General features: G+C 46.3%; 1 protein-coding gene across 1 annotated transcript; it reads left to right on the forward strand.

Annotated features, from left to right (window-relative positions):
• Positions 1 to 20,420: 20,420 nt before the first annotated feature.
• RTN4R (reticulon 4 receptor) lies at positions 20,421 to 108,624 on the forward strand. The gene is made up of 2 exons (XM_026106910.2): positions 20,421 to 20,958; positions 106,601 to 108,624. The coding sequence occupies exons 1-2, from the start codon at positions 20,937 to 20,939 to the stop codon at positions 108,028 to 108,030; spliced, it is 1,452 nt and encodes a 483-aa protein (XP_025962695.1). The 5' UTR covers positions 20,421 to 20,936; the 3' UTR covers positions 108,031 to 108,624.
• The last annotated feature ends 35,555 nt before the right edge of the window (positions 108,625 to 144,179 follow it).

Here is a 144,179-nt window from a genome sequence, read left to right on the forward strand (position 1 = left end):
ATTAACTCCACTACTCCCTTAACTGGCTTCAGTTTTTATATCAAGATGGCATTTTGTAAATGTGTGCGCAATTAATAGCTGGGTCCTGACTGAACTTCACTTGGCAGTAGCTGGAATCTTCCATGGGACCAGAGGTGGTTCTTGGCATGCACAGCCAGATGATACAGTGTGGAATTCTACAGGGAAGATGGTACATCCATCACGATGCAGAGCAGACTATCTGAAACAGGCAAGCAGGCAGATCCAGCCAGCACCCTGGGCTGTAGGAATTGCCCAGTCCAGCTCTGTTACTTTGCAAACCACAAGACAGAGCTTGTTCCTTGAGGAGTTGAAGTTCCTTTTTTGGAGTATAACATGAAAATCATAATGCATCTTGGGGCTGAGGGAGAAGATGGCTTGGGTTAGAAAATAGATCTGAGCAGATTAAGTGACTAAGTGACTAAGAAAGAGAGAGGTGCTGCTGAGAGTGGGGCGGGATGGAATAATAAGGGGAGCCTGTCAGGTGCTTTGCTGCAAACATGTTGATGACATGTTTCCCTCTGCATGAGACCAGCTCAGTTATGGCTACTCAGAAGAAAGCTCTTCATGCTCAGCCAGTTACCAGCTGGACAATAGGATGTTTGCTGAAGACTAACAGCTCTGTCCCCTGGCTTGGCTCCACAGGGTGTGATTGGACAGCACAGCTCAATTGTACATGGAGCTGTCTTGCTCCATTCACAGTGTGTGACTATGGTCAGGCTGCTTCTGGTGCTGGAGGTGATTCTGATGCTGTGTGCCCACACACAGATCATCTCTATCTAGGAGAATCCAAGTAGCCTTTACCACAACAACTTTCTGTGTGGAGATACCTCGAGAAGCAACATCTGAATGAACATTTGGATGCTCCCTGAGAGGGGTGGCTGGGGCATTCTTCTCATCACTGGCAACAGAGACATCTCCACTGCCCACAGTCCTTCCACCACCTGGGTTTACAGGTGCCATCAGAGTCTGTGGCTGTTCCAGGCCTATCTGTAGCCTGAGAAATATTACTACAAATGCCTCCCTTTTCCTCACTGGCACTCCTGAACTGGAAGGATTCCTGGTGGGTAAATGACTGTCTAAAGGAGAGCCGGTCTAACGGTGTTAGATGGTTGATTGTCCATGGGGAAGAGATGAATGACCTGGATTGGCTCACCTGGGTCTAGCACCAGGGCCACAGCTGAGCAGGAGATACTTAGTGTCCAAGGTTAGGGGTGAAACTATTTCTGGCAAAAATGAAGATGGACAAGGAGAAAGACACCACTCTGTGAACCAGAAGGCCTGGCTAGACAAGCCCATCTTACAATGATGACACTGCAGAGGAGTCCTGCTCACTGCTTCACTCTTGTTCCATGACCACAGGGCCTAGCCCAGCATGACAGTGGCCCAGTCACTGTGACCAAGAGAGCACATGACATGTGGCACTGTAAAACGTGACCCAGTATGTGAATGGTATATGGCACTGTAACACATTTTGCATCATTGCATATAGCATGTGATTATGGTTAAGTGCAGAGAGTTTGTAGCTCCAGATCAGATTAAGATTATCTGTAAAGACTTTTTTTCTACATATGCTTTCCCTTGTGACGGACAGCAGTGGGTGAAAGCTTTGCTAAGACTGCTTATCCTCTGTGCAGCTGTTTTTGCCGATGTGCTGCTTCTGCCACTCTGTTCATCTGTACCAGTTTGTTTTCTCTACTCAAGCCTTTGTGCTCTGGGCAGGGATGTTGCTAATGACATTCCCTTTCTTTCATCTCAGCTCCAGCTGTAGCAGAGCATCCTACTGAGCCTTTACTATTCTCATGCCCTTAGTAAACTCCCATGGGATTGAATTCCAGTTGGAGAGAGAGTCTTGGGTGTATTCTCGAAGATGACTCTGAAAGGAATTGGTAGGAGACATCCTATGCTGAGTGTAAGTGCTCACGTCAGGTTGGATAACCTCTTGTCTTGTGCTTTGATGAATGCCAGTCTCTTCATTTAAGTTTGCCATGTCTTCTCAGTGATGCTCTGTTATTTCATAAATGGTTGTTTCAAATAACACAAAACAGAATGCTACAGAACAGAAATACTTGGGATTAGACTAGCAAGCTTTCAGGTCAGTGGGGAGAGGTTTTTGTTATGTTCTGGTTTAAAAATCACATAAAAGAACCCAAGAATAATTATGACAGAGAAGAGGTAAATAATGCTATTTTCTCTAGCAGAAATCCTATTTGTGTTTCTCTTTTCTGAAGCAGCTGAGAACTTTCCAGAGGAACTTCAAGCTCTTGTTAACTCAAATATGTGACCTTGGCTAGTCAAAGTCCACCTATGTAAAATGTTCTGAGCCTCGAGTCCCTCTTAGGCAGCATAGCCTTGCAGAAAAGGTGTTTTCTGCCCTGAGTATTCTGACCATGTGCTGTCTCTAGGGACCAAAAGAGCAGCAGAAACACAGGTGACTGTGCCATGCTGGGAACAGGCTGCTTCTGGGAGCCTTAGGGTACTACCACCTCTAGCACGCTGCCCACAGATAATTGTTGAGGATGAATTTGGGCAGGACAGCACAGAGTTGAGCAGCCTGCAGCAACACAGTCTCCTTGAATGCTCTCCCTGAGCATGCTTGTTTTGTGAATTCATGCACAGGAAATGTATCTTTTAATAGCTCTCATAGCTTTCCAGCTAAGAGGCTTTGTTAACTCTCTGCCCAAAACTTCAATGAAAGAGGCTCCATCTTTCCACTGTACCATCTTTGACAAATCAATCTGTCTGGGCACTGGAGATGCTGGGTAAATGAAGCTATAATTATTAATTTAACAGTTGGAATAAAAATCTCTCAGTCAGTTCATAAAAAGGGCACTCCCACTCACAGGTGAATACGGCAATAAGCAGAGAGGTTGATAGATAGAGCTAATATGCTATCAAAGGGCTATTTGTCAGCATCTTAACAGAGTTTTCTGAAAAGGCTGATGCCACCTTTCAGTTCTCTCTGTGCTTTGGGTACCATCTGCATTTGGTTTCTCAGATCCAGCAACTTCTTGTGAAGTAAAGATTTGCTGAAAGCAAGAAGGCTAATAGCAAAAGTTCAAGTGCTATAATCAAAATCTGTTTCCTTCCTTCTTGGAAAGTCCATGCAAAAATGCATATATCTGTACAAAAAAAGCTGAGAAATACATCACCTCGAGCCAGCAAATGTAGCATTAAAGCTGAAAGCTTGTGGTAGCTCTGCATCTTAATCCTGATGCCTTGGCTCAGGTTTCCTTTTTCAATAGTGCATTATTTAGCAGCTTAAAATACAATAGAGGATGTAAGATGCAATGTCTAATACAGCCTCAGAGGGGCCTGTTCTGGTAGCCGTTACAATGATGTTAATGCAGACCTGCCATGAGGAAGACTTACTCCAGATTTACTGAATCACCAAGGAATGTGGGCATACTTGACCATATAGCTAGATTTTGAACATGGGAATAGAGGGCCCAAATCTACAGAGATATTTTGGCTGTGTAAAGTTTTGGCTACATATGTTCTGAAACTCCTGGTGGAATCCCAGTGACATTGTGAAGGGCTCCATGTTTCTGTCTGTCTGTCCTTTCTGTCTCTGACATTCTGCCTGCAGAAGAGACTCCTCCTGCTGACACTTGAGAACCCTTCTGCCCACACTACACTTCCCTTGGGAGCTGAGGTACTTGATCTCCTGGAAAATTATCCCAGAGCAAAGCATTATCTGCCAAAACAGCTACAATGTCCATGAGATGAACATTGCCCGTTCATATGATTTCCAGAAGGCAAAAGAGGAGCTAACATACTGCAACAGAGCTGCTGAACTTTCTAAGCAATTTATTATAGTCACTGACTACAGAGTGGCCCAGGAAGTGGAATACACCCCATCCCTGCCAAAAGTCATATTTTCTTCTGTCCTTTATCTCCACCTACCAGCTTTCACGTCCCTTCTGGGTGCATGTGCCCGGAGCAAGCCAGCAAGCAGAGAAAAGAGCAGACAGGAGAAGAATAAATAACAGTGCACCAGCATGTCCTTCCCATGTTCACCTGGAAGCACCACAAACAGCCTCCATCCCCACATGTTTTGACTGGCACCATAACAGTGACTGTATAGCTGCAGTTGGGAGCAAGCTGCAGAGAAAGACTAGAGGCCCTACACCATGTTTCAGTGCCTGGCAGCTTCCCAGCAAGCCCAAGTGCAGTGCTGAGGAAGCATCAGTGTTACTGCAGTGTCTAGATGTGCTGGTAAACTGAGTCACCAGTGCCAAAGCAAGGATGTCTGCACACTGGCTCTGCTGACTCTCCAGAGATGAAGTGTTACTGGGATCTATGCCCACATAGGCAACAGGCACCAAGATGTCTGCCTTTGCAAATTTATCCTCTGAAATCTCTGTGCTCCCTGTCCTCTGGTCCCCCTCTGGTCCTCATGTTTGCCTTGGTATCCCAGCATTGCCAGGCAAATGAAACAGCAGTGGCTGCAGTTGTAGATATTGATGTGTGCCTATATTCATAGCTCCATAAAGGTATTTTATGGTGATATAATAACCCTAAATATGGGATGTATTGGCAACAGAGAGTTAGCAATTCTAAGTGGCCTATCCATAGTGAAATAAATGCCTCTCAGACATCAATAGAGGAATTTGATGGAGTCAGGTAAACAGCTACTTTTCAATATCTCTCTCTGCTGCAGATTCACAAGGTATCAATATATCTATTGGAGTCTTTTGTGAGTAAGACATAAATCTGTGCGTTTGTTTCCTAGGAACAAATGCTTTATTATTAGCAAATTGTAAAGCAGGGTCTAGGCACTTTGCTAACAAGTGCATGATCTGCAATTCTTATGGCTGTTCATCTCCTTTCTCGCATACACATGCATGCACACACATACACCCCTCTGGTAAACACCTCTGTGGGAGTGATTAGTATCTTCTGATGACTGATAGACAAACCCTCTCCTCCCGCATACTCTGCCAGTTCTGATGCTGAAAATAAGAGCTGCAATTGCTCCAGGCCTGGCAAAGGAGTACACAGAAGAGCTGGGCAATACACTTTGTTATTAAAAGTGAATGGGGAGTTCTGTCTGTCAGAAGCAAGGGGAGCTGCAAGCCAGACTGGCTGGTCATCACCTGTTTACTGCATAGAAGAGAAACAATGTCTGGCTGGGGTATGGCTGCAGATGTCCCTTGGGGGTCCCCAAATGCCCGGGTTATGAGAGTCCCATTACCCTCTCCTTACATAATTGCAATCTGGATACCCAGACTGGCCTGCCTGGCAAACCTCACTGAATGACACTTCACACCTGGGTGCTACCTACCATGAGTTATCAGCAGTTTCAGGGACTTCCTCAAACTGTACCCTACTATTACATGTGTTTTCAACTCTACCTGAGCTCAGTTTCAGAAGGAAACAATCAGAGGCAGCAGGGAAACCCACATGCATCCTTCTTACCCCTCTGTAAAGCGGCAATTGGCCCAAGAGTTTGATACAAGCTCAGAGAATCTTGCCAGCAGATGCTGAGGGAGGCACCCTTCTCCTGCTTTGCTGGAGGTGCAAGGAGTCACCAACATTGGTCTAGGGGACAACCCAACTGTGAGCTCTGCAGTAGCACAGCAGATACTCTACACAACTCAAAGAGGCAAAAATGTTCTTGTCACCATGAGCTGAAGGGTTGGTGGGATGCTATTCAATCTGACTTAAAAAAAAAAACTCCTTCCTGCTGGAGTTTGGTTACCCTCTCCAGTGAAGTGCAGGATGACGGGCTGTCATTTCAAGGATGCTTCAGAAGTGTGGTTTGCAAATCTGTGGTGTTCACAGCAGCTCCTTGGGAGCACTGGAGAAAGACACCTACCACCCACTCCTCTCAGAAAACAGCCAACACACCCAGACGTTTGAAAGCTATATTTGCAATGTTCTGAAATACTTCTTCAAGTAAATCTGGTAAATCTATTGGTGTACTTACTCTGACACTATTCAGTATATTTCAGAGCAGATTGCACATGTACAGTCAGATGCCCCTCAGAGGTGGTTTCTCTGTTGCTTTAGAATGACATTGTCATCTGTGTGAGCCACAGACCCCCTAAAGCCCAAGGAACAGGGAAGCCCCAAGGTCTCTCCAGACATCCTAAGCCCTTCCATACCCAAGCAGTGGTCCAAGAGCTTCCCAGCTAGCAGTCATCTATATTGAGGTCCATGACTGACAGCCCCTTACATGGCATCTGTTGGGCCAAATCAGAGATATTTGCCACGAAAACGGCTGTGGAAGACAGCTATTCCCATGCTGCTCTGGCAGTAACTTAGCCAGGGTTAGGATAGGCAAGGGAATTGACAGGCAGATAGACTGACTGCTGGGGAAACTGATTAATCCTATGGACCTGCCTTTTTCCACCTTCCAAATGAAAAATTCCAGAAGAGGAGCTAAAAGTGGATGGGATATATTCCTAGATGGGCTCCTTCATGGATGCAACTGCTGCCCTTCGCTGCTTGCAGTTACGGAACTGCAGCAGGGGTGAATTGTGGGACTGCAATGTGGGTAAAAATGGGTCTAAATGCAACAAAGGGAAGAGGCAGGACTAGGAAGGGCAGGAAGGGCACTCGTGTTCTAGGCTAATTCTTGTGGCCAAGGAAGCTGTATGTTATCCCAGTGAAGGAGCCAGGCTAGCCATGCAATGATGAGGGAACCTGTATGATACAAAGCAGTCTCCTTTTGGGTCTCTCCTTGGCACAGATCCTGCTGTATCCTTCAACGGTACTTCTGGCTGACTCCTCTTCTTTAGGAGATGGGACAATGGGACAGGTAGCAATTGGAGCAACATTCCAGGTATTAGTTAAATGGGCCAGATGGGATCCTGACTTTGGAAAACCTTGAGAAGGAACAAGGAGCCAGCACTGAGTCCTGCCCAGCTCCCAGGGCACTGGGCAATAGCATGGGGCAGTCCCCACCACCAAGGTCTCCTGTGAAACAAGCTGGATGTGAAGAGCATGAGCATAGCTAGCGCCTCTCCCAGCTGCTCAAGAGAGGGGCTTTCTTTTCAGCTGTAATGCTGAGGCTTTTCACTAAACCTGCCCCTTCCTCACAGCTCTTCCCCTAAAAGTCATCAACTGCAGTGGATGCCAGGAGCTGACAGGATCAGGTTAAGGTGCACTCCTTATCTGCCCTATTCCTACACTGATCCCTGAGCATCAGTCCTGCCAGAGACATCTCTGGCTTAGACAGTCTCAGTGTGACGGCTCCTCCATTCCACACCAATCCACAAGGAAAGCCCCTTCCCAGTCTGCTCCATTTCAGCTCTGCCCATCCTCCTTGAGGTGCTCAGGACAGCTGCCATGTTTCTAACACTGCCTTCTGTCTCCAGCCTGGTCTACCATTACTTCAGCTTATACATAACCCAAAGCTGCAGTGCTGAGTGAATATAGAAAAAAAAAATTTCTAACAGACTGAGAACAAAGGCCCCTGCACTGCAAGTATTGCTCATGGATCAAAGCAGCCAAAGCCACAGGTCCTGCAGCATGAAAATGCTCAGGGCTATCTTGCCTGGCACCTGCAGCTATCTCTAGCCTTGTGGCCCATGGCTACCTGCTTTACCTGGCATCTCTGTCATTGCATTGGTCAACATACACACGTACGGTCCATGATGGGCACCGAGCAGCACCAAACCAAGCCCTTCGCTGCACTTCGAAGTAACAGAGGCAAACAGTGGAGCAGAGACTTCCCCTACCCTGCCCTCTTTGCTGCTCTGGGAAGGCCTACTGCAATTCCTGTTCTTACCACTTAGATGGCGTTCAGCTTTGCTCTGTGGTTTGTTGTGTTTCAGTGTGCTTAGCAGCATATCCATGTGGGCATGGGTTTGTGTGGCCAGATATACACGTATATGCATATATATATATATGTTTATAGAGAGAGACATATATTCATGCAATATGTAAGAAAATATTATGTTTTGATACTGACCAGCTGTTGCTGACTTGAATGATTTCTCTTTGTTTCATGCTCAGCTCTGCTGTGTTTAAGATCCATTTCACCACTGTCATCCAGGATCTTTTTCATGTCTCTCTTTTATAGTCCCTAATAAAGGGACTATCATTTGTACCTCTGTACCCTGCTTGAGATAAATGTAATGATGTATCTTGCTTTTGTGCTACTCAAAACAATGTGTCTCTACTAATGCTCTCTTGCTTCCTCTGGGGCAGCATGGTCAAATCACCAACACCCTGCCAGACTCGATTTTCTCTGCCAACTCCCCTCAGGTCTGGCCTGCTGTTTCCTTGAAACTTGTCCTGTACTTTACTTTGAATGCAGCAGGGAGTCAGAATTACGCCCACTGTTCCCTGCTATTCTTGGCCCTCCACTTCCCTCACCTCCCAACCAAAATCTGTTCGCCTTCTGAAAATGGCTTTTATTTTCTGACTGTGAGAAAGCATCTCTCCCACAGGGGTTGTGGTGCCATTGGCTGTCACACTTCAGAGCAGAGCAGCCTGGAGCAGGGGTCTGTCCCCCTTCACCTCGGTGATCCCTCGCTCCAGCCATGTTCAAGTGCCAAGTGGCTGAGCTGCCTTGTGGCAGTAGGTCTTGTGGCCTCTCCAATCACTGTTTATTTCATTTATGGCTTGCTTTATACCAGAGTTGCTAGATTTATGGGAGCTGTCGCTGGAAATTATTGGTGCATCCGTATTTCTCTCCTTTAATGCCTGTGATTGCTGGGTGAGGCTGCACATGCTATTTGTCCCCCTTCCAAACAATGTCTCTGTCGAATCAACAGGAACAGATTATTCATCTGCTGCAGGATGCTAATTGCAAACAGTCATAAAGCAAAATATTATTTCAATGCAAAGTAATGGACAGTGCAGTCTCTGCACCATATGGCACCCTGGTTTGAACACAGTCTGATCTGGCCACCTGAACACAACCCTTGTGCTAGCTGTCTTCCACTTGCTTAAGGGCTGTTCATTTAATGGGACATTTTCCTCAGCAAGGCAAAAGTGGGCACAATTATTCAGAATCCAAACAGAGCACCCACAATGCCAGAGCTGAGTGACTTGGTTTCGAAGAGAAGTGACAAGCCACAGACTCACATGAAGGCACAGCCAGAAGAGCTGCATCCAGTTCCCCAGAGTTTCTGTACATCTGTCTGAAGCATGGAAATTGTCAGTTACTCTCTAGTGCTTTGAAATCTCTGAAGAAAAAACAAACAAACCACAAAACCCTCCAATCAGCATCTCTAAGTTTCCTATTCTAAAATGCTTAGACAAAGGGGTAATTTCCCTGGACTTTGGAGAAGGGCAAAAGTCATGGAAGCAACAATGGAAACCTTTTAATTCAGAAATGCTACTCCAGTGTTTCTCTGGAGATAAGGTTTCAGTGTCCCACTCTCCTGGCATCCTCCAGTGTTCATGGTCAGACTGTATCTGTCACAGTACTCTATGACATTCACCCTTGATGAGCAGCTCAGTACAGCATGAACATCCCTGCATGCCTTCTTCTGGTCCAAAATCGGTCAGTGTGGCCTCAAGGAGGCCTGACTTTAAGGTAGATGGGGACAGGAGACATGGGGCTCACAATTCTTATTATCACTGCTAGGTCTGTAAATCAAGTGGTTGGTTTTCAGATAGTCAGTTTTTCAACGAAAAAAAATTGATTTCCATGGGATGCTGATTCTTCCCACAGAGAAGCATTATGCAAACTTCCAGCCTTCTGTTATTCTGTTTTTTCATGAAAACCACTTTCTTTGGGAAACTACATGTACACTTCATTTTTCCTGGGGATACACTATGCAAGAACAGACTTTTAGTCATCTTTTCACCCTCTTAACTGTAATATGAAGGGACGGATGAGTGCTAGTGGCCACCAGATCAGTTGGGCTCCTGAGGTGGTCTAACTACGAAAGGCCTGCTAGGCCCAGGCCACTGCCAAGATCATCAGCTCACCCTCATTGAATATGGCTGTATTTTTTGCCCAGATGCTCACTTCCATAAATTCCTCTCACAACTTCCCATTTCACCCCTATGAATCAGGTGCGCATACATTTATGTGCCTTATGTCAACAGAATGAAGCCATTGCCTTGACAGCAATACTTGGAAAGTTTTGTTGAGAGCCAGTTGAACACATTTATCAGCATTTTCTCAGGGTTATTTCTTGAAGCTGAAATGTTCTTTGTGAAGTCTCAATATTTTCAGTGCACGTCTTCCTGGGGAGTCATTATGGTCCAGGGTAACAATAACACAACAGTAACGATGTAGCCTGGTGATTAGCTGTTTGTTAGCTGGACTGAGACATGCGGCTCCAAAAGACCAAACGATAGCACTTGGGGAGACCACAGTAGTTTGGGATGATGATTGTCAAAATGGATCAAGCACAAATCCACCATATTTGAGTGCACTGAGTATTACTGTAATCCCTTGAATACAGAGCCTGTTACAGGTCAAAAATTAAGATCTGAAAAAGCCCAACTTGCCACCAACTCTCTCCAAGTGATGGTTGGGCTCATGTTTGATTTCAAAACCTTCTTATATTGTGGGCAATACGTTGTTACTCAGGCCTTCTGGCAGGGTTGACATGATCAGAGATGGAAAATTCTGTTCTGAACTTTACCATTTGACATATCAACTCCATGTCCTCCGCACCATGCTTTCAGGAAAACATGCACAAGAATTTTGTTTGGTTCTAATACATATAAGACAATAAATGGTAGTGAAAATTTCACATCTTACCACACTCCAGTCCAATCCGCTGGTTTGCATGCAGAAGCGATGGGTTAGTAAGACCATGACTGCACTACAGTCTTTAGAAAACCAACAAGTGAAATTGTGGCATTTGAAGAGCCATGGGACATCAAGTCAAAATGATGAAGCTTCTCCAGTTTGGTCTGTCCCAGCTGAAGGTCCAGCCCAGGAGGATCCAGAGAGAGCTCAAGACACTTTGTAGTGAATAGTGTTTTCAGACAACTGAACAAGTAATCACTGTCAAATCCCAGCTTCCTATCTTGCACCTTCCTCCAGCTCCATATGTTGTTCTTTGCCACACACAGTTTTTTTGCTCTTTAGCTGGTTTCTCATGCACCAGGCTATGCCCAGCCCTAAACTCCTCATAAAAAATGTATTAATATGGGATGCTGAATCACAAATATGATTCAAACTCCGTCTGCTATTAGTCCCCATACCCTGACCATTCTGCCTGAGGCCAACGGCATTTATCTGGCCACATGTGCTCTTTGGAAGCCCCAAGCTACACCCAAAGAACTCATTCTTCCTGAGAGTCCATTTCTTTTCCTAAGACTATTTGTAAGAGTCTGAAAGGGTGACTGCCTAGGTGCAGTTCTTGGTTCATCACAGAGGTGGTCTCCTGCATCCAGCACATACTCCTTTATTCTGGAATGCCATGTCATTATTTGGCACAACTGTGCTGGAGTGGGTCCCATATGGTTTGGTCAAACTAGCACAACTTGCCTCCAGAGAGCCCTGTTCCTTTCTTACTTTGCTGTTTCTTCTTCTTCCCTCACCTTTTCACTTTCCATCTCTATTCCAATTCCTGTTACAGAGCGGATTCCTGTCTTTCACCTCTCTTAGATGATGGCAACAGGGAGAGAGAATGAGTCCAATCCTTCAGCCTGGAACAGCCTTGCCTTCACTGTCTCTGGGCAGCCCTTGGAGCTGGTTCTTGCTTAGTAGCAAATCCACATTAGTTGGGAGGGATAAGTACCAGGAGAGTGGTGATAACACAGTCTATCTGCCTCACCACCACTGTGCCTGCCTCCAACACAGCACTGCTTAAGATATAGGAGCATCCCTGGAAATCTCTGCAGGCCCTGGAGGATTTCAAGTTAAGACACGAGCTGGGAGAGTAATTTGAAATGAATAATTTATTTTGGTGAATTTTGCTTCTCTCTGTTTACAGATTGTCTAGGAGCAGATTGCAGCTTTCGCACCTCAGTTCATTATTGGAAACTATTTGCAGATAGTTCCTGGTCTGTAACTCATTTGCTAACTCTGTTGGGAGCACTGCAGATCTGAAATCAGAGCTGTTTTGATTGGCCATGTGGTACTGCCATGCTCTCATTCCCCCATGAAATATATGCAACATTTAGAATCAGGCTTTAGGGGCAGATGCTCCTAATCATAAATTTGCTGTTCATTTTTTGCCAGTGCTCTCCAGTAGCCCTTCTGCGTGCCCCTACAACTGTCCCTGCCAGGACATCCATCAACATCAAGAGACTAGGAGTCAGCCTTAAAAAATGAAAAAAACCTCTTCTTCATCTTAAACTGAAAAAAGAAGAAAAAAATACCCCCCAAAAAAACCAACAGGTGAAGGAGTAGAGACAATCCTCCAGTGGGATAAAGCATATATCAAGGCAGTGAAACAATACACAGCAACGCCCATACAGGATTGGCCCCATCACAGTGGAGACATGCTCAGCTGAGAGGGGAATCAAATTGCTGACCCCTTTACTGAATACAGGTACTACAGCCCAAGCCATCAGAATGCTGGTCTTGGGAAGAGCACAGCTCTAGAAATCCAAGCTTGTGAGCAGTTATAAGACCTGGAGGGTCACTCCCAATACTGGTGTGGCTGTGATGGAGTAGCCACTCTGCAATCACTGTTCTCAGGAATCTTCCCATTCCCCTGAGCACTGCGTCCATCACCACCTTCCCCCCCTACACACACAATGATCCAGGGACTGCCATGGTATATGTGCAGGATCTGGTCATCCTGATCTATCACTCTGTTGAAGGGACATCAGGAGGGGTTTCCACCCCAAACACCTACTCTATTTGGGTGTCTTCTCCTCCTGGAGGTTTAGCATTCACACAGCCGTGAGTGAGAGCTACCACAGAGCACAGTGCAGGAATGAGGAGCTGTTTCTGTGACCCCCCCAGAGGAGGGGCTATGAATCTGCTGGGATCCCATAGACCTGGAACCAGGGCACTGGATAGGCCTGTGGGAAAGCAGAGCCATGCTGGTTCAACACTGCAAAGACCCAGCCCTCATTCACTCTGCAGTCAAGACACTAGGAGTGGATAGGGCTCCCTTGGCTCAGCTCCATGGAGGAGCAAGTTTTACTTTGGTCCCTGTTTTGAGTTGTTCTACCCTGTCCCTGCCCTTCTTCTCCCTTCCCTTGGTGCACTTTGCACATGCTGATGAGAATCTCCCCTTCTCCTTTGGTCCCTGCTGTCATGAATCCTATCAAATCCAGCATTTGTGAAGAAACCCCCCCCCAAAAAAAAGAAATCCAGGGGAGCAATGTACCCCTTGAACAGCTCACTTGGGATGTGAGAGCTCTCTGAGCAGGACCTACAAGTACCAAGATCCACCATAGAGGCTGTTGCTCTGAATCAAGCATCTGGCCAGGCAGCCACTGGAAGATACCTTTTAGGGCCTTGTGTTCCCCCTCTTCAAAGTCCATTTAGTATCCTTCATTGATGCCTGTTACTTTACAGTCAGCGTAGAGCAAACTTAGGGCAGCTCCAAGCTGTGTGCAAACTCCCATCCAGCTAAATCCCCTTAAGACCTCAAACTGAGCAGCTTTGTGTGAGAAATGCCTGGATAAATCTGTGGCTCTTCCTGCACTGCCCTACAGATGCTCTGACGGATTCTTGGCGCGTTCCAGTCTCAGCAGTCCCGCCAGGATCAGGTGGGAACCTTTTACTGCAGGAGGAGAGGGGATTGATATGTCAGACTGAAGCGAGTGCTGAGATGATTTATAGGAATGACTCGTCCAAGCCAACCCCATTGCTCAGGCAGAAGATGCCTGAAATCTGAGAGAAATCATGAAGCAGAAGCTCTGAGGCTCATAATTCACCTTCCTAGAAGAGGCATCATCTGTGGGGAATCACTGGCTGTGCAGGGGGTAGATGCGCTGACAGAGCAAAAGCTTCCCTCACTTTGCCTTGTCCATCCAGACTTTGCAAGGCTCTCGTGCAGTTTGTCATGACAATGGGAACAAAACAGCAAAAAGGACCAATACAGAAATTCAGAGCCTTTTGCTGGACTAACATGATATGGTAATGCACTGAGGCAGTTGACAGAGACAGACTGCCCTGCCTGCTGTGGGGGGATGGATGGCTCAAGACACACAGAGATCACACCAGGGCCCAGGAAACAATCAGCATGTTTTCTGGCATAGCACCTCTCCATGCATAGGATCCCAGGAGTCATCAGCCATGCTTCACTTTTCTGGTTATTGGGATCTCTCTGCAGTGAGCTGTTTGCCAGCACAGCTGTCTGAGAGATTCTGGATGTCCAGGACACAATGCTCACTGGGGTCTCCTACTGCAGGAAAGAAATCTGTCCTGGAGTGTAACCTGGGACTGTCATAGACAGATACATGGTGTGCAGGCAGGATGATTCAACACTGCATTTGTGACAGTCTGGTATACTGAAAGAATCACTCTGCAGACATGTGACTTACCTGCCCACTAGTATGCTGGTTTTCATTAGTTCAAGTCTCAAAAATGGAACAGTAACTACTCTGAGTATCTGGATAAATCATGCCAGCACAATGCAATTCATGCTTATGAATGCAAACTTCATCAAGAAGCCTTGCTGATGTCTCCCCAGGCCTGCATGTTTGGCCAGTCTGCAGGGGATGTGCTTTCAGTTGCTGAAAAGGTCCAAGAAAGAGCCATGACCTGTGTGTCTTTCATATAGGACAACAGGTGGACAGCATAACACATAAACCATGTCAGTATCCTGAGTGTTGGTGGGTCTTCGGAGCCCTTCCAAATTTGTATCCCAGAGTCTGGCCCACTTTTCTCTACCTATGGCCATCCTCTGAGGAGGTGGAAAATTCATAAAGACAAAATCTCCTTGGGTATCCAGAAGGATGACTCTTGCCTGGGGCTCCAAAGAGATCCTCATTTTTCAGAGAAAGTGGTATTTCCTGATCTGCTGACTGTCCATGCTGCATTATACACCATGTGCTCACTTCTCTTCCTAACTCCTGCAAGTCCATGTAGTTCCAGCACTAAGCCTAGGTACAACAGCAAACAAATTCATCTTGTAGTGCTCTTTTCCTGCCTCCTTGTATTCCTCCAAGAGATACTTTCAGATGCCTACATCCACACCATCCACATATGTCCTGTGCCACAAGGCAGTGGGGAGGAAAGGTGAAAAGCTTTTGTTGGATCTCACAATTGGGAGTGTGCACCTGGAGCACAGTAATGTGTGCAAGCATTCATTCATTGATGTGTCCTTTCCCTTTCTGTAGAAAGGTGCTGGGGGTAGAGGAGTGTCTCCAGAAGCCAGATGCACAGGTTGGTAGGCTTGCCAATGTCTCTCTGCAGCATGAGGCACTGACATTGGGTAACCAGCAGGGTCCCTGGAAGAAGGCAGAGCAGCAGGAAAAGGGTGAAAGCTGCGCTTGATTTACTATGTGGATGCAGGAATTGGCTCCAGTAGGTATTACTCTAATAAATGGATGGGTTTAAGAGTGGCAAAGGGCAGTGGCTTCCCCATTTTATAGTGCCCTCCCTATTTCTGTGCATCTCAACTGTGCAGGTTGGCTGTGAGGTGGGGTAAGATTTGCATTTTTGTTGTGCATTGTTTTGTACAGCAGGAAGCTGAGGGGATCTTAAGTGATGCCTGGGTGTCTGTAGAAAGACAAGGAGCTCAGCAGCAGTAAATAGTCTGAGTTTCTCTCCATCCCAAAAGGATTGAGCAGGGGATGGAAAAGCAGCACTTGTCAAAGAATGTCAGGGCACAGCTTTTGCTGGGAAAGTCTGAGCACGCTTGTGCTGTCTGAGCAGTTTGGCCTGCTCCCAGACGATATGCTGAGATGAGTGATGTGGGAATCTGCACTCACTGCAAAGACAAAAATCAGCTGCTTCCATCTGTATTGTTTCCACCCAAAGAATACATGGCTAACTCCAGAGCTCCTTGCCCAAACAGCTCCTTGATCAGCATGAGGGCAGGGCCAGGTGCTAAGGAGCTTTTGAGGCAGAGATGATTTCACTGCACAGGCAGTAGCACACATGCACTGTGAGAGTCCCACACTCCCCAGGTGCACAAGGCCATGCATGTGGGAAACTGTGATTCTCCCATTCAGCCTCACTTCCGCCTTCTCCTCAGCACCCTTAGACAGACACCAAGAACGTGCTCCAAATACATGTTAGAGCCTCTCTGCTCACAAACAAGGGTTAAAGACAGCAAGTGAACAGTTGAAGCTTTGCAAACAAGACCCACAACCCAAAGGAAGAGAATTGATCTAAGTGTGATTAAGAATTAGGTAGAGACGAACATGTAATTATCCAGTCAAAGCAAGGTGTCTCTTGATCTCGGTGAATGTTGGCTCCATTCCAAGCTGCAAATGAGCTGCACAGAATTAGTCATGCTGTAATTGCAAGCCATCTCAGATCTCCCAGGAGATCTCCTACTTGGGAGACTCCTCTTTCAAGCAGTCACTGCTAGACAATGCTTAGTTAAGTTGGGAAATGGAAAGCATAAATGCCCAAAATACAAGCACAGTAGGAGAGTTCATCTCCTGTATTTGGTACAGCAGCTTGTACAGCAAACTTACACTAGGTTTTTGGATCAGTATAATCTGCCATACTCTGGTACATCAGTTTACAAGCCAAGGTCACAGCCACCATGTTACTTCATGGTGACCTGCATGTAGCAAATTGTTGGATCTTGAAACAGCCCAAAGTGGTGCAGGAATCTGCATGAAAAGTCAATCCCAGTCCTCTACTGATGTACTTTCTCCTTTTCAAAATTAACCTTTCAGAAATGTCAGCCAAACAGCCACACACAGCTTGCTGCCTTCCTGGGAGAACCCTTTAATTTTTGGCATTGTGACTCTAACTTTAGTTAACTCCTTCATTGCTTATGATAATCTTCCTGTCCTTTCCAAGACCATTCCAGCTTCAATGTTCTTTTGCTTACAGTAATCTTGATGCGCTGCATGTAGGTGACCTCTCTTTCCTGATGCACCACTTGGGATGCCAATGTCAGAAGGCACTATTGAAACATGACTACATGAAGGTGTGTTTAAAACGGAGGAGGAGCACATCACTAATGTGTGGTGGATGTACTGTTACTGCAGAAGGAGCAGGGCTGGAGAGAATCATCTTCCTTCCACTCCCTAGGAGATACCCACAAATCAATGAGGGGCACTACCAGCAGACTGCATGGTAACACTCCTTGTCTCTTCCCGGACCTCACTTTTCCTTCACCCTTAATGAACGCAGCCAAGCCTTCCATTTCTGTAGAGTAGCCTGTCACCTGCCACAGACTGGCCCAAGCACCCAAAGGTGATGTCTAGCTGCAGTGCAAGCCACGGTCCCATCTGAGCCAGGAGGGTCTCAGTTGTTGACCTTGTAGGAACACAGTGCTCCCTTGGAAGCATGTTCATTAAGTGCTGTTTTGGACAGTGCGTGCAGAGCTCATAGAGCAGAGAGGGTCTGTATGGTTCAAAGCTGTAGTGTGTACAAGCTGGCAGGGTGAGGTAGGGCTGCAGGATATACTGGATATGGTGCAGATGGATTGGGGTACAACTGAAGATTGCCCTGACGAAGAGCAAGTAGAGGGAATATGGCTCTAATATATGCAGGCATGCAAGGTGAAATGAGTAGAGGAGGCTTCAGTAAGTATATGACTAACCTGGAATGCAATTAGAGATTCAGATCAGGGAAGGAAAAGAACTAGGGAATCATCCCTGCACCCTTGCACTCTGAAGGGGCAGAAAAAACAGTGTGCAACAGGCTAGGTCTCCTGCTCTCCTGAGATGTCATCTTCCATCTTCAGGGGAATGAAGGAGAAGGACCCAAGGCACCTTAGACTATGCCTTTACATTTGGCCCATGTTAGAGGGTTGTTTGCAGTCCTCCTGGATCATTCTTAGGTGGAATTTCAAAGATGGACAACTGCAAGTGAAAACTGTACAAGGGGAGTGGGGAACTGAAATAGCTGAGAAGTCTGATGCAAGGGAAAGTGCACTGATCGGCCAAGGGGAAAAAGTTTATAAGATTTGTAAGGTAAGGTAACTCAGTCAGGTGTATAACTGGACAGGATTGTTTGCACCCCTCACTGTGATCTGAACCCATGGAACTTAACTGAGTAGGAGGCAATGCCTCACAGCTCTCATAACTCTTCCTTCATGCTTCTTCCCTAGTCCAGCTCCTGGTGCCAGCCTGCCTTGCCTCTGAGCTGAGTTCTGAGTGGCACAAGCCAGCCATTATAGATGATCAGGGTACCTGCTCCCAGACTCCCCACACAACCAGTCCCAGCTCCAGTGCTTATGCAAAGACGTGATAAAGGCATTTCATAAGGCCCATTCTGCCTCCAGCTGTTTCCAGGCAAGTCCCCAAAATATCGGCCTCCAAAGGTGAATGCTATTGCATGAGAACATAGCTGCATTTACAAGTGAGAGGCTATGTCCTATGCTGAGAAAAGCCAGATTCATCTCTGTTCTGCTGGTGGCACTGAAGGCCTTGAAAGATCCCCGGGAGAGGGAGGCCCTAGAAGAGAGCCAGGATGTAAACTGTTGAGTGCTCTAGATTCTACCTCAGTCTCTGAACCCCTGTTCTTGAGTTACAGAAGAATAATGTAGTTTCTTCAGAGCTTGCAGAGCTCTCCAGCTTTCTGCAGTTCTACAAGCTGGTGAATGTTAGTGATGGCACAGCGTGGAAAAGGCCCATATGCTGTGGGACAAACAAGCTACACTCACATCGCTCAGGACAACACTGCACTGAACTGCAGACCCTGATCCCATCTCAGGGCCTATTCCATAGCCCTACCAGCTACAGACCTCCTATTCTTCTGGTCCTGGGTATCTGGAAGCTCTGTGCCTCAGCCCTGCTTTGCAGCATGCTAGTTCTATTGATCTGTCCATATATCCTAGCAGCAACCTTTCCCTCTCTCTGCTCTCACACTTCAGTTGCGGAAGATAGACAAAATGTCAGCAAAAAAATATCTGGAAGACATCTGGAAGACTTATCTCCTAAGTATCTCTGGACAGCTGAGACTGCATAAATACAGTACACACTCCATAGAGTACCTCCAGCAGTCTCAGATGTCCAGCTAGCCATTCCTTTGGTTATATTTCTTTTCTCCATAGATGAGTGTGGTGTCAGCATGAAGCACCACATAGATGTTTTGAGTGAGATGAGATGGTGTATTGTACATAGGAGAACCAGTTTCCTGGCTCATCTTGGGACAATCCGTACACGGAACAATGCAAACTGGGTAGGCCTCCAAGGTGTGGTTACCACACAAATCCTGAATACAAGCAGCTCTGGAGATGGTCATGATTAGGGGGACAAGCCATAATAGGGGAATTAATGTTCAATAATGTACATATACATATGTATACATATACATTTATATGCATACACACACACACACATAAACACACACAAACTTATTTCCAGTAGCAGTCTGAAGCTTCTCACTAGTAGTGATAGAGATGCCATAGCTTAATGTTCAAGATTTTTCTGGCATCATCCTTTTGTCCTCCTTTCCCCAGCAAACAGATGAATTCAGTTAATGAGATCTGGATTCTGCTTCCCAGGACTGCAACTGGAGAATGGAACCAGCCTATGCAGTAAGCACCTGTCTGCTTCAGGGTGAAGACCTGAGGTCAGGGAAGGAGGAAAGCCCGTGGGATGACTGAGGAAGATGGGAAACCCAGCTTCACGTAGCCTCATTTACAACCAGTGTAAACTTCACCTTTCTGGGGGGTAAGCTGAGGTAGGTTGTTGTCCTTCCTGTAAAAAAGAGCAAGGGTGGGATGTGGTGAGAGGGTCCAGCCATGCAAGAAGGGAAAGGAAGAACTCTCTCTTTCAGCTAGGGACTATGCTCAAGGTGCCTGTTTTTTGCTGGACTTCTTCTGGGGAAATGCGGTCACTCTGTACCAGCACAGGCAGAACCCGGCAATAAGGCCTGAGGCACTTGCTGGCATAGCAGAAAGCAGCACTGCAGTTTCAAGTGTCTCTTGTCCCCTCCCCAGATAAGGATCCTGGCTCCTTGTGGTCCCAGCTGACAGTGGCAGAGGAAGAAGCCCTCGTCAAGGCCTCCAGACGCCGGGGCTTCTCTGCTTCCCGCTGGGGGACTGCCGGGGGGCCAGCGCTGCAGAGGCCACGGCTGCTCCGCTATGAGCCGTAGGAACCCTGGGGCGAGCCGCGCCCGCCGAGCCGCGCCGCGCCGAGGGGCTGCGGGCTGCGGGTTGCGGGCAGGCTCGGCGCCACTCCCCGGCTGCCGCGGGAGGCCCGGAGCGGCAGGCCGGCGGGAGCGCCGCAGCCGCCCGGGCGGCCCTTTCCGCAGCTTCCTTTAGGTGGCACCTCTCCTCCAGGAATGAGCTGCCTGCCCCGGCGCGGCGCGGTCCCTCGCCGCCCTGCCCGGCCGCGCACGGCGCACGGCGCACCGCGGGGGGCCCGCGGCGGTGCCGCCGCCGCCGTCGGAGCGGCCTCTGCGCGCTCCGTCTGCCCCCGGAGCAGCCCCTCCCTCCATCCCGTGCCCATCTCCCCCGTCCTCCCTCTCACTCCTCCAGCCAGTAAATCCGATCTAGGCTGATTCCTCTCACGTCAAACCACATGATCCCATAAAACATTCATCGCCTCTCCATCCCTGCGCCCTGCTCGCTCGTTCCCGGGATACAGTGCAGCAGCTTCCGCGCTTCCAGCCCGCCGGCGGCTCTGCCTCCGCGGGATCCACCGCAGCCCCGGCCCGGCCCGGCCCCGGCCCCGTGCGTGCGGCGGGCGGGAGGGAGGACGGAGGGAGGAGGCAGGCAGGCGGGCAGGCAGGCAGGGAGGGGGAGCCTCGCCTGGATGCTGACTCCAGCTCGGGGGCTGCTCATTCCCCCGATGAACGAGGACACCGCCACAGGGAGAGCCCCCTCCCCGTGCGCCGCCGCTCCACGCTCGGGCTGAAGTTTTGCACGAGGATCTGCCCCGCTTTTGCAAGGATTGTACCGCTATCGCTCGACTTTGCGCCTCCAGACGTGCCTTCCCCGACCCCTAAGATGAAGAGGACGATAGCTGAAGGTAGGTGCATCTCCCTCCCCGGGAATCCCCCTCTGCCCCGGGGGCGGCAGGGCAGGGCAAAGCCGTGCATCCCCAACTTTGCACGGTACCGGGAACTTCCCTCGCTGCAACTTTCTTCCGTGGAGTCGGCGGAGCGGCCAGGTCCCGCCTGTCTCGGCCGCGGGGGAGAGGAGCAGGACCCCCGGCGGGTGGGGCTGAGCCCGGCCGGCGGGGACACGACGCTCCTGGCGGCTCGCGTTTGGACCGGGCGAGGCGAAGGGGCCGGCGGCGGGGAGGGCCCCGCGGGGGAGACGGGAGCGCCGCGCTTGCAGAAGGAGCGGAGACACGAGGCTGGAAGGGGAACGGAAGGTGCGGAGCGGGCCGTGCCCCGGTTCGGGCACGGTTGGCTCCTGGCTCAGTCCCAGCCCCCGGAGTAGGTCTGAGAGCTGGAGAGAGGGCGGAGAGGTTGAGACCTCTCACGCCCCATCGTCTTGGGGGCCGGTCCGCCCCCCCCCCCCTGCCCCGGCTCGGTCTTGGGGGGACCGGGCTCCCCCCGAAGTTGGGGCAGGTAAAGTGTTAAAGAGGATGGGCCGCCGGTGGAAGCGGCGTTCTGTGGCTCTCAAGACTGCCTCCCAGAGGGGTACAAATCTTGCTGATAAAGGTAGCCACGTTGCTCTGAATGCAGCCGGAATTGCAGCGCCTGCGAGAAGAGAGAGGAGCTGGGAAGCCGGGGCGGGGGGAGGACGGGAGCAGCCTAGGTTCCCTTCCGCTCCGAGCCCGGCTGATGGGGGCAGGGAAAGGAGAGCTCCAGCCCGGCTTTCCTGTGCCCTTCGCGGGAGGCTGCGGCACCGGGAAAGGGCTGGGGCAGCGGCCGAGGTGGGCGGAGGAGCCGCGGCCCGGCCGTCCCCAGCCGGGGAAGCTGGCGGGGGCTCCGGGACGCGACGGGGAGCGCTGCCGCGGCGGGGGACTCCCTGGCCGCGGGGCCGCGGCGGAAGGACGGGGATGAGCGGGATGTAGCGAGAGTGCCAAGCAGCGCCTCGTTCCCTAGGCGTTCCCCTGCCCTACTTGGTGTCAGCTTGGTGCCGGCCAGCGAAAGGCTGGAAGCAGCTGGGGGGTGCAGCGGGAGCACACGGCACGCTGTGCAGGTCGGGACTGGGCTCGCTCCGCCGGGTGAGAAGCTCACAGCACGCAGCGGGGGCGGCCTTCCCTGGCACCCAGCGTGGCATCGCCGCCCCGGAGAGCAGAGCCATCTCCTCTCGCTGAAAATAGCCCTGTTCCATTTGCTCTGACACTCCTGAAAACAGCCTTTGCTTCCCAGCTCCTGGTGTGGGTCTGTGTTAGCAGCAGTAGCTGGAAGCTGCTGTTGCTGTTCAAGGTATGCAGCTGTACAGTCGTGGCTTGAGCATTTGCAGTCGCTCAGGGTGAAACCTGAAATAAAACCTACATTTTGAAGAAGATGTTCTCACACTGCAGGTTCTGACCACTTGGAGAATCATGTGCCACCCAGGTGTACTATTGGAAACCCAACCCACAGGTTGCAATTTTGAACTGGAGTGATTAAGCCATTGTAGAAGCTCCACTGCTGTCCAGGCTGCTGGTCAAGAGAGTGTTTAGCACGCACTACCTCTTGCTGTACAGAGTCTCTTTGCATGCCATCTCTGGCTTGCTTCCTCTTTCCATCAGTGACACAAATAAAATCTTTTTTTTGGTTTGCTTTTTGGAGGACGCCCTGGCTGATATAGTTATGATGCTCCAAGTGCTGATCCAAATGACACATACTGTACTTTGAAGGGTTTGAAATGTTTTTAATTTTGGAATGGCCAGTTTATTCATGTTTGTAAAGCATCTTGGGAGCATGTTGCAGTTGTGGCTTCTCCTGTGGTCCCTTAGGGGGTACTGATATTTCAGCATTCATTTGTTATTTGCTATACTGTGGTGGGTGCGTGGGTACCCGCTGATTTGAATCCTGTGGCTGTGTTCGCATGCACAAATTCGTGGTACCATGTTTGTGCTAACCTGTGTGCTGTTTGTCTACAGTGATGCTGTAGGAAGGCTGTTCACTGTGCCAGGCATGCAGGATGGTACCAAGGGGATGGGTGTGGTACAGGATCCAGGATAGCCTCTCTTTTGCCATTTGCAATCCTGCTGCAGCACAGCACTTTCTCTGCACTGTGACATTGCCCAAGTTCCTGGCTGTTACCAGCATAATACGAAAAAATACAGGAGATAATGAAATATAAAAATCTGTGTTACAATGACTTTATTTATAGAACAAGGCTTTGAGGGTTTGGAGTTTGAGGCTTTCTTTTCTTCTTTTTTTTTTTTTCCCCCTTGAAGTTTATGAGTTGCTCCTGTGAGATGCTGAGTAGCCTGGATTCCTGGTAAGTGTGACTGTAAAGTCCACATGAACCTTGAGAGATTATGTTTAAACGAATGGTCATCCTACAGCATCTGGCCTGCATTTCCAACTTTGGCTGACAGGATACTTCAAGTGCGTTGTAAGCCAAAAATACCCGCCTGGGCAGTTGGACAGGCAGAGCTTTTACCTGATGTTCTCAGCACTTATTATCTTATTAACACAATTTATTTATATTAAAGGAAGCCTTGCCATGTATTGGCTGCTTATTGTTTTATAGCATTTCTCAATAAAGTAAAAACCTGCAATTTGAAAACCTACACCAGGCTTGGAGACTACATGTTCATTGATGTGGGAGTATCTCTTTCTGTTCCTTAAAGGAGATACCATTCATCAGTGCATTATTTTGTGTTTCCATTTTTTATATTGTTCATTTTATAGGAAGGGGCCTCATCATTTCCTAGACTTTGGCCCCCAACCTTCACTAGACAGTATATATCTCAATCCTATATTCTCTGGGACTATAGAAGGCTGTGTCTGGAGAAATTATTTAGGGAGAAATATCAGGGCAAAAAAAAGCCCAGGTGCTGTTGCAGTTCTCTGTGCCTGGTGGTTTTATCAGTGCAGATGTCACGGCACCCCTACTGTCTTTGATGGTTTCCCCACTAAGAGCACTAGAGAAACCTGATCCAGAAAGTATGTTAATTAGAAACAGTGAAACAAAGCCACTACCACCTTCTCCACTGCTCTGACTTGGAGGTAGCATATACCAGTGCTGCCTTTCACCAGCAAGGGTAACATGGCAGTCCTGCCTTCACACAACTGCATCCTTATTAATTACCTCTATGCTGCACTCAGATGCTCTGGGTTTTGCTTGAATAACTACCCCCTCCACACACACCCCCACTCAGGCATCCTGTACAGAAGACTGTGTTCATAAAGTGCATATGAGACAATGGTGGGAAGGATCAGGAAGGTGGCAGTTTCCAACACAGTTGAGATCCGTCACTCCGTTTGTGTGTGATACCTGCCCTGCTGCCCGTCCTGCTCAGTGGGGCTCAGGAGGAGAGGGTAGGGTCACCCCTTCTTACACTCAGCCCAGTGGTTTACTATGGAGTTGGAAGCTGGGGGGGAGTCCCACCGCTCACACCCCCGTGAATATCTCCTATAACTCCGTGACACTAGCAATAGGGACCTTGTGCCTGTTCAATCCTCTTGACACCAAGGATGACTTTGGCCATTAAGCTTTCCAAAGGAATAAGCAAAATCTGCAAATCCAGCAGCATCTCCCTGAATTCTCCACCTTCTTTCATATGGAAGCAGCAAGGGAGAATGTAAAATGGGGCAGGGAAGGGGAAGGGTGCTTCGGAGCACAGGCTTTCAGGAGCACTACCACACACCCGTGTTCTCCTACATGTATTGTGATGGTGGTTGTGGGGAGCTGCTGCCTACCCTGAAAAGCACTTTGTCTTTCTTCTCTTTCTGTCCTCCTGTCTCTGTTTGTGGGAGGGGTTAGAGCACTCAATCCCTCACCAGCATGCACAGGAGAGCTCCTCGCATACAGCTAGTCCTAGGAAGGGGCACACTGTGAGCATGGCTGAGCTCCTTGCTGTTTCAGTCCCCACTGAGTCCCACCCACAGGGGAGGAAGAGAGGAGAAAGGAGCAGTGGAACCAGAACCTCAGCACAAAGCAGGATGAGAGAGGAGCGGCTGAGCTCTAATCTCTGCTCTGAGCCTGCACATGGCTGCTACATCAGTTGCTCAGGCACCTCAGCCCCTCTGTGCTGCAAGGTATATCCTGTTGGACAAACCATAGCTGCAGTCTGAGTGCAGGATTTGCACTGCACTGAAGGCAGAACCAAAGGGAGAAGAAAGGAGTCAGTCTAATTAGGTGTGCATTCTCTTCCCCTGGGATTTGCAATGCTTTCTGCTGCTGTCACCTTCATTAAGACATATCTCTGAGTGCCAAATGCATCTTTTGATGTTTCTAAAGGGGTTTATTTATCCAGGAGGCATGCACATAGTGGGGGAGGAGTAACCTGTACCACTCTGAAGAGGTGCTGTAAAAGGCAACGTCATACTACTGTGCCTGCAAGGGCTGGGAATTGTACTAGAAGTACTCCCTCCTGTCCACATGGAAAGTTTTGTGCTGTGTCCTGGACCTACCTGGATCTGTTTGGGATTTGTGAGTAACAGGGTTTTGAGGCTTCTCCAGCACAGACACACACAGGTGTGAAAGGGAGGAAAGAGGCTTGTAATGTGCAAAGCCCAGCCTCTCCTCCCCTTTCATGCTGATGGTTGCAACTCCTGGAGGTTTCCAGAGAACAGAGGAACAGGAGGAGACAATTCTACTGCAAAAACATAATCGGTGTAAAGAAACAAAGGGTGAATCCTTCCATGCTTTCACAGAGGTGATAAAGGAATTCATACAGACTTTGTCAAGGTATTCAAACTTACCTTAGCCTGTTGTCATGTTACAATTGCAGAGACATGCAGCAGCCTGGGGTTTGGGTGGTTAGTTCCTCATTATGCCATTTGAGTGGTGTTCAGTGATGATATATAGACTCATAGCAGAGTGGCATCAAGGTGACACAGATATTTCCCATGGTGTGTGTGCAGTGTGCATGGACGTAGACCCTAGCCAGAACACATCAGCATGTCACGTGCACAGACTCTGCCCATATTTACTTTGTTGTCAGAGAGCTCCTAGAAGTCAGAGCTTCTGGAATCTGTTCTAGGCCCAGCTTCTGATTTCTCTGTGTCCTTGACCACGTCAATGAACTCTGTGATTTAGTTTCACCTTTTCCAGCTCTAATAGTGGGAGAATGACACTGAGTTGTATCCCAAGGGTTCCAGAATATGCTTAAGGGTCAGTCCAGAGCAAAAGTGTGTAGGTCCATGCAATTGCAGATGACTTCTTTAGCACTGTTAGGCAACAAGACCAATGATAGTCTCTTTAGGGATGTTGCTGCATCAGCAGCTGGTTCATGTCTCTGCTCTGGCCTGTCTTCCTCAGGCTGTTTGCATTGCAGCTTGGAGCTGAACAGTAGCACCAGCAGATTTTACAGTATTTACTGTCTGTCTCAAGTCTCTGCTCCTGAAATCAAGGGATTAGAAGAGAACTTGAGTTTTATTTTGTAGTCTTTCTGGTTGTCAAGAAAAGCAGAAGGATTATTCAAGCATGTGTAAATAGGTGAGGGCAAGCAAGATGAAAGCAATAAAGTGTCCAAATACTGTGATTTCTAGTACAATTTTTTTGGTGGCTCAACTGTATAGGGCTGGCATCAGCACAACAATTGGTAAGTGACAAGCTGAAACTTTTCTCCCACAGGCAGCCAGCAGTGTTAGGCTCCTCTCTGCACAAGTGTGGCAAGGCAGAGGTTACAGGAGGTGTGCTTTCATAAAATAGTTTGGAAGGTACCTCTTGGAGGTTTCTAATCAACCCTCGGCTCAAAGCACAGCTCATTTCAAAGATAGATCAGGTTGCTCAGGGGCTTGTCCAGCTGACTCCTGAATATCTCCAAGGATGGAGCTATCCTGTCCTTCTCTTTCATAGCTCAGCCTTCTTCACCCGTCTGGCCAAGGCTGCTCAAACTCTGCCATCTGACCTGGGTCAGGACCAGTGAGCGACTCATGACCCTTTGGCACTAGGCACCACAACTGTGGAGCTGTAGAGCAGGAGTGATGGTGCATGTAGTACCTCAGTCCATGTTGACAGGAGTGAGTGGTTGTCACTGTCAGTTCAGGAGCAGGCATTGAGGGAGATACCTAAGAGGAGCTGAGAATAGATGTCAGTCTGGGTACCTGGAAGGGACACTGGGGAAGGCAACAGGGACTTTTTTGCCTCCTACTTCCTCACCTTTTTACACACTCAGAGAAGGACTGTTGCCAACATCAAACGAGGTCTGCTACGGCTTTGTCTAACTAAGCCTTGGAAACCTCCAATGACTAAAACCTTGCTAGCCTCTTCCTGTGCCGGAGATGATGAAGAAGTTTTCCTTATGTCCAAAGTGAACTTTCCAAACTGCAGTTCTTGGCCATGGCTCCTTGCTATGTCATCTGGCCTCACAAAGCAGCGTTCAGCTCCATCATCTTTATAATTGCCTTTTGGGTAGTTGTGGTCTGCTATTAGGTTGCCCCTTCACCTCCTCTTTGCCAGACTAAACCATGCTAGCTCCCTCTAACTGTCCTTGTAGGACATATGCTCTAGACCACTGACCATCTTGGCAACCCTCCACTAGACCTCTCTGTTTTCCCCACACTTATTTTGGAATGAGGGGCCCACAACTGGATACAGTGCTCCAGGTGCAGCCTCACCAGTTCTGAGTACAGGGGGACAACAACTTCCTTCACTCTGATGGCCACGCTCCTCTTAACATAGCCTAGGATGTAGTTGCCTTATCCAAACTAAGAGCAACTATTAGATCCTATTCAATCTGGTGTCCACCATAACTCCCAGGCTCTTTACAGTAGGACTGCTGCTGACCCAACTGGTTCTCAGTCTGATATTGAGGCACGGGGTTATTGTGCCCCAGGTGCAGAGCTTTGCACTTCTGCTTGTACTAAGTAAGTGCTTCTTAACCCTGTTTCCACTTCCACTCATTCAAGAAGCCTAGACATTTAGGTAAACAAATGCCTATGCACATTTTCAAGCCTTGTTTCCTTGCTGTACTGAAGTATTCTTTAGCAGTGGGTGGGAAATTGTTGAAAAAATTGAGGATTCCCATCATGCACTCAGCTTCTCCAAATCATGGTGCTCCACCCTTCTGAATGGCCAGCTCCCCATGCTGCTGCCAGCTTCCAGTCTAGCTAATAAAAACCAGCCCTTGACAGGGGATACCTTCTTGCTTTTACTAGCAACATACTTAGGTGATCAAAATCCCTTTGCCAAATTATACTTATTTTACTTTTTCCTTCCTGGAGTGTAGACTCAGAAAAAAAGCTTGCTTGTCCTGGGCATTTTTAGCATTTTGTCCAAGGAGGTCTCCACATGAAGGTCTGGAGAGCCTTTAAGGTCAGCTGTGTTGTGATCCCTGTCTACAGTTGCAGTTTCCCATGAAGTTGAGAAAAGGAGCAGAGAAAGCAAATACAGCCCACCAGTAGAATGGGGCTTACAGCATGGATGGGAGTTCCCAGCCCATCACAGCTTTGCTCTATCTCCCAGGAGTTCGGCTGTTTCCCTCAGATGGTTCTTTGAAACTCAGTTGCCTTTTTTAACAATTGTGCTTTCTTCTTTCTCTTTGTGTTGCACCTTCAATTGGAAACAAAGGGAAGTTTGCATTTAAATTTGATGTTTTGTTTCCTTCCCTGAGTGCACAGCATAATTACAATCCCTTGCATGGACTTATATGAATCGATCAGTTATTAGTGATCATTACGATTTACATAATGGTCAAGGAAGAGGGGACACTTGTACAATAGAAGTGATGTTCTAAGATAACAGTTCAGATTTTCTTGTTGATGTGTGAGATCATCTCCTGTGTGCTGCTCACTGGGGAAACTGGATAACTTTTATTTTTTTGTTAAGAACAAATCTTTTGTGAGAACCATCTGGCTGCTGAATTTTTCTCCTGAAGCTGTGCAGTTTGCTGGGAGTTCATTTGCGTCTTTAGCTACTAAAGAGAAAGTAAAAGTGACTGATTAGTCTAAGACTGGGACCATTCACATCAAAGTGACAGATTTTGTGAGCTAGATTTGGGAAAGTGTTTAAACTGGTGTGTTTTCATTAAATTTTGAAGACTGTGGGCAGAACTGTGCTCTCGGCACTCCAGCATGGCTCTCAACTCTGCACTCTGTGTTGTTATGTCAGAGTGAATTGTGTGGTTGTAAAATTTGTGTGCTTGTTTGATGACTTTAAATATTGATTTTAATTGTGCATCTTTCTTAAGTCTGTGAGTGATGATCAGAGCTGCATACAATACACCGTGTGCATAACACAGCAACGTGCGCAGGAAAGAGATGTGAACTCAGTCTGACTCTTAAGTAGAAGGGAGGAGGGAGGGGAGAGGGAAAATCTTTGGAGGCTCTAAATTCAGCTTTCCTGGCTTCCAGGCACCACAGGGGGCATTATTAGAGACATACCATTGGCTGTGGTGCAATTTGAGATTTCAGAAGTCTTTTGTGAAGGCTTGCGTCAGGCTATGAAGGCTACATACCATCCTCTGACAGAAGACAGCTTTTAAAATAATAATAGCAAGTTATCTAGTTTGTTAGCACTGTCTTTGTCTCTGCAGTGAAAAATGATCACCTGAAAGCCGCAGGGATCTTTAGGACTTGCACATCTCCACAATCTCAGCATGTTCTGAAGGGTGATGAGAAGTTGCAAAGCTAGTCTCTGGGGAGCAAAACCATTTCCCTGGAAGCATGTCCTTTCCCAAGCGAGAGTGTCAGGAGTGGAGCTTGCAGTGACTAAAGCTTTCCATGCCCATGCAAACACAGTTAACGTTGGCTTTACACTAGAGGGCTGTCTGTCCCTTTCCCTTCAGAGAAAAGGCATTAGTCTATACACTATGAACGCTCCAGTCGTTCACAGTATCCGAACAATTTGACAGCGGCCTGTTTTGTCAGGTGGGAAATGTGATGCAGACTTTTATTTACTGCTCACCGCCTCTCTTTGTGCTGCACAAGAACACCCATGCCCTGCTCTGGAGAGCATTTTGAAGCTGCTTGTCTTGCGTGATGTGTAACCTTTGCTGTGGTTTTATTGTAAGGCACTGTCTCCTTCTTCACCAACTGAGGGCAGCCACAGGTCAGCAGCCTTTACACAGGACCATTGGGTTTCAAACTGGGTGTAATTTTTTGCCCCTGGTTCTTTTAGGTCAGTTTGCTCTCTGGAGCAATAGCTTTGAGTGTTAGCTCAGGGTCTCACTCTGGATCTCTGGGAATGTAGCATCATCACACTTGTGAGAAGCTGCAGCCCTGATACTAAAGAAAGGGACACCTGAGTCCTGCTGAGAGACAGGGAGCTCCAGGGAAGTGTGTGGCACAGAAGCCTTGAGAGCAAGGTGAGACAGGACATGACTTAAAAAGATGGAAGAGAGCGAAAAGGCACATTGTGAGTGGAGATGTCTGTATTTAGTAACAGCCTTTGCCTTTCTCTTTCTAATCAAGCACAAGAGGAATGTCCTCTTTTCTTATCCCCTCTTTATCAAGCACAGGGGCTGCCCAGCTGCCCAGCTTCATGGTGCCCTGAAGAGTTGGGGACCCGCAGCCCATGAGCAGGCCCTACTCTCAATTGGAGCATGACTCTTGCTGCTCATGAGCTTCCTACTGCTGACACTGTCTTGGTGTCACAGCAGAGCTGGGCTTGGAAGCTGTCTTGTAGCTGGCTGGGAACAATGCAAGCCCAGACTGTGAGAGGAGAACTCTTCCGGGTAAACAGCCTCTCTGGAGAATTTTGACCCAAAAGACTGCTGTGGCTTAAGTTGGGTTGAACTGTGCAGTGGCCATAACCAGACTTAATCTAGCCTAGGAGCTTTGGGCAGGAAGAAAAGGAGAGAAAGCCTTTTTTGCCTTGTACCAGGAAATCACTGTGCTGGGTCTCTCCAGAGATGCAGCCCTCATCACCACCTCCAGCAGTCAACAACCAGCTGTGATTAAAAATTGAATGGTGCTTCTGGGAACAGGTCCCTCCACACTGCTCTTTATGTAAATTAACCCTGATTGGAATTTGGGTGCTTTAGGGTTGGGTACAGCCCCAGGGAAAACTGAGAGCCTGGGGGTCCTTCTTTTCTTCTCCAGGCCCCCTTCTTCCTCCCCTTGTCTCCCAGGCTGCAGCTTAAATGACCCCCTGCCAGCAGATCCTTTTGTGATGGTCACACGCCTGGAGAGCAGGAAGAACAACTTTGGGAGCTGCCTAGGAAACATATGAACAGTGCTGGAAAACCAGTCTCTGATCATTGTGGTGCTCCAGAAAGGTGCTGCATGCCATGAGGATCCTCTGGGAGCATGTAGCTTCATGCAGTCCAAGCCCACCGCTTTGTGGGGCAACAGTTTGGCATGCTGGAGCTAGTCGTGTGGGAGCCTCTGCTGGCATGTTGTGCCTGGGACTTCAAGCAGAGCTGGAGTATAGGCAGCTGGTCAGCTCAGTGCCACTGGAAGGAAGTCATTCTTGAATGCAGGAGGTTTATATGGGGAAGGCCTTCTCCAATTTTCCCTGGCATTATCCATGTCCCAGGAGCACAATGCAACAGAGCAGAGTGGTGAGAGACAGGGGCCCTGGGAGAGCAGTGAGCTGTTATGGGACTCATTGGCTGGAGACCATTGGGTTTTCACTTGGTTCAGTTGCAGAAGTTTTGCTGGCTCAAAACAGCCGCAATCCTGGATCCAATCCATCTCTCCAAGCTGTAGAGTACAGCCAGGTGGAGGGTGCTCCAGAAATGTCTATTTCCATAGCGGAGGCTATGAGATTGCCCCTTGCAGTGAGGGGATAGATCCCAGTGCAGAGCCCTGACGCAGCTGTGTCTTCTTCTGTTTCACTCTGATCGCACTGGTAGAGAGTGCCCTGTTGTGCTGTGGTACTGCCTGTGTGCTGCATGCTGAGCAGGCTGCTTGCAGCCCTGGGGCAGTCCTGCTCTGCAACAGCTGGTAGCAAAGCTTGTAGGTAACATGAGTCTGTGCCCTTGGTGTGGGTGATAGGTTTGCGTGGCTTTCTCTGCCGCTTTGCAGTTATATCACTATGCATTTGGCAGTGCCAATACGGAGGTCAGAGGACAGTTTTCAGTATTATAATCTGCAGATCTGAAAGAGATTTGCCTATTTTCTTTTCATAACATCAGGTGGCAGGGCTTCTTTCGATTCTTCTGCTAACAGCAGGTCTGGAACCTCTGTGAAAACTACTAGTTCTTGTCCACTGGGAAAGCCAAATTGCCTGGAGTCCATGCAGGCACTCATATCACAGTTTCGTTTAGTTCTATTCCCAGTCAGCTTGGCCTCATCTGGCTTTAACTCCATTTAAGATGAAACCAGAGCATCAGCTGAGGTTTGACACAGCTTAACAAACTTAGTTTGAATTCAGAACTTTCCTTAAAGTGGTATGACTGTCTGGTGAGACACAATCACAACCACAAACTCTTCAGTGACTTCCAAACGCAGATTTGTGCCAACTGCATGCAGGGCCTTTGTTTCTGTTCCTGGATGCCTATGCAGTCAACGTTTGCCTTGCTTCAGGCACAAGTGGTGTTAATTGAGAGCAGCCAAGTCTCCTGACTTTTGCTAACAAGGCGTCCACTTCAAAGAGGAGGGATGGAGGTGCTGAGGATTCAGTGAACTGGCAGGGAGCCAGAGGGGAGACGGAGCCACTGGGACTGTGGGGGAGGCTGAATGGTGCTGCTCTGTAGCTCATGGCTGTGGCCATTTCCTGCACACACTGAGGTGCAGACATCGGTTCCTTGTCAGCAGCTGATTTATCAAATACAGCGACTTTTTTCCCTCCCTTTTTTCTCAATTTGCAGCTAATATCTTCTGAAGGGAGAGGGGGGAATTAATAATGGTAAATTACAGTAGCTCACAGTGCTGAGTGCTAATGCTAACCACGTGCATAATGATGGATAGTGGGAGACTGCTCACAGGAACTGCTCTGGCATGAGGAAGCTGGAGATGGAGCTGGCCTGTTAAAGCCTGCTCTCCATCCATCACTGCACATAGGTGGGGCCCCTTCCCCTGGGAATGCAGCATCTGTAGCTGAAAGCAGCTGTTGTCAGATGTGAGGCAGGAGGGGGAGAAGGCCACTCTTGTGGTTTGCAAAAAGGAGGATGATTTAACAAGGTCCACCAGGCTGGGCTTGTGGGCTGGAAAGCTCCACCCCAGCCCATGTTCCCTTCACATTTGCACTCCTCTGTGGAGACCAACAGCTGATGTATCCCTCACTTGGCTGGTTCAATTTCAATCCACAAAATGAATGTTAGGCCCTCTGGGTGAGATGGTGTTAAAAGAGAACAAAGGGATTCTTCCAGGCAAGACTGTTTGGACATTACGGGGGTGTCATCTCTTGCAGGATTTGATGTTTTGTCTTTAAACCTCAATTTATGGCATCCTGTAATTAAATGAGACTTCAGCTGGAACTTTGAGAAAGAGCTTGTCCGTGGCCCCTCATGCTCTCACAGAAGGCTGGAAGAGCCTTTGTGTTCAGTGTTACCCACAAGACAAATGAGCCATCTCTTCTTGTCTATGTAATAGGAAGTGTTTCTAAAATGACATACTTTCTGCTACTGGGGGACTGGCTGTGGTCTGACTGAGATGCTGTGTTTGGAAATTGAGTAACAGTTATTTGAACAGCATCTCCAAATCAGAGAGCACTGTTCCAGTTTTTCTGAGGACACCAGGTCCCTAGTTACATCCGCTCTTGAGTGGAATGGAGGTTCTCCCTGAGATCTGGGAAGAGGCTCTGTTTGGGGCTGGGATTGCTGCCGGCTCAGAGGGAATGCATCTGCCTGGGCTCCACTTTCCCTGCTTGACAAGTAGAGTTGCATCTGAATAATGGGCCTTTTTTTCCCCTGGATTGGAAGGAAGCACCAAGGGAGCAGCACAGCCAAAGAGAGACACTTATGCAAGCAGCAGAATAAATGAATCTGAACTGCCTCCTGGGAACCAGCCCAGAAGAGACTGACTTTACTTGGCCATGTCTTTCCAGTGGGAAATGCTCTTCTTTCACTATATTTATTTTTGGCTTTCATAGTGTTTTGCTAGGCTTACAATTAATCCTAAGCTTCTGGGTGGCCAGCTGGGCTGCAGGGACAAAGTCATCTTCAAAGCAGTTTGCTAGGTTATTTCCTGTGGGCCTGTGAGAAGACCTTGATTTACTAGATGAGCTAAATGCCACAAGAACCTGGGAATGCTTTACTTGGGTACACCTGGGGAGTGCACATATACTGCTGCTGATGGAAGAGAGGTACCTGTGGCTTAGCTTATGTGGGGAAGTGGGTGAAGCTGCTTTTCACTCTCACATTAGATTGATGTAGAATTCACTCTCCCTTTAGAGAGGTGGTAGCTGGTGTGGTCGGCAGGAAGGGAGGATGTGTTGCTGGGAGCCAGCATGTGGGGAAGGGCTGTTGCTGTGTGTGTGTGAGTTGGTGGCAAGTTGGCACAATGCATGTTGCATGGGTGTTACAGCTGGACTTGCTGCTGACCTAGATGCACCTGGTATGATTTTATTGTCATACAGATTCCCCCCAAACAGGGTGCAGATGACTCTGCCTGCTCTAGCCTTGCCACTTGTGCAGCATTATCAGAAATGTTGTCTTAGGACTGTACTGTGACAGCAAGCCGGTGTGACTGGCAGGCATGAAGAGGAGATGTGTTGGGGCTCCCCAGGATTCCTTGGAAAGCATGGTCTCCACCTTCCATGCTGAAAGGGGATCCTAACCCTCTGACACATTCAGTGCCTGCCTTTTGCATGTGTTTTGCAGCAAAACACCCAGTGTGTGCCAGCCAAGGCAGCTCTTTCTGTGCTGTGGATTCATTTCCCTGTTTGCATCCTGTTCTGCCCTCTTTCTGCAGCTGAGGTGAACCCTTGGGAAGTGTTTGGGCTGGATTTCTGAGCCTTTTTAGCCTCTGCTTCCCTCCCTAAAATGAAAGCTTTCCCACACCTCATCTGAATCTGATTCTTTTGCTATGGACACTTGTGACCTGTTTCCTATGCATAAAGCCTTCCCAGCAAGGAATAAGCTCAAAGAGGGAAAAGCACTGATAACAAAATTCCTAAAAATATTCAGCCACAAGTGTGGGGTTTGTTCAACTCCTTGTGTGCCAGTGGGAGATGGGTGTAGTTGAGCTTTGAGGCATTTCCTGCTCTCTGCCGCAGTGCAAGCAATATATGGGCCAGTGAGTAGAGCATGGGGCTGCCTGGCCAGGGTGCTAGGTCTGGCTCTGGCTGGTGACCTGCTGTCAGACAAATCATTTAATGTTTGACATACAGAGACCATGGGGCAGCAGCTCCCACTGCCCCCTGTTTGTGGTTGGAGCACTCAGCTCCTCCTGAAAAATTCATATCAGCGTATTGCTGTCCTTCTGTCTGGAAAGGATGGTGACAGTAACCATGTCTGCCTTCCCCTGCCTGTGTCCAGTTCCCCTGTGTTCAGAAGAGACCAAGTGCAGGTTGAACATCCCCAGGGGAGGAGACAGGACAAACTGAGAGCTGAAATACTGTAGCCACCAGGTTCTGTTGCTCTGAGCCTGGGGAATGCACAGCTGGGCTGCTAAAAAAAAGAAAAAAAAACATGTGAGGTCTCCTTGTATGCAGGGCTAGAGCAGAGCAGGCATTTACTGCTCTCTGTAAAACTGAGAAATCCTGTGAATTAAAGGAATGAGCCTGACACTTGGCACCAGGAGATGTGGGAAGCGATAATTGGAGACAGGGCTATAATGGCACAGGAATCATCTCAATATGATGGGAGCTAAATGACACTGTAAGGAAAATTGCACCTCATTGTGAGTGTCAAAATTGACATAGCAGAAAAGGAGATGAACAGTGTTTGCAAGTGCACTCCAACAGCTCATATAAAAAAGCTGTGCCTAACCTTTGACTCAGGCTAGAATCACCCTACCAGAACAGTTCACCTGGTTCATGGCTCCACTCTCCTAATTCCCCCAAAGCTCTTGGACTTAGGAAGAAGCTCGTGACGGGCAAGATCAATTATTCTGGCCAAATGCACTCTAGTGCTGTCTTTCAGGGTCCTCCAGCCCTTGCTGGCTGGGCAGCTGGATGCATGGCGGTTGTAAGACCAAATTGCCCATTGCAGACTGTGCACTGGCCTTGACATACGATAATCTGTACATGCATGTTGACTTCTGTGAACAGAGGACATATGTGTGTTTGGACAGGCAAACAGGGCATGGTGAGTGCTGCACTAGTGGTTGCCTTCATTTCTGTCACGGGATAGGGGTGAAAATTATCATGGGATGAGCATGCAGCTTGTGAAGGGGAAGGGGCTGCAGCTTGCATGCCACCCAAAAAAGAAAGGAGAATCAGAGACACAGAATAGAAATAACTAAATAAATGGTTATGCTGAATGCAGACTGATGATAGGCTTTGCTGAGGAGCTGGGAAGAGTCAGCACTGCTGTCTGTTGCAGAGGAAGTGGAGTGGGCTAAGATGGCAAAGCCCTATGTTGACCTGCCAGAAGATGGTGTTGGAGCTGATGAGGGAAGAAGTTCAGCCCTCACAAAAGCACATGAGTGCTCCCTGTCCTCACATGAAGCCGGACTCCAGAGGAACTGTGAGCCCTGTGCATGCCTTGGTGCTGGGGCTCTTGCAGTCAGAATGGGAATGTGTATGAAGGGGGATAAAAAATGAATGAGGAGGAAATGGAAGGCCTGTAGGTAAATCAGTGATACATCCTCCCTTGGAGAATAATGGTTCCTTCCTGCCACCTTCTCTCAGAAAAAAGACCTAAATTACTGAGTACATGAAGAGAGTTCAGCATGAAGAGACATCAAAGGGGCTGGAACTATTTGATGCCAAAGGGAGTTAGAAAAGCAGGGCCAGTACACAGGAGAAAGCATGGTGACGAATGGCACGGAGAGGATAGCTTGACTGCTCTTTCTGATACAACAGCCAAATGGCAGCACACTGAAAGCCATAGGAGGAGACTGTTTTCCCTAACAGAAGAGTCCTCCAGAGCTCCTTCCCGCAAGGTCCTGCTGAAAGTCCATAAAGGGCTGGATATTTGTACTTTCAGGAAAATATCCAGCAGTGCCAGCCCCCAGGCTTCCTGCTTCTGCCAGGGATGGAGGAGCTACATGGCACTGCTGAGCCACTGAACCGGTGCTGCTGCATGGTCCTGCTCTGTGGGCCCCTCTGCCTTCACTTCAGGGGATGCCCTCTATTTGTCTGCCGATGTGCACCGTAGAAGTTCCTCCCTGTATTTCAGTAGCTTGTGGCTGTGCCTGATCCCTCTCCCATGGAGAGCCCTCCCTGACTGCTACTTTGCTTCCGCTTAGCTGAAGCTTCCCTGTTGGGTGATTCAGTCATGGTTTGTTCATTTAAATTTGTAACAGCCCTTCTGCACCCATTATAAAGAGTATTTAATGTGCAGCATTTTGCTGAGCATGTAGCCTTTGGAGCTTTTTGTGGATACTCTTTGTGGTCCCCTAGGCACATTATTGGAGAGATGCAGTCCCAGGCACATAACTGAAAGCAAGTGTCACACTAGTTACTACAGAATTGCCCCCACTCTTTCTTCCTTGAACACATCCAAGTCTTGGCTGTTCCTGGGATGGGATAATGGAGGTAATGCTGTCTTCCCCCTCAGTGGGCTAAGATGCTCTGCGGATACATGGCCAAAGCTTCCTCCTGTGTAGCTCTTCTTGTCCTTTTGCTCCATTTGTCCGCTCTCAGAACTAGAGGTCACTTGGGAGAAGTTTCACAGAGTCAACCAAAAGAGTCCCTGAGCCCTGATGGGCACTGGGTATTTTTGCATCTGCCTGTGTTTCTTGTGCAGAAGGTTGGTAGTAGCTTGTCTCAAACAACTCTTCAGAGCAGCACTAGGAAATATGCAAATTTAACCTTTAAGTTTACTGTGCTGTTTTTTTCCTGGGAAATGTCACTCAGGGCATCAAGCTGGGATTGCCTGGTCTCAGGAGAGGAGTGGGCATCAGTGGCATATGCTCCGTCTCTGGGGATGCATCCATCCAGCCTGCAGCTTGAAGAGCTGAGTCCTCCAGAGAGTCTTCAGGTGCTCCCTGCAAGCAGATTCTCCCATGATCTGGAGGGGTTGAAAGCCCACATGATCTGCCTTGCTATCAGTAGAAGCCAGAGTGAACCGATCTTTTGTGATGGATGGAACATGTTTCTGTGACTTGAGCTAGCTTGAGTGACGTAAGGAGGATTTGTTTCCCATTGTTTGGTGTTGGGTGGGGGAGCTGTCAGCACTGACACATCTCACAGCGGTGAGAGCTGCTTGTTAGAGTCAGTGTGAATGCAGGAGGGCTTCTTTGGTTCAATGGAGTGGAGCCCTTACAGGGTCTGATCCAGACCATGCTGGCACAGCAGAAGGATGCTTCCTGTGCAGCAGATGAAGACTTGAAGGGAATTCCAGATGTCAAAGCTAGCAGTGACTGATAGGACTGTCCTAAGCCAGGCCAAAGGCTAAGATGAAGGGTTGAGCTTACGGGCTGCTCCTGGGAGGTGTCTATCGAGCAAAATGAAGGTGTGGTTATAGTGCAGGCAGGCATGATTGTGCAGAGAAGATGGATTTCAGCATGAATGAGTTATCAAAACCCATACCAATATCCCTGGAGGGCTCAGGAGGGCTCAGCTCTAGCTGCTGCCCCATCCATGCTGAAGCCTCTTCTGCCATATCAGATCTCTTACTGTTACATGCTCTTGCCAATACAGATATATCTATGTCTGTAGTGTCCCCACTGTAGCTGAGTGAGCTGTGTCAGCTACAGAGCTCAACAGCTTCAAGTGTGGCTTTGGGGGAAGTGGAACACCCTTGAAGGGCACTGTGGATAGATCTGGTTGTGTGGCACTGGTTCAGAGTGTCACCTGCAGCTTTTTGCAGAGCTATTACAGTTCACAGTACAGATTTGTCTTCATCTAGGGCAAATGCTTCAGGGTCAGCAACACAGGAACCCTCAGAGAGCAAACCAAGGTGTGCAATTGGGCTCCCCTCCAGGACCCTCCAGTAACAGCCAGATTGGGCAGCCTAGACTAGTGAGACCCTGAAATAAGAGAGCAGAGTGCAGCCTGCCTTCATGAGCCTCCCTAAAAATAGCAAGACAGGATGTCCATGTGATGGGTTTCAGTAGGAAAATAGATTCATTTCCCAGCTCCCAGAGGGCTTTTTGGAAACAGCAGGGAGTAAATAATGGCTTTGAAAGTGATGACAAATACTTTGGAGGTGCCCTTCCAAGCAGCCTTAACTGTTTGAAATTACACTCACATCTCCAGTGGTTCTGAAAAGGGGAGCGTGAGGCCCTTACGATCTCCAGGTCTAGCACACTCTATTTGCTTGGGTGCTAATTAAGAGAATGTCAAAACTCTGCAATGTGTCCTGCAACTCCCTGTAAATGCAGATAAGAGCCATTACAAATCCATCACAAGATGTATTCAAATCTCCTTAATTAATAAACAATAAACACAGAAATCTCTGGGAGAACAGTTGAGAGCACTGGAGGGGAATGCAGAACAGGGATGGACACCAAGATGAAGAGCAATGGGACCAGACGGAGGGGCGCTGCCCACTCAGCCCATGTTCCCTGAGAATGAGGCAGCACAACAAAGTAAGTTCTGGCAGACTCTATGCAGGAAAGCTGCTGTTCTTACAGCTGGCAATTAGGGTGTAAAGCTACCGCTAGGCCCTTGGTTTTGCCAGATGTTTTTTACTGTGACTGCCTGGGGACCAAAAAGATGTAACAGTCTTTGCCTAACCAGTGCTGATGGCAGGATGGGGGCAGTGCAATGATGGATTTCCCTGTCCTATGCAACTTGAGAGAGTGTGGCCAATATGAGGGTGTCCTGGATATTCACCCAAGGGACACTGGTTCAAGCCCCTGTGCCAGAACAGGGCCCTGCAACAGCCTTAGCCAGAAGAGTCAGCCTATGCCAAGGCTATGCAGTTGTTCTTGATAATTCTGACTGAAAAATGCTGAATTATTTAAACAAAGTAGAATAGCTCCACCTGGAGAGGGAATTAGAGTGTTATCACCTCACAACAAAGATTTGCCTGGAGCATACGCCTGACCTAAGTGCCAAGCTGGGATCTGAAGAAGTCCAAAGCCTGAATGACTGTCTTGACCACTAGGGTAACTCTGGACTTTGTGTGCTCCTTTGCCAGAAGTACCCTCCTGGCCCAGAGACATCCCTTCCTGATCAATTTTTCTTGAAACTAGGATTAGTACTTGGAGCTCCTACCATATTCATGTTTTCTGATGGAAACCATCTCTCATAAAGGAAATCCTCAGTAGTCTGAGGAGAAGGGATGCTGAGGTTTGAGTTGCAGATATGGTTAATACACAGGTGCAAGAAGGAAGCGGATTCCTGTTTGGGAACTGAAGTCTGAGCTGAGAGGGATTTTGCTCCCTGGAAATCTATGGAGAGAATGGCTCTTATTGTAACAGGAAAAGTTTAAGAAAATCCCATGGGTTCATCTTAAAAAGTTTTCTGTCCTTCATCCTCAAATTCTTTTTCAATAGCTCACTGAGTAATATTTCCATTTCCTGAAGTATTTCTTCTGCCAGAGCTGAATGCTGGGCTGGTGTCACCCACTTTTGTGATATGCCCCATATGGGAATACAACATTTTAATTCATGTTACTATGAAGGTACTTTGGAGAGAGGTATGCATGGTCAAACCAAAGCAAACCTTCTCCTCTGCCCCTCTTTTCCCTGTTGTTCTTCTACCGGACAGGCTATGCTTCACATTCTGCTCTCTAGTGTACGTGAACAGTAGCTAAGAGGAATGCAACATGACTACTGGGTGGGAGTGAAGCCAGTGAAAGGAAATAGCTCATGTTTTGGTACTAATGGGGCAGTTTCCCCAGGGCCAAGAAGGCAGTTGTGTCTCTTGCTTTGTGAGTTCAGATGTCTGAGTGTCTGCGACAAGGTTTTTTACTTGGCTGATCCTGATATGTGACATTTGGGCCTGTCGTAAAGCAAGCCTTGTCCAAACTGACTTTCACTCTCCCAGTGGTACTCCCAATTTGTGTCAGTTGAGGGTTGATGAGGCGATGTGTGTGACATTTGTCTAGGTGCTGTGCTCACAAACTGGCATGGCTAAAGAACTCTCCCCACAAAGATGCAAAATCTACATATTTCTCAGATGGCATCATAAAGCCCTGACAGTCTCCAGACAGATGGTTTCTATAACAGACTCTATTCTTCACCTGCCCTGGGGCAGAAATACTGATCTGCCTTCTATAGGCTGTGCCAACAGACCAATCATAAACCTGTTATGTCCTTCAGTGTTCACTCATGGCACCTGCACCCTCTCCTGACCAGTCCCTCTCTTGGGTGAGCAATGTAAGTGACTCTGTTCCTGCTCTGGTAGTGCTGCCTTGTGTCCTAGCCCTGCAGTGCCTTGCAGGCAAGCTCCAGTCCGCTGTGAGTTTGTCACTTTGGGATACAGGGTTGGGCCTTGGAGTCTGGCCTGAGAATCAGTATGCTCTGTGCTGGCAACTTCTACCCATCTGACACATCACGACAGCCAGGAGTCAACCTTCCCCAGTATTCCTGGGAAACTGGTAAACATGGTGTTTGTTCTCCCTTTCTCACTTCTGTTTTCCTAAGTGGGAACATATACCTTTACAAATCTGGAAAGGACATCCATTGCAAAGCCAACACCTACTTTAGATGCTTCTGTTTCTGTTCACAAAGTGCTGTAAACCCTTCTCCCATATGGAGGTGCCACCACTGGAAATGTGTGGACAAAGTTGACCCGGGTGACTTGTATAAGGTTGTAGAGGGAGTCAGTGGCAAAGCTAGTCGGAGAAGCCAGGAATCCTGGAGATCCAGTTTTCATTCTTCTATGTTCTCTAGACTGCTTTTATATAGCAGAGTGTATGCAATTACTAGGTCTCTGTAAAAAAGTCTGGCTGGTTTCAGACCTCACTTTCTAGGCAGAGAACAGACTGGTTTGAAAGGAGTAGAGGGGGTTCTTGTTGTAATGGCAGTCATACGTACTGCTAGAGGTGTGCTGACTCAGCTGTTCCTGAAGCAGCTGTGCAACATGCTGAGTGGCACTGTCCTCTATGCCCAACAAGGGCACCTTTGAGGGAAATTCCATCACACTCCTTTGGGTACCTACACTAAAGTTTTCTGCTCGCCACTGTCTGTTGCAACTACCTTTCCAGATAGGCTGATATGTCCAGTTTCTGCAGCTTAGGACTAGGGCTCAGCCACATACCCCTAGCATTGTCAGCTGTGATGTGCTATTGGTTAATTCCAGTTAGACAGCTGAGCTTGCCTCACACCTAGCTACCTGTTGCTTGATTGCTGTCTTGAAATGTGTCTCTGAGGCCCCTGGCTTTCGTTATGATCTTGGACAGCAGTACAAACAGCTCACGTCTGCTTTTGGAGTTTCCCACATCTGAAGGACTCTGAAGCTGCCCATTAAAGTCTGTCTTAGCTGGCAGGGCAGCACACTGCACTGTGTTGCAGGATCCATGTTCTCCATGGGCATCTGAGACCCCAACACTCCCGGAGTCCTTCTCCCTATGTGCCCCAGTGCTCAGGGTGCACCTGCTCTGCTCAAGAGTGGTACTGTGGCCTCACATGCACCAAGGGCAGCACCAAAAGGCTGATGAAAGAAGGAGCACAGAGGTGCGCTTTGCTTAGAGGCCACTGGTACCAACAGGCCTTTCACTGGTTACTGACCAAGTCAAAGCACACCTGTATGGGTGCTGTGTAAAGCTTTCTTGTGGTCTACCCTGCTGTCTAAGAAACTATTTGAGCAGGCATGTGGGAACAGCTCTTACTCCAGCAGCAACCCAAGGGCTGTTTGAACAGCCCTGGAGTAGGAGAGCTGCGAGGTCGATCCTAAGAGAGAGGAAGATGAACAGGACGGAGCAGAGAGCACAGAGCCCCTGCCTGGAAGATTTTGCCTCCTAGACTTGCCTCAAGCTGGCAGAAGGAGGGGATGAATGTCCTCCAGAATGAGGCAAGGGGAGCCAGGCCTGTGCAGGGCCAGAGACTCTCCATCCCAGCACACTCAGCTTACCTTAGAGACTATTTGATTTGCTCTACAGGCCCGATGAAAGGTTTGCCCAGAAGGTGGACGGCCCTCAGTGTGCATTCAGCAATATGTTAACCCTGCCACCAGGACAGCCCTTACCAGCCAAGACTATTTCTCAGAAGTACATCCAGCATCGGAAGCAGGGGACTCCGGGGAAGAAGGAGTGTCTGTTGCCTTTTCTGTCTTCCTCATGCCACTTTGCTTGGCTCTGGAGTCTGCTTCTCCACACATGGTATCTGATCTGTATGTAATGTGTTCAGGTCCCCTGTTTTCTGAGGAGAGATGGGGCTGCTGAGTTAAAAACACAACCACTAACTAGTTAAACTTATGGCACTGCTCAGATCACATTCATCCGAATCCTCACTGACCTCTCTTTTGCATCTCCAGAGATCAGGGCTTTAGTGATGACTAAGCTACATGTGAGACAGTCCAGTACCAGGAGGAGACCAAGGTAACCCATTTGCTATTGAGGAGATGGTGGCTGGAGCTAGGTTTGAGCTGTCAATCTGGGGCATCTTTCCAAGGACCTTGTCCCTGGGGTTGGGTCATGCCTAGAGGAGAGCAGTGTGCTGCATCTGTGTCTGCTATTGTACTCATGAGGGGGTAGTGTTTGGCCAGCAATAAAGTCATAACGAAGGGAATCTGATGGACTAGTTTTTCAGTGATAGCATTCACTTGCGGAAGAGAAAATGAGTGAAAGGCCAGCTCTTGACCAACTCGTGCAAAAGGCACCTTTACAGATATTGTGGCTGTGAAGTTCTTGCACACACTGTGTCCTACTCTGCAGATACGGATGCATTTCTGACTTCCCTGCCGCTGCCCATTTGTGCAAGGCAGGACTGACAGGTTTCCCATATTTGATGCTATACTGTGCTTGAAAATATCCAGAGCTGGAAGACATTTTGGGTGATAGCTACAACTACAGCAGAACTGCTTGTTCTCTGGGATACAGGCATTTCTTCCAAAATTCATTCAGGAGGTAGCATATGAGCTACTTGTGCACATGTCTAACTGCAGCTGTAGCAGAAAGTGACAGAGATTTCAAATGGCACTGCCTGTTTTACCATTGCAGGAAGAAGTGTGTCTTATTATAATTGCCTTGCTTATTTGGAAGAAGAAGAAGAAGAAAAAAAAAAAAACACTGTAGTTACTAGAAATTCAATATAGGAATTACTAGTTACTACCCTCTGTAGACTAATTTTGAGGGTAGAAAAAAAAGAGAAGTTTAATGCACGCTATAATGAATGTCAATCTTGTCTCTTAATGAATAAGAATCACAGTTTGCTGCACATTGTAGGGAAATGAAAAGCATCCAAAGTTCTTTTTTTTCTTTTTTCCTTTTTTTTTTTTTTTTTTGAGAGAGAGATAATGCAGTGCAGAGCAGATGGGTACATTCAATTGTGAATGCTGAGGATTTTTATCTTGCACTGTACAAGTCAAGGTTTTCCTTCAACTGAGCTTTGTAAAATTTCCTATACAAGCCAAAGCATAATGCAGTTTACAGAGCTGGATCCTTTTGAGAGCAATGTGGGCTGTTTTTTTCCCCTCCCTGCTGGAACAAACCATTCAGACAACTAAAAGCAGAGATGACCCAGCCCTTACTTGTTGTGTGCTTGCTATTCTCAGTCATGTCTTTGCTAGCTGGATTTGTAGAGAAGCATGTGTGTCCGGGAGCTCTATCGTGCGGTTAGATCCCTCAGAGGGGACACAAACCCCATTGTATTGCTGCACATGAAAGTAGTATCTCTGCCTGCTTGCTTTGCTGCTTCCATTGCCATCAGGGATCCCCAAAGAAAGCCAAAGGACTGTTTTGCAATAAGAGCTTTAAATCTGAGAAGGCCAATGCAGTTACCTTATGAAAGCCTCTTAGCTGAGAAGGCTGGGCAGACATTCATTTTTTATAGCAAGAGAGGGCTGACTCCTCTGCATGGCCCAACTCCATGGTCCACCAGGCCCTGACCTCTGAGAGCCTCTTCTTGCATGATGCATAGTCTCTGGAGGAGCAGAGCATCTTGAAATCAAGAATGAGAGTGTCAGGAGCCCTTCCTCAGTGCTGCCTGTGCCCACTGGTTGTGTTCCTTGGCAGCTTTGTTACTGTGGGAGTGCCGCTTTCTGGTGTGGTTCAGAGGACTTAGTGGAAGTTCTTGAGCTCCTGTCCGTGGTCTCGCTTAAGCCAGATTGGACCAGAAGGTCCCAGGCTAGGATCATGTTCTCTGACTAGACCAGGCTGTGTGTAAACTAACAGCAAGCAAAGAGAGGAGAGGCCCTGTAAGTCATCTTCACCCAGCTTCCTTCCTGCTTATCAACTGACCTTGTCTAACTCCTTTGATGGCGTGTTGACTTATCTACTCCTTAAGCTAATCAAGCCATGCTCACCTGCCCTCCAGCGCCTCACATATGCTGATTGGATACCCCAGGAGGAGGCCAGGCCGCTCCAAAGCTTTAATCTACAGTATCATTTATCTTTCTCCCTGAGATGGATTTTCTTTATAGCTGCATTAGTGTTGTAGCTTGCTTGGTGACACTTTTAGGAGACCTTGTTGTAGGCAGTCTGTACCTAGAGGCCAGTAGTTGGGTGTTGTGGCTGGCACCAAAATGGCTTGGTAGACATCTCTGGAGTTGAGGCCAGGGTCCTAGAGTCCCAAGCTGATGCCTGTCATTCTTTCCAAGCAATGGTGAGTCATTGCTAATAGTCCCCTAGCTAGTTAAGAGTTAGTCTCTGAGCCTGGATGTCCTTTAGGATGACACCTTAATTGGTTTCTTTGGATTTCTCATTGTATCTCTCAGGGTTTTGAAATCACAGCACTGTCAGATTTTTCTGCATGGGAGAACCACGCTCACCCGAGAACCAAGCCAAGCCCCAGGCCTGGCCTGGAGGGTGAGTGGAGAGTCCCGCGTGGACAGATCCTGCAACAGCTAAGCTGATGCAGCGACTAAGAGCTGTGGAAAGGCCCTGCCCCTTGCTCTAAGATGGTCCATCTTGCTGCTAATTCCCAGAGTTTATCTGCTCCAATGCCAACAGGAAGGAGTTGTTAGGTGACTGCATTGCCATGTGGAACAGCACCCTGAGAAGACCTGCACAGCCATCTCCCAGTCTTGCAGGTGAGGCAGTGCATGCTGAATCTCTCTGAGGGATGTATTTTGGCTGGAGAGACCATGTTGCTCTCTTCACTGCCCGCCCTGCCATCCCAGGCCTTGCAGTGGAGTGTGCAGTGGGGAGGACTGGGCCAATGCAGCCCACCTGCTAAACTAGTGCTAATTCTGCACTCAGGAGACCTTTCTGAGGGAAAATACAGAGCTTATAGAGCAACATCTCTGGGGGAGTTTGCTGGATGCAGACATTCAGGAGAGCGACACACTGAAGAAGCCTGTGGGCCAGGCACAAGCACACAGGGCTTGGGTGTGAAGGAATGTAGGATGTAGAGGTGCAATTGGGGGGAAGGGGAATTTTGAGGGGGGCCAGGAGGACAGAGTTGGGGGCTTGGGCTAAAGCAGCTCAGGTCTCTGACATTATTTCCTCTGGGCTGTGCTAGGGTAGAATGTATCTCAGCAGCTTCGGAGCTCCTGCTGTCAGATCCAGCCCCTGGCCTGGCACAGCCAGGTTCACTTTGCACTGCTGCAAGTGAGTCCCCAGAAGCAGAGGCCAAGGAAGGTTCCAGCAGAGCCTGGTTTGCCCTCCATGCCATCCTGGCATCCAGATATGGACCTCAGAGAAGGAGCTTGCTAGTGGGGGGCTGCAAGCCGCTGTGGCTGCTGCTTCGGGAGATAGAGGACAGGGAAAGCGGTTCTCCCCTGGATAGAGGTGCTTTGGCATAGGGCTGGGGAGGTTCCTTGCCAAGGTGGACCTGGGGATCCAGAAGGTGTTTTTGCATCTGTTTGCAGATGCAACCTCCAGCTGAGCGGATCCTGGTTCTGTGCCAGAGGAGTTTAGAGTTCCACTGTTTTAAAAAATTTATTAATGTGAAGATGTAGTTAGCACTTAAGCTGAGGCAATACAGTAGAAGTCTTTTTGCTGGAATGGAAGTTAGTGATGCTGAAAAGCCATTAAGCTGTAAATATAAACTATATTAAGTGCTCAGTAACAACCTTAAATATCCCTTTGTTGGTTGCTTTGCTTCTGCAAGGCTGAGTGTCTGTTGAAGGGATTACTCACTGCTATCACTCCACTGCATGCCCCGCTCTGCCTGATAGCTTTAAGAGGGGTGTGAATGGCTTTGCCGGTGAGATTTCCTGAGCAGCACAGCTCAATGCCTGCCTTTCAGATGCTCATTATTCCATAGTCATTTGAGTGCTTCATGGAGGGGCATGTGAGTGGGATGAGATGGCAGAACAGCTCTGCCTTTGCCTGGAGAGGTTGTGCTGGGATCCAGTGGTTGCCTGTGAGGGTCTTGCTCACAAGCCACAGGTTAGTGCAGGATAGGGAAGCCTCATTTCTCTCTCCTTGGTCACTGTACCTGCCCTTAATCTCCCTCCTAGCCTGTAATTCGACTCTGACACCCTTATAGCACCCTCTTCCCATGATTTTGTGTCCCTCAACTTAGTCCCTGAATGCAAGGCCCTACTGTGCATGAGACAGGCAGCAGAGGCTACTGGAAGTGCTGAGTTGGAGAACAGCTAAGGCACAAGCCTGTTTGTGGGGTCAGAAAATGAGCTAAAAGGCAATGTACTGAAAGTCTGGCCCAGACTGTGATTCAGGCTGTGCCCGGCTGTCAGTTCTGCACAGGGTCCCCTGTGCAGCTGTCTCCTTAGCCCTTTGTGCACATATGGGCTGGTGTCTCTCACCCCCACTGTCTGCAGGGAGCTATGCTCTCAGGGAGGTGGGCAGGGAATTTCCTGGTATTTCACAGAGGCTTCTTGCTTGCCTCAGGTCTGACAGGTCTGGGACTGTGCTTTTGTCTTTTTGCGGAGGCACCAGCTACAGGGACAGGTGACTGAAGCAGAAGGGAGGCTCCGTGCAAGATGCTGAGCTGCCCAGATGAGTGCTGCCCATAGACACGCCTCTTGGTGTTCTTCATTCAACCTCTTTTGGAGAGCTTCTTCCCATTCGAATAGGCTCTTCACCTATTGTGGGATCAGGCTTGATCCTCTCATTTTTGCAAGTCAGTCAGAAGAGATAGGCTCTTCTCAGAGAATGATACCAGAGCTTAAAGGATGTGTCAGGATGTCTTTTCTGAACTGTCTGAGCCTTTTCCTCTCTCCATCCCTCTATGCAGGCTGCTGAAGAGGAGAGTAATAAAGAGAGGTGGGTGCTAGCCAATCTTGGAGGTCTGTGGGTCAGTTGCTGTGCTCCCTACTCAGTGCTCTCCCACAGGCAAAGCCTTTGTAGTGCTGCATTAGGGACCCTGTTTGCAAATCCCCCCTGCTTGCCTGGTGCCCTGCAGAAGTGCCAGCACTGTTCTGCTGCCCAGTGTTTAATGAACCTTGTAATTTCTGCCTGAAGAAGGGCTCAGCTCTTCCTTGGACCTGTGTGTCTTGACACACTGAACCCCAGTAGCTGTTTTTGGGTGGATCAGTCTTGTGGGAACTAATAGAAGTGTGCAGGCAGCATGCACTGCACCCTTCCCAGCACTTCCAAGCTTAGTGCCTTGCCTGAGTTGTGTTTGGCTGGGCAGTCCTAACGCAGCTCTGCTCACACAGATAAGTGGGTTGGCAGCATCAGAAGAGGGTGATTTAGCTGGTATGTTGTGAGTAGCACATAGTGCCACCACTCAGTGTGGCAACGCATGTTCTGGCCACAGGATACCATGCAAAGCAGAGAGAGAGGGAGACAGCCTGTGTAGACCCTGCTTGGATCAGCTGTTTGCCCATGTTCTTCCTTGCTCCCGGCCTGACAGCAGAGCTTGATTTAGTAAACTCTTTATCCAGGAGAGCTCATATTTCAGTCTTTAAAACCAATCTGAATAAAGATTGCCAAAGAAGAAGCCCCCACTCTGGCTGCTGAGATCATGCAGCTATATGGATTTCTTAGGCAATTAAATTTTACATAATAGAGTAACTAGACTGTACAAATTTAAAGAGCACCTGGAATATGAAGGCATATTCTCAAAAATCTAATCTCATATTTCAGCCCCAGCCCATTAATCTGTCATGTTTCTTGCCTCTATTTCTGTTCTATTCACATTGCCTCGAAGTTAGGTTTTCACTTGTAAATGCATCTCTTCTGTGTTAGCCTTTAGCCTCTGTTCTAACATGCTGTCCTCCCATGTGCTGTGGATTTGAGCTCCTCCTCTGCACCCCTTTTGCTCAGCATCAGGCTTTTCTGGAGAAGAATGGAGCATTGTCTCTCAGCGTGGCTCATCAATCTGCCTCTCAGTGTCTGTATCTTTTCTGGGAAACAGTTCTGCAATGGGGCTGGGCTAGATGTTTTGCAAAGTGGCAAGGGATGGAGGTCACCATCTGCAGAGACAGCACAGACCTGACTTCTCTTGGGAGAGGGGGGTGCAGGCTCCTGGCAGCACCACACATGGAGTTGGTGTGGTGGTAGGTGTATGTGGGGAGGCCATGGACTGGGTCGCTGGGCCAGTGAGACAAGGGGAGCCCCCATCACAGAAACCTGTTGGCTCACATCCTGCTGTCTCTGCTGACCAACTACTCAGCAGCTGAACATCATCGCTATGCGTGCAACATTCTCTTCCAGGTTGCACACCCCTCCTATGCTCTCTTGAATTCCCTAACAGCCTTTCAGTTTTGTAAGCACTGGTGGTGGTCTCCAGTTGTGATTACAAATGGCCAGCAGGGCCATGTTCCTGCACATGGGCTGCTCCTTCCTCTTTGTGGGGATCCTTGTGCAGAAGCTGCCCCTGACCAGCAAAATCCAAGCTGGGATGATGCTGCACAGCCCCATTACCCCCAGTTTCCTATCTAGCCAGCCCTTCCCTCACTACTTTACTTTTCTTGTCCTTAACTAGCTCTTTTCTGCCAGCACTAGCTTCTGGCTTGCCCCTAGGACATGCCAAAACATGTAATCCCCTTTCCACTGGGCAGCTAATTCTGGCATGCTGGCACCTTCTGTAGTATTCTTATCAGTGCGCTCACCCCTAAGCTGCTTTTCCAGGTCAGGTGTACTGCAGCGATATTCTGCTGTTCACTTTACAATGCTGCATGGGAGAGTGGGGAGTGCCTGCTCTTCCTGAGCAGGAAATTTCCCTACAGCAGTGCAGAGGTCTGTGAGTGTAAGCCGATTTCAGGAATCAGAGCTGTTAATTATTCTTGATTATTTAGAGTGTGAGATGCAGACAGTGGGATCTGGAGTAGCAAGGGTTTTCTCTGAGATGAGGAAAACTGGGCCCCTGTGCCTGGGAGAATCTGGGAGAACATCTGTATATTTTCTGCTTTCCACAGTGCAGCGGTAGTAGCTCTATGGTTGTGTATCTCACTTTCACAGGGGCTCTTTTCTTCCCTGAGTTAAAATGTCCTAGTTAGAAAGCAGCACAAGATGTTGTAAAAGGCCCAACTGTGTGAATCCTGCTTCCTTGAGGGCTCAAGAGGCTGCATGTCTAGTAAGGAGATTGCTGTGGCAGGCCTCTATGACAGCCCGGATTTATTTGTGCTCTTGTAGGTTTTCTCCCCACTGCTTGCCCTTTGGGTCACTGAGTAACATCTCCCAAGCAGTGTCAGAGTAGATTTCCCCCTTGTCTGTCACAAGAGTGTCTCTCATCTCACCAAACTGACCTTTGCAGTCTTGCTTGAGGTTTAAGAAGCCTGAATCTGTCTGAAACACTGGCTGGTCTATTTGTGAATATTGCTTGCAGGAGATCAGTTGGCTCTCTGTTCAGTAAATTACTTTTGACTTCACTTTATGCATAAGTGTCTAATGAAAGCAATGTATTGTATTCTAGCAAAGCAAAGGGTTGAAGTCTTGGTTGTAAGATTGGAGACTCTTCCCCAGAATATAAAATAGACATGATTTCTAGGTCAGATTTATCATTAAAGCTTCTCCTTTGCTTCTCTCATGCTTTTGGTAGCTGGAGTTGACAATCTCACCCTGTTGCCACCTGGCTGTGGCAACTGCCCTTGGAGGTCTTGCTATCATAGTTCTTCAGTACAACTCCTGCCAGCCACAGCAGTTGTCTCCATCCCCTCTTTCCTGGTTGCTCTTTTCAATAGGGATTTTGTCTGTAGCAGCACTGAACACAATGGGGCCCTGACTTTCATCTGGGACTCGACTGCTTTTAAAATGCTGATAATGTTTAAATGAGGAGCTGCTGTCAATGACTAAGGGAGTTCAGACCCTGCTCAGCTCCTTCTAAAATAGGACATGGGTTGAAGTGACCAATGCAATGGCCCTGCCTTGCGTTTTTGGGGCAAGTCTTTTGGGGTAGCTCTGAACTACGGGATCTTCACAATGCTTCCTCTCTTTTTTTTTCTTCTCTGCTGGGGGAGAAGAGTGGCAACATGGGGTTCAGCTGCAGCCCTGTCACCAAGGTTGGCTTCCTGGGCTCTGAGGAAATAAGGACATTTGGGGAGCTGCAGGTCTGAGAGGTCTAGCTGGGTTCCCCATGCCCACCACTTTCTACCATGCTCTCATCCACAAGACACTGTGAGCTCATGATGTTTCCAGTCCTTTGCAATGCAGCTTCTTTTGCCTCAGCTGAAGCTGCATCCACTTCTGGGAGCTTGTTTGAAATCCAGATAGAGGGAAAAAGGAAAAAAAAATTATATATAGACCTGTTCTTGTTTGCCTGTGTGCACAATCCAGGGTCCTTGGCTGCTTTAAGCTCTGGGCCTACATTAGTGAAAGATTATTTTCACGTGAAATTGCTTAGAAATAAAGAAAGGTCTAAGATGTTGTTAATTTACTCTTTGCTGTTGCTGAAAGAACCAAAGAGTTTTGGAGTGAGCATGGCAGGCAGGTTTGTGTTGTTTTGTTTGTAAAACAAAGTTGAAGGGATATCCTTCAGAGAACAAAATGAACAAGGATTGAAGAAAAGATGTGAATGCTATCTCTGGAGAGCTTTAAAAGTCTGAGTACTTCTGAAACACTTTAGAAATTCAGAGTTAACCCTGCTCACTTTGTTAATAAATAAATAAATAAAATACCGCCCTGCCCTCCCCATCTCTGGCATTCTTTGTGAGGACTTCTGAAAGACTCTAAAATGTGCTGGCTGCTGAATAAATTATAAACACACTTCCTTTGGTAGAGTACTTGTCCAGGCTGCACATCCAAAAGCAAATTAAATACTCTTTGGTGTAATTTCAAACAGAGCTGTTTCGTTCATTTTGAAGATTATGTATTCAAATTATTTATCTTTTTCTTAGAATACTCAGGAATGGGCTCTTTCTCACTCAAAGCTTGAATGAGGAGTGGGTTGGAGGGAGATGCAGGTATGAGATGGTGCATATCAGAGGGTTTTTGCTCTGCATGCTGGTTGCAGTGCTGAGTGCTGAGGAGGGAGTGTTCATTCCTGTCTCAGGCTGCCTTTGTTTGGTAGAGGACTTAGATGGCAAATGTTTAAATCATGTTCCTATTTTAAGCAAGGTGGGCCAAGGCCAGTTTGTTCTGTATGGGGGTTCTGGTAGTGCTCCCCAGCACTTACCTTGCAAAGTAGGCAATGAGACACAGAGCTGATTTTGAGTCTCAGAGGAGCAGGGATTTTGCTGTTGGGATTGGTGGAGACAGGATTTCTCCTCTGCATTTTACCAGACCTGTTAAACAAGTGCTTCTGTGAATTAGTGGCATTTCAGGAATAGAAAGCATGTGAGAAGACTGGAAGTGGAGGCTGCTATGCTTTGAGAGGAGTCTGAAAATGGCTTAGCAGAAAATTATGCAGGTCTTGGAAGAATGAGCCACTGCAGAAATGTGCCTTTCTCAGATAGACACTGTCTCAATGACACAAAAAGTCCCCTGGGATGGGACTCTTCAGAAATAGGGGGTTGTGCTGTGGACCTATGGGGTGATGCTGTCCCTGTGCCTGCACAAGGTCCCAGGCCAGGCCTCATGCCAGCTGTACGGAGAGATGATGTTCCAGCCCTGGGAGTCTGCTGAGCACAGAGCAACAGTGCTGCATGCCTGCAAAGCTGCAGCACCTCCACCTCTGAGCTGCTGTGTGAGTCCTTTGGGGAGCCCAGGAGTGTGAAAAGAATGGAGAAAAGTGGGTCCAGGACTGTTTTAACTGCTCTAATTCTCCACAGGCGGCAGGAGAGGCAATAGCTGAACATTTATACATTAAGTTATGTAGGGATATAATAGCACTTTATGTTGTAGAACAATCCAAATTGCACTCCATCACTCCTTATGCTGGCTTCCTGCCTGCAAATTGGATGCATGATATGTCAGGTCCAGTCAGCTTCAGTCCCAGGCATGAGTTATCAGCTCAATTTCAAAAGGGGTTTAAGTATGTTTGAAACATAAAGGGAAACAGAATCCCCCTGTATCTTCTCCATGAGCACTGATAGCAGAGTCCAGTCAAAAATATTACAGATTGATCAGTATTTATCTGGTAAGGATGATGGCTCCTTAACATCATTATGCGGTGACCTTTAAAACTCATATTCTCCTGCCAGCCAGATCTGGCAATGGATGGAGCAGAGATGGATGGCAGCAGTGGGGAACAAAATCAATTGTTCACTGAGATCTGTCCATGTGTGTTTTCAGTGGCATGGAGGTCCCTTGGCCACTGTTTGCCATCTCTTTCAGCACATTTCTTTTTTTACAGCAGAATAAATACTGGTTGGTGCCCAAGATGAATTTTCAGAATCATATGTCATATTTTACAAGGTGCTGACAGCACAAATTGGGGGAGAATAGTGGTGTCCAGCCCTAATTCACCTCAGTGGCTTTATTAGATTTCTCATCCAGGATCAGATGACCAGGCTGGTTTTTTTTTGGTGGTGGTGGTGGGTTTTTTTGTTTGTTTGTTTGTTTTTCTTTTCTGCTGGGAAGTATCAGCTTTACATTCTGGTGTGTGTTAATCCTCTACCTGCATTAGGCCATTAGGCACACTGGGCAGCAGCACCAGACCAGGGAGTGGGACTGTTCATCTGAGTGCACACAGTGATTTTACAACAGTCTGCTCCAGTTCTAAATTTGGACCCTGTCCTGTTGATCCCCTTCTGCCAACTGCTCATAACTTGAGAAAGAGACTGTCTCACAAGGTGTCATTCCCCAGTGGGTCTGGGCAGGCTTGCCTTGAACTGACTGAGCTTATGGCAGCTCATGGCAGTTTGGTGAAGGGAGTCTGCTCTGTCACACCCTGCTTGCAGTCATGTGTGATTTAAGATCATGCATGTACGTGCTGGCACTGTGTAAGAAGGCCTTTTCAAGGCAGAAACAACCCCTGCAAGCTGATTAGGAGCAAGGCTAACAAGTGCTGCCCCATGAGGCATAGGCTGATTACAATGTCTTCATGCTCTTGGCTATCATCTTCCAACTCCTGCTTCCTTCATGGATGCAGGGGCAGAGGTGAGGATAAGGAAAGCCTGAGTGAGCTTGGTCAGTCTTGGTGGAGTGAGGGTCATCTGAGAGACCAGACCCGAAGCTAGGACACATGGTGTAAGGTCATCATAACTCACATCTGTTGGAGGAGGGGAGGAGTAGGCTCTGTGCTGGCCTAGAGTTGTCTTAGCTTCTGCCTATACACAATGCAGAATCATTAAAGGAGAACGTACTTTCAAATACAAGCAGAAAAATGCTTCACCATTTATAGAACTCCCTTCTTCGACCTCTGAGAGATGATGGAGAGAACTCAATGTTCATTCCTATGCTCTCAGTGCAGCCTTGTAGGTGCAACAGTCCCCACAGCACAGTGCAGCAGCAGTTTGTCATTGGGCAGCTAGACAGTCACTCATCCAAATCAAAGATGTGGGGACAGTGGCAGAGAGCAGCTGTGTCTGCTTTGAAAAGGGAGTGTGGAGAAAGAGCAGAGAGGGGTGACCGGTCCTAGAGACAGCAGGAGTGGGATGGAGACCAGCCTTCATACTTCCCATCCACCCCCAATTCCCCTCTCAGGAGGGAATAATGGGTTTTCCCCAAGCCCTGAGTGAATATGGCAGTTGGCATGACTGTTCCTTGCCCCTGTACTTGGGGACATTTCCTTCTTGTTGTGGGGCCATGGTCCCACAGGGAAGTGAGTACTGAGGATCTGCCTGACTTTGAGATGCCTTTGCAGAGCTCAGACAGTCCTTAAAACAGAAGGTTATCCTAATTTATAGTCCTTAGATTTATGGGAGGTGTATATCAAGGGAGAGTGTAAGAGCTTTCATGTAACCCTTTAGCAGAGGGGGGGGGTCTGTCCTGAAGTTGTACAGCCCAGGGACAGCTGCAGGCTCTTCTCAGGGATGGAGCTGCCTTAACTCTTTCACTTCAGGAGCAGGGAAGAAGCAACCCTGCTACTACCTCATCCTGGGATTGCTACTTGCTCCATGCATTGCACATGACAGAAGGTGAGAAGTCTGTGCTGGGAAAGAACTGGAGATGGTATCCAAAGCCCCTCAGCTTCCGGCAGTGGATGGAAAGGCTGAAAGGGGGAGGTTTCCCCAAGTTTATCCAGACCAACATGCAGGAGCTAGAGGTCTTGCTGATTCCACCAGACTCCCTGCCCCGCTTGGCAGGGGGAAGGGCAGGGAAGAGGGTCCTTTCTACAGATGCTCTGTGCCATACAAACGCTTTCTCCATGCTCGTGTCCATCATGGGCAGGTTTTTGGCTTTTCCTGTTCTTTCCTGTATCCATGTCAAGACCTGCTTCACAAATCCCCAGAAAATAAACAGAGTGGACTGGACCTTTTTTCGCACTGTGCGAACTTGTGTAATCTGGAGGAAGGGCTTGGGTATTCTTCAGGGAGGAAGAGGTGAAGGGTAGGACAGATTGAGTCCCTTCCAATTTGGAAGATTCCAACAGCTGGAGCTACACTATTAGACTTGGCCCAAAGCTATTTGCTGTTAGTATAGCATAATGGTAGTTGCAAAGCTGTTATTCCTGGGGTCCAGAAGCTTGCATCCTTTCTCCTCCTCTTCAGTCCCCTCTTTGGAAATGGCCATTGCCCATTCCAAAAGCTGGCTTTGCTGCTAGAAGATATTCTGCTTCTTTAGTAGTTCAAGAGCTTCAGCAGTTACAAAAACTTCTCTTTAAAAATTCATGCTGTTCTGTATCATTTTAAATATTTATTCTTAAGGAACAATGTACTCCTCCTCCCCCATTCTGCTATGATACTTATTTTGCATATGAACTGATTAATAACTAAGTATCTACGTTTTATTTTGACTAACAGAAGATGTGTTCCAGCCAATTGGAGGCCTGTTGTGTTCTGCTGAGCTGTGAATTCACCTTCCCTCTCCAGCCCAAGGGATCCTCTCTGGTTGTGTCTTGCAGCTCTCCCACACTGGGAATCCAAGCAGGCCATGAGCAGTCCTGGACCAGCTTCCACATCCATAATGCTCAAGATCCCAGGCTTGCTTGCCATGGAGCTTGTAGGATCTCACCTTCCCTTTCTATCCAGCGTGAAGCCAGGATGATTCCTGCAGCCTCAACTCTGTTTCCTCCCTGCCTTGAAACTTTGTAGCCTTTAGGAGATGTCAGTGCACAGCTCTTTCTGAAGGAGATTTCTTCCCTAGGCTGGGGCAGGAGGAGGTTGGTGTTGATCCCACAGCATGACCAGGCAGCAGGGAAGGTTGAGCCAGGACAGTCCACATGGGAAATACAGTAAAAATGAATATCTGGGTGCCATCTTTAACCTGTGCTGAAAGAGGAAATGGGGAGGATTTGGAATGGCCTGGGCCAAAGGCCACACATGTCCCAGCTGGCTCCAAGCATCGGCCTGCTACCAAGCAGCTGACCTGCTCAATGACAACCATGGCTGGTTGCGTGAGCTCTCAGGGGACAGTTTCTCTGGCAGGGCCTTGAGCTCATTTGTCCCCCTCTGGAGAAGCTACTGCTGAAGCTGAGGACCCATCTCTCAAGTTGCACAGGACAGGGAAATGCATCCTTGTACTGCCTTCATCTTTCCATCAGCACTGGTGAGGCAAAGGCTATCATGTCTTTTTGGTCCCCAAGCAGCCACAGGGAAACATCTGGCAAAACCAAGGGTCTAGCAGTAGCTTGAGCCCTTAATTGCCAATGTGGAAAGGGGAGGTGCCAGGTGCATGGTGCCCTTCCCTCTATAAAATCAACCTCAGTGGGCAATGCAGTAACTGCAGAAAAAGACCTCTTGGCAGAATGTGATCCAGTCCTGTTCCTGAGGCAACTAATGGCAATGCTACTCTGACATTGCAAAGCTCATGAACTAGGGTTTAGAAAATAGCTGACACAAGGACAAACTGTACACTGGGATTATAAGGAATTAATCTTGCTAAGAAAACAGGATTACTGTCCAGGAGAGATGCTGAGAAAACAGCATTTGTATTCCAAGGGAAATTTCAACTTTAGCAGCTCCTCCCCCCCGCTTCAATTTCCCGAGGAAGAACAAAAAGAACCCCCTAAATTTTCCCATGAACTGGAAATGCAAACCCAGCTGATTTGGAAATGTGGGCGTGTTTTGTTTTCTATAATTCCCAAGCATTCAAAGTAATACATTTTTTTCATCAGTACAAATAAAAATGAAACTGCAGGATCCATTTTAGAATAAATCTTTCAGTGTTCAGGAAACAAGTAATTTAAAGCAAATTGTGTTGAGGTGTTTATATTGGGAGTTCTGTCAAAATAGATGTGATTCCTCAGTGGTCCCTTTCAAGAGTGCTGCATTCTCCAAACAGTCTGTCAAAAGCATCTCAGCTGGCTCTACCCTTTTGGCCAGAATTACAAAATGAAGACACTGTGCAAGACTAAGATTTACTAAGGCATTTGGTGCAGACTCACATGAAATCTTTGTCTCAGGCTGAATTTTAACAGACTGGGTTATAAGTGCTGTCAAAAAGAGCAAAGATTGCCTGGAGCATTGTAAACAGAGGGTAACAATGGGTAATGGCAGAACACGAGTGGGGTGCTGAGTCTGTGCATGGGGTGCAGGGGACACACATGGCTACTGGTGTTTCTTATTTAACAGCTTCATTAGTGAGCTGGAGGCAGGCTCAAACAGCATGGTAGTGAATTTCACAGATGGTGCTAAACTGGGAGGTATTGCGAACAACAGCTCAGAATGTGATGCAGAGTGACTGGGAGAGACTTGAAAATCATGCGCAGTAGGATGATGCTTAGCTGACAAGCAAATGGTCCAGGAAAAGGTGTCCAAGGGCAAAGCTGACAGAGGTGTAGAGGCTCAGACTCAGGCAAAAGCATGCTCAGGAAGTTAGATGGCACTGTTTCATTATGTCTAAATGGTGTAGGAACAGCAAAAGCCCAAACCACTGAGGCCCTCTCCTTCCATCCTAGAGCAGGGAGGAGACTGTATCTGTAGCACCTTGTCTCACTGGCTTCCCTGAGTTCAGGGCACTGTTACCAGCAAGATCCTGAAAACCTGGAAGAAGACAGGACAGCAAGAATGAGCTTGCTGGGGGAATGGGCTCCAAGGGGAGAGGTAAATCTGTGCTGTTTGCATTGCTGAGGTTTGCTGTGTGCCCATATGTGTACACACACAGTAAAACCTGCTTGAAGATGGTATGGTGGACGTAGGAGTCCTGCCTTGAAAGGGCCAGTTTCAATGGTGTTAGACACTGGCTGTAGGAAATATAGGGCTGTAGGAGCACCTCGAGAACCCAGATCTGGGACCTCTAGTCAAACAGTAGCAAGTGCTAAGTACATCCTGAGCCTGCCATGCTGCAGGGAATGGACTGGCTGTCACCTCCGTCACATCTTTCAAATTAGTGGTTTTTTGTTTTTGTTTTGTTTTGTTTTGTTTTTCTGTGGGGCTTTGCAGGAAGAGAGACAGTGCATGAGCAGTGGCATGGCCCCAGGCATGCCATGGAAGGATGGTAAATATTTGGAAAAGCAGGTGCAGGGCCTTGACTTCCTCTTCCTCTGTGACTAAGATATGTGGCTAAGGCTGTGTGCACTAGCAAGAGCTCTTTAAGAGAGCAAGGTCTGATGTTTCCTATTGGTAAGACTCAGTAACAGAGATGTGAGCAATGCACTGCAGGCTGGTACAGCTCTTTGATCCTGCTATTACTCCTGCAAGCTTGGGTGTAAGAATGCAGCTTCTGTTTCGGACAGTGTCTACCTTTGAAGACACCAGTAGATGGAGGAGCTGCAGTTTCTCTCCATCATTTGTAGTTGTGGTTAATCACTGTGATTCATCTCATTTCTGATTTGAATTCTCCAACTATAATCTTAAGCCACTGGATCTTGCATTGCCATCTTCTGCTAGTTTGGAGAGCCTTTGTGTACCCTGTAGTTTTCTTCCATGAAAGTGCTTAGGCACTGTTATCAGCTCACCTCTTTTAGCTTCTTTTTAGAAGAGAAGCAGATCACATGCCTTCATTCTCACAGCATTTTTCTCAGTTGCTGGGATCATTTGGGGCCCTTCTTTGCAACTGATCCCATTCTTCAATGTGTGTGTGTGTGGGGGGGGGACGGGGGGTTGGATCCCAAGGGTCATCCTGGACTGCAAACAGGCTTGTATCTCTCTCAACTCACTGCAGCTCCACTGGAGCTATACTGTTACCCTGCTTTCATTGTGTTGCAGTATGGGCTAGTTTCCTTCTGGACTGACAGAAGGGCAACAACATGCAGTCCCATTTATTGCTGTTGCTCAATTTTGGCATTGTGACTTGAGGTGTGACACTGTCTGGATGCTACATTTTCTGATGAGCCGTTATTGCTTGCAGACATGCACTGGCAGATTCACAGACCTGGGGAGCCAGGAGAGATGGATCCAGTGTGTTGGGACGTGGGCAATGAAGTTTTGCTTTATTTTATCTTCTCTGTGTGAAGTTGGCTGGCCTTGTGCCAGCAGAGCTCTCTTTCTCTCCTCTCCTCTGCTTGGAAAGCAGCAGCCTCTCTCCCTCGTTCTTCTACTATTGTCCATTGTTCAGTGCAGTGCTTGGAGCACAGCATGCAAGGAGCTCTCAGATTTGCTTCCTCACATCCTGGAGGAGGCAGTGCCTGCAGCTTCCACTCTGGAGATCTCAAGCACTTCTTAATGCCAGGGCCCAGGTTAAAATGTAGGTAGACTGCTTTACTCCTACAAGACCTGTCCCTCCAAGCACACTTCCAGAGCTGTCCCAAGGCTGCATGAGGGCATAGTTTTGGCACAAGGCAGAGAGACTTTGTGGTTCATTTGAAGACACCTAGCACAGGGTGGCAGATGTGGGACTAGGGATTAATTCCTGTTCCATGCCACAAGGGCTGACACCCAGCCCCTAAGAGATGCAAAGGCCATGAACTTGCAATGTTCCCCAAAGACAAGCCTGCACCCAGCCTGTTCTTGAGGGCTGGAGAGAGCTGGGTCTGGAGCTGGATCTTCTCAGGCAGAGGGGAGGGAAATTTCACCGTCCAGGAGGGGTCAGAGATCCAGGCACAGCTGGAGAGAGGTGAAATGCCAGAGTCTTATATCTTCCAAGAGAGCCGGAGACAACAGCCAAACCGGAGAACTGTCTGCTGAGTTTGAGATGGGCAGGGCAATGGCCCAGCATGTTGGCATGGTGCATCCCTGTTAGTCATGCTGGGCTGCATCTGCTCACACCAGCCCGGCATTCCAGCTCATTTCTTCTGTTGGCAGAGCAAGGCAACTGAAGCTAGGATAACCTTTCTGAGCTAGAGCCAAGGGAGAGTGACGCTAGCACACAGACCAAAATTGGTCTGGGATCCTTCTCAAACTTGCAGAGAATGAGGTATGGCACTGGTGCACACTCAGCCACTTGTTGTTCCCTCCCAAGAAAGTCATCACCCCTCTGTTTTGCTCTCAGAGTATGGTTGCCCTTTTCTTGGCCATGTGGACAGCAGCCAGGATCAGACCTGTGGGTAACCAGGTCTTCCTGTTTTATTCCAGTATTGGGTACTCTGCTGCATGATAGTTCAGAGGGAATTCCCAGTAGCCTGCTGGACATGGTTGTCCTGGAATGCTGAGCTAGAATCAGTGGAGTCTTTCAGTGGGCCTCCCCTCAGTGGAGTGCTAGTTAGAGTTTCCAGTTTTAAGTTTGAGGAAAAAATAGTTGGTGCCTAAATCACAGGGACATAGTAGGAGCTGCAAGTGTGTGGTCACAACAGGTCAATGTGGTGTGTAGCAGGGGTAGGTGCACATGTGCACAGAAGTTTCTCTCCTCCTCTTTCTTTGCCCTACAATTTTGTCTAGCAGAAAGTCTCCCAGTTCTGCTTTCTCCTCTTTTGTTCACAGAGACCGTTGAATTCTGAAAGTTTTGCAGAAATACTCCTTTTCACTGCTAAAACGCAGTCAAAGTGAAAAATCAGCATTTTCACAGCACTCAGAGGGGAACATGAGCAGGGCTGAGAGTGGAACAGAAGCCTTGCTAATAGAGGTCAACATCTCTCCTTTGGCTCAGGACCTTTTCTGTGAGAACCCAGGCACTGCCCATGACAGGCTGAGCATCCGGGCTGCTTCAGCGGATGGATGGCTTTCCCCGTGGGCTCCCAGGCAGGCTGTGTGGTGCATGCTCTAAGGACAGCCAGGAGCCTGGCCTGTGAGTGAGACTGACCCGGCCAGAGGCCCTGACTGACCCTTCCTCTGCTGTCATTCTCCTCACCAGCCCTTGGCAGAGAGGTTGGGTTGTGGTTGCCTGTCTGCAGAGGGCAAATAGAAGCACAAAGATGCAGAAATGACTGTTTTGCAGGTATCTGAGTAGAAACTGTCTAACTCAGGAACTCGCACAGCAATGCTTCATTTTAGACAGAATGAGCCCAGATCCTAAAAAGCCTCTGTCCCATGATGGACAGCACCTGCACATCTGCAGCCTGACCATGCAGGAGACTGGTGCTGCTGGTCTCCTATGCCAATCATCTCAGTGTCTGTCTCCTTCCTAAGGCATATCGTGATTCTCAGCTTCACTTGCTCCATTGTCTCTGTCCCTACAGGACTGGTCTCATGCTGTGCTCTCCCCAGGATCTACAGGAAGTGAAGCAGTGGGTAGAGGTGCCAGTAATCTAACGGCTAGTGTAGGAAGCAGGTATGAACCCAAGCTCAGCTGCAGGGAGCTCAAATCCATATCTGCCTTAGCCGGGAGCTTGTCCCAACACCAGCGGGTGGACAGAGGGCTAAACTTAGGTGTTTATGCCTCCAGGCAGGGACTGTACCCCTTTCCTGTTCTCCTCTTTTTCCATACTAGGCCATGCTTCTGCAGGAATTCCCTTTTCTGGCAGGGGGTTCTGCAACACTTGTTGCAGGCATTTCTGTGGGTTTCAGGTGAAGCCAGGCCAGGACTATGGTAGCAGCACAGTTTTCCTAGACAATGTGTAGGAAGACTAATAACTCCTTTCTTTCCTATTCTCTGTGCCAAGCTTGTCTCCTGGGAAAATCCCCTCTTTAAATAGAAGGCTGAGTGTTTTTAGGTTGCACAGTGGTTTTGGAAAGAATTGCATCAAGGACTTTTAGTGCTCGACCTTTCCCATCCTGCTGTAATTTCTGAGCATGAGGCTCAGGTTGTGAAGTGGCTGGAAAAGCTGCTGACCTCATGCAGTCTGTTCCCCTCAGCAGAGACCAGAGCTGCAGCTGCTTCCCAAGAGATGTACCCTAGCATACTGCAAACGGGTGCTTGTGATGGGGTCTGAGGAACCAGGGGCCAGCCTTTGTGCAGATGGTGTTGGTGCGTGCTGTTCCTCTGAGAAGGCTGTCAGGCTACAGCCTGGTTCCTGCCATGTGTGCTGTGCCTGCACTGCTCCTGCTCTGGGAACGCACTGAGTGATGCTGCTGCTGTTTTCAGCTATTGGGTCTGTCAGTCCTTTTGGCTGAAGTCATCTAAGCTAAGTGGCAACAGGAATGAAGATAGTGGAAGCTGTGGGAGGCAGAAGGCACCCTAGGTCTATACAAGAGCTGAGCTTTGTAGCTCCTCAGCTGGCTTTCCGACCTAAAGGTTTAGCTGAAGGAGAAGGTCACACCAGCACCACGCAGGAGAATAGCACCTGCATGAGGCAGCCTTACTTCTCAGGAGGTGAGAGGTGCAGTCAGGAGGGTCAGAGGGTCTTGTACAGAGCTCTGGGCCCCATGCCCACCTTGGCTACACTAATCCCAGCTCAGATACACATGCTTGGATTGGCTGCCTCTTGGAATGGTTTGCAGCTGCTGAGACCTACCCAGGAGGAGACATCAGAGTGAAAAGGGCTCTTCAAACTAGCAGTCAAATGTTAAATAAGGATCAGTTTCAGGAGCTGGAGCTAAAGCATATGTTCTTTATAACAGGTTCAGGAGTTAGCTGTTGTGCCAAGGGAGACAGCAGGTTTGGTGTCACTGGTAGTTTCAGCTGATAGATTTTGCAGTTCTCTCTAGATCAGCTCTCAGAAGCAGAAATCCAGGATGTCCTGTGCAATGCAAGAGGTCAGAGAACACAGTTGTCTCTTAGGGCTTTCCTGAGTCAAAGTGGAGGGCTTTCCTCCCAGTGAAGCAGGTTTATTCTTCCTTCCCTCTGAGTCAGTTCCCTGACTGTCTCCTAAAGGAGCCAGGCCCCTGTGCTTGTCCCATGGCGCACACAGCTGCTGGAGGTTGGTGGCCAGGCCTATAGGCTCTGTCCCTTGCCCTGCAGGAGAGTGTGGTGGACTGCATGGATTAAGAGGAATAATATCCTCAGTGAAGGCATTTACATTGCCCTGAACAGTGTTGCTGAACTGGCTGGGGAAGGCTCTGGTGGCCTGAAAGAGCACAGATTTGATTCTAACCCAGCTTGGCAGGAGGTCCGTCAATGTATGTATGAAACAGTGATGACTGAGCTGTGACCAGGGACGGTGATGTGCAGAGAAATGATGGTCAGCGCAAAGCAATTAAAAAAAAAAGATGTTTTAAAAATTTAAATTAGTTTTATTTCTTTTCATGTTGCAGGTCTTCATTTCAATACGTTTTACAGACTTGCACTGCTAAAGTGGCTGTTCTGTGCTTGTTTCTTTAATTAGTTTCTTAGCAGTTTCTCAGGCTTTCCATGGAGAATTTTTCTTCTAAAGAAGTTTACTTCATAATGTTAGTTCTTAAAACCATGCTGAAAAACAGTTCTGGAGCCCAGTGAAAAACTTTGCTATGAGAACGGTACAGATATATTTGCTAAGCAACAAACTCCATTTTCTGATGTATTGAGGAGTCTCCCAGCAAGAAAGCCAAGGGCCTTTGACTTGACCATATTCCATTATCAGAGTTTTTAGGTTGAATTTGCTGGGTCTTCAACTCCTCAAGCAGTTACATGCTTTAGAAAAGTCCTCTTAATTCCCTACAGATGGTAGTACGAGGCTAATTTTAGACTGCTTGGTTTGGAAATGTCAACTTTTGTGTACAAGAATTTTACAACAACTTTGTTCATGTATTGAAAACTGAAATCACTTTTAATGTTAACAAGGAATCAATTTGTTTTGAATGTGCAAAGATTTTATGCCGCTAAGATTGAAGTGTTTTTTTTTTTTTGCAATACGTCCATTTTATGTCCTTGTCTCGAATAATCCATATCTTTCTTGTTGCCCTGTGTCAGAAAAGATACTGTAGTAATAGAAAAGCTAGTAAGAAGGGCAGTCAGGATGAGCAGAGATATGAAATAGGTCTCAGATAGGGAAAGACCCGAGCAGACTAGAGGTTTTTCAGCTCGGGGAAGAGATGACTTCACAGTGTATGATAAAGGTCTCCAGAAAAATGAGTGAACAGTGAGTGGGGCAGGACAGATGAATACGGAGCAATTAGTTGCTATTTGTAAACACTGGTGGCACTCAATAAAATAAATAAGCGGAAGTTTGAAGCAAAGGGAATTACTTTTTCACACAGCATATCAGTCACATCTGGAACTCCTTGTCACAGAATGTTGTGACAGTCAAAAGAATAAATGAGTTTAACGGGAAGAAAGGTAAATTGGCTGCCAAGGATCCATTGGTGGCCACAAAGAAGCTGGTTCTTCTGCAATCCTGATTTTGGAAGTCTCCAAACCACTAACTGTCATCTAGGACAGTGTGATAGAAGAGAAGTTATATTCTTTCCCGGTTCCTCCTACTCTTACCTAAGTGAGTGCTGCTGACTGTTGGAGATAGGATGCAGTCTCTAATGATCTTTGGTCTGGTTCAATTTTCTATTTCTTTTATATATATATATACACATATATATATGTAAAATACACATACACACACATATATATGTGTGTGTATATATATATATACTATATGTGTATACACACACACACATACACAGACTTTTTTTTTTTAAGGTTCTCAGGAGAACCCAAGAACCAGATTCAGAGCTGCTTAAGTGCTGCGGAAACAAGGATTTAACTTTTAGAAGCTTGAGATTTCTTTCTATCATCTCCCTATCTCTCTTGTTAATGGTTTTCTAAAATTACAATAGAGCATCCCAAGGTGTTGGGTTGGAAGGTTGCTGGCACAAGTTTGAGATATAATTCTATTCCACTTCTTTTCCAATTGCATTTCTGATGAAGAATGGGCCTTTTCTTTTTTTTTCTCTTTTTTTTTTTTTTTTTTTGGTTGGTTCCATATGCGTGTGTGTGAAAATCCACAGTACATTGGTGTGAACAGCCCAGTACTCAAAGAAGGATGAACCATACAGTTGCTTGGTAAAACAGACATATAAGCTACACAGCAAACATATAAATAGCATGAAGCACCACAGATGTTTTGAAATAGTATAAATTATTTTTCAACAAAAGCTCCCAAATAATAATTATGTTGGGCTTCCTAGTTCATTGTTGTCTGCTCTAATCAGATTGAATCTTTGCAGCGAGTGGAGATGTTCTGGGAATGACAACTCAGCTTCCCCAAGCTGGCTCTGTGCTGGAGGGGGCTGGCTAGCTCCTCCTGAGCTTTTCGCATCTTCACCTCTTGCTTTTCTCTTCACAGTCCAGGCACCTGGTGTTACTGGTTCACAAATGCCCCTTGCAGGATGGTGACAAGTGTGTAGCTCAGCTTTTGAGACTCTCATTGTGTGTGCTGAGGTGGGAGTTGTCCTGCCTGTACTGTCAGGCACCCTCAGAAAGATGTTCTCACCATGGGCTGTCCTGAATGTGCCAGCTTGGCCTAGAGATCACACCTAGCTCTTGACAGGTTTAAAAGGTGAAAAGTGAGATTGGCCTATTTTACCAAGATCAAAACAATCACCCTAATGACAGAATTTATAAAAAAGTTACAAAAAGTTAAAAGAACATAACACGCAGATAAAGCCAGCCAGAAACCAGCTCTCAGTCTGGATCATGCCCTCTGGCCTCTGCTCAGCCACAACCATCTGTCCTAGTATGTTCTCCTGGACAAAATGGGAGTTGAGACAACTGGTGCCTGTTTGGGGCCTGGCTGACTGCTTGCATATGTTTTTGGTAGGAGGAGACAGAGTTCATATGCAAGATTCAGAGATGTCTTGAGGACATGAGTCATTTTGAAAATTTTAAACCTCATCTCAAGGATCTTTTTACTCTACTAATGTTGCAACTTTCTCATATTGGGGTCTTGCTGCTAGCCTTTGAGCATCTGCAAGCTGCTAACAAAACGCTCTTAAGCTGATTTGAGAAAAAAATCTCTTTGATGCACAAAAACGGACCCTCAGGTGCTGATTTTCTACCCGTTTACCTCTTCTTGTAAGAGGTAATTGAACTGCAGTCGTAAGAACATATTGTAACATTTTGCAAATTATACACTGTAGGAGGTCCTTGGTGCCCTCTTGCTATTTGAGCTGTTTTCCCTCTCCCTACCAGCATGCCTTGCCACAGGAATATTTTCACTGTTTCACAAAGAACTTGCAACAGGAGTATTTCCGAAATCATTGTTTATTCAGTATTTCTGACAGCCCCGCAATTCAAATTAAGTTGCAACAAACTAACACACAGATGGTTACTCTGCTATTACACAATTTCTAAATTACCTTCCTGGCACCTTGATTCTTAATTGTTTTGTGTTCTCCCTGTTACAGAGCTCTGATATTGTCTAACAGACCTGTACTTCAGTGCTCACTCTGAGTTTACTACCAGCTGGCTTTTTCTGAGAGGTGATACCTTAGTCCCTCCAGCAGGAATGCAAGGTCCTTGATTTTGACTTGCCAGAGCTTGAGCAGAAGGATGACATGCTGATCTCTTCTAGGTTTCTGACCCACTCCAGCAAATGGCTTGAGATATCTGAAACCTTGGATTTCCCCAAAGGTTAAGTGAGTGGTCTGCATCAACTGGCAAAATCTGTAATTTGGATCCAAAGTGTCATGGGCCTTAGAACGCGCATATAGATATCAGTACAAGTAACCTCAGTGAAGTTCTTGCTCTAGATAACATCTTCTTAACCCCCATACCCAGCAAAGTCTGGTGTGGATGTTGTGCCCTCCTCTCTCACATCTCTCTCTGCTTTCTCGTTGTCAGCTATCACCTCGCTGTGGGTCCTGGAGGCTTCTCTTCCTCCTATTTTTCTTGGCCACAAACACATCAGGTTAGACATGAATGTTACTTTCAGGGCTTCCTGAAGTGTCACTTACTGATGGACATCCTTTGATATCAGTGTTCCCATACCCAAAATCAGCTCTTATGGTGCTCATGACTCATATAGACTTGAGAGGTGTGTTAAGCTCACCTATTCTATCCCTGCACACACAATGACCTGTACGTGCCAGTCCCTTGAAGAGGTCTTGTCTGTCATTCTTGAAAGCAAAGGGTAAAACAACAGTTGTTTTTAACACGAAAGCAAAACAAGTAAAAGCTTTGCAAGTAAAAGCTCACAAAACTTTGCTGCCTTCTTCCAGGTTTCTCTTTTCTGGTAGCTGGGACAATGCACAAACCAAATCATCAAGGCTTAATTCAGCCCCTCACTTGGGAATGACTTCTGTAGCTTGCCCTGCAACAATTCCATTCCCCAAGAGGCCCCAGGAACCAATGGCACATTTACCCGGTGTGTGGCCTTCTCCCTCAAGGTGGCTACCACCTCTGTGTGCACCTCAGCATGGGCCAAATTCCAGACAGCTTCGTCCTTGTGGAGTTGCTGTCCAGGCATGAGCCACTTTTGTTTTTTTTTTTATTATTGGTTGAACAAGTGTTTTGTATATCAGATGCTGTGCAGAAGGAGTGGCTGTAATGTTCTCCTACCCCCAGACCCATTGCATAGCCTTGCTAACCATGGGTAAGAACCAGATCTTTCCCACACTTTTGTGGATGATGGGTTCCCGGTCTCTCCTGAGGTTGCAGTGAGGGTGGAAGTGTCCTGACCAATAGCTCCGAACATCTTCCTCTGCCCTTGCTTAGGCTGAGATGACATTTTTGCACTCCTCCTCTCCCCCGCCTTTGCACTTAAATCATTTACATCAGATTACTGACATTTTCATATTTGGTGTGTCACCTCCCAAACCCCACGTGCTTTCTGCATTACCAGAGCATAACGAATCATGCACATCAGTATGTGGGCTAGGGTTGTCCCCCAGGACTGCTTTCAGGGACTCGGTAGTGTCACAGGTTTATTTTTTGCCCTTGGCCTTGAACAAAACCCTTTTGGGGTGCTTGGAGGCTGCTCACCCACTGGGCAGCTTCATGTCCCAGGCCAGAGTCCCTTTTTTAGCTCTGAGCATGCTCCTGTGGATTCTGGAGATCGTGGGGAGCAGGAATGTCAGCCTCTGGCAGCAGGGGAAGGGTGCTGCCTGGATAACAGCAGAATCCAAGGAGATACATTTCCATCTCTGCTGGCATACCTCACTGTGGAGAAGGGACTTCCCCCCAGGTGCATGCTGTAAAAGCTCTCCTCTTGGCACTGAATCTTGTCCTTGGATGTGAATGGCTTTGTGCTATACGCAGGCATCATAGCACCCAGTTCACCATGTTGACACAGGCTCCTGGGAGAATAGCATCAATACTAGGAGAATATTAATGCTAACAGAGGGAAGCAGAACCATTGTTTACCCTGCTTTTGTTAATCAGTTTGTTTCCATTCGTGATCCCAAAATGAAATTAAAAGGCTCTGTTTACATTGCTGAATTATCATCTGCTCCAGCAGGTAAAGCTCTTTGGCAGAGAATTAATGGAGCCACGGACAGATTCGTGTTAAAAATATGTGCATATTTTTCCACCAAAGGATTTGTTTGAAATGAGCTGGAATCTCATGCCTTTGTGTTTAAATAAAACATCATCCACCAGCCACCCACACATGCTGCTGTAATGCTGTGGTCCTGAAAAAAGTTCACCTTTAAAATAGCTGAGTTGAAGGGTTTTCCTGTGCTATATTCAAAGGTTGTTTTCCAAGACCAAAGATGGCCTTGTAGGGTAACTTAAGGATTCAGAATATGCTTGATAGGAAAGTCCAATCCTAACGTTAAAGAAAGATTGGAGCCTGTGTGCACAGGGTTTCAGTTTGTTCTCAAGAGGCTGTGCTAAATTGCAGGGCCAGCGGGGGGAGGGGGAGGATTATTTCTGTCTCAACAGTAAGAACCAAATTATCTTCTCCGGTGCCGCAATGCAACCCAGCACAGAATGGGGCCCTTGCACCTGCCTCAGAAGGCTGAAAAATCCAATTCTGAACATTTTTGCTCCAGCAGCACTAAATTTATAACCTAGCACAAGGAAGACAAGATCTAAAAACTAATTTAGCAAAAAATAGCCTTTGCAACTAAAAATTAATGCTTCGAACAGCCTAAATGAAGCTTGAAAATAGCTTTTTTTCTGCTCCAACTGATGATTCACGTGCCTATTTGCAAACAATTCAAATGCAGTAAATTGAGAGGAAATATAAATCAGGTTCCTAAGTGAAGCTGCATAAATCCAATAAATGATTGATGAGAGAATCCTGTTTTAAGACACTGCTGTCTGTCTCCAGTGCTGAGGCAGAAAATAATGGGGCCTTCACCTCTTTGGGCTGTGCCGAATCAAGTGAGTTTGCAGCAACCTCTGATCATCACTCAAGGTCAGATACAGCTTTGTCTCTCCATCTGGCCAAGCTGCCCAAAAAGAGAACTACAAAATAAGGCTGTGCTCACCCAAAAACTTGGCACAGGTTATTATGCCCCCCCCCCCCACACACACACACACAGATCCTGAGAAAAGAGGAATAGACTCACCAGCTGTGCTGCAAAAAAGCCAAACCTTGCAGTACAGATCTGCAAAGGATTCAGCATTTCCAAACAAATGTGGCTGCCAGGATGGACTCTGTGCTGCATGCATCAAAAACATGGCTTAAGCCAGCCAGTAGTTGTGCAGCTCCTTTAAGGATGACATCCCTTTAGGAGGATGTTATAAACGCCAGCCTTGTCATTCTTTCTGCGGGAGTGAAGCTGGCTCTGAGGTGGGTCTCAGCAGGTGCTAGCTGGGCACAGGAGCACCCTGCAGAGCTGAGGCTTTCTGGGTCCCTGCTCGCTCTTGAATGGGTGATGCCACCTGGGGGGGGGGGGGGGGCAGCTTTCCCTGTAGGAGCAGTGTGGCAAGAGTCCCTGGCTAGCTGCAAGAGACCCCTGGCTTCCTGAGTCAGGGGTGTCTGCTAGTCCCAGTCCATCTGTTCCAGTGTCACAGGCTGAAGAAAAGCTTTATCTTTCTACCTGGTTTCAGTGCAAAGGAGCTGATGTGTCTAACATATGCTGGCTCTGCAGTTGGGCCACATTTTGCTCCTCTGCTCCCATGGCAGAACTGGGGCTGGACATGCTCTAGTGAGAATCCCTTGCCCCCTTGATGCTCCCTGCTCCTTTGCATGCGTGGGAATGTGAGTCAGGCTGACATATGGCAGGAGTCAGCTCTGGTCTCAGAGCTCAACTGCCATGACAAGGGGAGCTGGGGGGGCTTCTGGAGTTGATGTACTCCCACATCTGACAACTGCGGCAGCTGAATGGGCCTATTCAGACCCAGGTAAGGCCCCTGCATGCTGAAGGCTGTGCTGGAGCTGCTGGCACTTTGCAGTATTGAACCACTGAAGATTCCAGTCTGGACGTGCAATCTATAACCCTGCATGTGGAGCCTGTATGTGAGAGCTATTCATGCATACACTTGTACTTGGGAGCTATTAGCTAGAGAAGGGTTTCCAGCTAGAACCCCTGCATATAGTATGCACTACTTGGCCTTCATTCTCTGTTGCCCAAGTGACCATCAGGACCAGTGAATGTGCCTTGGGAGATCGGTGTTTTTGCACTGCACTGTTCCTGGCACAGAGCCACCCATACAATGTGCAGTGCAGACAGCCAACTCTAGTACCCTGTGTCTCCAGAGACACAAGCTTCTGACCTGGTGACTGCTGTGAGCTGGGAGCTGGAGCCTGCAGTGAATGATGGGTCTTTAACATGCTAGTGTATCAGTTAGCAAATCTTTGAGGAAAGAATGTGTGAAAAATGGAGGGGATCTGGCTGCCTCCTCAGGCTGCCAGTGTCCTGCCCTCAGCACAGAGCAGATGCCAGAATATCCTGAGTCCCTGAAGGGCTGGTTGCCCGTCCTACTCAGACTGAACAGCTCTGCAGGGTTTTGCAGACCAGAATGTGTCACATGCTGCTGATGCAGCCCTGAGGGCTGGTGGTTACAAGTAGCTTTTTCCATCAACACAGCAAAGGGTACACTGGGAAGGGAACATCACACACCCCATGCCAGTGGTTCTGGAGCCCTAGATTAGAGTGTGACAGTTCTGAGGTGCCCATTTCTAGCTGGGACCTGAAGCAAGTCTGTCTCTTCTGAGGATGGAGAGCCCTGAAGAACAGAGAGCTCCTGGGGACCGTATGGTGGGTTGGACTGTGCCACACTATTCCTGCTTCGAGCTGTATCTGTTTGGGTTGTAGCAGAATAGACCACTCCTGAACAGACCTTGCTTTTCACCTCCATTTATTCCCCTCTTCCTGACCCACTGACAAGCTGCCCTTTTGCGAGGGGAGAGGAAGGTTTTCTTAGCGAGGTGACAGGGCAGCGAACAATGTGATGCCTGGCTACTGATGTACTGGGTGTTGGAAAGAACCTAAGTAAAAACTCAAGCCTCATTCCTCCCCGGTTGATGCTAGATGGGGAGGTTCAATCTCTTTCTTCTGCACCTGACAGGTCAAGGCAAATGACATCAACTCCTGTTTCCAGGTAGCTTGGCATAAATCAGTGTCAATGGAATGAGGTGGCTTGTCTCTGCACCAGGTCGACCCTGTTTGGATTTGGCTCTGACAGTTTTCATGAAAAATTTATTTTGAGAGAAAATGGATTTTCAATCAAAACAGACATTTCTGCATAAAATATTGTTTGGGTTGACATTTTCCCATTTTTTTCCAATGATACAGTTCCCTTCCTTTCTTCCCCCACCCTCTTCCAAAGAGACAAGCACAAAAATAATTCAGTAGTAGTGTTAATATTTCAGTGAAATCGTGTTTGGGTAACAGAGGACTGAATAGTTTTAGAGAAAAATCAAGTATTTTTTATCAAAACTAAAGAAAAATCAGTTTCCAGAAATAAAAACATCAACTGTTAATGTAGTGGAGAAATGATAACTATTTGATGAATAATTCAAAGGAGAGAAATTGTTGTCTGTAAATGGTTCACCTGCAACACAGCCCAGTCTCCTATCCAGGCCTGGGTACTGGCTCCATAAGGGTGCTAGGGTGCTCAGTCACCAAAACCCAGGGCCAGTAGCAGAAAACAGCCTTCAGTGTTCACTTGAAGGCAGCCAGCAAGCAGCCCCAGACCTGTTCTCTGCTGAGCTTCCAGCTTGCCCTTCACTACCCCTCCATTCCTTTCTCTCCAGCCCCATCTCTCCCAGCTTTCTCAGATGTGTTCCTTCTCTTTCCTGTCTCCTGAGGTGTGTGCTAGCCCTGATGATGGGAGACAAGCTGGTGTCATGGACAGAGCTCAGAGATCTGCAAGGGAGAATAGTGTTCCAGCCCCTTGACTCTACAGCCCACTCTACCCATGAGTGGAGTGGGGACAACGGCATTGATGGCCATGGGTGCCTCCTCTTGCTTGTGTCAATGCACGGCCAAAAGCCCTAAATCTCCCTCACAGGATTCACTGTGATTGTCTGCAGTCTTTAAGCATGCTGCACCCCCTTCTGCTCTGGATCCTAACAAGGCTGGATAAGGCACCAAATTAATCTACTCCAGTGACAAACAGCATAGTGAACACAGGAACAAGGATGCAGTGTCTGGGGTCTCTGGGGACATCCAGCCTGTAATAGAGCTGATTTCCATGCACTTCACGTGAGCTAACTGCTGCTGGGGAAATTGCCAGCCCTCGGTGCCCTGGATTCGGCTTCATTCTGCCCTGATTTCTGCCTGGCCCTTTGACAGGCCAAGGAAGGCTTGGCTTATGAAATGCTCTATGTGAAGAGTCTCACAGAGACAATGGCTTTGGTTCATCAACCCGTATCTATCGGCTCTATCCTCCCAGGCACAAACGAGCGTGTTTCTGCAGGCTGTCCTTTGGGAGTCTGGCTCAGATGAGGCAGGGCTTGGGACCATCATCAGGGAGTCGAGCACCTGGGCTGTGGGCCATGAGACAGCAACATAGGACCAAGAAGCAACTTCTGAGACATGCAGAGAAAAGTGCCTCATGTTCCCATCCACATGTTCTATGGGGCAGACGTCTCTTCTCCCCATGCAACCCTTTGCCTTCAGCACAGCTGAGCTAGTTAGTGGGACATGTCTCTCAGCAGTCCCCTAGCTGTCCTTGTTGAAGTTATCTGATGTTCAGTTTTAATCTGTGATGCACAACAGCCACAGGAGATCTTCCCACTGCTAACATAGTATTGGCTTGGTTGTTCATTTTCACTGCCTGAGCTCAATAACCCTGGGATCAAATGGTGTTTGTAAAAGAGAGGGGTTAAGTCCAAGGCCGTGCCTGCTTAGACCAGTTAAAGCTGTCAAGGTATTGCACTCCATTGCAAGGAGGTTCCTGCCGGCTGATCTTTAAATGAGCAGAACAAGCTCTGGAAAGACCCCCAAAGAGATTCACCTTGCCAGCTGTGGCTGGCAGCTGGCTAGGCAGGCGGTCTTGGGAAATTCTTGCCATTTTGCAGCTCTTGCTCTTTTGCAGGACTATCAGAATTTCTCAGTGTAGATACATTTGTCAATTTGCATAATTAAAGCACTGCAAACTCATCCAGATTCACAATCCCTGTGCCGGCTCCCTTGAGACTCACCACTTCTCTCCCATGAATTATTTATTGGCAGCGCTGTTTCAAACAGGCCCCTTTTGTCTGTTGTGTTTGCTCCAGATTTCATTTCTCCAATGCAGAGAAGATGCTGTGGTCTTCTGAGGCAGAGTGTGGGGAAAGGAACAACCCCATTTGCCACAAATCTTTCTTTTACTCTGTCCATCATATGAGAACAAGGGAGCTCCCTTGAAACTACAAGGCTGCCTGTTAAGAGCAAATTCAAAGAAATGACTGTGCCGAGTGCAGAGATTCCTGTGGAACACCTTGTAGCAGGACAGCCGCAGTGCCCAGCTGGGGTTTTGTAAGGGCTGGGGTCTCTGCACCAGCTCATGCCTCTGGATGTCGTATCAGCAGGAGGTCAGGATATTTGGCACCCCCGGCCCTTGTGCTGTTGCCTGGCTCTTTCTGTGTGGGAAACTGCAGGGCCCTGCACAGGACAGGCCATAATCCCTCTGCTCCCGTGTCCTTGGAGAAGGCAGAAGGGGCAGTCTGTTAGCTCCTGCACTGCAGCTGGCACCTCAAACTCTCCCATGGACTTGGACTTGCTGCCTCTGCTTCTCACCGGCCAGTTTGTGCTTTCCCCTGCCACAAGCCCTTACATGGGGATGCAGGAGTTCCCTGTTCCTCTCAAAACAGAATAACATTGCATCTAGTGAGAGTACCCATTAGAAAGGCTCACTTGCCAGAAGCCGCATTTCCCTGGTTTGGGCACATAGAAGATAGTGGTTGGCACAGAACAGAAAGCCAGAGAGGCAGGGGAAGGCAGGAGCAAATGGTAGGAACATAGAGACCTAGCTCATATTTGCAGGCCCTCCCTACCAGAGTCAGGTGTGTGCCTGTAAATCCCGCATCGGATGAATACAAATATTTGTGCTGCAGAAATCCTTCTGAAGAAGTCCTTAAGCTCCCCTTCTCTTCAAATCATTTTAGCCTTTCAGAGGTCTGTTTCTTCCTCTGTCTGTGAGGCCTGCAGACAGCGCTGCTCTGACAGGCAGGAAAGGGGAGGCTGGCAAACCTCTGTAAAACTGAGCAGTGCATCTCCTGCATCTTCCATGGCAGTGACAGCTCCCCACAGGCTGCATCTGCAGTGTGAGGAGCTCTCCACTGCCCAGAAATGCCAGGATGCCTGGCCCTTTCCCACAGGTGTCTCAGAGGAGTCCACAGAGCAGAGTGGGGTTCCAGCAGCCAGCTTAGGAAGCAAGTATGAAATCGAAAAACAGTGGTCCCAGTGCTGAGTGAATCAGAGCAATTCATGGACTGGGTAGGTTTACACCACTGCAGGGTGTCAGCTACTGCATATGGCTCTGCTAAACAGTAATGCAAAGCGGTATGGGAATAGAGCACATGAGCATCTGATGATGGGGGAACAAGAAGTGGTCCAGTGAGACCAGAGCTACTCTTTCCAGTCCTATACGGAGGGCCAGCTTTTCCTCCTGGGTTCAGCCTTCACACTTTGTTGTTCTGTCTGTAACCTCCTGCACAAATGGCTCCAGCCACAAAACCTGTGTCTCCTGGTCTCTGGCTATCCGGGTGAAGGAGCCTGCAGTTGCAAATTCAGCCCTAAAATGTTTCAGTCCGACGAAATTAAATATGCCTGTGCCATACTCATTCTCTCCCTGTCCATGAATATGTATATGTAGCAATGTGGCTTTTAATAACATAAGCACTTACTATTCGGTCTCTTGGAGCTGTGCCAGCCCAAAGGTCTGCCACAGGAGGGAAAGGCCATGGCACAGCAGTTAAGAGCTGAACCTAGAGCATTGGGGTTAGCACCTGGTTGGAGACTCACTGTGTTTTTGCTATCATAGGCCCTTTTCTGAGCCTGCAGAGTGGGGGCTGTGCAGGCCTCTGGTGACTCTGGTAGTGGACTTTACTGAATAAACAGCTGAAGGTTTCATATGTGGAGCATTTATTCCTGAGAGCCCCAGCTCTTGCCACGCTCATCAAAAGGTGTGATCACGCCTGCAGTGGTAAGGCCCACATGTGTAATTTTCAGCTCCTAGCCCCTTTGTTAAATCATACCAGGCGAGAAGTGGTACAGTGCTGTTGGGGGCTATTGTGAAAACCCTCTGCAAAGGATTTTCACAGTGTGATGGAAGCTAGAATATTCATCTGGGTGTCTTATTTTTTTATTTTTTTATTTTTTTTTTCCTGGAGACTGCTGTTGCTGATGTATTATTTATACAGCAGGAAATTAGACTCTGAGGACTCAAGTATTCTTCAAATAAGCTTCCTAATTCTGTCAATTAAGAATGCACAGGCTGTTGGGTCTCTGGCTTGCAAAGAGTGGCAAAGGAATGAAAGCTGCCCCTGGTCATTGCTCTGATGTGCTGCATCAACAGCACAGTACAGACATTTCAGCTGGAGGAAAAAGATCTTCATCCAAAATCAGATGCATGAGATCTCTCCCTATGAGCTGTATATACAGAAGCTCTTGACAATTTCAATGGGACAAATAACTTCCCTGTGCTCTTGGGGGGGAATACTGCAGCCCTAAACATGTGGTCTTCTCATTGTAGTGTTTTGTAATGAAATCTGGTGCTTTTCATTATTATTAACAAATGGCTGCCAAACCCCAGAGACTGTTATTATAAGTCAGGGGTCATTTACTCTCTAATTAATGCTGTAATTCTTCATGCACTCCTGGTGTAGTTCTAGAACAAATGAGTTGACATGTAATTAATACATAAAAGAGCATCTTCCCCCTTTCCATTCTTTCCTTAACCAAATGGCATTTTTACATGGGTTTGCAAGGAAGTATATTCCTGTGCCAGGAAATGGGGATTCATTCCCAGTCATGGAACAGGGCTTGGGCACAGAGCTGCAGAATGGCCTGTTCTTGCCTCCCGCAGTGAAGGGAATGTCACAGACAGCGAAAAGGAACAGGACTGTGCCATGAGCTGCCCGCATCAAGCTGGGAAACTGTTCCCTTCTACCTGCAAAATACTCAGCCCTGGTTTGTAACTAAAGATGTTCATTTCAGAGCCAAGAAAAAGCAACGGGAGGTGAGATGGTTCTTACCAACACATTTACAAATGCTTTGGTGGATTTCTGCATAGGGATGTCAGGCACCAGAAGAGCTAAATGCCTGTCCTCCCCTTAGTGTTGCTATGTGACTTCTCAAAAGACAACTTCTTTCTCCCCTCCTGTCTCTGTTGGGCTGAACAACATCCCTTCTGCTATCCCCAAAGAACTCTCTGCACTCCAGCTGAGGGAAGGAAGTTTATGGCTGCAACATAGATTTTTCTTTTCTTCCTTGCTGCAAATTTAATGTCCACTGCAAATGTAGATCTCTCCATCTGGTGGAGAATTAAATGGTCTGTTCTGCATAGAGGTGGTAACTCATTCTCAGGGCCAGGGCGTCATCATTCTGTGCAGCTCTCGCACAAGTGCTGCAAAAAGTCTCTGGCGACAGGACTGCCCACTAAGGGAAAACATCCTTACTGCTCCAGGTCAGGACTAGTCAAGTACTTCCTCTTCTCTAGGTGTGTTTGAAGGCAGGTGACCTGGGACCGGCACATGAGGTCTCAGCTGAGTACACAGTGGGGAAGAGGTTTGCAGATACAGTTTAAGCTCTCCTAGCAGATAGTCCTCTTTTCTATGCATCTGCTTGTCCCAGGACTCTGGCCACCATACTTCCAGCAAGTGGATTTGTCAGCAAATCTTTGTAAGGCAGAAACAGCAGTGTTGAGAAGAGGTCTTCAGTACTGCATGTCAAGGACCAGTCTGGAACAGGACTGATTCCCTGCGAGTATGGGTCCATCTGGGGAGAGAAATCATCATGCACAGTCCTTAGCTCCAGCCAGAAGTTCCTAAACTGGACTGAAGGGGATAGAATAGCTCGTACTGTGTCTGTGCTGCAGTGTCACCCCCAATAATCCTGTGTTCATGGGCAAGTGACAAGACTTGACACTGCATGAAGACTCCTGAGAGATCAGTCTGGCTAAGCAGATATCAAAGGCTTGGCCCACAGGCAAAGGGGCAGCAAATCATGGTCTTGCCAGATGAATTGTGATGAATTAATTGCCCCAGGGTTGAAAGAGCCTGCAGAATCCTCAGTGTGGTTCTTCCAGCTTGCCCTTTACAGGCAAGAGATGGAGTTACCACAACGTTCCCCAGCAAAAGTTGTTCCACTGCAGGGCTGTCCTTGCTCAGAAGTCTGTCCTCATGAATGATTTAAACCTTTGTTCCTGCAATTTAAGCCTATTATGTCTTTGCATGGCCCCAGGGAGGGGGAGAGTAGTTTCTCTTCCTTTCTGTAATTGCCCTTTATGCCCTGGCAATGTGTGTCTCTCCCTCTCCTTTGTAGGCTAAACAAGCTTTCCAGCCAACCCTTCAGTAACACTGTCCCTTTGTTCAAAACCCTAGCTTCTGGGGGTATGATATTCATTTTTAAACTGTTTTATAGTCATGATGGCTGTGGGAAAAGGTGAAATAACTCACTCATCAGGATTCACAAAGCAGAACCCCAAATCAATAGATCCGCAACATTGATTAGCTGAGAAAGAAATCAGATACTGTTTCAGGCGTCACTTTTACTGCTTGTGTATCACAGGGACTTCTGCATAAGAAACTGGTGGTGGAAGGTCTTCTTTCCACTGTTTTCCCATGCAGCTGTGCAGCCAGAGCCCAAAACATGGGCATGTCTTTGTGTAAGCAGCTTCACAAGAGGAGCAAAGATGCTGGAGGGTGTTGCAGAGGTGCTTTGGCTATGTGGTCCCTGTACCTCTTATGGATGCAGCAGGTTGGCAGACGGCTGGCAGTCTAGTCTCAGCTTCCCTGAAAGCATGAAGTTAGTGTCTCTGTCAGGCAGGGCTGGCAATAGGTCTGCTCATGAGGGTGCCCCACTTTTCTTATTTGTGGAGCTGTCATCCTCTTTGGCATCGGCAATGCTCAAAGCCCTAATTGCCAGGTACCTTCTAGATCACCCAGGTGCCTTCCAGAATCTGGCCTTTAATCTCACATGTTCCTGGCGCATGCTGTCTCTCTTTCTGCTTGCTGTTGGGTGCAGCACTCTTTGTCATCTCCGTCTAGCCATCCATCACTGCCTTGCCCTCCATCTGAGCTTCTTACATCTGTTGTTGAAGTTACAGTGTTTTCAATTCAGTTCTGCCCTAGTGCTTGTTTCCAACTCTACTTCTCCGTGATGCATATGGGCCAAAAGCAGCATGTCCTCCTTCCCTGAACAGCGTGGCCTACCGCTGACCCTCAGATACTGTATGAAACTCACAAACTGATAAATAGGGAGCAGGAATCAGCTCTGAATTGCAAAGGCTTCAGCTCATGTATTGAGGTAGAGAGAGAAAAGCTGCCAGCAGGCACTCACTGACAGGCTATTTCTGCTTTGAAGAAGCTCATGAAATATAAACCACACGTGGCATTAGACTTCTCCTGTCCTTCATACTTATGAGGGAATAAATGCTTTTCTTTTCAGCTCTAGTGAATGCAGGGCTGAGCCTCTCCATTTGAAAATGTTGGGTTTGCTAAGGAAACCAGTCCCTGTTCTGACAGCTCTCCAGTCCTTATCCTAGGAAGAATCAGAGACAAGGCTTTTGGGTTGGGAACAATGAACACAAGAGAGGAACAAATCCTGTTCTGCACCTTGCTGGTACAAGTGTGGAGTAACTGCCTGAAGTTCTGGCCTGGCTTTCAGTTTGGGAGGTTGGTAATGGAGAGGAGGACTTGTCAAAGATGTTGAACAGAAGGTTAGCCATTCTTTTCTATTCTGCTAATTTCTACACTGGTCCTTTTCTTCCTGCCTATCTCCACCCCCTATTCTTTTTCAGTCCTTCCTGACTGGGGCAGCACACTTACAAAACAAAAATATATGCAGTTAGAAGTTTCCTTTTGTTTTTCCCACTGTACACTGGCCCTGCCTGACAGTATCATGCTGTTCAGTAAAAGAGTCAGCCAACTGGCCCAACTGCATGTTACTATTGCTAATTGCCCCACTCAATACTATTGCCCTTTCCCTCCCCAGGGTCTCTGCACTGCCTATTTATGAATAGAGAGCAAAACCACATTTTGTACTCTAGAAATCTTCCAGACTTGGCTACTGACAGTTACTACAACCAGTACCACTGCCTCTTCTGAATGGCATTCCTTAAGAAACAAACCATCTCTTCCCTAATTCAGAGATAATCTGGACACCAGAGGTTCTGGTGCTGGCGACTGCATGTTTTTTAGGTTTCCATCTGGGGCAGCCTTAGCGTGGAGCATAGCACTCCTTCTTCAGCATGGAGTCCAGCTTCCCACCTCTGCCTGTCCTAGTGAGGGGGATATGGGCCCCTGAGAACCCAATGGGTCTCCCATTCTCACCAGAGCTGGGCTTTGTGTCACCTGTATTTTTAAAGATTATTCCACTAATGGCAGGAATAAGTGTTTGCCTTCAATGGAGTCAGAGTTAAAGATCTCTTGATTAGCAAGGATTTGACAAGAGCAAACTCTCCAGCACTGGAGAATGTGTTGACAAGGACCACACTCGGGAGGGTTCCTGCACTGCTGATGTGCTCCAACCTGTCTGTCACTGCCTATGCGTAGAATCACAAGTGTTGTAATCAGTTTGTCAGTGCAACAAGCTGGGGAATAGATGTTGTTTGTGATGTGTTCTTTTGTGAAGGAAAAAGGACAAAACAAAACCCATACTTAAAACCTATCTGGTGGGCAGTTTGCCTGTTCTGTCTCAGGACAATGGCAGAGGAGGCTGTGGAGAGGAGATGGGTTGATTGCATTCAGCTCACCGAATTAGAAATCAGCTCAGAGTCAGCTTGTTTGGGCTGTGTAGTTCTTTCCTGCTCACAGCTGCTGAGGGTGCCAAGATAAGGTTGGGATACACAGATGGAATCTGTGAATACTGAGCTCAGAACTGAAATTAGTAGAATCAAGAAATGTAATGTATGGATGGCAATGTGGAAAATAGCCTGAGACAGGCTGAGGCACCCAGTTCCAGAGAGCATGCTGTGAGCCACATGAGTGAGTGCATGACAGCCATTGGGAGTGGAAACTGGGAAACTAGGGAGTAGCAAAGCTTTCTGCTATTCAAGATACATCTCCCTTGGTATTCTGTGCCAAGTAACTCATACTTGGCTATACCATGGACCAGGAACCCTGTAGCCCAGGAAGGGCTGAAGTCACACTGAAAAGCTGGAAAGTGAGGCCCAAGGATGCGACTGACTTTTTTTCTTAGGTTTTCACCACTTGAATGTGGCAAAGAAGCCTGCAGCTTCTTCTGCTGGCACCATACCCGCTGCATCACCTTTCCCCACAAAGGTGATGATTGCTGTGCATGCACACAGCCCTGATGGGCTTGAAGCCTGTGCGACTAACCCTGCCACCAGCAGTGTTGTCTCCTTGCTTTATTCTGAAAATTACAGTTAATTTGTAGACAGCAGAATGCTCTTCGTTGACAAGTCCACATCACAAACAAGTCCATACAATCCAAGGCCATATCCAAAATTTTTTAAAGCTGTCAAACCTGACTTGCCCTGTTTGGTTAACTGCGCAACAGAGACTGCCTCTGTGGAGAAACACACCACTAATTGTGGTCTCCTCTTCACTGTTGCTGCCTGTTATGGGCATTTGCATTCTATTGGATTATTCCTGATTTTCTATTTCTGGTCAGGAGCTAGAGTTTTGCAGGAGCCTGCCAGAGGACTCCTGGGGATAACTCTGCTCAGCAGCTGGATATGGGTGAGTATGAAGAACAGGCCAGTCCTGGAGCGCCCTCACCTCTCATTCTCAGACATTTCTGTCACAGGCGTGATGGTCAGCAGAGATGCCGTGAATGAGCAGGAGCGAAGGAAACCATCAGGGACTTGCCAACATGCAATATTCAGCCACTGTCTCTGCTTCTGAGGCTGTCTGTAGCCTAACAGCTATCTGCAGAGTCAGGAGATATCAGAGAGGTTCGTCTGTGAAGCAGCAAGCTGTGTGGCAAGACCTACCAAGCTCAGGGTCCACACAAGCTCTCACTGAAGGCCTTTGCAAGAAGCACTGCCTAGGAAAAGATGGATCAGCCCAGTATAGATATGTATGTCCAAGATGGCTGTCCAACAACATTCATCTGACCAAACCTGGGTATCTATATCTGAGCAAGTGGTCTTGGCACTTTTTATCATCAATGGAGCCCCGAGAATGATGTTTCTCCTTCTTAATGCCTGCTCTTTCTCAGCAGAATTGTGCCCCAGAGTCTGTTGCCAAGACTGACTGGATCTCCTCCCCCAACATAGAAATAATGAAATGCAACTGAAAATATTGTCTAATCTCTGGGATCTGAGGTACACAGCAAAGCCAGGCTTGGATCGAGCTGGACCATAAAGAGGGGGAAATAGAACCTTGTAACATTTATGACCACTGTGGATTGCCTCCAGGACCCTTTGAGGGGATCCCTGGCTCTTATATTCTCCATAGTAACCCTCTGTCCAGTCACCAGCATGTCTGTGACAGATTGGACAGCCTCTGCTTCATCTGTTGCTTACACCAGGTCTGTAAATCACAGCACCCCCTCCTGTCTGCCTGGCTCCCCAGGAGTAGTTAAATCAACTCTAAATGAGCTCTTATAAGAAAATGTAGGCAATCAGTGGTGAATTATTGCAAGGCACAAGGGCTTTGTAAAAAGTGATGAGCACTTACTGGTCATCTGAACTCCAGAAGGCATAGTCCTTAAATCCAAATCCTCAGGTCAAATTAAGCAGTGTCATTTCCACATTTCTTCAGCAGAATCTCTTCCAGTGTGTTGTCAGCATCTTCCTTCCTCCCTGTTGTCACTTTAAAGCATCCTGTTCCACACGATTTCTGTGTGTTCTCTGTGTGCCTCTTTTCAAGCTTGCTTTTTTTAACTGTTTTTCAATCTGAGGACTGTGTGGACTCTGTCTGACTTCAACTGATTTACAGACACCTTCCCAAGCTCTTTCCATATTACCCCTCTTGGAGGTACAGTGAGGCCAGGTAAAATCAGAAAACAATTTTGGAAAATGATACCCTGGTGCTGGGTGCTCTCAGGCAAGGGGTGTCACTTGTTTTAGGAGAATGCTGAGATTTGTGGTTCTGTCTTTGGGCCTTTCCTCATCTGCAGTGTTCACAAACGGCAGCTACGAATCTCAGCTTCCAACACAGAAGAAAATTGTGAGAAAACAGACTGTTTGGAATGTTTTCATTTACCTTCTTTCTGAGATGTTGGGAAAGAAATGAGTTAACATTTTCATCTTTTTTTGCCCCTCCCCAGAAAAGAAAGAAAGAAAAAAAAGCTTTGTTGAACTCCTGAATCCAGAAGCTGGGACTTCAAAAAATTTGCTAACCATCATAAGATCAGTGATAGAATTCTGAAAGTTAGCAAGACCTGCAGCATATGAGATTTTATATGTCTCCCTCTTTGACAGCTAGGCTGAGGCTCATGTGGGATTCTTGTCCCTTTCCCTTCCCTCTTGTTGCCTTTCCTGAGCTGTACAGGTGAGAGGGGCAATGGGATCAGAGCAGCCTACATTTAACACAAAGGTAATACATTCATTATCAGCTTGATCCACTAATTTTGGTGTTGTGCAGTGGCAGTGAGTGACAGTTCTATAAACTCACTCAGGGAAGTCATTGTGTGGGTCATATTCTGTCAAGGAAACTACAGGTAATGTTTTGACTTGTTTGAATTTCATCTAGTTTAAAAGCATTTCAGAGTTCTCTCTTGTTTTGTCTGTAATGTTAATGTCAAGGGAGTCATGATGACATGTCATTCCTCCCTGAAAATATTTCTTTTGCAAGACAGCTCTTTTGGATTCCAAGTGATACTGGGGCATTTTTAGGGCACAGTACGTGCAACAAGGCCTGGAGTTCAGCACCGTGGAACAAGTTGTAATAGCAGTCACAGCACACAGGGATATGGCAGCTGTTTGTATGTTCTGGGAGAAAAGGATGGTAAGTCTCCTACACAGCCCTCAATGACCTCTGTCTTTCAGGGATCTGCCCTCCTTTCAGTCAAACATTTATTAATTATTTCTCAACATGAACTCTGCCATATTTTTTGCCGAGGTGCCATTAATTCTGAAGATATTTATCTGGCCCTGGCAACTACAGCTAGAAAAAGTCTCCTAGCCTCCAATGTGCTTAGCCATACAACCCCACTGTATAATAGGGCAGAGCAGCTATCCCTGTTGTTCAGGGAGATGTTGAGCCCAGGTTACTGGGGTATTCAATGTGTACTCTTGGGTACCCAGTGCACATAAAAAGCCCTGAAGTTAGTGAATTACATAATGTTCCTCGGAGTCCTGTGGGAGAGAAAGTGTATTCCCACTGCACACTGTCATCTAGGGGTGAGGCACCCAGGCTGCCTTGGAACAGCCTGGACTAGGCGTTTGAAATAGTCTAGCCACAGTGCTTTGTGTAGGCCGCTCTTCTCCACTACAGTTCCATCTGCAAGCACAAACATAAGCCAACTGCATTGCTCATGTCATTCCTACAGACACTCCTCTGCAGTTGTGTGGTTGAGATATCCCTGAAAGTCAGGTCAAGAAGGAACGATCTCTAAATAATTCCTGGTGGTTTCACTGGGGCTTCTGGGTGAAGCCTGCCTACTCTGGTACCATCAGAGGCAAAAAAAGAGATTTAGAAGCCAAGTCTGAGTCAGAAAGACCCTTGCTCCATGCTGCTGAGCTACCTGGCTTCCAGCAGCCACCCTGAAGGGATGTAGTACCTGTGAAGGAAGAATGTGTGCTCTGCAGTTTCTGTTTCTGAACCAGGATGCAGCCAGCAATGCAAGGATCCAGAGGGAACAAGCAGAGGGCAGCATGAGTTTAGAGCCTAGAGGTTAGAACATACAGCAGGGGAGAAAAATTTGTGTCCTCACCCCTCCTCAATGGAGTATATCTGATTTTTAATTCCCAGATGTGTTATGTAAAATATAAAAAACAGTCATTAGAGCAGGGACAGGAACAGGCCTTCTCCCTTCTGCTCTCTGTCCAAATCTTAGGTTCCTCTCCTACCTCATTCTCTACAAGCTTTTGTTGTATTTGTCATGGCACACCCAAGCTCAGCACATTTAGTTTTTCAGTCTTCCCTGCTAAGGTTATTGATCCAGCCCTCTGGTATGCTTGTTGTTTTCTCTTGAATCCACTTGGATGCAGTGCTGAGCTCAAGAGCTCAGATGCCTGAAAATGTCCCTCTTTCTCTGAAGTCTTCCCTGTGCTATTGAGATGCCACTCAGAAATGCACAAGTATAGCTTTAAGCACGTGAATTTGCCAGTGATATGCAGGTAGACATGTTCAAGTTACATAGGGCACCATGTCTATGATAGATCCTCTCCTTATGCTGTGAAGCTCCTATGTCGTCATCATCATCATCATTAACTGATGCCACCATGCAGGGATTACTGGTGTCTTTCACCAAAAGTTGACAATTTTTAACCTGCATGTGGGACCTGAGAGCTCGGCTCTCCAACTATATGCACCTTTCACCAGCTCCGAGCAGTTGCTGAGGAAATGCTCCCCTGTCTTGGCAGATATGTGAGGACACCACTTTGCTCTGGGATTTCATCAAGTTTTCAGAGCATAAACTGTCTAAACAGTTTGTGTGAAGATTCTCATCTTGTGCAATTATAACAACAGCATCAGATGATCATCTCAAAAAGGATGTTCTTGGCTGTTTAGAGACCTTGTTTTATATGCAGGGGCTTTGCTTTCCACTCCTTTAGATGGTCTTTCTGTTTCTCTGGGATCTTCCTCATGCTCTGTGCACTAACTTGCTAGTGCCAAAGGTTTCTAAAATATATAGTACTCGTATGCAAAAATATTTCAGCTCACTTCTTCATTTCTGCTTAGGTAGGCAGTCCATCAGCATCTGTTTTTGCTTGGAAAGATTCTTGTCTGGCCACTCTCTGTAACTCAGTTCTTTCAGAGTTTGCTGTGGCATACCAGTGCTGTGAACATGACTAGGATGACACTGGTAGCAATTGCTTCGTTGTTTACAGTGAGTTTGGATTTCTGGAGCTGATGTATTTTCTATTTCTAATGCCAGAGTCACGGTGGAGGCCATGTTCTAAAATGTCAGAATATTTGTACTTTCTTTTGGGGATAATGGGTCAGTGACTTCATCTGATGTTCAGTTCAGACTCTCTCTCTTAAAAATTGGCCTTCCTTGTTGTCACATTGGTGCATTCATTAGTTCAAATTTAATGCAAATATGATTTGAAATGTTCTTAACGATCTTAGAGAAAGCTATGATACCTTTCTCTGACTTTCCACACTATTTAAGATAGTCCGCATAGAAAAGGTGATCGACGGTAAATGCACACTGGCAGCTGACCTACCACTGACAAATGCAAATACAGAAGAGCCAGAGGAGGTGATGTATCCTTTCAAAGGATATGTCACAGGTGTGGGGTGAGATATTTCGTTATATCAAAACCAACTCACAATGTTCTTTCCAGTACTACACATTCTCAGTATTTTCCAAACCCACCAACAGAGAACTAAATCAAAGCCTTTTGGGCTATACCTATTATCCTGAAGGTTTCTTCTCTTGGATTAGGTAGTTATAACTGGCTCATTAGTTAAAGATGGTGCCTGTATGTCTCTCGTATTTCATTTGTCTAAATGGGTGACTTTGTGGATAATTTATGCTGAGTGATTAGATCTGTATGTGATCTGATCAGCAGTCATAGAATCTGTATGCAAATGAGTGGCCAGTAACTGGCAACCATTGAATTACACCTGCCATACACCACCCATTTGTTTATTTCAGATAGCCTGCAGGGCTATGCAAATCTCAGATGCACAAAAGCTTACAAGCAACTTAGCAAAAACCAGAGGTGTCCTTTGTTGCAAGCATTTCCCAGTTCTCTGTTTATCCTTTTGGTTTAGGTTTTCTTCTGAATCTTTTCTCCATGTCTTTCTGCCATGCAACTTCACTCTTGTTGTCACACTCAGGAATGGTTGAATTTTCCTCCAGACATGAGGGCCTCCTATGGTTATGAAAGCTATTGGTCTGCTCTTCCTGACATTCCAGAAAATATTTTGCCATCACTGGAGAGTTTGATTTTGTTTTGTGAATTAATCCTGCTATCAATCCTAAACATTTGGTCAGAGATTGCAGTGTTTCTTGTCTCGTTTCTTCAGTAACTGGTTTAGTAGTTAGATTTCCACATGCTCCTTGAATTTCTTCTTCCTTGTTTTTGAAGTTATTCCCCTTAGAAATGGTTTTAAGATTTAAGGTTTAAAACATCTTGAAGAGCTTTTGTCTCCCACTTCCTTGTCCTCTGGAGAGACATTTATTGTTGGTCCTGGGATGTAACTGCTGTTATTTTGCAGATGACTTGGTCTGCAGCTAGTATAAGCTGGTAAATTTCAGTAAAGTTGTGACTCTGGTGTGGAACAGAGTTGGGGAGACTTTTACTACTATCTGTCCTGGCATGAAAGTATTAATACTTTAAAAGGTGGCATTTTGATGTCCCTTTTTCTCCAAACATTTCTTTGATCTCTTGAAAAATCTCTCCTTGTGAAGCACCAAATCAACTTCCTATCCCTTAAGGATGACAAAAATGAGGCCCAAGAATATTGACCTCTGTTGCTGTGCTGGCCTGAGTGATGGTTTTAAATCCAGATGATTTGTTCCAATCTAAGGCAGAAACTAAGCTGGAACTACTTGGTCCAGAAGTTCCTAATTTTATTTTGTCCAGTTTTTTGCGAACAACCTGCCAAGGGTTGAACTTGTATTTGTTCAGTTCACTGGCTCTCCACAGTTCTATCTTCATGTGGGTCAAACTTGACTACACGGCCTGTTATTGCACAACTCATTTTTGAGATTTGAATTTGAAATAAAGAGAAGGGACAAAATGTCTTTCCCTTGTGGTCTTTCCATGTCTCCTTGATATATCTTGCTGTAGTGTCTGGTGGGACAGTCCTTCTTCCTTTTGCTCAGTTAATTACTGTACTACACTGTCTCCTCCTGTATTTTCCCAGGATCCTGCAGTCCTAAGGACACACAGTTAAGACCTTCCAACCTGTGCACAGAGCTGGTCCTCCAAGTTCACCTGTGGATGTGGATTCTCTTTTTCTCACCACTTCCCTAAGTTCCTTGATGCTTTGGATAAGCAAGAACGTCAGATCCCAAAGAGCTGTTGTGACTGTGATAAATAATAACAACAATTGTACTCTTCGTGCTAGTCTCTAGGAGCCCCAGGCAAGAGCTAAGATTACGTAATGCAAGCACAGAACAAAAATTCAGTCCCTAGTAAACCACCTTCCATTCACTCATTATTGGCCATCATCTTGCAACTCTCTGACAGCTTCTTAGATATGGCTGTTTTATCTACAGCTTTTCCCCATTCACACTGATTAGCTGGAAGGCTGATCATTTTCCCCAGAAGTAGCTGCATTTTTCTAGTCTGTATCAATATGATTTTTCTTCCACAAGCATCCCTCTCATTTGTCTATCCCCATTGAAGCTGACAGATTCTCCAACTCAGTAGGGGCAAATTTAATTAACCTGCTATTTTCTCCCTCCCTCATCTAGATCATTAATGAAAGTGCCTAATGCATCTGGGTCTAATGTTGGTCCCAATGGCCTATCACAGTACACATCTCCTCCTCTCAATATATCAACCAGTTAACATTAAGTTTTAATTAGTATCATACAGCCAATAGTAGTAGTTCCTCCAATCTGGTATGAATTCCTGTGTCCTGTAACGTATGAGGAGTGACTTGGTTGATGCTGTAATGTGTATCATCTGTCTACTCACTTTTTCTGGCTAACTGGAGATCAAGATACAGGTCTTTGCTTCACATGAGGAATTGCAGGGATATGGCAAGCAGGTCCCTCACCACACTGGATTTATGGTTGAAAGAGGGCATACAGCAGCCAGCCCCTGAAAGCCTCTCCATGTTTACTTGGCCAGGTGAGTCCCTGCTTGGTGAGGTCCATCAGCATCTGGAGATAAATGTATGGACCCTCACACACACTGGTACGTGGGAAAAGAATTCATGTGCTATCAGATTCAGAGGCAGCTGAGATAAATTTTGAGAACCGTTATGGCAGTTGCATTTTAGGTGTTGAATGCTCTTGGGGATGGGGGTCGGGTTGCCACTGCAAGAACTACTCTTGTTTTCAGCTACCAGCCACTGTTGCTGTTTCACATGCCTTGCTGTTCTCTGAACAACTGGAGAGGAGAGGATGCAGTGCTGTGGGAACAGGCTAGAGTACCAGGGAGATGAAAAGAAGGACATAAAACTTGTTTGATTTCACTTCAGGCAGTGATTCTGAACAAACCAGCTAACCAGACACCCTTCTCCCTCGCCTCATCCCACAACCTCCCTGGAGGGACCTTCCAAATCTAGGGTTAGCCAGTTCCCTGATGATAGCCTCTGGGCACCAGGACCTAATGTGAGGGCTAAGACGCATATGTCACCTTCAACAGGATTTAAACACATTAGAGGAGAGGAGAAAGAAATAACTGCTGGATTTAAACATGAGCAAATGTCAAGCCATAGGTTTGGGAGTGGAAAAATGGGAAGTTGACCTCTAAATTGCCAGGAAAAGAGTTGGAATGTTCTGATAAGGAAAAGGATTTAGGGCTTCAGAAAACACTATCTTGAGGGTGGGGAGCACATGGTGGTACTTCAGCAAAGGAGGCTAGAAGGACCCAGGTACGATGAAATGCATTCTGGGAAGAATAAAGGTCCAGAAGTTATTTTAACAATGTAAGAGCCATAGGGAACCCCCGGCAGATCCCAGGAGTACACACGTCTGGAGACACAGAGAGTATGGACTGCTCCGGGACAGGACACAGAACTCCCCTGGCAGAGAGACCTTGCAGAAGTACAAAACAGTGAGTGAAGAGAAACGGAAGGCTTCAGTTTGTGGCAGTGTGAAGAAGAAAGGCCACTCTGTGGTGATGACTAGGAGAAAGATGTGAACAGGACACACTTGCTGCAAATACACACCTGCTGCAAATACACACCAGCAGAGGCCAGGATAAAAGTGGTGTTGGGTCAAGAAGAGGATGTTTGCCTTTGGAAACAGGATCAGCACAGGCTTGGTCCCTGAAGCACTGAAAAGGCACCCTTCCTTGAGGTTACATTTTCTCAGTCAGTGCAGAATTTCTCCATGATTCCTTCTACTCTAAACCTGAGTGAGACTTGGCTTCTCCATGTGTGCTGTGAGCTTTCCATATTTGGCTGGTGGACCTGTTGCTGCTTTTTACATGATGCTATTGCAGAATTCTGGTTCGACCAAGCTGTCCAACAAGGGAAGTCATTTGGAACTGTTTTCTTAGTGAAAGACATGGAGTGGAAGTGATGTGCTGAGAAATGTTCTGTATGTGCACTACAGAGAGTTTGCTCTAAGACAGGTTACTGCAGTGGTAGAGACCTTGTATTTTATTGAAAGGCAAAAACCAAAGCAGGTGCCAAAGGTGGTGAAGTAGAAATGGCAGCCTCTAAATCCTGAGTGGAAGTAGGTTTTCATGAGGAATTAGGTAGAAATGCAGGAGCCTTTCTGACTCATTCTAATCAAGGTGAGATTGTTCAAGCTGCAAGGAGACAAGCCCAATCTGAAATTCTTAGCTTTTCTCTGAAGTATTTGTGATTCCTCCATGTGAAATCCCTAGCCTTTTTCCCTGTACAAGGTTTCAATGGGTTTGCTGGGCTGAGCTGGTTTGCTGGGTAGTTTTTGTGGAGTTTTGCTTTTGGGAAGCAGCAGTACCAAAAGGGTTTGTATGCCAAGGCCAGCACGTTCTTTCTAAACGTGTTTTCTGGATAGTCCCTACTGGAACTGGCAAGGTTTGCTTTTCTTGTCCTTGTTCTTGTCATAAGTTTCACAAGCTATTTCCCTAGAGAAAAGAGAATTTTCTTCCAGTCGACAGGGATAAGAGAGCAGGGAAAACTGAGCAGGCATTTCCTCTTTCTTCAAATCCACACAATGTGAATCTCAAGCTCTACCTCTGTGACTGTGTCTGTATGCCCATGGATTTTAGGGCAGGAACTCAGTGGTTGAAACCCTACCAGTCTGTTTTGTATAATTAAAAGCCTAAGACTGGGTCTCTAAGGACATCAGAGTTCCCATTAGTTGTTTCTGTAATGGGTGGGCTCTGTCAAACAACACCCAAGTGAGCTCCAAATGCACTTGGCTTTGGAGTTGGCAAGTATAGTTGCACCAGGAAACACACCCATGCCTTGTTGAGGACCCCAACTGCAACTTGCCAGCTGACTCAGAGCTTACACAGAATATACCATGCACGTGGACCCTGAGATGTGCAGGAATCCTGAGGCATGTATCTGTCTTGTTAGGTCCCTACATACCTTAGGGATTTGCTCCCTAGACAACGAAAGGATTGTGGCTATTTCCAGACTGCCATAGACCAGAGACCTCTCTGATTTCATCTTCCATCTCCTACCTTGGATTGCATCAGGTGCAGGAAATCCCAAAGAAAGTAAAATCAATATGCAGGAATGTGCTTTTTTCAGGCTGTCATATAAGAGATATTCTGCCTGTAAATGTATGTATTTCCTGTCAAGTGCCATTTTGAGCCCGATGCTGTTGCTCTTAACCTCAGGGGTATCCTGCAGGAATGAGTTTCTCATGTGCATCTTTTGCAATCCAGATGTAGTTTCTTTTGATAATTTCACCCATTTCATCTTTTTTCACTTCAGTTAATTCCTTTGATGACATGATTTTTATTTCCCCCAAAATGGCTGCTGGTCCTTGGTCTCCCTCCCTGTACTGAGGGAGGTGAATTAAACAAATAAAAATGGCAGATGAAATGGAAAAAAAGTTTACTTAGTATCATGAAATATTAATAGCCTCTTAATATTAAGGGAATTTAGTCCTGCTGCAGTAAAAATGCTGCGTGTGGAGTGGATAAACTGCAGGGTGTAGAGTCTGTGTCTCTGTGGAGCTTTGCATGTTCTGGCTATAGTATAATGGTTGTCTTCAATAAGCGTCATAGTTTGGTTCTTTTAATTAAGTAATATGCTTCAGGGGTTGAAGAAAAATGTGTTTTCACAACCTTCCTTTCTCAGACAAGGTCAGCTGTGGGACAGCAATACCTACCTTGTGCACTGTGGCACAGTAAAGAAAGGTTATTGGTTTGACAGGAAGGTAGCAGAGTAGCAGGGGACAGGTCCTAGAAAAAAAACCCACCAGGTCCTAGAGAAAAACATGAGTCTCTCAGAGTCAGTGCTAAAAAATCTGTTTTCTTTGAAATTATCATGAGTGCTAAGGCGACTTGCCTGGAGGGTCTGTGAAGTAGCATCTCTGGAGAGAGAAGCCCAGCTGAGGTAAGACATCATCCATCAGGAATGGTTTATGGAAAGTGACAGTAATCCAGTCATGGATTGATGTGTAGGCCTTGTCCAAAGGAGCGTTCATGTGACTATTGTCAAGATTGGCTGACATGGTCTTAATTTTAATTTCTAATAAATATCAGAAAACCAGGGCAGTCCCAGAAGTGGGAAAAGCCTGTGCCACACCACTGGTAGAAAAGAGTAAGTGGGAAAGCCTACGTAAGAAGAGACTGGTTGGTTTCATCTTAGTGCTGTACAAGAAAGTGGAAATCTTGACATAGATAAAGATCAAAGGCATAGAAATACCATTCATTTCAGTCAGCAGATTTCCCAGAATTTTTTCTCAGAGTCAATAGGATTCTCAACCTTTTCTAGTATTGTTTTTAAAGACATTGCTGTTGCTATTGTTTATTAATTGTATTGCAACACTGCCAACAAACCCCAGACATGGACTAAAGTCTTGGTGTATTAGATGTGAGCAAAAAGACAGTCTCTGCTCATGTATCTGTTTTTCATAACATATTTAGACTTCTGTCAGACACTTGATTTACTTGGTCAAAAATACACTCTTTATTGAATCAATGAACAACTATTAAATGAATAAAGAAACAGACATTTGAAAGCTCTCAAAATATGATTGTTGTGGGGGGATCACCACCGAATGGACTGGTCAATGGTATCATCACAGGATTCAGCTTTCACCCCAGTGTATTATAGTATTTCCATAGGTGATCTGGAAAATATATATAAATGGGATGCCTGTAAAGTTTGCAGCTGACTCAAATTTTGCTGTGATAAATAATGATGAAGGCAAATCTCTAATTCAGAGCAATTGCAATTGCTTGGTAGACCGGCAACAATGAAACAACATGAATTTCAATACTGCTAAATGCTAGATCATCCATCTCAGAGCACAAAATGTAGGCCACTCTGTCAGGCTGGGAAACTGCATGCCTGAGGGCAGCGACTCTAAAATTGATTTAAGGGCCATATTGGATAATAGGTGATTATGAACATTTTGTGCCATGTAGTGGCAAAATGGATGAACATGCTATCTGGATAAAGAAGGGAATCTGAAGTCTGAATGGGAAGTTTTTATTAATCTTGATTTAAAAGCTGGAAGATTCCATAATCTAGTATATCTGTAATGAGACCCAATGTGTGGAAATTCAACCTAGGGCTTTCAGCATGGAAACCTGGTGCAAATTCCTAGTGGTATATTATGGGATCTTCAAATCCAGAGTGGGTGCCTGTTCTAAGAGCTGTGGTACAGCTCAACCAGGCATTTGGGACTGGCAGCAGAACTGCTGCCTTCAGTGAAGCTCAAGCCTTGCCTAGCCAGGGGGCTGGGATCCTTTCCCCATTGCTAGTTTGTTGATTTCCATGCAAACAGGAAGGTGTATCATTAGCATCCTATTGTATACTTATTTAGTTTGGCTTCTCAGAGTCTGCACATCTCAGAGAAATATGTTTATAGAGTTGCGAGTGTCATGTTTCTTATCTGGCTAGTGTGAATGAGAGAGCTGCAGAAAGGCAGGCAAGCATGCCTAATGCTGAAACAGCAAAGGAGACAAAGCCGACATCTGATAAAGACAGCGGCAGTTGAATTTACACACGTATTAAAAATCAGTCCTGGCTTTTACTTGGGAATGAAAGAACGAACCATGCGAATGTACCGTAGGCCTTGAATGCATGCCAGGGAGCTAGGGAGAACAGTGGGGACGGATGCCAAAAGAGGATGGGAAAAGAAGGCTGAGAGGGGGTAAGCAGGGCTAGCCTGGACTGACATCCTCCTGCATCGACAGAGGGGATGAGGGGACTGCTGAGCAATGCCCTCTGTGTGCACCACAGAGAGTTTGCTCTAAGGGAGCAATATCAGGGACAACAATAAGGGAACAATGGCAGGGAGCTTGTGTTTTATTGCTTGGCTCTGCTACCTTGCAATCCAATGTGATGACTTGTAGGGTGGTATGGAGAGCCCTGGTCAGCTGGGCTCAGAAAGGAGTGCATTGAGAGAAGTGCAGCTCAGAAAAATGGAAAAGGACAGTGTTGTTACAAGACTAAATCAAATATGTTGGCTATGAATATAACTAGCCTCTTAAAAAATACTGCTGTCCTCAGAGGAAGGAGGTTCTAGAACCTTTTCCTGCAGGAGTAACAGGCTAACGACCTCTTCAGTTTGCATGTGAGGCTTGAAGAGTTTGAAGCAGAAGCATATGGTGCAGATGCTAGGGGTAGTTGTGAGCAGGATAGAGAAATATGATCTTCAGTAACCCAGAAGTTTCCACTCTTTTGTTCTCATTTCTAGGTATTCTTTGCAAAAGTGGTTGTGTCTAAAGCTGAAATTAAAATGCTCTCCCTCTTCCTGTCCTGCTTGCATCTCTTGAGGCATTCATCCCTGAGCTATTCCTTCAGATGCTGGGGTTGTCCATGCAGACGACCAAAATGAGATAATGGGAAAATTTACAGATTCTCTGGAGCAACTTCTCTTTCCAATCTATTTCCTCAACTTCATTCCATCATTCTACATTATCTGCAGATGCTGGTTCTGTAGCAAAAGCTGAGATAAGTGTTATTTTAGAAGAAAACTGAGAAAAATACTGCTTAGTGCAACAGGACACTTCCAGTGCTGAAGATGTGGGGGTGGGATTCACAGCTGCCAGGTGGGGTGCAGTCCCAGATGGCTGGGGGAGAGCAGGTGTAAATGCCATCTGGAGCTTTACCTCTCCTGTTCTGTGAGTCACTCACACACAGTACTTTCATCAGTGCCAGATTTGGATACGCAGGAAACTCTGTTTCTTAGTAATAATATTTTGAAGCATTTCTGAGATACCTTGGGCTCCATGAGAGATCTGAGTCATCTCAGGAACCAGAGTTTACTTCCTTTGGACATTTGTTTGTCCCTGATTTTTTTCACAAATATGATACAGATAATACTGTCTTCTGTAGGAACTAGTTGTGATTCACAATGCATATTTTCTCACTCAGTTGCCCAGTGTAATAGAAGAGAAGCGTGAGGAATGGACAGCAGCAATCTCATGGACGGTCCTCTTCATGCAGTGCTGCTGGATGCATCTCTTCCAGATAAGATGGAAATGAGGATCTTGGACACTTAGGATGCCCTCAGTCTTCTTTATAAGATCCAGGGAGATCTCAGCTATTTTGCTGGGGACCAGTTACAGCTCCTTCTCAGTCTGCTTTCTAATGCAGCTTGGAATCTGCTAGGATTTACTGGGCTAGTTGTGGATTCCGGTCATATGACATTTTGCAGGAGTGCAAAAGGCGGTATAGGAGGGACAGCTATGGTAACAGCTGCCATTAGTGGCCATAACCTGTAAAAAAAGCAACCGTGATAATTCCTCCCAGGTTGTGAGGAAGGAGCCCACTTCCACTAGAGCCTCTTCTGCTCACTGTGCTCAGTCTGGCCAAGCTCAGCTTTGCAATAAATGCATCGTTGTGGCTCTCTGTTGTGGATCAGTACCACAACAGTCACTCAGAGTGTTCACCAAATTCATAACATATGATAAGGTGCATCTGGAGAGTTTAATTGTTCAAAGTTAGACTCTCCAGATGTACCTGATCATATGTTATTCCAGACTTTCATGGATCCCTAGCATCTATCTGTCCTTGTTCTGCTAGTTCTCCTGCAGCAAGACTATAGCAACACTTCTGACATCCTTCTTCTTTTGCCTCCCTTCTGCTCATTTTGATTTGGAGTGCCATAGGTGTTCTGTCTGCTCCAAATACTGGTTCCAGGTCAGGTGCTTTCCCCTTCCCTTTGGACAATTTTAGCTGGGCTTTTCTACCCAGACTACCTCTTGCATCTGATCTGACTTCCACATCAGACATTTGTCTTGAACTTCTGCCTTGCACAAGGGCTTTGTCACAGACTCTTCCCTGCGTTGGATCCCTGTGTGAGATTTTTGCGTCTGCTTCTGCTGTTGCCATAGTATTTGGTATCATGTCAAACTCACCTGCTTGGAGCCAGATCCTTCAGGTCCCATGTGCTCTGCTAGGTACAGCTGCTGATGCTGACAATGACCTAGGGAAGGCTGTGGTGCAGAGACCTTTGTGGTGTCATAACAGTGTCACCTAAGCATTTTGTAGGGGACAATAGAGAGGGTCAGGAGCAAGGCAAGGCCAATACTTCATGACGTGTCTGCAGGAGAGCCAAACACAGCCATGTCCATGGATCCATGGTTGTTCCTGTAGTAGGCAACTGTGTCTGATCACATCCTTAGAGGAGACACAGTTTCTGTGTACAGTGGGGAAACCTGGTCTCCCCTGAAGAAGAAAGAGTATAAGGTGAATACTGGGAAAGCATGGGTGAGCTAGCAGCAAGTAGGACCTATTATATCTGCATGGAATGGATCGGAGTTGAATGGTATGAGGACCAGGGTTGAAAGGGATCGGCTAACGTAAGTCCTTTTATACAGGAGTTTTTCAGGCTTTGTGTGTCTTTTCTTTTTTCTTCTAGGACAAACTGATTGCTGGCTGCACAGCTATGGCCTAGGAGACAGTCATTGGGGTGGATTGCCCTTGTTAGCGGATGTGTCTCTGGCCTTGCTCCATTAATCCATTAACTTGGGGTTGCCCAAAGCCTGGGGTAGAAGCACCTTTTCTGTCCTGAGCTGACATCAGCTTTTACATCATTCAGCATAAGAACTGTCTACAAAAGGATAGGTGGCTTGCTGACATCCTTCCTTCCACCTCTTTGGTGGCACCCAGGGGGAGCAGCAGTGGATTGTAAGCAACATTGTATCATCACCTGCACAGGTTTTGTTGGGAACTAGTCCACAGAGCAAATAATCTTCTTCCTATGTTCTCATTTCACATGTTCATTGTTCTGGTGTGGGTTTTGGTTTGCATTTTGTTTGGTTTGTGACAAATCCTTTTACTTAATGACTCTAGATCATCATTTCCATGAGTGAGATCTCAAACGTTATGAGGTCTTCCCTTCCAGAAATGGGATAGAAAAGCATAGATGGAAGCAGGAAAAAAGGAAAACATGTAGGTTTATTACATCCCACATGAGAACAGATGCAAATTCTGCCTCTGATGATAGAACTGGCAGAGAATTGTCCCATCAGGTGAGGTGGCAGAGCACAGTGGTGGCAGGAGTACTCTTCAAAGTATGGCCTAGGATATCCATAGGAGACCAGGTTTTAAATGCCTAAGACAGTAACATCAGGTTAAATGTCTGAGCAAAGTTTATTCCTCTTTTTATTTGAGGAGCATCTTTAACCTGGGTTGATACACAGGGCTTACCAGGTTCTTATTTCTGTGAACTACTGCTGCAGGTTGCCTGCTGGTTCAGGAAGATGTCACTGGTTACAACCAACTTACATTTTAAGATTTGGGCACAACTGTGAAATATGATAATATTTTTGTTTGAAGGGAAGTGGATATTTGGGGACATGATTTGCTGCAGCAAAGGGGTTTCATGGTAAGATTCATAACCACAGACTACATGGCAGATGCAATTCAGCATTTATAAATACAAAGTAATGTGCGCTGGCAAACAGCCCGGACCCTTACCTAAATAAACACAGTGATGAGCTATTACCACTTAGCAAAGTGATCTTGGGGACTTTGTGGAGCATTCTCTGAAAAGCTCATCTTGAAGTTGAATGATGGTTTAAATGGCAGGTAGAATGCTAGGACATGTAAGGAGCAGACAAGCACATCTGAACCTGTGTAGAAGTCCATGCTGCAGGTACATTCTGAGTCTGTCCTCCTGCTCCAAAGGTGAAGAGGACCTAGAAAAGATGCACAGAAGTGGAGCAAAAATTACTGGAACAGCTTTCATACAGTGGCCTAGGATTTGGATAAAACTTGAAGGAGTGGAAAGAAGGCTGTATAGTCAATTAAAGAAATGTGGAATATAAATGCTTATTCATTGCCTCTCATGACACTGTAACTGGGAGGACCCAGGAAAATACTCAAGAAGCAGGATATGAACAACTGTTACATAATACCTCAGCTGTGGAACTCCTTCCCAGATATGTGTTGGAGATGATCCAGAAGAAATTAGACAAATCAGTGGACATTAGGTCCATCAATAATATATCCTAACATTATGTGAATTCTGTCTCAGGCAGTCCCTAGGCTTTGCTTTGGTCTTGGAGAACATGCCAAGGGAATATTCACACTATTTGCTCCGTTTAGTATCGCCCTTCCATAAACATCTGCTCCTGACCACTGAGGCAGACCAACCCAAACTGGCCTTGTCTGACTCAGTGCAGCCCTTCTCAGGTTCTTGTATTGCAATGAATGGAGTTTTCTCTCTCTCATTTCCTGGCCTCACAGGGAAATACTAGACTATAATAATTGATATTAGTGTTATTATTATAAGGGGATGTAATGACTCCTGCATTTAAATCCCTAGATATTTTCCCTCTAAAGGATTCTTGTGACCTTTTCTTTAAGAATCTTTCACACCTCCGTGGCTTGCAGCAAGCCTTTGAAATTCAGGAAGAGGAAAACCCTCTGGCTAGAGAGAAGGCTCCCCTTCTCCCCCTCCTCCCCGCCTCCTGAAATTGGTATTCAGATTGGCTGAAATATATACTATTAAATATCACCTTTTCCTTTCTCTCCCTGATGTTGCTGGGAGAAATGCTGGCAAACGACCAAAAGAATAACCCATCCCAAATATTCTTAGGCTGAATCAACAATGCTGCCAAAATGTTGGACATGCTAGAGAGCCACTGGCAGGGATAGGGAGCACTGCTGGCTGGGTGCTGCTTTGGCACATGCCCACGAATGGATGGAGCAGTCCTATTTAAGGTTTGTGCTGCACTCAGCTCTTACAATGAATCCTATAGTTCAGCCTTAAGCAGTGCTGAAGAATCAGTATTCAACCCCCTCTGAAAATTTATAAGGAGGGATTCTAAGTATTGTGTGTGATATAACTTGCTTTTGCCTTTTTCCCTTAAAAGTATCCTTGCAATATTTAATCCAAAAATCACATTAAGGCAGTATTATTTAGGTGGAAAAGATGAGCACTCAGAAGTTAGGAAATGGCATATGTACTGCCTCCATCCTCTGCCTGAATGCATTACAGAAATGACCTTTCATTACTGATTGGATATTATATTTTTTCTGCTGAAACTCTGTCTCATTCAGGGTAGAGGGTAGATATACCAGACAGCAGAATTAAGGCTGTACTGGCAAGGGGAATGAAGAGCACTACAGTCGCAAAGGTTAATGGATCTGGGTGCAGTCCCAGAGCATGTGGGACCAGAGACTGTGCCTACAGAAGTTAAGGGTGGGATTCAGGTGCCTAAACAATGCTGTCTTTTGCTATTTATATAACACCTGGCTCTGGCTGCTGCTGCAGAAAAGCATAGGCTCTCCTGGAGAAGCTGTGTCAAATCTCCTAGCATGCTTGGTATCTCAGACCCTCAGGGGAATCTGAAAGAGAATCATCTGGTTATTTTTAAGCAGCTGTGATTCTGCACTAGAACAAGACATAGGTGTCTTGGTGTGATCTGGCAGTCTGAGCTCCAGCAACAGTCTCTGAAGGTTGAGTTGACCCAGGCAGCAAAGCCTGAAGAGCAATTCAATGTCCCTGGGGCAGACAGGTCACTCCAGTGACTGTACTGACTATTCACCTGGAGAGGAGTGCCTGAGGCTTATCCCAACATCCCCACAGAGCTGCAGATATGACACAGGACCTCGAGGAGCCCCATAGTCTTCTGGTGCAGCTGGTCGTGAGGTGGCTACCTCAGGGCACTTGTGTCGTAGTGGACACCTATGTGTGGCCACCTGAATGTAGCCCCTCATCTCTGGTGACTGTAATGAGGACTCAGGCACCCAGTGTGCACCAAGACACTGACTGGCATATTTTAAATATCTGTATTTGACACCATAGCCTGCACTATTGCCTGTTAGGGATAGACGTGCAGTCAGAGACATGCTGCTACCTGACCTCCTCCTGTGGGAGCTGGCCCTTTTCAAGTCCTGTGCAGGGCCAGTTCTGTGGTGTGGCCTGTGTCTGCAGACTTATCTACCAACAGCCACTTTGAGCTGTCCACACATTGTGGCTGGGAGAAGAGATGTGGGCCAGACATATCACCCAGTTGACATGCAGCTGACAGTGTTGATCCACTATAGGTCCATGACCTCAACAAACCCGGCTGAGATCTGTTATGTTAGCACCTGCTCTGGGTCCACTACTCCCTGGAGCTGTAACGACGACTGCTCCTCTCAAGTGTTTGTGTGGCGGCAGAACCATCTCCTCTCCTCTCTTCAATTTCTCCCCCTAAAGCCACTCCAGATGCATTATCACAAAGGTTATGAATCAGCCTGCGCCTCTGTGAGGAAGAGAGAGAAGGCAGCCAAAAGGAGGGAAACTCCAGCCTGGGTGAGACTAGTCCAAACCATTTCTCCTTACTCGTCTCACTTCACCTTCAATTTCAAATGCATAAAAGTGCTGCACCTATTTCAGTGCACACACACACACACACACACACCCCTGCATACACACGCACAGACCCACCTTTGGCCACAGGACAAAGCAGGAGACACTGAAGTTGCTTTGCAGAATGTCTTTCAAAGCCATGTGGTGAATTTCAAACAATATAAGTTCAGGACAGGGAATTAAGCAGCTATAGTGTCTCTATACTATAAACAAAGGCAAAATGCTGTGTGCATCAGCAAAAGGCTTTGTATTGTAAAGTACTCCCTTTATGTCCAGCCAGGAGAGAATTCAAATGATTATTGACCCTCCACTGTAGGAAAGCCGCATTATAATATCTCCAAATCAATAGAGACAAGTGCAGAGCAGCAGAGAAAGGCCACAGCTCTGCATACTGCAGAAAATTGCGTTTTGCTTTGGCCTCTTAAAAAGTTTGCAAAGCATCTATTAGAGGCCCCTGGAGCCTTTTCTTTCTAATTGCCATGTTTGACAATGCAATCGCACAGGGGACTAGCGGAAAGACAGATAATGGACCCACTTTAATTGCTTCCCAGTTCCATGAGTCATAACACTTCTGAGATGGCAAAGGGGAAGTGCAGCAGTTTGTCTGAAGGAGGTTTCTGGCTTTTAAGAAGGCTCTGGAGGAGCAAATACTAAACTCAAAGCCAAAGTCTTGGAGGTACTGGATTTTCTTCTATTTTTTGCTTTTGACTGGAATTATCCAGTAAGGTTTTAATCACATTCTGGAAGGGGTAGGAATGGCTTCTTCTCTAAGAGACAAGCCTGTTAACATCATGTCAAAACCTTTTTGTCAGGGACGGGCAATGGAATTGAGTCCTGCAGGTAGGAAAGTCCAGCTTGTGGTGGAGAAGCTAGTGTCAGTCCCTTGGCAGTGGTTGTGGGAGCACACTGCTTACACAATGCTCAGGATGGGTTTATCTGGCAGTCTAAAGAAAGGGTGCTGTAGCTCCCATTTGTGTTGCTGGGCTTAGCACCTTTTACTGGGAATGGTTCTGACTTCCCTCATCCTCATGACAGAAGTGACTATCTCTTCTACCTATGGCCTCAGGGCGAGGTGTATTTCTGCTGAAAGAGGAAGGAGCCCACAGTCAGAGCTGAATCTAGGGCTCCGGGAGAATGAACGACTGTGTTTGCCTGAGCCAGCCAGGCTGTGGAGTATCTGGACTCTTTTTTCTTGGGTCCTCTGGATATCTGTTTTCATGTGCCCTCAGCCAGGGCTCTGCCCATCTGGTGACCTTTCTACTGAAGGACATCACCCACTGGGACCCCTCAACATCACAGATACTTGGACCCTCTGAAGACAAGCAGGATCCAACTCACACTATTCCTGGCAAGTTGTGCAGCTGTGTGGTCTTCACCTGGCTGCCCTCTGAAGTGCTTCATCCTTCCCCTCAGCTTTGTGCCAAGAGAAACAAACTGCAGAGTGGCATGGGGGGCAACATACAGGCTCTGCACACTGACAGGATTTGGCTGAGCCTACAGATCCCTGGGGAGAGACTGGATTGCCTGGGTGCTGCCTTCACATCAGCCAGACAAGCCTTGGGACACCATAGTTGTGACATGACACAGAAGAGGATAGAAAGGCAGAGGTAATGAATGAGGTAGAGGAACAGGAGGAGGTAGAATGGGAGGACAGAGGAAGATGGAAGGCCTGGTTTGATATCAGGATGCCTGACTGAGGGACTTTTCCTGGTTCCTGTGCCAATCTCTGCAATACAGCACCCAGTTGAGCACTCTGGCTCCTTGTTCTGTCTTACAGACCCAATTCTACATCAGAGCACTTGGTTCAGTGTAATGATACTCCACACCATGCTATGGTGCTTGGCTCAGCATAAAGGGGCTTGGGTCTGTGCTCTGTGTTATGAAATCTGGCCCACAGTAGGGGCCTGTTTCCATGCGATGGACTCCAGCACTGTGGGACGCAGAGCGGTGTTGCAGGGTGCCTAGATTGATCTTGCAGGACTTGTCTCATCTGGAGTAAGGTGGCACCTGAAACTGTGTAGGTATATTCCAGGCAGATGTGTACAAGCTCTGCTGTGCTCTACACCATCCTAAATCTGTACACCTGCATTAATATGACCTGATGTCAGGCTTGGCAACCTTCCTGTCCCAGGGCTTCCGGCTTTGTGCTCATCATTGTGCTAAATTGGGCACTTGACACCTGGTCAGACAGAGTAAGGTTATATTTGCCTGAAATTGGACAGGTAGACATATCCTGCTACAAGGCCTGGAAGCCTCCGACCACTTGGAGGGTACTGCGATCTGGGGCACATCAAGTACAGGGCTCAGTCACTAATTCAGAATCCTGAACATCAATGATGGAGAAGTTCTATGTAGGAGCAAGGGAAGGCCAGGTCCCACTCCCTCTGGTCTCTCTCTCACTCTCCCCCAGGCCCAGCTCAGGGAAAAGGGGGCCACGGCATGACCTTGAATTCCCAAGGCTGTCTGTGGAGTGTGCCTATTCTTGCAGCTACTTCAGGCCCTGCTCTGGCTGGGGACTCTCTGATGACTTCTGGATGCTGAACTCTAGTATGTCTCAGTGAGCACATAGATGAGCTGCATGGAGGGAAACAAACCAAGAAAAAGCTTTGGAAATGATTGACAGTAACTGTCTCTGGTGGAAGGGGCTAATCTGAGCAGCACATGAATACCAGGTCCCTAATTAAGGCACACAGGCTAGCCCTGCCTGTAATTAATTTCCCTGTGTTGCTCCACTGTCAGCTAGCTATCAGCGCCACTGATTCAGAGCTCCCAGAAGCTGCAGAGGCAGCAGCTACAGGAAAAGAAAAGGCATGGTTCAGAGGTGAGCAGGATTTGCCACTTCCCTTCTGTGCCTGTGTGCTGGGAAGAAGCTGTGGCATGCCTCCAACTCTGCACAAATGCTGAGACTGGGGTGGGACCTTGCTGTCTGGCCCTGGCACACTCTGTCCATAGGAAAGAGCTGGCAGTGAACACTCTGGGCATGACAAATCAAGTGATCCAGAGGATGCAGAAGGAGAGATGTACGATTATCAGGAGGTGGTTGTATTCAAGGGGTTGTATTCATATCTATGGCTTGTTCTCTTCTGGTTGCTTTATGTTGTCTTTCTTTCTCCATGTATACATACATTTATTATGCACTTGCCTCCCCTGGCTGGAGCTGGAACAGGAGTATTGACACTGAGACTCCTGTCCCATAGGAATGGTTCTTTGTATTCATTGCGCTGTGAATGTCTCACATATTTATGAGACAGAGGGGATGCATCTGGGTTCAGGTTGGATTTTCCCTGAGTAGGTTGTAGCCTCTGTGGTATTACCAAAACAGCAAGGAACAGCTAGGAAAAGCTCTGGAGTCTGCAGCAGTGTCTGCAGTCTGGGTGCTGTTTTGCTGGAGTGGAAGGTGTTGCACAGCGATATGAATCCCATCACTACAGTGCCATTTTGGCCTATGATCATCTGAATCATGGAACTGGAGAAAGAGGCTCCAGAAAGACATATTTCCTTTTCTACAGTTTTTCATTATTAGTTGGAAGGGAATCATGCTGGTCAGAGAGATGCCAGCATTGTTTTAATTTCCCAGGAGGCTCCTCTTGGTACGACATGTCTCCAGCAGGGGATTTCAGTTGTCTTGTGTTACTTTGCTCCTTACAATGGTACGTGATATGTCAAAACATGACAAGCCAGCCAGAATGTGTCATAATACTGCACTCCACACACAGCCTTCTAGGGACGCACAGCAGCTAATAATATCAGGCTCGAATTATCTCTGCATGCTGAGCCATTATTTTTTCTCCCATGTGTACTCTGATATATAGGAGTCTCTTGTCTATATTGGACTGTTGGATCACCATGGATTTATTAGCTTCACATCATGAATTATTTTGACTAGAATGAACTCAGGCCTAGAATTCCAGTCTTTTATTACAGAAAAGTGGCTTTCCCATCTTGGCTTCTCTGATACCTTTGTTATTGCTTCAGTAAACAGTTTGGTGAAATTTCCATATGATTTACTCCCTTGTTGGGATTTGATGTTGCTACTTAGACTCAGAGAAGATGTGATTTCATTAGCTATGCTATCATCTTTCAGGCTTTTTTGTGAGGTGCAGCCACTATCTCTGGAATTCAGCTGCACAAGAGCTCATCCTCTTGCTGCTGCATCATGCACACATTGGCAAGAAGTGACAGGAGACTCTCTGTTCCCCCGGTTTGTCCAGTTCTGTGTTATTATCTGTTTTTGCCTGACTTTTTGAACCGTGCTGCTTCACATTAAGATGTAATGAAGCATTAAAATGCTTAAATAAGATTTTCAGTTTTTCAAGGAAGACAAAACCTCCCAGAGCAACAAACATGGAAAGCTGTTTGTTTGTCCCTCAGCTAGGATTCCCCTGTTACTGGGAGAAGGTTGTCTCTGCCACAGGTGCTGTGATGAGCTGGGAAGGAGATACACGTCTGACGGGCACATGTACTATTTGTGATACGTGGCATTTCGCAAACAAAGCTTCCCACTGCTACAGTTGTTGCCAGTTCATTTTAGGTCTGGTATGTGGTTCAGAGCAAGCAGTCTAATTATTTGCTGCTAACTGTTGGTAAAGCATTGCTGAAAGTACCTCTGCTCCCCCCTTACCCCTGCTTCCCCAACATAGGTAGGAAACAGCAGGTTTCCCTGCTGATCTCCCAGCTGGAGGTTCACTCTTACGCTCTTTCCCAGGTCTCCTGTCAGAACCTGATGTCAGCTGCATAACCTCTGCCCCTCTTTTCTTATATTCTAAGCCTTTCCCAAATATATCCTGGAGGCCTGATCCAGTGAATCCAAATGCTTCGTTGTTATTTGAGTATCCTTGGCACCTTTTGTGCAATTCTGTGTAGCTGGGCTCCTGGGGAAGCAGGTCGTTACCAGTGAGGAAAATTGTTCCACTCAGGGTCCCTAGTGCCACCAGTGTGCTGCCTCCACTCTAGGCACACAACAAAACTACTTCCACCTTGCAAACCTTGGGGAATCCCTGACTCAAGCTTTGCACATGATTTCCTCCAGCAAGAGCACTTCCCTCTGGGAAACACAAGTTGTTTGCTCCTCTTCCTCAGTGGCTGCATAGACCTCTGAGGGAAGGAGAGAAAGGAAGGGAAACAACAACTTGTGGTATAATGGTGTGAATAATGTTAAAGGAGAAGGAAAGGATACTCTCAGCTCTGAGGCCTCTGTAAGCAGGTGTGACCTGTAACGTATTCTGAGAATCATTTGCAGTTATTTCTTGCAGAAAGACTAGATCAATGCAGCTTGTCCATGGAAAGTCACAAGAGCCACATGTCCATCTTACAGTTTGAATGTGGACTGGGAACACTTGCTTTCTTTGGACAGTTGTTCAGTGATCTTGAAAGCAAGAAGCTGGTGATACTCCTGGAATGAGATGTAGTGTTGCCTAATGCAATGCAAGCTTCCTGCTGTTGCAGGCCTCAGTCATGGCTGGATAGATGCTGGATTGTGCTAAATGTGCCTGTGGTTGTGTGACAGAGACAAACAACCCCCAAGGAGACAGCATATTGCCTTAGAGGTAATCCCTTTGGGACAGGGCTTATGTTAGATCTGTATGCAGGAGCCACAATGCAGATACAGGATGCTCACTTTCATTTGTGATTGAAATCAGAGACCTTCTGAGTATGAAAGGCTGAGGAGGTGCTCAGACTTTCTCACAACAAACGTGTATTATTTTAACTACTGTGTTGTGTGGTAGAACATTTTTAATTCTGCATTTTAATTGTTTGACTCCCCTGGCATGTGTTGTTTGTGGTTAATGGCAATGTACTTAGAGAGGTGAATTTCAGGCTCATCTATCAGTTGCAGAGAAAAGTGCTCTCCCATGACCCTGGCTAATTTACATACTATTTCTGTTGTTCTTTAGGAAGCAAACTGCTGATTTTGGTGCTTTGCTTGAACATCCAGTTAGAAGTGGAGTCTTGCCCTGGGGCGTGTGTATGCTACAGTGAACCGAAGATTACAATAAGTTGTCAGCAGCAAGGACTGACAGCAATCCCCACTGAGATACCCATCCAGAGCCAGCGCATCTTCTTGCACAACAATAAGATAACCCTTGTGAGGTCCACCAGTTTCACCTCCTGTCGCAACATGACAATCCTTTGGATCCACTCCAACAACATCAGCCTCATTGACCCTGGAGCCTTTTATGGGCTGAACAAACTGGAGGAGTTAGATCTCAGTGACAACATGAACCTGAAATCTATCAACCCGATCACTTTCCGGGGTCTTATTCACCTCCACACCTTACACCTGGATCGCTGTGGGCTGCTGGAGCTCTCCACAGGGCTTTTTCGAGGGTTATTCTCCTTGCAATATCTCTACCTTCAGGATAATAATCTACAGAATCTGCTAGATGATACCTTTGTGGATCTTGCAAACCTAACCTACCTGTTTTTGCATGGTAACAAAATTAAGAGCTTGTCAGAGAATGTCTTTCGTGGGCTAATCAACCTAGACCGACTGCTTCTGCACCAGAACAGAGTCAGCCTGGTTCACCGCCGGTCTTTCCATGACCTTGGGAAAGTGATGACCTTGTATCTGTTTAACAACAACCTGACCGTGCTCACTGGCGAAACCATGGCTCCCCTTGTGTCCCTCCAGTATCTACGTTTAAATGGCAACCAGTGGATCTGTGACTGCCAGGCTCGGTCTCTCTGGAATTGGTTTAAACAGTTTAAAGGATCATCTTCAGAACTAGAGTGCCACCTCCCCCCCCACTTGGCAGGGAGAGACCTCAAAAGGCTGCAGAGCACTGACTTGGAAGGATGCATCGACTCCTTCAACCAGATACGAACAAGTGTTTTTAGTACTAAGACCAGGTCCGGTAAACTGCCAACCGGGAACCCCCCTCTCAGTTCCCATGACAGCTCCCCGAAGTGCTGCCAGCCAGAAACAGATAAATCTTTTATTTATGAAGCTAAAGGCAAGGCAGGTCCTTCTTCCCATAGCAGCCGGCCGTCCTCTAATAACCAACTCAAGGATAAGGAGAATATGTCCAAAACCAAGTACATTGAGATGGACCCGTCTAAAAATAGCAGCAACAAGCAGATAAATGATTCCCCTTTTGGGACCTTTCCCAGCATTGTAGACCCTCCATTGACCAAGTTGAAACCCGAATTTCTAGAGCCTGTTGAACCTTCCACAGTCCCAACCAAAAAGAGGCAGGGCTGCTCTAAAAAGAACAAATCAAAGGCCCAGTGCCGCCTCATCCAGCAAGGGAACAGCTCCACGTTACAGCTCAGCCTAAGCCTTTTGATCCCCCCCTTGGTGTGGAGCTTACTGTTATTCTGCTAAAATGAACTCTTTTCCTGGGTTGATGACACTTTAATACTAGACTTTTGCTGACCTCCATAAATGTTGCGAATGAAAGCAAACTGCCATCCACCCTGAGAAAGCTTTGTTACACAAAAGTTAACTGGATGCCTTTATTAAAAAAAAAAAAAAAAAAAAAAAAAGACAAACACCAGGATGTACATAATTTATTTGTCCTGAAACCTGTGAATTATACCTTTGGTCTTCGGAACTGCACTTGTCCACAAAGCAGCTTTTGCTACAGCAGATGGTAAAGAAACATGATTTACTTACAGGAAAAAAATGTAAGAAGTGTTCCAAAAAGAATGTCTAAAATCTGTTTGTAACTTGACATGACACTGAATGATATTGCAGGTTCCCATTTGCAGAGGTAATGAATTTGATGCTGTTTTAATTCTATGTTTATGAATATTGCAGTTTTTCCGTATTCATTCCATGACACCATGTTTACGGGCAGCATTTGTTAAAGAATGCTACCTTCTCCTTCACAAGATTGCAGTATATATAGATATGCATTTTATTTTACTTGTGTACAAGTATACAAAAAATATAAAATAAAGATTTCTTTTTCCTAAATGGTTGTCATCTACAAGGGGTGAAGCACACTAACCAGCTAAAAAGCTGGAAAATTAAAAGCGTGTTCAGTATGCCCTGATCTCAAGGCAGGTCGAGCATTCAATATGACAATAATAAATAAGACATATTCTGCACTGTTATGCAATGTTTAATTGGTGCCAACAAAGAATTTCCTTGCACAAAACATGCTGTGCTAATGTTGCTGCTCCCCTTCCAAAGTGTCCCACACACTTCTCCAACATCATTCATATTTCAAGATGCTCAGAATAGCAGGAAATATTAGCCCAGCCCCTTGGAGCTGAGCAGTCCAGGTCTCAGGTGGAGGACCATTAGTAAACAATACCAAAAGGTCAGACAGGGCAATTTTTCTTCTGATATGCACAGATAGCTAGACTCTTCTCTGTGATTAATGAACCAGAAGGTGCTTCCAGAGTGGAAGAGCACTCAGGCTAGGTTTTATGAAATAGGAAATATCTCCCAGACATGCAGCTCCTGGTCACGCTGCCTGTGCTGGAGGGCCGGTGTCCACCTCTGGCTCTGCTACCAACGCTTCATGTGGTCACTGTGCAAGTGACTCCATCTTCTGTATTACTCCTCATCTTTGACTGTGGGATGCTATGAAAATGAATCCACTGTTGTCTCAGTAGCTCTGTACCAACCAGTGGACCATAAAGTACCTAGCTGGATTGAGTTGTGTATTCCTGATATGGCAGACAGATCCCTTGTGTACTCTATACGTATTCCAGGTTATGGCAGGGTTGTGCAGAGTTTGCCATATGGTTGCTTTTCCTTACAAAACTATAGATTTTTTTCTGTGCTCCTTTCTACAAGACGACTGTTGCAGTATTGAGATCCAGGCACTCAAGACTGGCCTGTCACAGGCAGGTGGCATGTTACATTGTTAGATGCTAAATGGGAAGTATGCTAAATGCATATTCAGAGGTTTACCAGCAAAGAGCAAGAACAATGGCCTGGACGTACTGAGGTGCTGGTACAGGACGAGAGGGCTGTGTGTGAAAGACAGGCTGAGGCTCTCCAAGCTGCCCTGGCACTGTTGGGGTTTGTAGCACTGAGATTTGTGCTCAGCTCTACAGAACAACTACACATGGATGAGTGAGGGACCGTCACAAGTCAGGAGGGAAAGACAGGAGCAGGGTAATGACTTAGTCCCTGCGCTGCTCTAGGATTCAGTGGCCTGACGACACATGAGGAGAGGAGGGTGGCCATGGGAAGGAACAGGGGAGGGTGTGTGGATCATCACATCCCAGAGTGGCTGTGATACTGCATTTTGGCAATCAGTGTGGCAGTATCCAAGACCCACACACAACAACTTCATGGCATGTTGCTGGGTACTTTCAATCCCTGCCACAGCTTGGTTCCACCTATGTGATAGACAGGGAGGGCAATGCCCAAACTGTTGCAGTTGTGACCTTCAAATCCATCACTAGGGTTACTGAAAAGATGTGGCAGAGACCTGTACTGGTGAGAAGCTCACTCTTGGCAATGCTTCCTCTTGAAGCAGGGACTGGTTTGCCAGTACCAGCTCTAACACCGGGCAGGAGATGCTGTATAGCACAGTCCTGAGATCCCAGCAAATCTGACTGCTGCCATTTCAAGTCCATGACCAATACCAGCCCTGATTTCTGCAGAAGAGGCAGGTTTGATTCTGTGCAAATATGCTGTCTTGCCCAACGGAGGAAGCAAGAAGTCTGTGCCCTGTGCTGGGATACCTAAGTGCCTTCCTTCATTAGCTAGACATGGCCTTGACAATCCAGTTGCCTACATGTCCTGCAGTTTGTGTGCACAATCCCCCCCCCCACAAACACACAGGTGAGTGATAAGTATATTACCAGCTGTTTTTTTTGCCATACTTGCTAGGATTTATCCCCTTCCTTCTAGTCCTGAAGGATTTTCTGAGGTCTCATGTGCCTCAGGCAGCCCCTGCCCTCTGCTAATCAGCCAAATCTATCTTTGAGGGTCTTGAGGGATTCAAACCTATTCCTGATGCTGAAGTACAATAATAGAGAGCAGCTCAGCCTAGCTTGGTCATAGGGGCAGCACTTCTCCAAAGCCCATAGAAAAGCTGGGAGACAGGTTACTGGACACTGTGATGAGTTTCTGTAGAGACTCACATTTTGGTCAAAGCCTTAGGGGGCACTGTGTGTCTCACTTGTAGGATAGTTAGTGAGTGTTGGGGTCAAGATGCTTGGATAGATGTCCACAGCTCTACAGGCATGAGCAAACCAGACAAGATGGCACAAGGCTTAGAATAAACCTAAGCAAAAATAGAACAGCTATGTGTTGTGGCATGTCCCCACAGCAATGAAATGGGCCTTGATCAAAACTGAAATCTGGGCTTGACCATGCCCAGATCAGCAGCTCAGGAACTTTGGCTTTGATGCACACTGTGGGTAGACCAAAGGAGACAGGTGGATTACTGTCACTTTTCCTGAATGAACTAAGAGTCATTTTGTGCCAATCTGGTGACACTCTTGCTGTTTTCCAGAGCTTAACTCTGCTGTGCTTTCAGTGGCTCCTAGGACTACATATTGGCCTGAAGCCCAGAAGAATCCTTTGTGCTCATTTCCTAGATTTCCTGCTGTCCAGATGCCAATTTCAGAATTTACAGGCTTTAGAAGGCCACTGTGAATGGCAGATTATTGAAGAAAGTGATACAGTGGACAGCAGGAATACCTGTAGGAGGTTCGAAGAGGCAGAGGGTGAGCTCTATTTTTGGAGAGGGTAGAGAAGGTTTGAGGACTTCAGAGTAGGACAGTTCCTCTTCTTCTTTGTGCTTTGTTGGGGCTAGCACAAGACTTCCAGATGTGCCTAGACCTATTTTACACCCAGATGACACTGTGTTAAATGTCATTTTTCTAGCAGGGTTCAGGGCTATCTCATGATGCACCTTCTCTCTCCTCTTCTTCCCATGCAAATCACAGTCAATTTTCTGCTTAAGTCCTTGATGCTAGCATTGAAACCAAATAAACCAAGCAACCTACCAGCAGCAAGGAGACAGAGGAGCTCCTGGTGTATAAGGAATGCAGTCCAGGCTGTCTTGTGAAGAAAAGGTTCCCCTAACACGATGGCAGGGCTGCACAGCTCAGTGCATAGTGCCTGCTACAGATGGTCACCATGCAGACCCTTGATAATGCAGTGCCCACTACCAAAGATGCAGTAAGAAACCAGGTCTTCAGCAATGGTGAAAGGACTCTGTTTTCACGCCTGCCTCTCTGACAGCATTTGTCCCCACTGATCCACACATGCTTTGCTGCCAGCTCCATGTTCATCCTTCCAATAAGCAAGAACAGTGCACACACAGAAACCCTTTTCCTAAGTTTTAAGGTCCATCTGCAAGCACTGTTGGGTCCTACTCAAGCTCCGAGCTAGCCAAAGAGGAGATTCTCCCTCCCTCTGTCATAGTAACATTTGAAGGGAATGTATCCTCCTCCCCTTCCCCTCCTCCTTCATCTCATCTGCACACAGAGTGCAGGAAAATGGCACTATACCTCTGCTTATGGGTAGGGAAAAGGAATCTCAAAGCACTTGCTTCTAGAGAGTGATTTGTCCCATCTTAAATGAGGTGTCTAACATAGGTGTGCTGAGTTACACTCCAGAGGTTCCCATCACTCTCTACAACATTGACATATTTTATGTAAAAGTTATTTAATTAAACTGGTTTCAAAGGTTTTTTTTTTTCTTTTTCTGGATATCTGTGACGTGCTGAGATCCAAACTTTATACATTAATGCTGTGGCTTTGATGCCATTTCCATCAGCAAGGCATTTTTCATCAAAACCAGGGAGGAAGAAAGAGGTAATGTGGTATGAGAGAAACATCACTAATGGCCTGGTTCACAAGAAATCACAGATATTGGTTGGAAGGGACCTGAGGAAACCTCTATCCAACCTATACACTTCGAAACAAAGAGCCCAAGCGGTTTTAATTTAATCTGTGGTATCCGTAGGACTCCTCACTGTCCCTGTCCAGAGCCCCTCCAAGATCTGAAAAAGTGAACTGGCCAGGTCTGTACATTGAAAGTACTTGCAGGGCTGAGTCTAAACCTCATAAAGAAGCACTTTCCTTAGATATAGCTGCTGCAGCAGGCTTGCTGAAAACACATTGTCAGATGATCCGGAAACACTGGGAGCAGGAGAAGCCTAGCCAAAGCTAGCCATCACCAGCCACTAGGCCTTGACAGCTGTCTGGTCTTTGCCTGCTGCCCGCAGTGGATTGCTTTCCCAACAGTGTTTTAAGTACAGTGTTTATGCTGCATGCAGGGGATCTAGAAGTGCAGTGCCCTGAGATAGACAAGCTCAGGCAGAGCTGGTTGCTCCTCTTGGCTTCAAACTTTTTGAGACTACAGTTGCCTCAAATGAGTTCTTGGTGACTGTTTCACTGAAACCTCTCCCTCCCTCCCCTCTTGTCCAGGACATCACCGGATGTGAAAGGACATGCAGGTTACCTCTCCTGCCCTTCCCTGAGCCAGGGGACTCCCATTTTCATGCTTTGCTGGCATCTGCTTAAACACCTGGGGCTTCTTAATGAAGTTCATCTGGCTTCTGCTTAGCTGCATATTGGTTTTGGAGCCCTTAGAGACCATGTTTCCAAGCTTTCCTCAGAAATCACAAGGGCTAGACATGAAGAGAAGGAATGCAGCTGAAGTCCACCCTTGACCCCTCTGACTCTCAGAACCATCAGAGAAGCACCTCTGGCTCTTGGGCCTGTCAGAGAAACACCAAATCTCACAAGACTCAGGATACTGGTGTGAGAGCAGGCAATGCTGTGCCAGGGACTGGAACATACCTCTAGCAGTAGCCTCTGCAGTCAGCTGGACAAAAGGACAAGTACCTGCTTGTAATCTGGGCTATGGGCTGCAGGCAGATGGCAGGAAATATTGGGCATCTCTGCCCTATTCTCCCCAAGTATAACTGTTAGATCAGAGGGCCAAAGGCCCAACTGTCTGTGACCCTACAGGGCTGACAGCTCCGTAGTTTAGGATCTGCTCCTAAATCTTTCTAGTGAGTGCTGTTTCCTCATCTCTCTGCTCTAAAAGGGAAAAGGTTATCTGAGTTCCTGAACTGTCCTAAAAGAAAACACGATGCATGGAAATAATACAGTGTGGAAAGCACACCAAGTCCAAGCTATGTTTCTGGTTTAGCTCCATATTGTTAAGCAGTTAGAGAGACAAGCTTTTACTGTTCAACCTCCCTCTCAAAGTCAGAAGAGGGCAAAAAAAAAAAAAAAAAAAAAAATCAGAGTCACTGAGAGCTGGGGGTGAAGAGGAGAACAGAGAGGACAGGAAAGAAAGATTTCTTAGGGGTAGCATTGGACCATGATGTCATAGTTGCAGGCAGGAAAATCTGAAGACAGCACAAACTTGAGGTACAACCATGGTGAGGACAAGGAATCTGGGAAATTATGTAGAGACCTTCACTATAAAGCCAAGCGCAGACATTTGAATCTGGCTAGGGGCAGAAGCACTAATTAGAGACCGCCTGGTTTGTGTCATAACTAGGGCACTATGTGGGAAAATGCAGAGGCAGGTGAGACTCATGATGGAATTGCTTCCCAGGGCATCTATAAATAGGGAAAATGGGAACTCACTGAAGGAGAAGCATGATGAAAATAAAGCTATATGCTGCTAAGTGATGAAACACTTCAAATGACCCACCTTCAGTACAGCTTGAGAGGCTAGTTCTAGGTCAGCAGCTACCAAAAAGGCCCAGCTGTCATCAAGCATAAAAACAGAACATCTTTTGGGATGAAATCATAGCTTTTGATAGGCTGCTGTGCTCCACACAGTACTAACACAAGCAAGCTAGCTTGGATGAGTCATGGCTGGACTTCTTTGCAGTGTTTCAGTTGTGGGATCCATCTGCAGTGGTTTACTTGTGTCAGGGCCTATCTGCAGTGGTTTATTTGTGGCCTGGGTCTGATGGCAATGGTTTCTTCATGGCTAAGTTCCTTCATGGTGGTGTGATTGTGGCTGGCTTCCACTTGCATTTGTTGTTCTATGGTTGATTTTGAGCATTATTGTTTGGATTTAAAGTACAAAGGGAAAGACTGCAAAATCCGGCATGGGGAGGGGGTGTTGGTCATTGCCATCTGAGTGGTTAACCAACATTTCACAATAGTAAAGCTGTACCTATTGGCTGGCTATTGTCAGCAAGGTTTAAACTGTCACTTCTGCAACTTACTGCATCTCTCTGCTGCTGCCTGTGCTAAAAGATCCTGCTCTGCTTGTGGTACAAGCTTGTCTAGTGCAGTTTGATCCAATGCCACTAGAGAAAGACCAGGAGCTTCAAGGTGTGGACAGTTGATGTGGGCCAGCCTGTCCCCAGGGCCTGGGTGTCAGGAGTGCAGCAGCATCTCTCACCAGAGCTGCTGTGTGGATCCTTCCTGTGGCCCCCAAAGGGTCAAGGATCCTACTTGCTGTCTGTGAGCAAAAAGGCAAGTTACACACCACTATGTCCGTGTCTTGGAGGAGTGGCACAGCATCTTCCTTTTACAGCTCCCACCACAGACAGTCCCCAAATCCAGATGGAATTGCACCTCCCTGCCTCCCTTCTCTCTGCCCCCCACCCCCGACATCAGCCTCCCTCTCACTGCCTTGGCCTGCTAGAGAAACTCTGCATTTAGACTCTGAGCCTTGAGATAAAGCAGCTCTGGCGGGAAAAATCAGCAATCCCTGCCTGAGTTGCAATTTCAGCACTGTTACTGGCATAATATGTGACCTTGGGTGAGTCATTTAACCTCTTTCCCAGTGCCCATCTGAGTGCAAAAGAGGCTGTCACAATGCTAGGTTGTGGTCTTCATTCACATCCAGGTTTCTCCATCAGCAGAAGGAGGGCGGGATGCTCGACGGCTCCTCACTTTCACTGGAGAAAAGCCCTGGAGCTAGCTGACCAAGGACTCTTATTTAGCAGCCACTTGCTAAATAAGGACAGAGCTGCTCTTTTCCCCCTGGTATTTCCATTCAAACTGCAACAACAGCAGCAGCAGGAGCAGCCGCTCCCATGGAATATTTATAAGTTGTTTGCAGAAATGTCAAGAAGAGCCAGTGGTTGTATTAACACTCTCAGAGCAGCAGTCTTGGAAAATTATCTTATGTGATTCTTAGTCAAAGTGCTTTATGTAATGGTTACAAGTGCTTACAAATCCCAGTGACATTTTCTTGTTTCTTGACAAACAGCCATTCAGTGTCCTGACACTTAGACAAGAATCAATCACTTTTACTAGTTCATTAGCTGTCTCGATCCTCCCTTCTGCCATACAGTGGAATCAACACGGGGTACCTGGAAAGCTCAGTCCCTTTCTGCATGACAATTGGAGGCTGCCTCTGAACTCAGAACAAGATGTGGCAATACTGGATAACAAACATGCTTGTCACTCTGTTATGTGAGACATTCACATGAATTTCGAGACACTGGGACTAAATGTTTCAATTTCCTTTGGACAGTAGAAGATGAATTTTTAACAAAGTTTCCAAGTAAGACTTAAAATAAAATTTTGTATTTTGCTAACTGCTTTTTTGCTCATCACTGCCCTTCCCTTGCTGTCAGACTAACCCCACCGAGAGTGTGGGGATGGAGTTGGAGAAGAAAAAAGGTGTCGAAGGGAAAACAACTTGAATTCTCCAAAACCAGGAGGTCCGATAAGTTTCAGCTATGAGTGCATTTGTATTGCTAGTGATAGTCCCAGAGGTTGGGGACTTCTGCTGGGAAGGCTTCCTCACATCTAATTCCTATCAGGCTGGGATGGGGGGCAGAAAGTGCACTGAGATGTCTAATTTTACTCAGTGTTTTTTGAGGTTTTGTGACACTTCTAGGAGTATTTCTAGCAGCTGCAGCTGCCTGTAGGATTTGAAGGACAAGGGTCCTCTAGACTCAGGATGGGTATATTCTTGCTGAGTTGTTAGTCTAGTTGGACCTGGGAAGCATTTTGGTCTTTGAGAAGCCTGTTTTTAACCAAATTTTGTAAACTGAAGGCCTCAGGAATGTTTAGGTATAGTCAGAAATGCATTCAGCTTCTAATTTGTTTCCACCCTTGGAATATAATACCCATTTTCACCAGAACTGTGGGCATTAAACAACCTGAGGAGGTCATTTCCAGCCACTGGGTGAAACAGAGATTGTCCCAGAAGGAATGAACTTGGGTGCTTTGGTGAAAAGATTTGTTTTCCCCTGCCAGAGTGGTCTCATAGTTCTAGAAAGGAGAAAACTGACACACAGACATCCCTTTTTTCAGCAGGGTTTTTTCTATCTCTGATGCAGCTCATACCTCTCATGAAACCATGAACTATATAGAAACCAGCTATACTGAGGTGAAAGACCTGCAGAACAGAAGGAACCCAGCTGGCCTGAAGCTCATCTAAGACATGAAGCCAGCTTCTTCCAGAGAAGCTTTGCTAAACTTTGCTACTTGCAGAAACCTTTGGTGGGGCTGGGATGCTGTGTAAATGTATAAGGGTCATCTATTAAAGCTTTGTAGTTTCCAGGTTATTTCTGGTTTGTTTGAAAAATACAAGAGGGATGGTGGGCTCCAAACCATATAACAAACACTAGAAAGAAAGCATCTGATATACCCATGGGTTGTCATGGTGAAGCTGAGTGACACATAATGATGAATTCAGAAACTTTCACCTTGATTTTCCTGCCTATTTGAGCTTTGAAGTGAGCCTCTAATATTATGTTAGCAGTTTATTGTGTGTGCTTCATTAAAAATACATCACAGAATTTTTTTGTGCTAGAAGGGACGCAAATTAGGTCATCTAGTCCAGCCTCCTGCTGTTCTGCCAGGACTCTGATGTTACTAATGACTCCTACCCAGCCCTGACAGGTGCTTGTCTGGTTGCCGATTGAAGCTCTCAGCTGACAGGGGGAACAAGGTTCAATCCAAAATGATTTCACTTTTTTAAAAGTTTCAGGCTTCTTGTTAAATGGAATTTTATTTCATGTTCTAGTGCACCTGCCTGCCTGGTCCTCGAGCTGTAAGGAAAGAAGCTTTGTCCTCTCAAACATGTGGCAGTTCCCCTCTGTGCTTTGAGCTGGGCAGATTCAGCTGTCCATTGTCACAATGGGGTAATGCAGATGTAGGTAGGTGTGACATGGGAGCTGCTCATGTGCAGGAAGTTCTTTCTTGATCACATCTCCATGGCTGAGGGTGGTCTGGTGGCAAGGAGGAGGTGCAGCACAGCCAGGGTGACTCCAGGACCCTCATTTCAGCAGCCTTTCCTCATAGGCTATCCTGCAGCTGTTTTCCAGCTGAGCTTTCTTCCACATCTCTCCTCTGCCACTTCCACAGATCTCTCCTCTGTGATGGTGTTGCAGGCCAAGGTGCAAGTGCTAAAGCTCAGCATCGCTAAGGGAAGAAGATTCCTTGGGTATTTAGTTCTGCGATACTGGAAATGTAGAGGTTACCACAGACACTGTGTTTGTCAGCCTGAACTGCAGAACACAAGGATCTGAGAAACATTGAGGCAGACATAAAGGAAAATACCTTCAGGTTGCCATCTTATCCACTTGGGCTGTTTGATCCAGCCATAGCCTGACACTTGCTATACAGACAGTGCAAGAGCAGAGACCAACACCCTTACTCCTCTCATGGACTGGTACAGCTCTTGAGGTTCAGTGGGACCTCATCATCATACCACTCACTTTCTGGCTCTTCTGCTGATGGCTGCAATTGAGCCCTGAGCAGCTTTGTTCACTGCCCCTGGAACAAGTGATTTGCCCTCACTGCTCCTGGAGCAAATGATTTGGCAAGGGACAGCATGAAGAATGCAGGGGAGGGAGCAGCAGTTTTTGCCCAGAAAACTGTCACACCATAGTTTTGCTGTATTCTGGGCTGAGGCCTACAAGTAGCATTTCATCCCATGGGGAGCTCGGAGCACCTGCCTCCCTCTAGGAGCATGGGGACCCATGTGGAGCAGGACCTAGAAACTCCAAGCAGCCTAACCTGGACTTTTCCTGGACTTTGTTGAGGCAGAAAAGACTGATTCCAGCCTGAAGATTCTCCTGGGGGTTTCTCAGGCTCTGTGCATTCTCCAGGGAAAGGAGAGCCGAGACCTTCATTAGCTGCAATGACAGTCTGTCTTCGGCTAGGGCCATGGGCTCTGGGCTCTGCACTGCTTGGCAAAGTGCTATGCTGAGCAGTCTAGCGTGACCTAGAAAAACCTCTTAATGTGTTGCGCATTCTGAAAGGGGCAATGGTCTTATCTAATCACAAACCACATCCTTCAGAACCAGAGCCACTGCAGCCAAGTTAACTCAATTAGTAAATCACCACGCTGAGCTATTTAGAGACTGTTTTTAATGGCTCTAGCAACAGGAGGATAATAATATAGAAACAAAGTGCACTAATATACTGTGATGGGATAACTGGCATCCCTCTTCACCCCTGCAGGGCCTTTGCAAAACAGTGCTGTTACACTGCACTTTCTTATTTCCATGGTAATAGAGAGGCTCCTTCCCTAGCCCTGTTCCCTGGAGCTCCTTGTTTGTCATCTCTGCAGCCTCAGAGAAACTCACACGTTTTAAAAGCAAGTGAGTTTGAGAGGGTGGTTTTTTTTTTCTTCCTTTTTTTGCTTTCACGAAAAAACTTATTTTAAGTGTCTCCTCCCCCTCTTCCCTCCTCCAGCTCTGTTCTGCCTTGTTAGCCCACTTGGGAGCTGGTCACCTGCACCCAGAGACACTGCCTCCTTTTTGTGGGAGGGGAGGTGAGGGGAGAGGTGAGGTCAGGGCAGGGGGCAGGGAGAGCTAAAGAGCTGCAGGTTACCTAGAGTGAGCACTCAGCTGCTCTCTAGCTCTGGGGAGGAGTGTGTCTGCAGCAGCAGCAGAGCCTTGCTACTGTGTTGGCTGTAGGAGGAGGTTCACCAGGGAATGGGGGCCAGTCCTTAACAGGATGTTGGTATCCCTGAGATCTAGGGCCAGGTTGCTTGTCTGGCAGGCTGTTATATTAAGACTCCTTTCCATCCTTTTTCCCAGTCCTCAGTGACAAAGTCTAACCAAAACAGAGAGGTTAGTAGAGTCATTGCCCCTGTGCCACAACAGTTTTGAAGGCTGAGCTCCTATGCAGTATTCCTCTTCCATGGATCTTAAACTCTCTAGCATGGGCCCAACCCAGTATTGTCATTACTTCTGGGAGAAATGGAGGCTCTGAATGGGGAAAATGCCCCAGGTGGCCTTAAAAGGTGACAGCAGAAGTGGGTTTTGAACACAAATTGCTGCATTTTCATCCAGGGCTCTTTAAATAATATGCAGAGAATTTAAATCCTTACCTGAGTAACTATCAGCATCTTTCCTGACTAAGGCTGAAATCTGAAATTCACTCACTGCATACGGTTTCTTTTTTGCATTTAATTATATGTTTCACTAACAGTGGAATTTGACAGGTCTGAGTCAATTTTGAAGATGCTTATCTCCCCACACACAAGATGGGTAGCAGTAGTTCTTTATACCTCAGCTCACAGCCAAGATACCCTCCTCCTCTAAGCAGAATAACAGGCACAGCCTGTGTCTGACTGAGGTCAGAGATCTACCTCCAGCTTTGAGAAACCACTCCTCAAATCACAGAATCACAGAATCACAGAATAGATTAGGCTGGAAGGGAGCTCTAGAGATCGTCTGGTCCAACCAACCCTGCTCAGACAGGATCATCTAGAGCAAGTTGCCCAGGACCGTGTCCAGATGGCTTCTGAATGTTTCCATGGATGGGGACTCCACAATCCCTTTGGACAACCTGTTCCAGTGTTTGACCACCCTGACAGTGAAAAAGGGTTTTCTTGTGTTTCATTCTGTGCCCATTGCCTCTTGTCCTGTCACTGGGCACCACTGAGAAGAGTCTGTCCCCATCCTTTATAAAAATTGATAAGATCCCCTCTGTGCCTTCTCTTCTCCAGGCTAAAGTGTCCCGGCTCTCTCAGCCTCTCCTCATATGAAAGATGCTTTAGAGCCTTCACCATCTTTGTGGCCCTTTGCTGGACTTACTCCAGTAAATCCATGACTTTCTTGTCCTGCAGAGCCCAGCGCTGGGCACAGCATTTCACATGTGGACTCACTAGTGCTGAGTAGAGAAGGGTCAGCTCCCTTGACCTGCTGGCAACGTTCTTCCTAATGCAGCCCAGGATACCACTGGCCACCTTTGCCACGAGGGTGCATTGCTGCCTGGTGTTCAACTTGTCTACCAGGTCCTTCTCTGCAAAGCTCAAAGTGACTTTTCCTTTCCCTTGTCTATAAAGGTAACCTGTCCAGCTCACACAGCTGTGGCTTACTATAGCAGAGAGGGCCCAAATTCCCTTGTATTTGGGTTAAATCACAAAATGGTGATCCTGGCTTGAAAAACTGTTCTTGTTATAGAACGATGCTCAGTCAAATACTAGAGAGTTAGGAACACCAGGTCTGTGTCTGCCCATGCAACCTTGCTGTGGAGTCCTTCCAAGCATACCTCTGGATAATGAACTAAAATGATCTCATGGTTTTCCCACAAGGCCTCACCTCATTCAGAGCAGAGAGCACTCGGGGTGGAACGACTGTTCTGTCCTCCTTTCTAGAGATATTTTTTAATGTGTGGCATGTTTCACCCAACCTTGCTCTGAATATAGCACAATAAATGGCCTGGTGCTTATTGCTATGGTATCTGAGTGCTTCCTTGCCAGCCATGAGCATATTTTCCCAACTCTTCTGTAAAATTAGGGAAATTGTTTTAACACCATCACAGAGAGCACTTTACAGGTGCTTAGAGAGCAGGGCCAGAATTTGGTGCTGCTTCTGCCTCATCAACTCAAAATACATGTGAGATTTGGGTTGTTAGAGCAGCAAACTGCCAAAAAGTTGCTCCCACTCTCCTTCTTTTTAACTAACAAAATGTCTGTGTGAGTTGACTGCTTTGAAGATGCCACATAGGTAAAGAAAAATTAAAAAAGGAATATATTTCTTTACTTTTTCTTCTCAAATGTTTAGCTAGCATTGCCCACCCATCTCAAATGAGAGAGATGATATAAATGGTATAAACACACTAATAATCTTTGAGGGATGCAGTGGTCAAAAGAGAGGGAAAAGAATAGTTTGGAGCAAACAGAAATGACAGTGTTTTTCCTTTTTTTCCCTTATGAAAGGAAAAAAAAAGAAAAATGTGCGTTCAATAAAAGGTCTGTTAAACTGATTTTATTTCTGGTTTCTTCAATGGAAGCAAACGCTCTGAAACAGTAACCTGCACTTCAGCACCAGTCCCCAGGTGAGTTAGGCAAATGCTGCTTTCTCTCCTGCCAGTCCAGCACTGGCTGCTTTGCCAAGAGCATGAATTTCCTTCTCTTTGGGAGACCTTTGTGCTTCCACAATTCAAGAGAGTGATTTCACCAGTGGTCAGGCAGGGGAGAGGGCTGTTGAAGGAGGGAAAGGGCCTCAGTGCATCCCATATGCTCCTTCTCACAGTGCATATTGTGCTTATCTTGCTAAAAGACCTCTCAGATGTCTGTCCATGTCCCTAGGCTTTAAGATCACTCAAGTTTATTTTCCCAGATGGAAACATCCAGGTACACTTTGTTGCAGAGGATGATCTCTGTGAGTCATGACTGAAGCAAGGCTACACATACTTGGGGAGTGGTGCAGCACCTTGTTCTAACCTTGCTTTTAGCGAGGGATCAGTGGCTGTGGCCTTCCCCCAAGCTGCCAATGTGATCTGTGCCCATGTGACATCAGTGGTGCCATATCCCACACGTGGCTCCCTGATTCTGGGGTGTCAGTTCATTCCTCTGCACTTGGACGTCAGGTCTGCTCTAATTTCTAAACATCTCTACCTTTAGCACTTCAGTGGCACCAGCTATGGTACACTGCAGTGTCTTGTTGTTTTGCATGAATTTTTCCCCTCACTGTCACTTCTCTAGGCAGGTCAGAAAGCTCAGTGTGCCCACGTCAGTCTTGGGGAACTGAAACACAATCAGACTAAAAGCAACAGCTACCGTAGCATCTCAATGACTTTTCTGAGATTCTCTTTACAGTTTCAGGAAAGGTTTTTCAAGGCTGGAAGTGCATGTCTAAACCAGCCTGGATGCTTCACTCCTGAAATCAATGGGCTTTTGATCAAGATGGAGTTTAATGAAATACTCCCCCTGAAATATCCTTTTGCCCCAAATTATTGTCTGTTTCTGTGCAGCTATCAGTTTGGTTTCATTTTCCTCAAGTTTTCAATGAAAACATAGGAACAAGAACATATTCCATATTATTCTGGCTATCATAAAAAACCGCAAGAGTTTTGTAAAAATTGAATTTTTTTAGTGGAAAACTGAAATTCCTGGGTGGTTTCCTTTTTCAGTACTAAGAGGGAATTTTTCAAGAAGTCAGTTTTTTCAGCAAAAAAGGTGTAAGACGTGCTGTTTTTCAAGCAGCTGTAGCATGAGCTCATATAGGCAAAAAAGAAATGTATCCTGTGCACTGGGGGCAAGAGGCATCTGGTGAGCAAGAGCATATTGTTACATTGGTGAAAGACATTAAGATTCAACAAGTGAAAACTGACAATATCTTGAGAAGTGAGCATGGAGGGAGTGGATCAGGTTAATTAGCCTCCCATTAGAAATGGAGGCCACGAGCTCAACAGAACTTTGTGGAGGAATTAATTAAAGGTTTGTTTGTATCTGGGCTTGATGATTAAAAACAACAACAAAAAAAGCAAACAAAAAAACCCCCTCCCCATTGGAAATGTCTATTGCATCCTGAAGCATCCAGCTGCTCCTGGACTGCTGCCAAGTACTCACACAGCCCACTGTTTACACCTTTAAATAGTCAGAGGACGGGAAGGGGAATTAATTACAGCCAAGGCTGCCAGAGGGAGACCAACAGAGCTGCTTGCTCCCCACCACCCTGGTGAGTGGGTAGGACAGCAAAATCCAGTGCATTTCTTCTAAGGTGATGCTGCAGGGAGGAGAGGGAACAGGCAGGGCACTACAGGACTGGAGGGGGTATTGGGCATCCCTTCACTTAACACTGCAGGGGATCTCAGGGTTGTAGCCAGGATGACTTTAGGAAATGGGCCAGCAACAGACTTGCTGGGCACAGTCCCTGCAGAGCTTGTTTCCCCTCTTTTTTGCGTGGCCCCATTCACCACACCAAAAGCATCATTAAGGTGTGCTGAGAAAAGCAGCAGCAACATGTCAGCATCTTGCAGAAAGGTCATGTTACTGCTGAGGTACCATGAGACTTGCTTTGGAGGAACAGTGACTGGCAGCAAGGGATCTCTGCTTCAGCAGGGCCAGTCCTCAAGGCAGAGTGGATTCCTGTTTGGACTGAGATTTCTGAATCCTGAAATCTGAATTTTGCTTCTGTGCTATTTGGCCACCAGAATCAAGGACCATTGTAAATAGCATGAATAAAGCAGGCCACACTGAAAGATAGCTGAACTTCTGGGCATTTAATTTTCCCTCAACAGGGAGCTGGCATACATGTAACCCATAAAAGGCTTTTGCAAAGGATCTAACCTCATATTCTGTTTTAAAACATTACTGTTGGGCATTACCTGATCCATGTTAAATGGGTTGGGAAGTGACAACAGAAAATACAAAACACCATTAACCAACACAAAACTGTCACTGAATGGGGACATTTCTGTCTGAAGCTCAAGCAAGCAGTGAAGCCTTTGTGCTTTTCAACATTTCTGTCAATTATCTAAAAATAAAACTAAAATTCACAGATGACATCAAGACTGGCAGAATATCATATAGAGATAAGAGCAAGAAGCTTTACAGACCTAGTTGAATTCATGGGTGAGCTGGGCCACTCAATTAAAATGTGGTTTCACACAAGCAGATGAGCGTTAGCTGTTTAGGTGCAAGCCAGACTCAAGCTGTCGAAAGCAACAGCTCTGACAAGGATCTGTGGAGGGCAAGCAAGCTGACCTTCATTTTCAGAGAAGTAAATTAGTGCAGGGTTTAAAAAGATCGAGGAGGGCGTGGAAAAGGTAATTGTAACTTTATATAAGACACTGATGACACTGGTAGAAAGATGCTTTTCCTTTGATACTCTCTGTTTAGTAAATCCAAAGGAAGATTGATGTTATGGGATTACTGCCATTTCCCTGAGCATCATAACCAGCTTTACTGGTGTGTAGGCAACATCTGTGTGCTCTGAACAGGTAGGCCTGAACACTCTCCTAGCTGACACATTGCAGTATCACTACCAGCCGCTCTATTTTGGACAACATTGTATTCCCCTTGCTGTTCTGGGTCATGCAGCCATCTTAGGAAGGGTTCATATGATGATGTCAGTTGTCAACTCCTGCCACCTGACCATGGAGAGAGTGTTTTGTGATGGCCTATAAGACAATATACTATCTGATATAAGCCAGAGAGCAGTTCCCAGGGTGCCCCTCACACCAGTGAGACCCTGTCACCCCTGCATGCTCTGTATAGGACCACTGGGGAGTCCTTTCATCAATCTTGGACACATCAGGACTGGCTCTCCCAGGCACTGCATTCAGCCATGGGCACTGGGCTTAGTTCTGACATGGGTGCACAGTCCCCACTGTCCCTACGTGCCACAGGACAGTATCATAACTGCTAACCCTTGGGCCATCCTGGCGAGAAATTTGGCTCTCTTCTCAGGTCCATTGAATTCCCCTTCCTCACCTATTATCCCTTCTTCTTCCTCCCCATCCTTGGTGGACAGACGGGTGCAGGAGTATCTCCCACAGCTTTGGGGCTCATCCAGAAGTAGTCAGCAGGGTTCCCAAAGCAAATGAAGACAATACCTGTCTAGGGGATCTCTTCCAAAGGTTCCTCCTCTCCTAAGATTTCCCATGCACAGTTTAAGGATGTTGTTTGGACTATGCTCCTGTTATAAACCTCAGAGCTGGCTGCTTTTGCTCAAGGGGGACACCTGGAGACATAGCTGTAGGCCACAGAGAGAATCAAAGTGCCAAGGAGGCCTGAAATCTATAGTGAGGCAATTTCAACAACTTATGGGAGTGCCACAAGCCAAGCAACATATCTATCCCCCCAAAACAGCATCTGCAAGCCAACTACCACTATGGATTCTCCAAACTCTATGTGCATGCCTGTGACTGACCCACTTCCCAGCAAATGCTGCTAGGTGCCATTTCACTACCTGTAGCCTGAACATTGTGGCCCTAGTGTCCTAAGCTTGTCATTTGTGTCTGCCCTGGCAGTGCCTGTTTCACCTTTCTTTTCTCATCCAGGGACTTACATGCTTTGCAAGCTGCGCCTCTGCACAATCACATGTGCATGAGATGCTCTCTGTGGTGGAGACTATGGCTGGTAGCTGTCCAGCCAGATAGCACTTCCCTGGATTCCTGCTGTAGCAAGCCCTATTGGAGTTAAATCAGTGATGTCTCCATTGCAGATGACCAGACTGAACAAGCATAAGGTCCTGTATTTGGGATGAATAACCCCATATAGCAGTACAGGCTGTCTAGGAAGCAGCTCTGCAGAAAAGGATCTGGCATGCTAGTGGACAACGATTGAAAATGAGTCAGCAATGTGCCTGTGCAACAAAAGAGGCCAGCTGCATCCTGAGCTGTGCTAGTAAGAATGTAGCCAGCAGATTGAGGGAAGTGATCCCCCCCATTCCATTCAGCACTTGTAAGGCTGCCGCTGGAGTGCTGTGTCCAGCTTTGGTCTCCCCAGTACAAGAAGGATGTTGACATATGGGAGCAAGTCTAGTGGAGGCCACCAAGATGATGAGGGGCTGGAGCATGTTACAAGAGGAGAGGCTGAGCAATATGGGCCTGTTTAGTTTGAAGAAGAGAAGGCTAAGTGTAGACCTCATTGCAGTCTACAACTACCTGATCAGTGGATACAGAGAAAATGGAGTTTGGCTCTTCTCAGTGAACTTGACTCTTCAAAATGATAGGAAGAGAGGCAATGGACACAATTTGGAATACAGGAAACTGACCAGAAATTAGGAAACAAAATACCATGAGGGTTGCTAAATACTGGAAGAGGCTGCCTGGAAAGATTGTGGTATCTCCATCCTTGGAGGTGTTCAAGACTTGACCAGATATGGCCCAGAGAAATCTGACCTAATTAGACCTGTTTTGAGCAGCAGTTTGAACTGGATGACCTGGAAGCCTCTTCCAACCTAAATTATGATTCTACGATCCTGTGACTCCATTACAGTCCACAAGATCCAGATATAAATACAAAGCCACAAGGCTTTCTGGTACACCACTGAAGGAGTGTGAGTGAGCCAGCAGGAGCCAGATCTGGTGTGGCAGGTCCTCACAAAGTGAAGAAGTGGTAGTCAAGTGCACACCAGGTTTGTGGCTGCATATGAGTTTTGTCTCTAACAGAATGTGTGTCAGAGCAGAACCTGACTGGATGCCACTATGGAGGCGGGGAGGACAACCTGAGAGATCCAGAGTGAAATTGGGAATGCTCCAGTGTGGTAGTGCAGACACAGTGGACTCTAGAAATGTCCCTTGGTGTGTCATGAAGCTTCGTGATGCATTGAAATGCCAGTTCCTGCCTCTGAAATGCTATTCCACCTCACTTGGCCAAAGTGATGCTAAATGACTTGACCATACATAAGAATCAGATTATGTACTGTGGTCTTACAAGTGCATAAGGGTAAAACTGTGTTATGCATAGCTTGATTGAAACAATAAATGTATGGCTTTGTATCCAGTCCCCTAAGGCAGCCTGTTTCCTCATGGTGGGGAATGATAAAGCGCTGGCCCAGGCCCATGAGAGCAGGACAGCATCCAACAAAACACAGCTCTCTGAAGGCAGCCTGTTATTTCACTGGAGTTTGCACAAGGACCATTACATCCACTGGATTTAGCACTTTGGTCTCCATTCAGCTTCACACATTGTGGGACTCACAGAAATAGCTTTGGAGGCTTTTGTACTGTCTTTTTTCTCAGCTTACTTGCATTTATAGCATTTCAGTTTTGCATCTGAGCAAGAACATGTCTGTGCAAAAGTGTGTACCAGGGCACTTGGGTCCCCTGGAATATTTCAGCAGTGTTTTAAAACTGCTTCTGCTTCAGAGGAGGTTATAAAGGTCCCGTGAGGGAGCTTACGCCCCACTGGGCACAACTTTGGAGTTAGAGCTGGATCTCTGCCTCTTTGCAACATTCTGCCTGATCAGCATCTGAATGGAAAGAAACTGCCATTTATTCTCACAGATGTAGGCCTTCAGCCACAGATGACTGCCTGGATGGAGACTTGTACAAGTGCTTATGAAAGAGAAACTTTAATAGAAACATTATGTTTTACAAGAACTGTATAAGTAAGCATCAGAACCAATGTAATCTCCCTCATGTGTGGAAGCACAGGAGGAACAGGATCTGGTTAGGACCTCTGTAGTGAAGGCTGTTTAGCAGAACAAGTCTGTGAGATCTTTTGCAAGTTACTGAGATAAATAAAGGGAGCTGAAGCTGGGGGAGAGGAAGGTGGAAAAGCTCTCACTGGGTTAGTGGTGCTGAGCTGGCTTTAGAGGCAAAACTTTGCAAGGAGGCTTTTCTCAGAGAACTATGCAGAAGTAATGATACAGATAAAGAACAAGATGAAATGTTATATGACTCCTGAGATCAGAAGAAAGATAAACAGATGTAAACATCTCAAATGCCTACAATAGCAGAAGTTTTTCTGAAGGTGAAGGAGAGGAAAGAAGAATCTTACTAGCAGCATTGAAACTGATTGCTGTAAGACAGCAGCCCCAAGCCTCCTGAGATAGGGGGATTTATTTAGAAGACAACCACAGGCAAATATGCTTTTTCGCTTTTCGATGAGAAATATTGCTGATGTCAGCCCAAGGAGGGAGGGAGGGAGGCTTTGATCATGCTTTCGTACAGCAAAAAAAGCTGCTTTGAATTCTGGTGCAAACCAAACCCCAGTAGGGACTGTGTGCATGGCGTTCACACTAGTGCAGTGGCCCCATTTCAGACTGGGGCAACTCTGTAACTGTGCAGAGGCAGTGACTGTCCCCTTGTAATATCCCACAGTGAAAGTAGATATGCAAATTGAGGGCATGGGAAAGGGAGCACTGTTATCCCCACAGTGCTGATGATGAGATGAGAAATTAAAGATTGCTACATAAATCTGAGCCACTCCCTGCAGAAGAATCCAGAACCCCAGAGACTTTCAGAGGACAAGTCACATGAACCATTCTAATACCTATTTCAAGATAAGAAGAATCACTTTCTGGCAGTGCCTAACTAGATGCCAAACTTAGTATAGAGGAACCTTTCACCTGTGCTTCTAGGTTTGGGTGGAAAAATCACTGCTGGATAAAGCTCTCACCAAGGCCTGGGAAGGATATGGGAAGAAGGCCAAATTCACACTACGAGCTATTAAACAAATTTCTACCAAGTTTGTCAAGAAAACTAGTGGGATACAACAAATGTCTAAGGAAGAATATACCTTTTGTGTTGAGCTGGGTCATAAATACGCTTCACTCAGGCAAATGGCCACTGGAATTTTTAAGCAGTGACATTAGATCTGTTAGAGGACAGGAAAGATCCATAGCCAAAACCATAGGAATGTGGTAAGAACAATATATGTGGATTAGGCTATATTTGTCCTACCCGCAGAAACAAGAGTGTTTGTTTAGATGTTGTTAATTGGAACAGCATGAAAATTTTCAAAAAATAGTATTGTTTTCCACTCAGGAAGCAGCACTTCTCTGAAGAAAATTGCTTTTTAAGGAGCGACACTAATTTTCAATTAAATTTTTCATTTCCTGCTTCTTTTTTAAGGAAATGTTTGAGAAACAAACCTTCTTTACAAGACCTTGGAAGTGTATTCTGTTGAGAATATGGATTTTTCTTCAATTTGGACAGCGAAAAGCTTGTGAGAATGGAGAGAATTCAAATACTCCTATGCTGCTATTTGCTTTCCAGTTCATGCCACTTGATAAAATCAGAACCATTTCCAAGGGTGGCTTTCTCTCTGAAACAATGAATAATTAAAAACAAAAGCATTGCCTTTTGAAAATAAGACCGCCTCTTCTACTTGCCCATGTTTCCTTGCTGTTTTCTAACTGGACAAAAATGGAGAGAAGGGAAATTCCACAAACTCTGTGTGGCAAAATGGAATCTTCCTATAAAAATAATTCTGAAGAGATTTCCTTTTTCCTGAAAATATAACAACTGAAAAAATAATGACAGACATCCTTAGTAGTTGCAATGTTATCATGTCCCTCAGCCATTTAGGAAGATTTTCTCAGACTAGTAGTAGAGAGAACCAAGCTAAATTTATTCCAAATACCTGTACAATGTAGCAAAGAGCTGCACACTCACTGGTAGGTGGCCAAGATAATTGCTATGGAATCCTTTATTTTCTGTACAAGTGTGTCCCAGAATAGCAGCTTTCATCATTAAAATATATTTCTCTCCCTCAGTGTGATTAAATCCTTGAAAGTCTGGCCCGAGTGTAACCCATGTAGCAGCGCCTGCATGCATCCATAGCCGGCCTGAAATAGCAGTTCTGCTTTGATCACTCCATGGAGTTGTTAGCATGGCAAGGTAAAGCAACCTGCATGCAGCTCGGTGCAAAAACAACATGGTTGTTCCTGGCACTTGTGCTAGCTGGGCTAATGTTAAATTCAATAGCTCCTCATGTGGCTGGCCAGCTCAAGGGACAGGCAGAGAGAGGATGCAGAGAGAAGACAATGGCTTAATGTGTATAGTCCCAATGATCCCAAAGCACAGCCAGGTCTGTGCTTCACTATGCCACAGCAAACTTCTCCTTCCTCATCCTCCTACAACACTTTTATGTCATTATTTCAAAACTTGCTTACATACTGTAGCTTAAGGGTGTCAGAACAGAAGAAAAGAAAGGGAGCATGTGTTATGGAATTCAATGAGCACAGCCTGACAGATGCTTTGTGTTCATCTCCAAGCCGACACTGCCCTCAGCTTCCGAACACAACTTGGATCAGCCCTTCTGCGTTACCTGCTGCGTTTCCAAACTCCACTCAGAGTGGCCTTCTGTCAGGGGCCTGCGATGTCCCCATGCTGCCTGCAACATGCAGGCCCTGCAACAGCCTCCTGCACACTGCAGAGCTTTGCACTTTGCTGCTGCCTTTATTCTCCTTTCATCTTTCCTTTATCATCTACAGTTCCAATTTGTAGCCAGCTAGCACTTCCAGCCTGACAATTAACGGATGCAGTTAACAGTTGCAGAGGTAGGTGTTTCCTCTCCAAAGCGACTGATGTTTTCCAAGCTGAGAATGAGAGAGATTCCTACTGAGGGAGCTACTTTGTGCTTCCAAATAAATGCAGCTGAATATTGTCCCTGTTGTAATCCAGCTAGTTAAATCTGGGGTAAAGGTCTAAAAAGTTGCTCAGTATTAAAAATTCAGCATCTTTACCTGTTTACTGACATCCCAAGTTCCTGTCAGAAATGAAAGCACATGAATTTAGGTGAATGTGGCACTGCCTGTGCCCTCCAGAGCTACTAAGGAGTTTAGAAAACCTGTACCTATCCAGTACAGGTTCCCCCCCCCTCCACTCCCATCCTCCCCAGCTATTTTCAAGTAAAGGTTGTTACCTGAAAGCTAAGGATATTAGTAGTCTACAGAATATGGCCATAGAAGTAACACTACTAACTAGACGGGGCATTAAAATGTTTCTATTGAGCTTTCAAATCCATTAGTGAATGATAAAATGGTAGAAGCTGAGGAATAATGGGAAAAGGTGATCTGGGCATGAATGGCAAAAAATTTCTGCAAAAATTGAAACAACCAACCAGTGACACAGAGTATCTTCTCTGATATGTTACTGCTGAATTCAGAAATGCTATTTATGTCCAATAATGGCTTTTTATGTCTTGTTCAGTGAATGCTACTATGAAAATAACAGTGAAAATATGTATTTTACAAATAAGACTGTGTCTCAGCATCTGCAGGGGAAAATATGTTTAGCTCTTGCTCTGCTTGTTGCTAAAAGTGATCTAATGTTGTAAGCCAAACAAGAAAAGCCTCCAACAATGTCTGTCTGGTGATGAGAAATGATTAATATAATACCTGCTGGAATAGCTTCACAGGCATCCCCAGGACAGCTGGATGAATTGTACACTATACAGAGATGTAACACTGTGCAAATAAAACAATGAAAATATAAGGAAGTGTTATTGATGGAGATTATTTCTTCCCTTACTTGATCATAAAAGTTTTATACCTGTGTAGAAATGAATTCTAGTTTGTAATGTGATCTTTGGGAGTTGTATTTATTCTATTTATTGGCATCAGAAACTTATTACTTTGCGTAAATTGTTCATGTGAATTAGACAGACCTGTGATCCTCACATTATTTGTGCTTGGAGGGGGTGAGAGGTAGAAAGCCACTATAATAATACCCCCCCCCCCCTTTTTTTTTTCCATAAGATAGAGTGGTTGGATATCATGGCAGAAGAGCAAATCCCAACATGATCTAGAGTGCAATACATGAATCCAGATGGATCTGGTACAACATTCTGAATTTGTCATGTTCTTGCAACACCAGGGCTCTGGGTATCTCTTTACTTTCTTCAGGCATTCGTTTTCATACTATTGCTGTGAATGTCATTGTGTTGTGTACCCTGCAGACCACAAATGCCGTTGGCCACATAAATAATGAGGCTTTTAGGGCATATATACCACATGCAGAACAGCACACTGCAAAGCCTCCCTGCCCCAGCACTGATGGTTCTAAAGTGCTGTGCTCCATAGTGATACAGCAAGGGCCCTCAAAATATCACACGTCCACTCAGAGAAGAATGGTTTTCCAGTCAATTTCTCACCCTTTTAGAGTAGTTTCCCTGACTGGGTTGTGGTACTGTCAGGTTGGCAAAGGCACAAGTGCTGCCCAGGTCAAAAAATGTGACACCTGTCACTTCTTCCTAGTCACAAATGCCATCTTGTAACAGGTGGACATTATTTTGGTTTGTCATGATTTGTTCTTTAAAATAATATTGACTCCTGTCCATCTTACTGTCTTTAAGGCATGACTGGCTTGATTACTTGTTCCAAGACTTTTGCAGGAATTGAAATTACGATGGATAGTCTTTGGTGGCCTGAATCCTTCTTTTCCCCAGATTTAAAAGCATTATCTTGATCTTTTCCCAATTTTTCCCATTCTCCTCAAACTCTCAAAGAGCCATTGCTGATTGTGAGATTGCTTCACCAGTTTTTGAAGGATAGAGTTAATCACAATCAATTGATTTGAAAAGAGGCCAACTTATTTGACTATTCACCAGCCCATTGTTTCTATATTCCAGCCATGGATTTAGGCACTGGAAATCTAACCACAGTAGCCATCTAGCTGTGGCTTCCCTTTCCAGCTTTCTATTTGCAGAGATTATCGAGGGCTATGTGAAGGTTACTGTTGTTTTTCTGTTCACCTTCTTTACTTGAGCTTTCTCCTTTCATGGTCACTCTCTATCACTTCTTCTGTACTGTTTAAAGTCAAATTTTGAGACAACATGACAGCATGTACCTGTGAAAGTGGAGGAGCAGGATCCTTTCTTCTATGACAGACAGCACTTCACTAGCCTCAAAGAAGAGGCAGGAGGAAACCGGGGTCCATGTAGATCATAGATGTTTATTGTGGGAGAGGTGCTGGTGTCCTCTTTCCAGGTGTAAAGGGGATGTTTCCCCACTTTCCCACTTCCCTAACAAAGCTTAGGTACACAGTTCAGCTCAGCCTTTTAACATAGGGCATTCTGTGTAGACAGAGCATTTAGATGAAGAAACATCTTGCTGGGAGATCTGCTCTTCCTTATCCATAAGACAGAGGCTGGATGGTCATTGCTCTGTGATCAGCACATCAGAGTAGGTCAACATAACAGTCCCCCCTTCTGATGAATTTATAACAGGAAAGCACAACTGCTTGATTCAACTGTCTCCATCTGCAACTGTCAGGCAGGAGAAGCCCACAAGCTGGGTAATAAACCTCTGTGATCCTGCCTGTAGCCACTGCTTGACCCATGGTTCACACATTTGGAGCACATGTCGAGTGTTTGGCCATGGCAGCATTTTCAGCTGTTGCATATCCTGCTACAGGTGTGGGTGTATCATGTGGTATGGAATTACCCATAAGACTGGCCCAGGGGTGCAGCAGGGTTTAGAGAACAGAGCAAAGGCCACATAGGCAACCTTCTAGCTGTGCAGTCTTCTACAAACCAATTAGCTTCTGTTTCCCTCTGCAGCGGGTATCTGTTTTAAAAGTCTATTTCTTTCCTAACAGGATGGAGTTTTGCGTGAAATGCTATTCAAGTTTGGATGGAGCAGTGGTGCCCTGCTGCTGCACCACTTACCCTAGGTGTTTTTTCATTCCCAAAGCATGTTGTTTTTGCACAAGTGTTCCCCCAAGTAGTTGCTGTATTGCTGCCTTTTTGCAAGTGTGAGTTCAAAAGACCTGCCTGATGTGCGCATTTTTAGAGAGTTCTTGGAACTGTTGGGGTATTTCTGTGTACATCTGAACCATGTGTCTTGCCCATTGTGGCTGGGCTTTCATTAGTCACACCTCAATGGAGGTGCACTCAGCAAAACTGCAAAATGTTGTTGCTGTCTGTCTGTCTTACTGTCTCATTCAGAGCAAGGCTTGAAATTCCTATGGTGCATTTTTTTTTCCAGATGCTGGATGCATTTTGTGTACAACATCCAAATCTCACACCTGCACAGTATTGTGGTAAACACAACAGTTCTGTCCACCTTGGTTTGTGTGAAGAGCAGAGAGCCCACACTGATGTTCTGCTAATTTCATTACAGTGATAGACTGCCTCTCTGTGAGCACCACAGGCTCCAGATGGCAGCACCAAGTGTTGGGTTTAAATTTTTAGCTGTTGTTAATATAGTGGCTCAGTCCTCTTCCAGAAGCCAAGGAATCAGCATGCAAACTGGCCAGGTGCTCCATGACCTACTCTTTCCTATTGACAAGTGGAGACTCAAGTGGCCAGACAAAACCACACTTCACTGATGAGAGAAAATATAAGGGAAGAAGAAAGGAAAAGGAAAAAAAGATATGCAATGATCAGCAGCTCCTTTCTCAAAGCATATATGAATCACTTAAAGTATTCCTTTCTGTATCTTGATGAGGAAGCTGATAAGGCAGTCACCTGCTTTCCCTGTGGTGTGGTGACATCACACATGGTTAGTGGCTGGCAAGTCCTCTGGTTTTGTTTTTAATCATGCCATGTGGCAAAGCCCCATCCAGGCTGCACAGAGTGAGCTGCCCACCATCCAGTCCTGCTAGCTGCTGTGGTGGGGTCTGTTTTCAGTCCCAAACCATTCAGCTTCTTCATGGATGAAGCGGAATGAAATGCAGTGTTCTTAAAAATTGGTGAGATGGTAGGTCAGTTATGAAGGGCAAAGCCTGATCATATAGTAAGGTACACTGAAGTGAACATATTCATCTCAGTCCATCAACCACAAGGCCTTAAATCAAGGTACAAATAGCATAGATCACACTTGCAATACAGGAAATGGTGAAGCCATGGCCCCACAAATGACTTGGAGATGATTTCTGACAATCAGCTAATGGAGACAGTGAACACGAGCCATAGATACATTCACAGGAAAATACTAACTGGGTAGAAAGAGGAGGTGTGACTTCTGCATGTTATATTAGCAAGAGTGGAATAATCCACTGGATCCATATCTGATATCCACATTGTTAAAATATGTTGTCAAGGCGGAAAAGGTAGACAAAGACTTGTAAGGATGAGTCAAGGTTTGGATAACTGCCTGACAGTGACGAACAGAAAGAACTTCGTCTTTCAGTTTATTGTGAAATTTATGAATAATAGTCACAGCATAAAAATTCATCCCTATGGTGCAGATTACTGATAGCAAAACAGTGTCTAATTTTACAGATAAGGATAGCTCAAGATCCGGTTGTAGGAAATTGCAGCATGGCAGACCGAGTCTAAACAATGATGCACAGACTACAGTTAATGATAATGTTAGCTATTTACGAAGGGTTGGGCTTTGGGCTAAAACCACTACAGAATTAGTTACAATGAAGTTGTGCATAGTGGTGTCCAACTTTGAAGACGCTGGATGCTGCATAGTGATCCAGATCGCTGTAGACAGACTTAGAGAGCTACGTAGAGTCCAAAGCAGCAGAGTTGTTAGGCAGCCTCTTGAGGCCATATTTCAGGACTGAAATTTAGGATATGGATTCCTGTATTCCACTGAGAGGCACTTCCAAAACTCGCAATTTCTTGGGTGTTACCTTGGTGGACCTAAATCTTTCCATTTCCTCTAAGGAGGAAATGCTTAGCCATAAGTTCACCTTTCAGACGTGAAACAACAAGGTCAAGAACCCTTGCTGCATGGGAAGTCAGGCTGGCCGTTATAGGTATGCTTCTTTCCTCTGAGTCTCATTTCCAAAATGCTCCTTGCTCACTGGATTCAGGCTACCGTATAAAGTACCATCATTTCACAATGAGAAATTAGTTTCTGATCCCAGACGTAAAGATCAAAGGCAAGCAAAGATCAAAAACTCTGTTCTCATGCAGCAGGCTGTGCAATTCCTGTCCTGGTGAGAGGTAACTTGCTTCCACTGATTGCTTCTGTCCCTGGAGAAGGATATTCTACCAAAGAAAAGAAGGGACATAACAGAAACCATAATGGAAACCACCCCAAGAATGACTACTCAACAGGAAAACATGCTTCTTCTGCTTTCTGCCTGGCTCGTACTTCCCTGATCATTGCTTTCCAGGTATAAGCTGGTTGAACAGATGCAGTGCATCCACTTCTCTCTGTGGGTTTCTCCCTGTGCTGACTGCAACTGTGAATTCCCTTGCATGAACAAGGGCTGGAAAATTAGCTAGAAAGCATAAAATACGAATGTGCAGCTCACAGTCTCTGGGCTTCCCAAGCCCCAGTCAGCAGTGTGTGTGTCTAGAAAAGCATTTCTTCTTTACTGTTTTGAACTTTCAGTGCATTTGCTTCCTATTTTCTGAATTGCTCTGATTTACATGCACTCCGTTGGCAAAAGAAATGGCAGTACCAAGAGTAGACCTGTCCTCCAATGCATATACTGAAAAATTGCTGTGAGGTCACTAAGAAACCCTAAATATTCAATCATTAACAGTTTCAGTCCAGAATCAGTCCTGATTAGATCACCTCTTTAATAAACCTAACTGGGAACAGCCCTTGATAGAGAAGCTGGACTGTCATTCAGCTCATGTTTGCTCTGAGGGTTACACTCACTTTCCTGGAAACAGCAGTGCCTGTAGTGATGCGTGGTTGTGTTTGCATTTAGGTTTTTTTTGCTAACCTCTGCACCAGAGCACACACTTCTGTGAATCTTCGAGCCATGTATGTTCTCTGAATCACAGCCGCATCCCTCTCTCACTGCTTCAGGGAAAGGAGCTCAAGAAATAATTAACTTCACTGCTTCCTGTAAAATCACATGTTTTTCTGGGCCCTAGAAGGCAGCAGCTGGCAGCATTGTATATGTGTTAGTGACAGCTCAGATCCTTCACCTCCTTCTGCTGTTTTTGCAAATGGAGGGCAAGATTCCCTTGTCTGATTGTCACAAACAAAGCAATGCAAATAATTGATTTCTTGATTTGTCCAGTGATCCAGAAAAAAAGTAATTGTTTGAGGTTGACCTGAAACTACAGTTTTACACAATTTTTGGTGAAGTGAAACAGTTCATTTTGGCTTAAAATGCCAAATGAAACACTTCTTCTGACAAGAAGAGAATTGTTTTATATTGGGGGAGTTGGTTTTAGTCTCTAACAGGAGAGAAGAGCTTTACCCCCTATCTACTCATCTAGCTTGCACTGGAACGGTGATGGAAAGCTAGCACTCCCATGACTTCAGAGAGAGCACTAGGCTGGATAGACAGAGAGCTACACTGGGCTATGGGCCAGGATGGACAGGGCCTTATCCTGTTGGACTGGTCCAGTATGCTGAGCCATTAATAGTGTGAGGCAGAATGCTTCCTCCTGGCGCATGGGCATGTGCCAGACTAATCCTGGCAGGATTAATCTGCTCAAAGGTTGATGCAGCGTACAAGATGAGATGGAGCTGTCTCCATCTAAGTAATCATCTGGAGTCCCATTATGGTCAACAGTGGGAAATCATCTCTTCTAGGAAGCCATTAGTCTTGCTTTCAGGGAGGTATCTAACTAGTTGAAATCAGTGAATTACATGCTGTAACCTATATCCGTCTCCAGCTAGGCGGCATGCACCTAGACTGCAGAAGTATACATGTGGGCTGATAAATCTCTCCCTCCCTCCTTCCTCCTCTAGTTTCCAGCTTTACTCCTGAAACACCACTGAAACACTGGACAGAGGACTGAAACACGACTGGTGAGCACCCTACAACTGGGTGTAGATTTGGGAGGATACAGCTCACCCACACACACGTCCTGAGTGCTGTGCTCCTTTGTACAGATACCAGCTTTTCCAGCTCCAGTGTCAACACTATACTCAGTTCAGTTTCACACCTACACCTCCTCAGGAATCCAGCCTTCTCATTTGGAAAGAGCTACAGTTTTTCATTCAGCCAGTGCAACCAACCAAATTCAGCCAGGCTTTCCAATGCTTCCCTAGCCCTGACACATGGCCATCACAACGGGAAACAGCACTAGGATTGTGCCCTAATGCACTGACATTTTAGAAATTGCTGTGCAGGAGAGTTGTCTCCCAATCTGGAGGGAAATGCTGCTCTCACAGAGTCTTTTATCAGCACAGAGTTTGGAAAAGGAGATAAAAATGAAGAACTGAGCAAAGCTGGAAGCCACTGGAGAGGAAAGCTGATCCAGGAAGGCAAATCTCCATAGTAGCCATCAGTACAGGTGGCAGTTTCACCCTCCCACAGGCTGTGCTTTGGCCTCCACTGTGCAAAAGGGAAGCTGCAGCCTAGGGGGAAGCGAGACTCCAGGTCGCACAGGCAGATGTAGTCTGTGACATAGAAGACTTGGACCTCTGTACTGCAGTTTGCAAAGGCACAGAACAGTCATAGTCCCAAAACACAGCACATTTGTAGGCATGGTTTGGAATCTCCTCTTTTTCCTCTGCTACATCTGTTTCACTGAATCCCAAATCTGACTTTTCGGTTTTCTACCTGGAAGCCCCTGGTTCATCAGGAGGTCTGGGACTGAAGGAAGGTTCTCTGCTCCTAGGGAAGAGAAACATTCTTTTTAGTCTTTTTGCACAATAACTGTAGAACTAGCTCTGGAGTCTTTGCTTACCCTAATTTTTAAGGAGGGTATTACTCCCTCCTTTTTTTCTTTTCTCTTTTTTTATTTTTTTCTTTATCACCTGCGCAGGAAATGGAAAAACTGTTCTACCTTTCTGTATGAAAGAAGTTTAATGAGAAGAAATGGGATTAATATTTTACTGTGAAGACACAGCCTTCCCTCAGCCAGGACCTCTCCTTCCTACCCAAGGAGCTTACTTGCCAGAGAGGGGGAAATGAGGGTCATTCTGAATTGTGCCAGTGATGATGCCATTCATCTTCCCTCCGTGGACTCATATCTCCTTACCTACACACTGGTCGTGGTGCGCAGCAGTCTCAGTTACACTGAGGCACATGTGCTCAGCATAATGTTTACTTTGGTAAGTGCTAACAGCGAGGCACAAGAGAGGCACAGAGGTGCAACGAACATATGGCCCGCCAGTAGCATATGATAAAATATTAAAGACTGGACAATCTTCCAGTGTGGCAAATGCTTTTTACAGTACTAAGTAGCTGAGTATGGAGAATGCCCCTACATGAATCCCTTAGTTCCCACCACTGACTTGTGCAGATTTTGTCAGGAAAGGATTCTGTCCTTGAAGAAGAAAGGAAGAACAGATTGTGACTAATTTTCTGACTAAATTTTACCCAAATGGAATGTACCAGTGAAAAACAAAAGTTCCTCAAAGTTAGGTGCGAACTGAAGATTCAGAAAATACAAAAGGGGAGGTTCTGTTAGAAACATTATCTTTGTCCTAGCCTATGTATAGATCTAGATTTTTCACAGAATCAAAGATTTTTATTCCAGGCTAAAGCAAAAATAAACTGAATGTTTTGAAGAATCATAAAATCAAAGAAGAATTTGTTTCAGGAGGAAGGAAAAATTTGTTTGACAAACCCCAAGCATTTCAATGTAAAATTAGAACTTTTTTTTTTGAATTAAATCAAGCCTATAAAAAAACAGAGTCATTGGAAAGCAAAGAATCAAGATATTGCCCAGGTATCTTTAATAAATGCACATGCTGCAGACAAATGTGGATTTGCAAAACATGTTGGTGTTAACAAATTTACATTTTTCACAGAACGAAAGTGTTCCTATGAAATTTTATCCATTTATTTCTCTAATATTCTGTCTGCTTAATGTAACTATTTAATACTGATTTTAAAGTCTATGAAATGAAGAATGAAGAGCTGATATTTCTCTGTAATCTTTTGTTTTTCTATATTCTGACTTTGGTCCATTTGATCCATAACATCCAGATTTTAGTAGCATAAGGGATTTTTTACATTTATTTTCATAATTTAATGTTTGTTTTAGAAAAAGGAGGGGAGGGAAAGCTGCCAGGGCTTAATCATGCAGCAATCTTGAATCTTACCATAACTGGGGGAGGAAAGGAGGGTTTGGCATCTTTGCTGCAGTGCTAATTTGCATTGAGGAGGATCTTTACCCTTTGCAGCTAAAAAAGATGAAGTGCTAACTTCCAAAATGACATTTTGGAACTTGTGTGAAGGTTCTCACACTGCCAGAACTGCATTTAATGCTCTGATTATTTCTACTATTAAGCCAGAGATGGCAAATTTATCCAAGACTTCTGCTGGGGGAGGGGATGTAACTCAAGAACAGAAGCATATCCCCACAAATACATTCATAGAATTGCAAAAGCCATCACTCTGGAAGCCTAGGAAGTGAACAGCACTGACCACTGAGATACATGTTCTTCAGACATCATTCTGCAAATGTAGATACTCCTGTATTCCCCCACCAAAAGGCACTTTTCACACTTCTGTGCCTCGCCAGAGAAAAAAAGCTGCACATACCTACAGAGTGGCATATGCTCTAAAGATTGCGGGTGGGACTGTTTCACAGCTCGGTTCCCCAATATTAGGACTTCATGCTTCAGCTCTGCTAAAGGGCCTCTGTGACCTGAGCGGACAGCTATAGCTGCCTTCTGCCAGAGCAGCAGTGTACAGTCGCCCTTTGGAGTCAGCACTGCAAAGCATGCCCATGTTTTGCAGCTCTGCCTTGGGAAAGGATTAAATACATTTTTTATGGCTGGGCCTTTAAGCCGGGATTTTCATGGATAAAGTCCTGGTACATTCTCATCATCATGAAGGTGGGCTTCCTCATGCTGCTGCCTTTGTTCCACAGGGACTTCCACAAGCGCCTAGGTTTGCTGATCATGCATATTCAGAAGTGTGTGTGTGTGGTTGCAAGGGGGACATTCTCTACTTCTACTGCTGCTACTCACTCACCCTGGCATCTCCTTGGAACTGGGGAAGGCTGATAGCTCAGGACAGTAGCTTTACTGGTCCAAGAGTTGCTTTCTAGTTACAATTCAGTAAGCACTTGTCTTCATTAAACGCTAATGAGGAGCCCAAGTAGCAGCTATCTCTGTGATGTCAGTCTGGTGTGACTCTAGCAACTCCTAACAGTCCTCCCTTTAATCCCACTAGACTAAGTATTGTACTCAATGCTTAGGTCAGAGATGCTCACATGGAACAGAGCTTGCAGGAATCACTGCTGTGGAAAGTGGTGGATAGAGGTATTTAATGCTCAGGAACTGTTGCAGAAAGCTCCTGTAATGCTATGGATTAATAGGTTACAAACTTCACTTGTGCACCAGAAAGATATGGTCCTGGATAGAAAGGTAGCCCAGAGTTGTCTTTAAACTGTAGCCTGGGAGTGAGGAGAGGTTTTCCCAGCCATTGAAGAGGGACTTTGGAGCCTTTTTTGAAAGAGCATGGTGGAGGAGAGGAAAGCCAAGCATGCTCCGGCATCATGGAGGATGAGTTGTTTATATGAGGCTTAAAAGCTGTACCTTCATTTCACTCCCCTCCTCAGTGTCCCTCAACCAAGCTGGATCTGAATGAGACATACACATTATTTTGAAGCTGGGAACAGGTCTATTTTCGAGTTGTAGGTAATTCCAGACTCAGTTGCAAGGGACTGGTCACAGCAGCGTTGTCGTGGGTATGATGGCGTGCACTCATCTGTGACAGTGGGGCACCTGTGGGAAGAATTACACTCTTCCCCCAAAGCTTTTTGGAATTTATGGAGAAAAATACAAAACAAAACAAACAACCCCCCACCCCCACCCCAACTACACCAGACTCCTGGCAAACTCTTTGCTAAACTGATGTCTGCCATATGCTTCATGTCAAAGCCTGGTCACTGGGGAGTGGTGGAAAGTCTAGACAGATGATGCATCCTACTTCTGTTCATGACTGACTGAGGCTGTCCCAGCTGACTACAAACGCCAGCTTGAAGGAACTGTTTTCCTATGGCTTCTCACTGGGACAGCCTAGAGCTTGTCTGGGCATTTTGACTCACATGGAAAAAAAGCAGAAAAAGGCAGTCTTCTCTAATCCCTGTGCTTATGGGCTGCAGAGTCCTTCACTAGCTGAGATTCCTGCTAAGAAGAAGCTGCCAGAAAACCTGCTGGAGACCCAGAGGAGACAACAGGTGACCTACAACAGGTGTAGGGAAGTGCTCAGGAGGATAAGGCAATGGCAGAAAATCTGTTAGTTCTTTGCACTAGAACATAAAGACATTCTTTTACTGGAGACTTTAGGTAGTGCTAGAGACAAGTCAGAAGAACAATCTCAAATTAAAGTGTCAGTAAAGGAGATTTTAGAATGAATCAATAAAGTGAATAATGACAAATTGCCAGGACCAGATGGTATTCACACATGTGTTGTAAGGGAGCGGAGATATGAAATTGCTGAACTGCTCACTGTGGCTTGTAACCTACTCCTTAAATTGGCCTCAGTGCCAAAGGAATAGGAGGTGGCAAATGAGATGCCAGTTTTTTAAAATGAACTCCTGGGAAATCTGGTGAGGCATAGAGAAGTGAGTCTGACTTTTTTACTGGGAAAAATGGTAAAAAATTGTAGCGAAGAATAAATTAATAGTCATGGATGTACACTGGGAAGAAATACTTCGTACATTCATCAGAGGTCTTTGAAGGATCTGACAAGCATGTAGAGGAGAGTGATCCAGCTTGATATACTGTATATGGATTTCCCAAATGCATCCTGCATGCTCTCTCATTAGAAGCCCCTCAGGAAATGGGCTGCCTTGGCATAACTGGGAACATATCATAGGTTAAAAGAGAGGAATAAAGAACAGAATAAATGAAACTGGTTGCCAGTAGGGTTCCCCAAAGGTCTGTGCTGAGATTTGGGTTGTTTAATGTTCCTAAACTACCTGAAAAGGGAGGAAATAGGAAGGAGACAGCATTTGTATATGATGGACTGTTATTCAGGATAGTCAAATCCAAAACTGGCTATGAAGAATTGGAGCCTTATTTGGCGATATAGAACAACTGGGAGTTGAATGGCATATACCAGTGTTAATAAAGACAAAAGAATGTGCATGGGGAAATGGATCCTTTCTGTGTGAGTAAAATGATGAGCCCTAAATGAACTCTTGCTAGTCAAGGAAGAGAGCTTGGCATCACTGTGCAGGCATTAGCACACTCAGATCAGCAGTTGACAAAGGGTACCTGGTAAAGGTAAGGAATGAAGACCAGCATAGCATAAAGAGACACATCCAAGGAGCATCTGTACCCTGAGTTCTGTTTGCCTTTCTGGTCATTTAATTTAAAGAAGAATGTAGTAGAATTAGAAAATGTTTAGAGAAGGACAGCAAGGATAAACAGAGCAACTCTCCTATGGGGATAGTTTATCTAGATCAGATTTCTCCAGCTTCACAAAGAGGTGATTTGATGACAGTCTGTAGAATACTGCACTGTTGGGAGGAAGCAGAAGGGGGAACAATTTACTGTTTCTCATAACGCTGGGTGTAGGGATATGCAGTGGAGTGGTCAGCCGGGAGGCTTAGAACCAGCCAAAGGCAGCAGCTTTCACATGCACAATTTGTGACATGAGTGTGGCAAAGACTGAATGGATAAAATGGGCTCAACCATGCCTTAGCCACAATCACTAAAGACAGATTGTTGGGAGGTGGTTAGATCTGAGGATAAGGGTGCAGTCTCAATTCAGTCTGGGATCACATGCTGGGCAGAGGCCACTTGGCACTGCCTGCCTGTGGTGGCTACTCCTATATTTCTCAGAAACAGTTGGTGCACACATGAAGTATCTGTTGCACTCTTCACAGTGACCATATTGTCCTGCTTTTCTCAGAGCACATGCAGAACTTCCCTTTGCTGCCTTCCTTGCCACCAGGAGCTCTTAGGGCAGAGTTAGCCCAAACTGCCCATGATATGCTCAGTGGGCTTTTTTAACAGAGATACTAGGAGCTGTCATAATTAAAATGTGGCAAATCTAAGCTCTCAGGAAAACATAAGCACTGAAAGTGGGATACAATTCTCTACCTGGAGACAGCTACAGTAAAGGTACATATATCTGAGTCATCTAAGGCACCCTACACAGACAAGGGGAAAAAGTAGGCTGGAGGCATGA

The sequence above is a fragment of the Dromaius novaehollandiae genome, chromosome 17 (assembly GCF_036370855.1).
Source record: "Dromaius novaehollandiae isolate bDroNov1 chromosome 17, bDroNov1.hap1, whole genome shotgun sequence".
Lineage (NCBI taxonomy): Eukaryota > Metazoa > Chordata > Aves > Casuariiformes > Dromaiidae > Dromaius > Dromaius novaehollandiae.

What these genes read in the sequence shown, in the direction of transcription:
- RTN4R (XM_026106910.2), top strand. Translation starts at nt 20,937, where the DNA reads ATGAAGAGGACGATAGCTGAAG. An exon ending in GAAGAGGACGATAGCTGAAG is followed by an intron (nt 20,959 to 106,600) that starts GTAGGTGCATCT and finishes GTTGTTCTTTAG; the next exon opens with GAAGCAAACTGCTGATTTTG.